We start from the raw sequence: 116246 nt of genomic DNA, 5'->3' as shown, positions 1-116246 counted from the left end.
TCTCAAAAAAATATAAATATAAATATAAACTATGAGAACTAAAAGCCCATGGTAGACATGAGCTCAGAGTCTTCTCCAGTTCTGCTTCTTGGAAGACAGACCAAGGAGAGTGGCCAGGGTGGCTTCTCTACCAACAGCCCTTGCTGGTACGCACTCTGTCCTTTGGCCCCACACTGGCATCTCCCGAGTGAGGATGTGTCTTGTTCAGTTTTTTAAAAAAGCTGCAGCTGCTCCAGGAGGGGCTTTCCCCGCTTCTGGGAAGAAGTTCATCCTGCTGATCAGACTGCCAAGTTGTTCCGAGTGTTTCCTTTCTGTTCATGTGGATTTTGGGGAAAGGCAGAAAATCTCAGAATTCGTGGGAGTCTAGGGCCGGGTGGCTAGGGGACCACCTCCAAGTTTTGTGTGTAAGCTTTTATTGGAACACAGCCACTCCCATCGGCTCATGTGTCACCTGTGGCTGCTTTTGTGCTATGACAGCAAGTGGAGCAGTGTTTTTAGAAACAGGTCTCACTTTGTTGCCCAGGCTGGAGTGCAGTAGTGCAATCACAGCTCACTGCAGCCTCAACCTACCGGGCTCAGGTGATCCTCCCAGCTCAGCCTCCCAAGTAGCTGAGACTACAGGTATGTACCACCACACCTGGCTAATTTTTTTTTTTTTTTTTTTTTTTTTGTAGAGATGGAGTTCAGCTATTTTGTTTAGGCTGGTCTTAAACTCCTGAGCTCAAGTGATCCTCCTGCCTCAGCCTCTCAAATTCTAGGGATTACAGGTATGAGCCATGGTGCCCAGTCCAAAGCCTATACTTTAAGCACTCTTTTTTTTTTTTGAGATAGAGTCTGGTCTCAGAGACTGCATGGCCTGTACAGCCTGAACTATTTAGCACCCAGCTCTTTACAGAAGAAGCATGCTGGCCCTCGGTCTGGAGCCTGGAGCAGAGGTGGCAAGGAATGCACACATGTGATAGGCTCGGCTGAGGAGCTGCCTCTTGCTCAAAGCTCAGTTCAGCAGTGGCCAGAAGGGGAGGCTCAAGCCGTGAAGGGTCACATATTTCAACACACAGTTACTGAGCACCTGCTACGTACATATCAGACACGGTGGCAGAGATAAATTAGTGCAAATATATAATATGGCATCAGGGAGTAGTAAGTGCTATAAAAAAAAATGAAGCAGGGTGTGGAAATCTGTTATAAATCCAGAGCCCCCGGAGGGAAAAAAATAAATACAGAAGCCGGGCACAGTGGCTCACGCCTGTAATGCCAGCACTTTGGGAGGCTGAGGCAGGTGGATCACCTGAGGTTAGGTGTTTGAGACCAGCCTGACCAGCGTGGTGAAACCCTATCTCTATTAAAAATACAAAAAATTAGCCAGGCATGGTGGCGCACACCTGTAATCCCAGCTACTTGGGAGGCTGAGGCAGGAGAATTGCTTGAACCTGGGAGGCAGAGGTTGCAGTGAGCTAAGATCGTGCCACTGCACTCCAGCCTGGGCAACAGGAGCGAAATTCCATCTCAAAAAATAATACAAACAAACAAACAAACAAGGAGCCAAGAAGATCTCCCTGAGGAAATGGCTATTGTGGCATCCAGGGGGAAAGTATTCCAGTTAGAGGAACAGCAGGGGCAACAGTGAGGAGCCTGGTGTGGCTGGAGCTCAGGGAGTGAGGGGGTGAGCAGCATGAGATGAGGTCAAGAAGGCAGCTGAGGGCCGGATCATGCACAGCCACACAGGCTGTACTAGGGGCTTTGTGTTTCATTACCAGTTTGATGGGAAGCTGTTGGCAGGTTGAGAACAAGGAAGTACACAACCCGACATCACTGTTACAAAGCTGCTATAGCTTCTTGCTTGTTTTTTGAGACAGGGTCTTGCTCTGTCACCCAGGCTGGAGTGCAATGGCGTGATCTTGGCTCACTGCAGCCTCTGCCTCAATTGATCCTCCCACTTCAGCCTCCCGAGTAGCTAGGACTGCAGGCGTGCGACACCATAGCAGGCTAGTTTTTCTGGTTTTTGTAAAGATGTGGTTGCATCATGTTGCCCAGATTGGTCTTGAACTCCTGGGTCAAGCAATCCACCCACCTCAGCCTCCCAAAGTGCTGGGATTACAGGCGTGAGCCACCATATCCGGCCTTGCCACAGCTTCTGTATGGTGAGTAGACAGACTGTGAAAGGCCAGGGTGGAGGCAGAGGCTGGTTAGGAGACTAGCAGCCCCGCTGATGGGAAAGTGGGGGCTGGGAGCTGGCTACAGTGTGGAGGACAGGAGAAGGGGTCAGATACAGATCTGAAGGCAGAGCCCCAGGGATTTAGTGATGGATTAAATGTGGGGCATGAGGGAAAGGGAGGAGCCAGCAACAGTTCTGAGGTGTGCTCTGAGCAGGTGAACGGCAGCCATTTCTGGATCGGGTGGAGTTCAGCTCTGGCATAAGTTCAGAACACCTATCCAATATCTATGTGGAGGCCGGGCACAGTGACTCACGCCTGTAATCCCAGCACTTTGGGACGCCGAGGTGGGTGGATCGTCTGAGCTCAGGAGTTCGAGACCAGCCTAGGCAACGTGGCAAAACCCTATCTCCAGCAAAAATACAAAAAATTAGTCGGACGTGATGGCATGATACACCTGTAGTCCCAGCTACTCGGGAGGCTGAAGTGGGAGAATCGCTTGAGTCTGGGAGGTAGAGGTTGCAGTGGGCCAAGATTGCACCACTGCACTCCATCCTAGGTGACAGAGTGAGACCCCATCTCAAAAAAAAAAAAAAAAAAAAAAGATATCTACGTGGAGACATCAAGGACACAGCTGTGGAAATGGATCTCAAGTTCAGGGGGAGGTGGGTGCCGCCAGCCACTGAAAGCCGTGAGTGTGCAGCAGGAGGAGCGTCTGAGTACTGAGCCGCCAGGGCTGCGTTAGACCAGGGGTCCTCACCCATGCAGCCCAACAATGCCCAGGCCCCTTTCCAGACCAATGACATCAGAAACTCTGGAGTCAGGGCACAGGAAGCAGCACTGTAACACTCCAGGTAATCCTGATGCCTGGCCCAGGCTGAGGATCACTGTCTTAGACCACGAAGGCACAGCCAGCGAGGTGGGCAGAAAACATGGGCAGTGGGTGCTCCAGAAGCCGAGTAAGGAAAGTTTCCCAAGGGCAGGTGTGGTCAGTCGCCAGGGTCATGGCAGCAGGGGCCTAAAAGGGAGGTGCTGGGACCGTGAGGAAAGCACATGGGCGCAGGGGCAGGGGCAGCAGCCTGATGGGCGCTCATCACGGAGGGCAGGAGCTTGCGTGGATCCCACATCAGCAAATGAGGCATTTAAACATGACAGTGATGAGGCAGCTGGAACGTGAAACAACAAATATTTGATGATATTGAGGAAAAGTTATCGTGAATTTTTTGTAATATTGGGTCATGTGAGAAAAGAATCCTCATTTTTTAACAATACGTACTGAAACATTTATGGATGTCTGGAAATCTGTTTCAAAATAATAGAGGGCTGGTGGTACAGACAGGTGATGATACGAGCTGAACATGGGGCTTCAGTATGCCATTCTGCCTATTTTGGGTCAGAAGAGGGAGTGAGGGAAGTGGAAGAAGAGAGAGGAAGAGGAAGAAAGGAAGGAAGGGAAGGAGGGATGGAGGGACAGAGGGAGTGGGGGAGGAAGAGACAGTAAATACAGAAAATCCCTTTGACCAGTTTTGCCAAAAGAGTGGCAGGAAAACCAGGGTAAAGAAAGAAAGTCCTTGCCCAGGAAAGACAGGATGGGCCCCCTCCGGCCACAAAGGAGAGTCCACAAGCAGGTGGGCCAGTATGCTCCATGGTGGGAGGATGAAAAAGTTGTCATCAGAAGAAAATTCAAAAGTAAGCAAGGTCGGCTGAGAATGAAGAGAGAGATTCAGATTTAAGATAATTTTTTTGAACACGGTGGTTCCCTAAGGTCCATGGACTCCGAGGCCTCTGTCTCAAAGGCATGTTCCCAGACCACGCTCTAGACCTGCTCAGCCGCTCTCCTGTCCCTGCTGCTGATTTTTCAGTTGTGCTCAGGTACCAGGGCCGGGAAGAGCTGGCTTAGCTCATCCAGACTCTCCCAAAGCCAGGAGCACGGGGCTCCCAGGCGCTCTGGGAAGGCTGGGCGTCACAAGACTGCTTCAGGGAAGTGTGGGTGGTACACTCCAACAAGCCAATAAATGCCTGACTCAGAGAATTTTAATCAGGGTGAGCCCCACTCTCTGCTGAGCCCGGCCTTCTCTGTCCCGTCTCTCTCTGATCTTCATACACCCACAAAACAATTTCTAGTACTATGGTTGATACAAAGAAATCCTTCCAGATTGGTCTCTAATAATTAACTCAAAGGTGGCTGTGAAAGATGATAAACAGCCAAATGAACATAAGACAATAAGACAGTTCCAAGTGACGTCCTTCCTTTCTCCAAAAAAAGGCTGCAACCCTGCCCAGCCCAAAAGAGGGGTGATCTGGATTCTAACTCTGCTGTCAACTCGCAGGCTGTACTAGGGGAGCAGGGGTCACACTTCCCTATTTACAGAGCAGGATAAAAACCTCTGCTCCAACAACATCAGGAGAGGCTGGACAGATGGCTGTAAGCGTGCCTGTTTAACTGCCTGGCCACTGTGGGGCTCCACCACTGCGCCTGCCCCATCCCTGCTCAGCCACCGCAGACACAGACCTAAGGATACCTGAGAAACCTTGCCCGGCCTGGTGGGTACGACTCTCCTGTGATGCCCAGGGAGAAGGCCACCAGGTAACAGCAGCCTCCCTGTGGGCTCCATGGAGACCAAACGTTATTTACACAACAGAGTGTTTGGAAGAGCCTCAGCAGGACAGGTACAGGAGGTAGAAATCCAAAAGCAGAACAGACCCCACCTGAGGGCTGGACGCTGTGGCTCACGCCTGTAATTCCAGCACTTTGGGAGGCTGAGTCAGCAGGAGTATTGCTTGAAGCCAGGAGTTTGAGACCAGCTGGGCAACATAGCAAGACCCTGTCTCTAGCAACTTTTTTTTTTTTTTTAAGTTAGCTGGGCGTGGTGGCACATGCCTGTAGTCCCAGCTACTTGGAAGACTAAGGCAGGAGGATCGCTTGAGCCCAGGAGCTGGAGGCTGCAATGTGCCATGATCACACCTCTGTACTCCAGCCTGGGCAATAGAGTGAGACCCTGCCTCGAAAAAAAAAAAAAAAAAAAAGGCTGGGTACAGTGGCTTATGCCTGTAATCTCAGCACTTTGGGAGGCCAAGGCGGAGAGATCACTTGAGGTCAGGAGTTCGAGACCAGCCTGACCAAGATGATGAAACCCCATCTCTACTAAAAATACAAAAATTAGCTGGGCATGGTGGTGCACATGCCTGTAATCCCAGCTACTCGGGAGGCTGAGGCAAAAGAATTGCTTGAACCTGGGAGGCAGAGGTTACAGTGAGCGGAGATTGTACCACTGCACTCCAGCCTGGGCGACAGAGCAAGGCTACATCTCAAAAACAAAAACAAAAAACAAACCCTACCTGAAGAATGGGTGGATTACACCTCCAATCACCTCTTTTGAGGATTACATCCACGATGGCCACAGCTAAATAAGCTCATCTCAACCTCTAAGCCAGACTGCACTGCAGGCGCCCTCTCGGCCCACTGAGTCCTGGAGGCTGCCCCTCACGTGGCGATGCTGTAGGTGCAAGGTGGGTGAGGATGTGTCCCATGGAAAGTGACATGCCACTGTCCACCTTGTGTCTGGGATTCTACTCACAGCATGGTCACTGGTTGGGCAAACTGCCCCCTCTGATCTCACAGACATTCCTCCCTTACAAGGCAGATCCCCAGGGGAAAGGTAGAGCTCAAGCTACCTGCTGTCATTTACCTTTGGGGGACCCGTCCGTATCAGTGACAGCTGGAGAAGGGCCATGTGGTTGCAACTACTGAATGTCCCTTCAGGGAGGCCACCATAACGACTGCCCCACCGAGCTTGCATCAGCAGTTTGCTCCAGCTTCAGGCGCAGCCTCTTGTGAATGTAAGGGAAGGGCCAGTGCTCGCCATCCATCCCCTCAGAAAGACACAGGGAGCAGAAAATAAACAAGTGAGGCAGCCAGGCTGGGGTCTTTTTTTTTTTTTTTTTTTTTGAGACGGAGTCTCGCTGTGTCTCCCAGGCTGGAGTGCAGTGGCGCGATCTCGGCTTACTGCAAGCTCCGCCTCCTGGGTTCACACCATTCTCCTGCCTCAGCCTCCCGAGCAGCTGGGACTACAGGCGCCCGCCACAATGTCCAGCTAATTTTTTTGTATTTTTAGTAGAGACGGGGTTTCACCGTGTTAGCCAGGATGGTCATGATCTCCTGACCTCGTGATCCACCCGTCTCGGCCTCCCAAAGTGTTGGGATTACAGGCGTGAGCCACCACGCCCGGCCAGCTGGGGTATTTTAAGTCTTAGCCAAGCTTCCTAAGACTAATAACACCTTTTTTTTCCTTTTTTCTTTTTTTGAGATGGAGTTGTGCTCTTGTTGCCCAGGCTGGAATGCAATGGCACGATCTCGGCTCACTGCAACCTCTGCCTCCCAGGTTCAGCCGATTCTCCTGCCTCAGCCTCCCGAGTCGTTGGGATTACAGGCACCTGCCACCATGCCCCGGCTAATTTTTTGTATTTTTAGTAGAGATGGGGTTTCACCATATTGGTCAGGCTGGTCTTGAACTCCTGACCTCAGGTGATCCACCTACCTTGGCCTCCCCAAGTGCTGGGATCACAGGCGTGAGCCACCGCACCCAGCTAATAACATACCCCCCCCTCCTTTTTTTTTTTTGAGACAGAGTTTTGCTTTTGTTGCCCAGGCTGGATTGCAATGGCATGATCTCGGTTCACTGCAACCTCCATCTCCTGGGTTTGAGTGATTCTCCTGCCTCAGCCTCCTGAGTAGCTGAGATTACAGGCGCCTGCCACCAACATGGCTAATTGTTTTGTATTTTTAGTAGAGACAGGTTTTCACCATCTTGGCCAGGATGGTCTTGAACTCCTGACCTCATGACCCGTCTGCCTCGGCCTCCCAAAGTGCTGGGTTTACAGGCGTGAGCCACTGCGCCCAGCTAATAACACCCCATTTTCATGTGATCCAAGGAATAAATCACCACTGCCAGCAGCACTTCTGTAGAGACTCTACCCTGCGATCTAAGACAAGGCTGGGTGCTGGCCAGGGCTGAGGAATTTCATTACTGAAGAGCAGAAGAGCCCTTAGAAACCATTTGGTTAGGAAGCAGAGTTTCCTGGGGCCTCCCATTCAGTAAGAATGTCCGGCCCTGTGCAGAAGGGTGTGCAAAGGGAGTTGGAGTTAAGGAGAGGGAGAGGGAGAAGTTATCAGTGAATGAAACTGACTACTGAATGTAATGAAAATCAGAAAAATAATCACTTAGCCACAACCCTCATTTTATAGGCAGGGAGACCGGAGCCCAGGGAGACAGGGGCACTTCCTGCACACCCTAGCTTTGGCCAGTGTCCTACCACTGTACTGCAGAGTCTTGGCCAGGTGTGCTCATGCACAGGGGTAGCTACTTCTGGAGCTCCTTCTGCTTCATCCTACCTGGAGATAAAGCAGTCGGGACATCAGCTGCCACCACCCCAGAAGTGCTCATCCCAGCCTGGGTGACAGAGCAAGACCCTGTCTCTAAAAATAAAATTTAAAAAAAAAAAAAAAACTGAGGAGGGCAGAGCAGCAGGGGCCATGAGCCATCCCCAGGGCTTCAGCGATGGGGCTCTGCAGGATTTAGGGGACCACGTCAGGAATGTCCCAGTTGCTTCCCTCCTAGACAACATGAGATGTCAACAAAGGCTTCAGCTGCTGGGTGTCTGCCGCTTCACCAGCCCCAGGGAACCGCAATGCTTCTGATGTACACTGCTAATTTTATTTTTGTTGTTTTTTTTTTTTTTGCGATGGCGGCTCACTATGCTGCCCAAGCTGGAGTGCAGTGGCTCATCACAGCGACCATCATAGTGCACTACAGTCTCAAACTCCTGGGCTCAAGCAATCCTTCCACTTCAGCCTTCCATGTAGCTGGGACTATAGGTGCACACCACCATGCCCAGCCTACTCTCCTAGATTAATATATTTATGTAATATAATAATAGAGTTGGGGTCTCACTATATTGCCCAGGCCGGTCTTGAACTCCTGGGCTCAAGAGATCCTCCCACCTCATCATCATACCCGGCCCACTCTCCTATTTATTTATTTTAATAATAGAGATGTGGTAAAGACACATGCACACGTATGTTTACTGTGGCACTATTCACAATAGCAAAGACTTGGAACCAACACAAATATCCATCAATGACAGACTGGATTAAGAAAATGTGGCACATATACACCATGGAATACTATGCAGCCATAAAAAAGGATGAGTTCATGTCCTTTGTAGGGACATGGATGCAGCTGGAAACCATCATTCTGAGCAAACTATCACAAGGACAGAAAACCAAACACTGCATGTTCTCATTCATAGGTGGGAATTGAACAATGAGAACACTTGGACACAGGGTGGGAACATCACACACTGGGGCCCGTCGTGGGGTGGGGGGCAGGGGGAGGCATAGCATTAGGAGAAATACCTAATGTAAATGACGAGTTAATGGGTGCAGCAAACCAACATGGCATACGTACACCTATGTAACAAACCTGCACGTTGTGCACATGTACCCTAGAAATTAAAGTATAAAATAATAATAATAACAATAAAATAATAGAGATGGGGTCTCACTATATTGCCCAGGCTGGTCTCAAACTCCTCAGCTCAAGTGATCCTCCTGCCTTGGCCTCCTAAAATCCTGGGATTACAGGCATGAGCCACTGCATCAAGCCTACTCTCCTAATTTTAAAATCCTTCACCTGAGGTTCCACTGCACCATAGCCTGGAAAATATTTCATTCTCAATGGCAATCAAATTATAGTGAATTCTAGAGCAAGAGAGCCCAGAAATCACCCCTGCGTAAGAATCAATCAGAGATCTTGCAATTCAAAAACAATGAGGCTAGTTGGTCTATATGAAAAATGTTGGCCAGGCACAGCGGCTCACACGTATAATCCTAGCACTCTGGGAGGCTGAGGTGGACGGATCACCTGAGGTCAGGAGTTCGAGACCAGCCTGGCCAACATGGTGAAACCCCGTCTCTACTAAATACACAAAAAATTAGCCAGGTGTGGTGGTGCACACCTGTAATCCCAGCTGCTTTGGAGGCTGAGACAGGAGAATCACTTGAACCTAGGAGGCAGAGGTTACAGTGAGCCAAGATTGCACCATTGCACTCCAGCCTGGGCATCAGAGCAAGACTATGTCAAAAAAAAGAAAGAAGAAAGAAAGAGAGGAAAGAAAGTAAAGAAAGTAAAGAAAAAAAGAAAGAAAGAAAGAAAGAAAAAGAAAGAGAAAAATGCTGTTGGCTGGGAGTGGTGGCTCACACCTATAATTCCAGCACTTTGGGAGCCCAAGGCAGGAAGTCCGCTTGAGCCCAGCAGTTCAAGACCAGTTAGGGCAACATAGCAAGACCCCTGTCCCTACAAAATACTAAAAAATTAGCCAGGCCTGGTGGCACGCACCTATAGTCCCAACTACTTGGGATGATGAGGCGGGAGGATTGCTTTAGCCCAGGAGCTTGAGGCTGCAGGGAGTTATGGTTGTGTACTGCAGCCTGGGTGACAGAGCAAGACCCAGTCTCTAAAAATAAAAAATAAAAATAATATTAAAAAGAAAAATGCTGTCCTTCAGCGATGTCTTAGAAGGGCAGTCAATGTCCCTAGCCAGGGAGGGCGTGTGCCCAGACTGGGTGGCATCCTGGGTCTGGTAAAGTCCCCCAACACGTAGAGCTGTCATAAAGGGTTTATCCACCATGGGACTGCATCAATCTTTAAGCAAGTTTGGTGAAATCAATGCTTCTTAACCATTCATTTGCCACTAAATACAGCAGCCAATTGCACAGGTTTCTTTGCCCACCTCCGAAATTACTGTTCATTAGTCCTTCTGCTGGAGAGTTGATAGGCTCTCTGCTTTACTGGCAGCTCTACTGAAAGATATGCAGGGGGTGACCAGCCTGGGCAACATGGCAAGACCCTGTCTCTACTAAATGTACAAAAAAAAAATTAGCTGGGCATGGTGGCATACACCTGTAGTCCCAGCTACTTGGTAGGCAGAGGCTGCGGTAAGCTGTGATTGCACCACTGCATCCCAGTCTGGGTGACAGAGTGAGACCCTGTCTCAAGAAAAAGAAAGACATGCAGGGGGAAAACTGGAAAAAAGCAGGTACTTGAATTATCTGTGCATTTCATTTTTCTGTGGATTTCATTTTTCTGTGCTTTCTTTGTGGTGTAGGAAAAATGACAGCTGAAAGTGACTAGCCTACTTGGGCACAGATCTCTAGCATAATTGACAGAACATGGTTTCCAAAAGCAGCTAAATGCTTCCTCTTCCTGGAAGGGGAGTGTGCAAGCCTCAAGGTACTATGATTCCTCTGGCTCAGAACTCAGCACAGGGATTGACTTCTTACGGAGGGACTGAGGACTCCTCTTAAGGTGGGGAGAAAACTGCGAAGAGTTTCTGCCAAGGGGCCCCTCAGCGAACACCAGAGACCTAGAAGCCAGCGAATGGCCTGAAAAACAGAGTGCACACGATTCTACTCCATTCTTCTACTGCTGGGACGGAAGCAGGAGCTGGCAGAGACTCTAAGCTCAGTTTTCTGAGCTCTCCACACTCAGTGTTGTGTGTGGCACTGGCGGAGGAGAAGGGAGTTTTTCAAAGCCTCATTTTAACCAGGCTTTCAAAGCACAGAAGCTTCAGCTGGCGTGTTCATCTTTCACTTCCCTTTTCCTTTCCTGTGCCTACAACACTACCTCATGAGTGCCTCCCCCACCCTACAACACCACCTCTTGAGTGCCTCCCCTACCCAGACAACCCAAGTATGGCCAAGGGAAATGCTCACCCAGTCACTGTCTAAATCACAATGTTAGGCTGGGGGATCCTGGGGGGACCCCTGCTGCCATTCCAAGGCCCGTGCAATACAGTCAGATATTCTACAGGCTGAAAATGTAAATACAAGGCTAGAAAGCATGATGGACCTTCATGGATTACAAATCCATAATGGATAGTAAAGGACATTAGGGAGGAGTTGGGGTATATACCTATCCCACTGCAATTTGTTTGATGTCTGTCTCCTCTTCCAGAATGTCTGCCCCACGGGGGAAGGAGCTTGGTAGGATTTGCTCACTGTTGATTCCTAATGACTAGAAGAGTGCTCAGCACATAATACTCACTCAACAAATATTTGTGCCCAGGAGCAGTGGCTCCCGCCTGTAATCCCAACACTTTGGGAGGCCGAGGTGGGCGGATCACCTGAGGTCAGGAGTTTGAGACCAGCCTGACCAATATGATGAAACCCTGTCTCTACTAAAAATACAAAAATTAGCCAGGCGTGGTGGCGGGCACCTATAATCTCAGCTACTCAGGAGGCTGAGACAGGAGAATTACTTGAACCCGGGAGACGGAGGTTGCAGTGAGCCGAGATTGTGCCACTGCACTCCAAGCCTGGGCAACAAGAGCAAAACTCCGTCTCAAAACAAACCAAAACAAAACAATAAAAACAAATATTTGTTAGATAGTTTTATGGAGGACTGGCCCCCAGACTGACCCATGAGGATGTGTTATCTGTTACTTCAAGACCAACACCATGGAGAAGGGAAAGGGTCAGAGAAATGGAAAGAGCAAGAGCCAGAAAGTGGTTCAAATCCCAGCCCTGCTCCTTGTGAGCTTAATAACCTCTGGCAGTTTACTTCTCTAAACTCCATTCCCTCATGTGTTAAACAGGCATCAGGCGGGTGCAGTGGTTCACACCTGTAATCCCAGCATTTTGGGAAGCCAAGGTGGAGAATGGCTTGAGCCCAGGAGTTTCAGAGCAGCCTAGGCAACATGGCAAAACTCCATCTCTACAATAAAAAAATAGAAAAAATTAGTTGGACATGGCGGTGCACACCTGTAGTACCAGCTATTCAGGAGGGCCGAGGTAGGAGGATTACTTGATCCTGGGAGGTCGAGGCTGCAGTGAGCCGAGATCACATCACTGCACTCCACCCTGGGTGACAGAGTGAGATCCTATCTCAAAAAGCAAACCCCAAGGCCGGGTGCGGTGGCTCACACCTGTAATCCCAGCACTTTGGGAGGCTGAGGCGGGCAGATCACCTCAGTTGGAGACCAGCCTGGCCAACATGGTGAAACCCTATCACTACTAAAAATACAAAAATTAACCAGGCGTAGTGATGGGCATCTGTAATCCCAGCTGCTCGGGAGGCTGAGGCAGGAGAATCGTTTGAACCTGGGAGGCAGAGGTTGCACTGAGCTGAGATGGCGCCACTGCACTCCAGCCTGGTGACAGAGCGAAACTCTGTCCAAGAAAACCCCAAAAAACCCAAAATGCCCCAACATCATGGGCCACTGACCCAGGAAACACACGTAAACATGGCAACTGTAGGGCCTGGCATGTAACAGGTGCCGAATAAACTAAATGTTAAGGATTCCTGTGGTTTTATTACTCCCCTTCCTCTCAACATGTTCAGGACTCTCATGCCTCAGCAGTCTACGAACACCAAAAACGACTTGGAGCAAAAGTGTGAACAATGAAGGCTGATTACCCTCAAAAATTAAGTTTGGAGATTTTCGTGTATTTCAAGCACGTATCAGTTCCTTTCTTATACTAGCATAATATTGAGTTTCTCAGAATCTGTTAGTTCCAACTGTTAAATACAGTTATCTGGGGAGGAAGGGAATTATAAGAAACTAATACCTTCTTCCTTATGTATTTGTGCAATGTTTGTAGACACTTACAGGCAAAGGAGGAAAAGATAAATTACAAGTACACAGCATGAGGCCAGGTGCGGTGGCTTATGCCTGTAAGCCCAGGACTTTGGGAGGCCAAGGCAGGTGGATCACTTGAGGTCAGGAGTTCAAGCCAGCCTGGCCAATATGATGAAACCCCGTCTCTACTAAAAATACAAAAACTAGCCCAACGTGGTGGTGCCTGCCTGTAATCCCAGCTACTTGGGAGGCTGAGGCAGGAGAATCACTTGAACCCGGGAGGTGAAGGTTGCAGTGAGCAGAGATCACGCCACTGCCCTCCAGCCTGGGCAACAGAGTGAGACTCTGTCTCAAAAAACAAAAAACAAAACATAAAACAAAACAAAACAAAATACACAGCGTGGAGGAGAATATCTGTGTAGAGGGCCACCTGCTTCACTGGCAAGAGGTCAGGAGAAGCTCTCAGGACCCTGGATGGTTTCAATAACTGATAGATCAATGGCCTAAACTTTAATCTCCAGAGGAAAGGACTCTCCCAGAAATCATCCTTATTCACCTGCCTCAGTTCTAGGACATTTGCACCTTGAATGAGCAACACCAAGGAGGATAGGGCTGGAAAGGAGACTTCACCCAAACCAGCCGGCCCTGCTGCCTGGTTTAGACTCTCAAGGAGGAGAGCTCGGGGCCCAGAGTTGCTCATTCTCTATTGCATGGCAGTTCCCAGATCCCAGGCTGAGAAACCTGTTTTTTTGTTTGTTTTTTGTGTTTTTTTTTGAGATGGAGTCTCGCTCTGTCGCTCAGGCTAGAGTGCAGTGGCGCGATCTTGGCTCACTGCAACTTCCACCTCCTGGGTTCAAGCGATTCTCCTGCCTCAGCCTCCTGAGATGAGATTACATGCATGTGCCACCATGCCCAGTTAATTTTTGTATTTTTAGTAAAGACGGGGTTTCACCATGTTGGTCAAGCTGGTCTCGAACTCCTGACCTCGTGATCTGCCCGCCTGGGTCTCCCAAAGTGCTGGGATTACAGGCATGAGCCACCACACCCGGCCAAGAAACCTGTTTTATCAGCAGAGGTGGCAACCCAGAGAGCTTTCTGTCATGAGAAAAGCTCTATTCCTTCCCTTGGACAGAAAGGCACTGCCAGCTCCAGCAGCAACACACTCCTGCCGTGGTGGTGAATCCTGATGCCTGAGATGGGCACTGGAGACTCCTGAGGTAGGAATGACCCAGCCAGGAGCCCCACAATCCCTGCAAAATGCCAACCTTCTTCTCACCACAACTGTCACGAACTGAACACCAGCTCTTGCCTTTCCACATTAAGGCTTGTGTGGACCACTCTGCCTCTTACTCAACATTTCCAGACCTAACATTTGTTAGGTTAGATTCTTAACATAGGTTGAAAATCAGCTGGCAGCAGATTTTTAGTTTTGCTGGGAATTTCTTTTCACACTGGGCTCCAGCTGGATGAGTTCTGAGGGAGACCCACAGGAATCACCACTGCTCCATCTGAAGCTCCGGAGTGTTAGCCATGATGGCAGAATGACCACAGACAGTCAGCCCCGTCTGAACAGCCTGTTGCTACCAGATGGCTACCTGTTTCTGTTAAACCCCAGTGAGTTTCTGCCTGGCCTCAAATCATCACACAGGGCCTTTCAATCTGGATAGGCCTAAGCCATAGCCAAACCATGGAGAGAGTGAGCCCAGGGTGTTTTGTGATGGGATGGAAAGGACCACACAGTGTCACAAGGTTTCCAACAGAAACCTGACGTCAGAGCAGCATTTCGTAAAAGGAGAACCATATCTTAAAAGCGAACGGGCATGGGTCCAGGTGAGGTGGCTCATGCCTGTAATTCCAGCACTTTGAGAGGCCAAGGCAGGTGGCAGGCGGATCACTTGAGGCCAGGAGTTCAAGACCAGCCTGGCCAACACGGTGAAACCCCATCTCTACTAAAAATACAAAAATTAGCCAGGTGTGGTGGCGGGCACCTGTAATCCCAGCTACACAGGAGGCTGAGGCAGGAGAATCGCTTGAACCCAGAAGGTGGAGGTGGCAGCGAGCTGAGATCGCGCCACTGCCCTCCAGCCTGGGCAATGAAGAGAGACTTTGTCTCAAAAAAAAAAAAAAAAAGGTTGGGCGTGGTGGCTCATGCTTGTAATCCCAGCACTTTGGGAGGCTGAGGCGGGCGGATCATGAGGTCAGGAGATCAAGGCCATCCTGGCTAACATGGTGAAACCCCGTCTCTACTAAAAAATACAAAAAATTAGCCGGGCGTGGTGGCGGGCGCCTGGAGTCCCAGCTACTCGGGCGGCTGAGGCAGGAGAATGGCGTGAACCCGGGAGGCAGAGCTTACAGTGAGCCAAGATTGTGCCACTGCACTCCAGCCTGGGTGACAGAGCGAGACTCTGTCTCAAAAAAAAAAAAAAAAAAAGTATGGCTAGACACAGTGGCTCACACCTGTAATCCCAGCACTTTGGAAGGCCGAGGCAGGTGGATCACTTGAGGTCAGGAGTTTGAGACCAGCCTGACCAACATGGTGAAACCCCATCTCTACTAAAAATACAAAATTAGCTGGGCATGGTGGTGCACGCCTTTAATCCCAGCTACTTGGGAGGCTGAGGCAGGAGAATCGCTTGAACCGGGGAGAAGGAGGTTGCAGTGAGCCGAGATAGTGCCACTGTGCTCCAGCCTGAGCAACAAGAGCAAAACTCCATTAAAAAAAGAAAAAGTGAACGGGGCATGGACACAGTGGCTTGCACCTGTAACCCCACACTTTGGGAGGCTGGGGCGAGAGGAAGGCTTGAGGCCAGGAGTTCAAGACCAGCCTTAGCAACACAGGGAGACCCAGTCTCTACAAAAAAAAACAAAAAACAAAAAAAGTGAATGGGCAGGGCTCAGAAAAAGCAGTTATCACTTCTCCACTAGTATCTACTCCTGAGCCTGGGTGGAGTTACTCATGGGGTCAGGGATCCCTCTGTGCACAACATGGTTTCCGGGTTAGGGACCTTCAGGTCCCTCCCCGCCCTCACCAGACAGACTTTACTCTGGGAGAGAGGAAAGAAGAAGGGAAATAGCTACTGAGAATTTAGGAAGCGGAGGAAGAGGAGCAGGGAGAAGACACACTGACCCTTAACATTTCAGTTTGTAACGTGTGTGTAGATACTATTTTATGTAAATCTTTGTCCTGGTGACTCAGGTCCTTAGGGATTTTGAGAACATTTAAAACTCTTATGAGTTTTTCTGTAAAGCCACAGAGAAACAAAACTATTGATCTAAACCAAATAGTCAATACAATTTTTACATCTATCTACCTACCAGTCCCTCTCCAGGAATGAGCTACCCCAGCTAATTTTTTTTTCCCCCCGAGACAGGGTGTCACTCTGTCACCCAGGCTGGAGTGTAATGGCATGATCCTGGCTCACTGCAGCCTCGAACTTCTGGGCTCAAGTGACCCTCCTGCCTTAGCCTCCTGAGTAGCTGGGACTATAGGCATGTGCCACCATGTCCACCTAATTTTTTATTTTTATTTTTGTAGACACAGGGTCTCATTATGTTGCACAGGCTGGTCTTGAATTCCTGGACTCAAGTGATCCTCCCACCTCAGCCCCCCACAGTGCTGGGATTATAGTCGTGAGCCACTATGCCCACTGCCTCCCCTCCCCATCCCCCGCTAATTTTTATGTACTTGCAGATCTAACCCATCTCAGGAGTAGAAAAATGAGAAAAAGTTCACCAGGCAAGGCAGCCTTTTCAACTGCACAGACAGGCTGGGCTGAACAACAGCTGTGGCTCATTCACCAGCACCAGTAAATCCCGATCCCGACTGGGGACTGGGAGACTCCTGCTCAAGGCAGTGTGCCTGGCAGGAAATAGAACTTCACTCAGAGCCGACGCCGGTGGGGCACTGTCTGCCCAAACCAAAGTGGGTGGGAGACTGAGGCAAGAGAAGCTTGTCAGGACCCAGGAACTGAGCAATGGTTACCCTATTACAATTCATTTATCCCCTTTAAAGGGTGGGAGAACAGGGGCAATTACTTTTCATTTTATATACTTCTGAGCTATTTGTGTGTTTTTAAAAACAACTACTTATTTTCTTAGAATAATTTTACGGCTAAGTGCAGTGGTTCATGCCTGTAATCCTAGCACTTACACAGGCCGAGGTGGGAGGATCACCTGAGCTCAGAAGTTCGAGACCAGCCTGGGCAACATAGTGAGACCTTGTCTCCACACTGAAAAATTAAAAATTAGCTGGATGTGGTGGCATAGGCGGGAGAATCACTTGGTCCCAGGAGTTGAAGGCTACAGTGAGCCATGATGGTGCCACTGTACTCCAGCCGGGCCACAGAGTGAAACCCTGTCTCAAACAAACACACACACACAAATAATCATTTTTCATTCTCTTATCCTACTCGGTGTCCCTTGCAGGATGCAGTGTCATTGCCTTAGGGAATCTTCCCTGACCATCTCCAAAGCAAACTTCCCTGCCAATTCTTTATCACATTGCTTTAATGCCTTCGTAATGCTTACCATGATCTGAAATCATCTCTGTATGTCTACGAATTTATCACCCTTCTTCTTCTAGAATGTCAGCTCCATGAGGGCAGATACTCATCTGCCTGTTCATAAGAACCTTCCTAGGGCCTGTGATGGTGAGGTCCTAGGGAAGGTGCTCACTAAATAGTTTTGAATAACTGAATACACATGATAGGATTTAAAAGTGTCCACATTCACTCTGCAAGCCCAATATAATGTGCAAAAACACGGCTACAATAGAGATTTGGTTAACTATAGGACTGGTTGCACCAACTTCTCTGGAAGTAATCCCTGGCCTACCTTGGCAAGGACTTTTTCATATGAACACATGCTTCATATGTGAACTACTGCCTGTGGGCTAAATCCAGCCTGCTACCTATTTTTGTAAATAAAGTTTTATTGGAACAAAGCCACACTTATACACATTTGGTTGCTTTTGAGCAGAACTGAGCAGTTTCAACAAAGACTGTATGGCCCGAAAATATTTACCATGTGGCCTTTTAAGAAAAAGTTAGAGCTTAAAGACATAGAGCAGTGTAGTATAAGACTCTCACTGAAGCCAGAGGCAGTGGCTCACGATGTACTTTGGGAGGCCAAGGTGGGTGTATTACTGGAAACCAGGAGTTCGAGACCAGCCTGGCCAACATGGTGAAACCCTGTCTCTACTAAAAATATAAAAATTAGCAGGGCGTGGTGGTCTGTGCCTGTAATCCCAGCTACTTGGAGGTCAAGGCATGAGAATTGCTTGAACCCAGGAGGAGGGGGTTGCAGTGAGCCAAGATCACGCCACTGCACTCCACACTCCAGTCTGGGTGACAGAGCAAGATTGTCTCAAAAAAAAAAAAAAAAAAAAAAAACCTCGGCTGGGCGCGGTGGCTCACGCCTGTAATCCCAGCACTTTGGGAGGTCGAAGAGGGCAGATCACCGGAGGTAGGGAGTTTGAGGCCAGCCTGGCCAACATGGCGAAATCCCGTCTCTACTAAAAATACAAAATTAGCCAAGTGTAGTGGCTCATGCCTGTAATCCTAGCTACTCGGGAGGCTGAGGCTCGAGAATCACTTGAACTTGGGAGGCAGAGGTTGCAGTGAGCTGAGATCGTGCCACTGCACTCCAGCCTGGGCAACAAGAGCGAAATTCCGTCTCAAAAAAACAAAAAACAAAAAACACCACCACTCACTGAAGACTGCACAAGGGTGAACTGCAGAGTCCACAGAGACGCTTGCAAGTAGTAATGGTGGCTTTTATTTAGGCCTCACTGTAAGCAAGGTATTGTGCTAAGTGCTGTAAGTGTGTTCTCTCATATGATTATCATTATAGCATTAGTAGTAGGTTCTCACTGCTGATGCGAACAGTGGTCCAGTCATCTGCCAGGATTGAGATGGTCAGTTACAAACCCAGGCCCAAGTCTGCATACCTCTGAAGCCTGCGTTTGTGTCCGCTAGGCTACATGGCTTCCACAGAAAGCACTTTCTAGCCGCATCTTGCAGAACCCTTGGCAATCTTAAGACAGGTCCGTCTTAAGACAGGTCATGCCTGTCCTCGGAAGACCATCTGGAGGGCCCCACTTCCTTGGGGATGCCTAGGCTGTTTCTTCTATCTTGAATGCCTGCTTCTTCTCTTTCTCTGAACTCTACCAGTATTTCTTTTTTTCTTTTCTTTTCTTTTTTTTTTTTTGAGATGGGGTTTCGCTCTTGTTGCCCAGGCTGGAATGCAATGGCGCGATCTCAGCTCACCACAACCTCTGCCTCCTGGGTTTAAGTGATTCTCCTCCCTCAGCCTCCTGAGTAGCTGGGATTACAGGTATGCGCCACCATGCCTAGCTAATTTTGTATTTTTAATAGAGATGGGGGTTTCTCCATGTTGGTCAGGCTAGTCTCGAACTCCTGACCTCAGGTGATCCGCCCACCTCGGCCTCCCAAAGTGCTGGGATTACAGGCATGAGCCACTGCACCTGGCCAGGAGGTTGCTTCTTATGGCATATAGTCTCTGCTCATTCTGCAGGCATATGCAGCAGACACACCTGCTCCTCAAAAACAGAACCTGGGAAAATCACTGCCTGCCTTCCCTCCCCTGGAGAAGATGTTATTTAGTAGAACCACATGCTGATTCAAAAATGCCAAAGCTGTCGTTGACTTGGACATTTCTCTTTAACAAATCGGCAACCACAGGCTTTATTGGCAGCATCTGGGATGTTTCTGCTACTAACTCCCTTGTGAGAATTGAATATGGAATTGAATTTGCTTCCTATTGTTATCATTTCCTTTTTTTTTTTTTTTTTGAGACACAGTCTCCCTCTGTCACCCACGGTGGAGTGCAGTGGCACAATCTCAGTTCACCGCAACCTCCACCTCCCAAGATGAAGTGCTTCTCTGCCTCAGCCTCCCAAGTAGCTGGGACTACAGGCATGCGCCACCACACCCAGCTAATTTCTGTATTTTTGGTAGAGATGGGGTTTCACCATGTTGGCCAGGCTGGTCTCGAACTTCTGGCCTCAAGTTATCCATCCACCTTGGCCTCCCAAAGTGCTGGGATTACAGGCGTGAGCCACCATGCCCGGCCTATTGTTACCGTTTTCATTTAATCATGTTAATTATTAAACTCTCCAGTTCTCTCTAACCCTCAGGAATTCTGTGTCCATATCAGAACACAGGTTGCTTTGGATTCAGATGGATTAACAGCTATTTCACCTGTCTAGTGTTATAATGGGTATTCACCATCACAAAATCTAAGTGTGAAAATAGCTGAACTCAACAATACTCCTTGGGGATAGTGGTTGCTTTGAGGGTGTAGTTTCTGGGAGCGGGAAAGAGGGGGCCTTCTGGGATAATGATCATGTTCTGTTTCTTGGTCAGGGTGCTGGATATGCGGGTGTTTTCACTTTGTGAGAACTCATTAAACTGTTCGCTTAATGGAATGCAGTGGCCCGATCTCGGCTCACTACAAGCTCAGCCTCACGGGTCACACCATTCTCCTGCCTCAGCCTCCCGAGTAGCTGGGACTACAGGCGCCCACCACCACGCCCGGCTAATTTTTTGTATTTTTAGTAGAGACGGGGTTTCACCATGTTAACCAGGATGGTCTCAATCTCCTGACCTCGTGATCCGCCCTCCTCGGCCTCCCAAAGTGCTGGGATTACAGGCGTGAGCCACCGCACCCGGCATCTAATTCTTGTATTTTTAGTGGAGATGGGGTTTCACCGTGTTGGCCAGGCTGGTCTTGAACTCCTGACCTCAACTGATCTGCCTGCCTTGGCCTCCCGAAGTGCTGGGATTACAGGCGCTCAGGACCTGTGCACTTTTCTGTAGACATGCTTCATTTTCATAAAAAGTTCTAAAACACTCTTTGCAAATATAGAAATATACAATGGATCTTTCCTTGCAGAAATACACATCTCATTTTCTTCATGTAAAGTCCTTATAAAATGACCAGTAAGACTATTTACTGGTGGTAGGATGCAAGAAAAAAGGCAAAGCAACTCTCAAGGTGCTATATAACACATTTAGGTGAGACTGGCATTCAAGGACAAATCTGACCCCAAGACTGCTGTCCTCAATGTCTACTGCTGTAGCCAAACTAACAGGTTCCTAGTAAAGCAGACACTCTGATTCAGAAAACCAAATGTAATTTATGATGCAAGAATCATATCGCAGTTGTCTCAAACAAACACACAGAGGAAGTGGCTACCAAGAACAAATGGTGTTGTAGAACGACCTTGAGCCATCTTCAAGCCTTGTAAAATTAAGGAATGGGCTCTTCCACAAAGAAAAAATCTACCAGTTAAGACTGGGTCAGGATCCATTGGTAAACACTCTACATATGTTTATTAAAACTTCACCACGCCTGTAATCCCAGCACTTTGGGAGGCCGAGGCAGGCAGATCACTTGAGGTCAGGAGTTCAAGACCAGCCTGGTCAACACAGTGAAACCCCATCTCCACTAAAAATACAAAAATTAGACGCCGGGCGCGGTGGCTCATGCCTATAATCCCAGCACTTTGGGAGGCCAAAGCGGGCGGATCACGAGGTCAGGAGATTGAGACCATCCTGGTTAACATGGTGAAACCCCGTCTCTACTAAAAATACAAAAAATTAGCCGGGCGTGGTGGTGGGTGCCTGTAGTCCCAGCCACTCAGGAGGCTGAGGCAGGAGAATGGTGTGAACCCGTGAGGCTGAGCTTGCAGTGAGCCGAGATCGGGCCACTGCATTCCAGCCTGGGCGACAGAGCGAAACTCCGTCTCAAAAAAAAAAAAAAAAAAAAAATATATATATATATATATATATATTAGCTGGATGTGGTGGTGCACGCCTGTAATCCCAGCTACTCGGGAGGCCAAGGCAGGAGAATGGCTTGAACCTGGGAGGTGGAGGTTGCAGTGAGCTGAGATCACGCCACTGCCTTCTAGCCCAGGCAACTGAGCAAGACTCTGTCTCAAAAACAAACAACAACAACAACAAAAAACACTTCACAACAACCCTAATTTTATACCTGCTTTATAGATGAAGAAACTGGGGCATGGAGAGGTTAACAAGCCTGACCAAAGTTACAGGGTTATTAATTTGGCAGGGTGGGGGTTCAATCAGGCAGCTGGACTCCAGAACCCATGCTCCTAAGGATGATGCTGGCCATAGCTTTGGTTGTGATACACCCAGGTTTGCAGTTTCTAGTGTGTGACATTTTCTGGGGTGCATTCCAGCTCAATAAAGTGTCCTTGTCCAAACACCTACAATTATATGCATCTTAATAAACACACCTAACTCTCATAAGTGACAGCCTGATTTACAGAGTGAATCCCTGCCTTCAAAAGACTCATGCTTATATATGTGACAGGGTGCCCCATGTCTACCGCCTCTCCATCACGGACTTTCTCCATTCATTTGTTTGAAATCCAAAGACAAATGCCGGGCCTACCTGAAGCCACAATCAGCCCTGATTAGATTAGAAAGGTCACCTGCGTTCCTTTCGCTTGCATTAGGAAAGATATACTGCTTCTCAACAAAGTATTTGCTCATCCTGCCCTCCTTGAGTAAGCAAAAACCATACGGAGCTTTTACGTAGCAAAGCTCAGTAAAACTACGTAAAACTCTGGTTGGATCTCTGCAATGTTACTTTAGTTGTGCTTAAGAGGAACGTTTTCAGTAAGGGCAATTCAAGAATCTATTTTCTTTTTAAGTCACATTTATCTTTATGAAAGGTAAAATAGCTTGCCTGTGTTGCTTTTGAGGAATCCAAGTGGGAAAACAGACAATTATTTAAATATGATGGTTGATCTAATTAATTCTATTCATTTTGCTTCTTCAAGTAAAATAAGCTGCTGAGTCCCTCGCCCAAGCCATTTTCTTTTTCCTTTTTTTTTTTTTCCAGTTTCTGAGACTATCTGGTGAGCCAGGAATTCAAATTACACACACAGAGAGAGAAAGGGGGAGAGAGAGAGAAATCCATTCTGATTTGGCCATTTAGGTTTTCAGTGAATATGGATTCTTTTAAAATTATTATTATTATTTTATTTTTACATCCAGCCCAAAAATGTCAGAATATGGATTTTACCTTCTAGCACGGGACTCTTTTGCGGACATGCCAACTTCATCACAAATACATGCCCTTGACAGGTATGTACTCATTTCTACCTGGAATTGGGACAGTGATGTTTACTGCGGCAAGCCCCACAGCAAGGTGTCTGTGGTGTCACCCGGTTCCCCGGATCAGCATCTAAAATGCAATCCCCATGTACTTCAGGTTCTTATAATCAAAGCCCCTAGTGAACCTCTTCAAAGCTACCATCCTTGAGCAAGATTATTCAGGGGACTTCCCAGGAGCAGAGGCAATGTCGCCGGGACCCAGGGCCCGGGGAAAATGAAGTTGCTTATCACTGGCCTCCACCCTGACTGCCAGACCCTGGGCAACGCCAGCCTGGCGGGGGGACCCGGGGATGCAGCGGATTCCGCAGGAGGCTGCATGGGGCTCCTTCAGGAGCTCCCGGGGGCGCCGCTGCCCCAGTGGGGGACCGGAGGGTCGCTGACCTCTCCCCGGGAGGGCAGGGCCCAGGGCCAGATTTGGGGAAGCTCCGAGGATGCTGACCTCAACTTTGTTCTTTAAAAATAGCTCCGAGGCCGCGGCGCTCACGTGAGCGGCGCCGCTTCCCCTCTACCGGCCCGGGGCTCCCGGCCGCTCGTCGCACCCCGGGTCGCGGAGGGGAAGGGGGGGGCCCGAGTCCCGGCGGCAGGAGTGTCGCCGGCCCGGGCAAGCGCCGCCGGAGGGCGTGGGGGGCGCGGCGAGGAAGGGGCCACTGCCGGGAGGGAGGCCGCGCTCACCTTCTTCACCGACAGCGAGATGTTCTCCAGGATCCGGTCCTTCACCTCCCCCGGCTCCATGGCGCTGCCACCGTCGCCGCCGCCGCCGCCGCCGCCCCGCCGCCGCTTCCCGCGCCGGGGGCCGGGGGCCGCCGCCAACCGCTGCCGCCGGCCGTACGGGGGCTCCGTCGTGCCGGCCGCGGGGCCCGGCGCCCGCCGCCCGGCCCTCGCCTCGCCCGGGCCCTCGCTCCACCGCGGCCCGGCGGCTCCGGAGCGCGGCCGGCGGGGAAGGAGGCCGCGGGCTGTGCGCCGCGGCGGCGGCGGCGGCGGCGGCAGGAACTGATGTCAGGCGGGGCGGCGCCAGGGCCCGCCTGCGCCTGGAGACCCCGGGGACCCGGAGACCCGCACAGACCCTTGGCCGCGGCCCTCCCCAGAGACCCCGAGACCCGCCCCCCGCCCTCCTCAAGCCACAGACTCTCCCCGGGACCCCAGAGACACCCTCAGACCCCAGGGACTCCGGAGACCCCGACCCCGTCTGCCCGGGACACCGGTCCTCCTCAGAGACCCTGGAGACCCTCCCCCTCAGCCCTCCTCAGGCCATAGAACCCCCCCTGGGACCTCAGAGACACCCTCAGACTCCAGGGACTCCAGAGACCCCAACCCCACCCACCTGCGGGGGACCCCCACAGATCCTGGGCCCCCAGCCCTCCTCAGAGACCCCCACAGACCCCGAGGCACTGGCCCTCCTCAGAGACCCCCAGACCCTTCCCACAGCCCTCCTCAGCCCACAGGATCCGCCCTCAAAACCTCAGAGACTCCCACAGGCCCCAAGGACTCTGGAGACTCCGACCCCACAGGCCAGAGACCCCCGCAGACCCTGAGACCCCGGCCCTCCTCAGAGACTCCAGAGACACCCACAGACCCTGGGCCCCCTCCCGCCGGCCCTCTTTAGTCCACAGACCCCTCCTTTGAGACCCCAGTGCACCCCACTAACTCTGGCCAGGGACCCCGAGACCCTCTCAGCCCACAAGCCCCACTTATCTTCCTCCCCTTCCTTAGCCCAGCCATCCCCTCAGTGCGCAGACCCAGGCCCCCTGGCTTTGGCAGCCTGGAGGACCCAGCACCCCCACCCTGTCAGCCTAGACTCCAGCCATCAGCCCTAGACCCTCCCTGGCCCCCCTGGCCCTACCCAGCCTCTCCCCTCCTCAGTGCCCCACCCTCAAGGCCCAGTCCTACATTTGAGGTCCCTGGTGCTCCTCCCCACCCCCAAAACACACCCTCCTCACCTTCAGCCCCAACGCCCGGTTCCCACTCCTTATCCTTATCCCTCTTCTTCAGCCCCACCTATCCCGAGGGCCTCAACTCCCTCAGCCCCTGAAACCCACCATAACAACTCTGTTCCCACACACCCTCCTCAAATCCACCATCTCATAAAGCCCCTGCACTTAGAGGTCTCAGTCTCCTACCTGGCTCTCTTCCCTCTTTAGGTTCCCAAATAAATATATCCTGACACATCGATTAGTCCCTCCTTTTTATTCTCAGACACCCCAATTCTCAACTCTGGTTCCCTGGTCTTCCCTCTTCTCTGCTCAGGCCACCCCATCCCTGAAGTCCCCTTAGCATCTGAAATACTGATTAATTGCTTATCTCAGAGGGACCCCACAAGCCTCCAAAGGTCGCTCCCCAGCACCTTAGTTTCCCAAGGAGAGACCCAAAATAGTGGTACTTTGCTTTTTTTTGTTTTGTTTTGTTTTGTTTTTTTGAGACAGAGCCTTGCTCTGTTCCCCAAGCTGGAATGCAGTGGTGCGATCTCTGCTCACTGCAACCTCCGCTTCCCGGCTTTAAGCGATTCTCCTGCCTCAGCCTCCTGAGTAGCTGGGACTACAGGCGCTCGTGCCACCACGCCCAGCTAATTTTTTTTTTTTTTTTTTTTGAGGCGGAGTCTCGTTCTGTCGCCCAGGGCGGAGTGCGGTGGCACAATTTCAGCTCACTGCAACTTCCTCCTTCCAGGTTCAAGTGATTCTCCTGTCTCAGCCTCCCCAGTAGCTGAGATTACAGGCACCCACCACCACGCCCGGCCAATTTTTTGTATTTTTAGTAGAGATGGGGTTTTGCCATGTTGGCCAGGCTGGTCTTGAACTCCTGACCTCAGGTGATCTGCCCGCCTTGGCCTTAAATTATTTTTTAAAGACAGGGTCTCACTATGTCACCCAGGCTGGAGTGCAGTGGTGGGTGTGATCATAGCTCACTGTAGCTTGAACTACAGTGGCGGATCCTCCCACGTCAGCCTCCCCGGTAGCTGAGACTACAGGTGTGTGTCACCACGCCCAGCAAATTTTATTTTTTGTAGAGACAAGGCCTCGCTCTGTTACCCAGGCTGGTCTTGAACTCCTGAGCTCAGGCCATCCTCTTACCTCAGCCTCCCAAAGGGCTGGTATTACGGACACGAGCTGTCATGTCCAGCCCAGGGCGTTTTCTTGTTTGTACTGAGTTCAGGAAAGTAAGAGATAACAGCCTCTTTGGAGTTGTTACCTACCTCTCTGCTTCAGAGAGCAGAATAAGAACAGATGAGGGTTGAGACGCCAGTCACTGGATAGGTAGAGAAAAGGTTGAGGACAGAGGACACATTACTTTGAATGAGGAAATAAATAGCCAGGTATCTATGAGTAGAAATAGCCTCCTACTTACCAAAGGTGTTTGTGGAGTCAGAGTCAGCTGGAGTGAATGACTAGTCTAATCACACACTTCCTTCCCTCTCCATCCTGGCTAGGGTGCGTACAGGCCCCAACCTGCTGGACGCAGCTCTGGTTCATGAAAATGCAGTCCCCCAAAGTTGACCCAACAAGCTTTGGGATTCTTCTCTGCTGCTCAATAGCAGGCCATCTTCTGCTGAGCACTGTGTTCTGCTGGGCACCTCCTCCCTAGGAATGGCTGATCATGGCTTGGGCACATGGTGCACTCAGTGGGTATTTTTATTCCTTGGCTGTATGCCTGGGGTGTCCACTTGTTCTGTGACGTAAGAAGGTGGTGGCATTTCTGCCATATTGTTTTCATCTGCATGCATTGGGAGATGGTCACATTCAGCATTTTACAACATTCAGAGGAATGTAAGGTCTCACCGTCTACCAGATTCCTAAGGTTTGCATAGGTATGTGAGCTGGTAGAACAGACATTGTTATCTAACAAGACTTCTTGCAGGAAAGAGAGGCCAAATGTGCATTCATATGCAGCTAATTGCTCCTTGTCCAGAGTTCAAATATGGAATCCATTCTGCGTGTCAAACACAGGGCGAGCTGGGCATGGTGGTACGCATCTATAGCCTCAGCTGCTTCGGAGGCTGAAGAGGGAGGATCTCTTGAGCTCACGTGGCTGCACTCCAGCCTGGGTGACAGAGCGAGCCTTCATCTCTTAAAAAACCCCAAAAAGCAAACCAAAAAAAAAAAAAAAAGGCGACTGAAAAACACAAGATACTTATTTATCTTGTTATTGGGAGTCACTTAAGCCGGAAATTGAAACTCATTCATTTATTGCACAAGACTTTTCTGATCACATGAGAAGTGCATGGGACTCTGAGTCAAAAGGCAACAAGAATCAAAAGCCTCAACTGACTCATGCTAGGGCCTCAGGCACGTCCCTTTGCCTTAATTTCCAAATCAGTGACCCAGGAAAAATGATTCTATTCTTATTTTTTGTTGTTGTTGTTGTTGTTTGAGACGGAGTTTTACTCTGTCACCCAGGCTGGAGTGCAGTGGCTCGATCTCGGCTCACTGCAACCTTCGCCCCCCTTGGGTTCAAGCGATTCTCCTGCTTCAGTCTCCCAAGTAGCTGGTATTACAGGTTCGTGCCACTGCACCTGGCTAATTTTTGTATTTTTAGTAGAGATGGGGTTTCACCATCTTGGCCAGGCTGGTCTCGAGCTCTTGACCTCATGATCCACCTGGCTCGGCCTCCTAAAGTGCTGGGATTACAGGCGTGAGCCACCACGCCCAGCCTGTTGTTTTTTGAGACAGAGTTTCGCTCTGTCACCCAGGCTGGAGTGCAGTGGCGTGTTCTCAGCTGACTGCAGCCTCCGCCTACTGTCATAGCATTTAGAATACAGTCCATACTCTTTTTCTCTGGCTTCCAAGGCTGATCTGATCCAGCCTCCCTCCGTGACTCATCTCCTAACTCTCCGCTGGTGTGTGCCAGCCCCACCAACCTTAGCTTCTCAAGCATGCTGGTCTGTTCGCATCCGAGGGCCTCTAGCTATTCACCCAAATCTGCTGTCTCTGGCTGCGTGCGATGGCTCACGCCTGTAATCCCAGCACTTTGGGAGCCCAAGGCGGGACGATCACTTGAGCCCAGGAGTTCAAGACCAGCCTGGGCAACAAAGTGAGACCCCATCTCTACAAAAAATCCAAAAATTAGCCAGGCATGGTGATGCGTTCCTGTGATCCCAGCTACATGGGAAGTTGAGGCTGCAGTGAGCCATGTTTGCACCACTGCACTCCAACCTAGGCAACAGAGCAAGACCCTGTCTCAAAACAAAAGCCAAACAACAAAAAAACAAAATCTCTCTCTTTACACAGTAATAGAGTTGTAGCCAGGCAGAGTGCTACACTACATTTCCCAGCCTCCTTTGCAACAGGCACAGCTATATGATCAAATCCTCTCAAATAGAACATGAACAGAAATGTGGTCCATTCCTAGGCTGGGATTCTACGCAAATTTCCTCTTCCATGCTGTTTCTTCTTCTACAAGTGGGATGAAGCCAAGGGGATGTCAGACGTATAAAATATACACACCCTAGTTCCCTGAATCACTGCATGGAAGAGAGCTGTCCATCAACCTAGAACAGCTGCCTTGAGCTGTAGCATAGAAAGGGCTATGCTACAGTTTCTTTTTTTCTGATTAATTTTCTGATTAATTTCTTTTTTCTGATTAATTTTTAACTTAATTAAAATGCAGATAAAGTTTTTAGCTGGCCATGGAAGTTAAAGGACAAAAGAGACTGGGTGCAGTGGCTCACACTTGTAATCCCAGCACTTTGGGATGCCGAGCTGGGTGGATTGCCTGAGGTCGGGAGTTCAAGACCCCAGCCTGGGTGACAAAAAATAAAAAAGAGAGAACTAAAGACAAATGTAAGGTTGCTTCTTTTTACACCTGATGATACAGTTTAGATATTTGTTTCAAATCTCATGTCAAAATGTAATCCTTAGGCCGGGCACAGTGGCTCATTCCTATAATCCCAGCACTTTGGGAGGCCAAGGCAAGCAGATCACTTGAGGTCAGGAGTTCCAGACCAGCCTGGCCAACATGGTGAAACCTCATCTCTACTAACAATACAAAAATTAGCCGGGTGTGGTGGTGCACGTGCCTTAATCCCAGCTACACCGGAGGCTAAGGCAGCAGAATCGCTTGAACCCAGGAGGCAGAGGTTGCAGTGAGCTGAGATCGCGCCACTACATTCCAGCCTGGGCGCAGAGTGAGATCTGTCTCAAAAAAAAAAAAAGAATCCTCAGTGTTGGAGGTGGGGCCTGATGGGAGGTGACTGGATCATGGGGATGGAGTTCTCATGAATGGTTGAGCACCATCCTCTTGGTGCTGTCCTCAAAACAGTGAGTGAATTATTGCAAGATGTAGTCATGTAAAAGTATGTGGCACCTCCCCACCACTCTCTCTCTCTTGCTCTTGCTTTTGTCATGTGATATGCCTGCTCCTGCTTCTCCTTCTGCCATGAGTAAAAGCTCCCTGAGGCCTCCCCAGAAGCTAAGCAATCTTGACCCCTGCTTGTGCAGCCTGCAGAATCATGAGCCAATTAAACCGCTTTTCGTTATAAATTACACAGTCTCACTGAGCACGGTGGCTCACACCTGTAATCCTAGCACTTTGGGATGCCAAGGCGGGTGGATCACTTGAGGTCAGGCATTTGAGACCAGCATGGCCAACATGGTAAAACCCTGTATCTACTAAAAATACAAAAATTAGACAGGCGTGGTCGTGCATGCCTGTAGTCCCAGCTACTTGGGAGGCTGAGGCAGGAGAATCGCTTGAACTCGGGAGGTGGAGGTTGCAGTGAGCCAAGATCACACCACTGCACTCCAGCCTGGGTGACAGAGCAAGACTCCATCTCAAAAAAATAAAAATAAATTACCCAGTCTCAGTTATTTATTTATAGCAATGAAAGAATGGCCTAATACACCTGATTTGAGCCTTTCCATTCTAGGAAGATAATGGGTGAGGTACTAGAGGTACTATGATCAAAGTCTGTACAACTATTAGCAGGGAGATACTGTTTGCCAATGTCCCAAATTAGTCTTATATGTGGGTATAATAAAAAGTACTATTTCACTGGGGCCAGGTGCAGTGGCTCACACTTATAATCCCAGTACTTTGGGAGGCTGAGGCAGGAACATTGCTTGAGGTCAGGAGTTCAAGTCCACCCTGGGCAACATAGTAAGATCTTGTCTCTAAGAAATTTTTAAAAATTAGCTGGGTGTGCCTGTATGCACCTCTAGTCCTAGCTACTTAGGAGGCTGCTGTGAGAGGATGGCTTGAGCTGAGGAGTTTCAAGGTTACAGTGAGCTATGATTGTGCCACTATAATCCAGCACTCCAACCTGGGCGATAGAGTGAGATGCTATCTAAAAAAAAAAAAAACCTACCTCACATAGAAGTCTGCAAGCATACTAACCCTGAATGTCATCTGCCTTAAATCTATATTAAACTCAGCATCAGCAGTCATTGGGGCTAGAATCTCTCAACTGGCCTCACTGACCTGTCTCGGTTTCGGGCACACTTCTGCCACTAGCTATGTCATCCCACTTATGGCAGCCTCTCAGGGCCTTTGAAGTCAGGAAACTGAGGCAGCAAAATGGTGTTCCTGGATTTGTTCTTTCAAAACATATCTGAGTGGTGTAAGAGTTGAAGAAAGAAGAAAGAAACATGAGAAGTGGCTTAACAGTCAAACATGGGCTTATTTTGGAGTATAAACCTGAGAGAAGCTTATGGTCAACTTAGGTCAGGAGCCTTTTCTCTTACAGACTATGAGTATTTAAGAGTTCAGGGCGGGAGAGCTTATTACAGGCTCGGAATGTTTCTGTGTCTCTTTGTCTTGCTTACCTGAGAGGGACAGTTGTGTGTCTGTTCCCACACATCTTCCTGCAGCTGCAGGCATCCCACCACCCCGAGTCTGCTTTTAGCTTCCTTATCTTAGTGCACCTAGAGGGAAAGGAATGCGCTTATTAGGGCCTGCTGTTTTACTGGGGCTCATTGTGTGCGTGTGAAGTTGGGTGGTTACCCGAGACTTTCTCCCTCCTTCTGTGCCTGAGCTGTCTTATCTGTGTTTACTGTCTGCTCTTTCTGGCTGCTTGTCGTTAGAAGTGATTTCCTTAAGATGCGTGAGGTTTGAAAGGGAGCTGGAACTTAAAATGGTGGTGTTTGTCCAAGACGACGGTGCTCCCGCTCTGTCAAGTGGCTCCTCTGCACTAGGCACAATTCTAGACACTGAGGGTATGGCATTGAGGACAGACATCAGTCCCTACCCTCATGGAGCTTACATTCTAATAGCAGAGAAAGAAAATAAACAATATACATAAGTGAAACACAGAGTATTTTAGGTAGTGGTCAATGCAAAGGAGAAAAATGTAGAAGGGAAGTAATGTGGGGTGGGGAAGAGCAGCTACAATTTTAAACAAAGTAGGCCTCACTAAGGTGATATCACTAAGGTGTTATACTGTCACCTAGTATCACTTTGGCGAGGTCTTCTCTGGCTACTTTACCTAAGTAAGTTATCAAATATTTATCAATTACACCTGTAATCCCCACACTTTGGGAGGTGTGGACCTGTAGTTCCAGCTCCTCAGGAGGCTGAGGTGAGAGGATCGCTTGAGTCCAGGAGTTTGAGGCTGCAGGGAGCCGGGATCACACAGTACTTCAGCCTGGGTGACAGAGCGAGACCTTGTATAAAGGTCTAATTTATATTTATATTTACCAAATTTATATTTACCTGATTTATATTTACCAAATATTTTATTTGAGTAAAGACTTGAAAGAAGTGAGAGAGAAAGCCAGGAAGGTCTCTGGGGAAACAGCATTCCAGGCTAAGAAAATAGCAAGTGCCAAGGCCCTGACGTGGGAGCAGGCATGGGGTACTCAAGGCCAATGAGGCCAGGGTGGCTCAGAGCTGAAGGGTGGGAAAGCAGGAAGTGAAGGAGAGAGAGCCACTGGGGCCTTGGAGGCCTTATAAGGACTTCAGCTTTTACTTTGAGTGAGATAGGAACCCACTGAAGGGTTTGGAGGAGAGGCCTGATCTGATCCAACACAATTATACTGGCTGTTGTGCTAAGAGCAGACAAGGCAGGTAGGTAGGCAACAAGGCAAGTGGGTAGATAGGTAGGTGGGTAGGCAGATTGGTATGTAGGTAGGTAGGCAGGCAGGCAGATAGGTAGGTAGGAAGACAGGCAGGCAGGCAGATAGACAGGTAGGCGGGTAGGTAGGCAGGCAGGCAGACAGATAGGTATGTAGACAGGTAGGTATGTAGATAGGCATGTAGGTAGGCAGGTAGGCAGGTAGATATAAGTAGGCAGGCAGATAGGTATGTAGGTAGGTAGGCAGGCAGGCAGGTAGGGAGTCAGACAGGCAGAGGAGGGAGGCAGGTAGGAAGTCAGGTAGACAAGGGCAGGAGCAGGGAGACCTGTTGCAATAATCCAGGCAGAAGAAATGGTGCCTGGGACCAGGGTTCTAAAAATGATCAGATATCGAATATATTTTGAAGTACAGTTGATAGGATTCTGGAATGGTTGGATACAGGTAGGGTGTGAAGAGAGGGGTCAAAGTTTTATTTATTTATTTATTTATTTATTTATTTATTTATTTATTTATTTATTTTGAGATGGAGTTTCGCTCTTTTTGCCCAAGCTGGAGTGCAATGGCATGATCTGGGTTCACTGCAACCTCTGCCTCCCGGGTTCAAGCGATTCTCCTGCCTCAGCCTCCCGAGTACCTGGGATTACAGGTGTTTGCCACCACGCCTGGGTCATTTTTTGTATTTTTAGTAGAAACAGGGTTTCACCATGTTAGCCAGGCTGATCTCAAACTCCTGACCACAGGTGACCCACCTGCCTCGGCCTCCCAAAGTGCTGGGATTACAGGGGTGAGCCTCTGCGCCCGGCCAGCGTCAAGGTTTTAAAGCAAGCAACTGGACGGATGAAGCAGCCAGTTACTTCTCAGGGGAAGACTGTGAGTGGAGCAGGTTGGGGGTGATGAAATATTTCCGGCTCAGGGCACTTCACTTTCACACATCTGGGGTCAAACAGGGAAAATGCTGGCTTTTGGTAACGTTCTAGAAGGAACCAAGCCACACTGGTTCCATAGATAAGGCTTGGTAGTTGGTTAATCCCATTAGAACACTAACAGCTCTAAACAAGGAAGCAGCGTCTCGTGACAATTTGGCGTTTTTATATAAGATGGCAATATGTTCTGCTTGCTACATATTTTGAGAGATTTAGAATGATGTTCTTTTCTTGAACATTTATTCTATTCTCTTGTATTTTTACTTTTAAATGTATGGAAGAACTTCAAAAAGTTTGTGGGAAAGTATATAATATAAAAACTATATGCATGGCTTTCAATGTTCTTTTGCACCAAAATACTAACTTGTCATAACATGTTCAAACACAATCTAGATTGAGGAACTAAGGATAAGTCATCAATTTGAAAAAAGCCCCTGGCCAGGCGCGGTGGCTCATGCCTGTAATCCCGGCACTTTGGGAGGCCGAGGGGGGCCGATCACAAGGTCAGGAGATCGAGACCATCCTGGTTAACATGGTGAAACCCTGTTTCTACTAAAAATACAAAAAATTAGTGGGCATGGTGGCACACACCTGTAGTCCTAGCTACTCAGGAGGCTGAAGCAGAATTGCTTGAACCCGGGAGGTGGAGGTTGTAGTGAGCTGAGATCGCGCCACTGCACTCCATCTCAAAAAAAAAAAAAAAAAAGAATAAAAAGAGAAAAGCCCCTAAAGGAGCAACGTGAATTCTGCTAAAACTGAAGCAAGAACAAACATCAAACGTCTGGTAAGCTTGGGTGGAAGAATGGTGAAATCACTGATGCTTTACGAAAAGTGTATGGGGTCAATGCCCCAAAGAAATCAGCAGTTTACAAATGGATAATTCATTTTAAGAAGGGACAAGGCCGGGCATGGTGGCTCACACCTCTAACCCCAGCACTTTGGGAGGCTGAGGCAGGAGGATTGTTTGAGCAGCCTGGGCAACATAGTGAGACCCTGTCCCAAGGAAAAATTAAAAATAAATTAGCCGGGTCCAGGCGCAGTGGTTTACGCCTGTAATCCCACTTTGGGAGGCTGGGGCAGGTGGATCACCTGAGGTCAGGAGTTCAAGACCAGCCTGATCAACATGGAGAAACTCTGTCTCTACTAAAAATACAAAATTAGCCGGGTGTGGTGGCACATGCCTATAATTCCTGCTACTCAGGAAGCTGAGGCAGGAGAATCGCTTGAACCCAAGAGGTGGAGGTTGTGGTGAGCCGAGATCACGCCATTGCACTCCAGCCCGGGCAACAAGAGCGAAACTCCGTCTCAAAAAAAAAAAAAAAAATTATCCAGGTGTGGTGGTGCATACCTGTAGTTGTAGCTACTGGGGAGGCGAAGTGGGAGGATTACTTGAGCTTAGGAGGTTGAGACTTCAGTGAGCCATGATTGCACTGCTGCACTCCAGCCTGGGTGACAGAGCGAGGCTGTCTCAAAACAACCAAAACAACGGCCAACACAATGTGGAAGGAGAAGCCTGCAGCAGCAGACCATTCACAGCAATCTGTGAGAAAAAATTCATCTTGTTTGTGCTCTAACTGAAGAGGACTGACGATTAGCAGCAGAAACAACAGCCAACACCACAGACATCCCAATTGGTTCAGCTTATAGAATTCTGATGAAAAAATTAAAGCCAAGCAAACTTTCCACTTGCTAGTGGCAAAACAGTTGAGCCCAGGTCAGCTGCAGACAACAGCAGAGCTTTCAAGGGAAATTTTAAACAAGTGGGATCAAGATCCTGAAGCAGGAGTTTGAGACCAGCCTGGGCAACATGGCAAAATGCTGTCTCTACTAAAAACACAAAAAATTAGGCCAGGCATGGTGGCTCACGCCTGTAATCCCAGCACTTTCGGAGGCCAGGGCAGGTGGATCATCTGAGGTCAGGAGTTTGAGACCAGCCGGACCAACATGGTAAAACTCTGTCTCTACTAAAAATACAAAAAATTAGCTGGGTAGGGTGGGCGCCTGTAATCCCAGTTACTCAGGAGGCTGAGGCATGAGAATCGCCTGAACTTGGGAGGCGGAGGTGGCAGTGAGTCGAGATCGTGCCATTGCACTTCAGCCTGGGCAAGAAGAGTGAAACTCTGTCTCGAAAAAAAAAAAGAAAATTAGCCAGGCATGGTGGTGCGCACCTGTAGTCCCAGCTACTCGGGAGGCTGAAGCATGAGAATCACTTGAACCTGGGATGTGCAGGTTGCAGTGAGCCAAGATTGCACCACTGCACTACAGCGACAAGGCGAGGCTCTGTCTCAAAAAAAAAAAAAAAAAATCCTGAAGCATTTATTTGGAGGTTTTTTTTTTTTGTTGTTGTTGTTGTTTTTGAGACAGAGTCTCGCTCTGTCACCCACGCTAGAGTGCAATGGCGTAGTCTCGGCTCACTGCAACCTCCACCTCCCGGGTTCAAGTGATTCTCCTGCCTTAGCCTCCCCAGTAGCTGGGATTACAGGCGCCTGCCACACCGCCTGGCTAATTTTTGTATTTTTAGTAGAGACAGGGTTTCACTATGTTGGCCAGGTTAGTCTCAAGCTCCTGACCTCGTGATCCGCCCACCTCGGCCTTTCAAAGTGCTAGGATTACAGACATAAGCCACCGTGTCCAGCCAATTTTTGTATTTTTAGTAGAGACAAGGTTTCACCATGTTGGCCAGGCTGTTCTCGAACTCCTGACCTCAGGTGATCTCCTTGCCTCGGCCTCCCAAAGTTCTGGGATTACAGGCGTGAGCCACCATGCCCGGCCTTTTTTTCTGTTTTTGTGAGAGAGGGTATCTCTCTGTCACCCAGGCTGAGTGCAGTGGTACTATCATAGCTCACTGCAGCCTTGAACCCCTGGGCTGAAGTGATCAGATCCTCCTGCCTCAGCCTTCCCAAAGTGCTGAGATTACAGGTGTGAGCAACTGTGCCCAGCCCCACTTCTCTTTTCTTAGATTTTTCCTCCCCCAAACTGTAGACACAGACTTCTGCCATAAAACCCCGAATACATTTACTCCCTTGATACTTTTAGTCTTTTTAAAAATAAAGATGCAGCAAATTCCCCTTTCTCTGTGCCAAGGACCACTAATTCTTTCCACTAATAACTAATGTCTCACAATTCCTACTATAATTGGACTGTCAATAAGAGCTCTGTGAAGTACTAGAAATCTCATTTCAAATGGAACTGAATATCAAAAGATTGAGATCTGAACGACAGAATAATTATTTCTTACCTCCAACTAGTAATAGCCTTTGTTCTCATAATTCTTTTTAGACAGGTGAGAAGAGTAGCAGAACAAGGTGAGATTTGTCTAAGCTACTCCTTGTTTAAACTACCTTGTCTGTGTACATAGAAATCCTCTCAAATAAAGGCCCCATGGCACAAATCTATACACAAAGTAATGACTCTACACTGGTTAACACCCTAGGGTATCTCTAAGAGTCTGAAAATGGTTTTTAATCACTTAAAGCACGACACATCATTTAGAAAGCTTTAGGATAGGCTGGGTGTGGTGGCTCATGCCTGTAATACCAGCACTTTGGGAGGCTGAGGCGGGTGGATCACGAGGTCAGGAGTTCGAGACCAGTCTGGCCAATATGGTGAAACCTTGTCTCTACTAAAAATACAAAAATTAGTTGGGTGTGGTGGCGTGTGCCTGTAGTCCTAGCTGCTTGGGAGGCTGAGGCAGGAGAATCGCTTGAACCCGAGAGACCGAGGTTGCAGTGAGCCAAGATCGTGTCACTGCACTCCAGCCTGGGTGACAGAGCAAGATTCCGTCTAAAAAAAAAAAAAAAAAAAAAATTTCTTTCTAGATCCCAGATAAGAGCTAAGTTTGAAACAGGCTTTGAATACCAAGGCCCAGTAAGACTCAGCCCTGCAGCAAAAATCATCTATTCGGGTTTTCCCATTCAAATATACTTCAGATGAAGTCAAGGCAGGTGTCACTGAGAATGAACTAGAAGTGAGAAGCAAAATTAATCAGACTTGAAAACTGTGTAGAGGCAAGAATTGCTAGTGTGGTTACTGGCATGCAGAAATGGCTGCAAGTGAATAATCAGAAGTCTACCAAGTAAATTGTTTTCCCAAATTAACCACACACTCAGGTTTCAAAAGCCACTGACACTTTTCCAAGGCTTTAGACAACCCTCGGGTCCCCAGACTTGCACCAAGCAGTAAGCTAGCCAAGAAGGCCATGCCAACTCCCAAGAGCAGACCCAATGCCTACTCAGATGGGGCTATGGACAATGGACAAGGGAGTTCCCTCCAAACTAGGCAATCATAAATTTTTTTTTTTTTTTGAGAAGGTGTCTCGCTCTTTCACCCAGGCCAGACTGCAGTGGCGCGATCTCGGCTCACTGCAGGCTCCGCCCCCTAGGGTTGACGCCATTCTCCTGCCTCAGCCTCCCGCGTAGCTGGGACTACAGGCGCCAGCCACCTCGCCTGGCTAATTTTTTGTATTTTTAATAGAGACGGGGTTTCACTGTGTTAGCCAGGATGGTCTCGATCTCCTGACCTCATGATCCGCCCACCTTGGCCTCCCAAAGTGCTGGGATTACAGGTGTGAGCCATCGCGCTCGGCCCAGAATTTTTTTTTTTTTTTTTTTTTTTTTTTGAGACGGAGTCTTGCTCTGTCACCCAGGCTGGAGTGCAGTGGCGCAATCTCGGCTCACTGCAAGCTCTGCCTCCTGGGTTCACGCCATTCTCCGGCCTCAGCCTCTCCGAGTAGCTGGGACTACAGGCGCCCGCCGCCACGCCCGGCTAATTTTTTGTATTTTTAGTAGAGACGGGGTTTCACCGTGGTCTCGATCTCCTGACCTCGTGATCCGCCCGCCTCGGCCTCCCAAAGTGCTGGGATTACAAGCGTGAGCCACCGCGCCCGGCCCAGAATTTTTAATAAACTCCTTCACAATGTCTGTTCAGCACGATTTTTTTTGTTTTTGAGACGGAGTCTCACTCTGTCACCAGGCTGGAGTGCAGTGGCACAATCTCAGCTCACTGCAACCTCCGACTCCCGGGTTCAAGCAATTCTCCTGCCTCAGCCTCCTGAGTAGCTGGAATTACAGGCACTCCCCACCACGCCCAGCTAGTTTTTGTATTTTTAGTAGAGATGAGGTTTTGCCATGTTGGCCAGGATGGTCTTAATCTCCTGACCTCATGATACGTCCATCTCGGCCTCCCAGTGTGCTGGGATTATAGGCGTGAGCCACCGCGCCCAGCCTGTTCAGCATGATTTTCTAATTGTTGGGGCCAATGACAGCTCCATTTCCCATTTCCTTTTCCAATTGAGATCTGCTACTACAGTTATTCTATCCCAGCTCTATCACTGTGTATGGGTTAGAAAGATAACATCTCCAAGTTCAGAGTTTGCCAGACCATAAGGGGCCACAATCAAGACCTGAAAGACATGGCATCAGGGGACTCTGGACGTTGAGGTCAATGGATTGCCTGGGTCGGATTTGGGGCCATCTCCTTTGGTGAAAAGGTATGTGTTGTCTCCGTGTAAGTCAACATTGGAGGACTGCTTAGCCAACCAACTAGCTGTACCCCTCATCTGCCTGAACATCTATTTCACAGCCCCCTTGCTTCTAGCATGGTCATGTGACTGAGTTCCAGCCAGTGGATATGGGCAGAGAAGTCATGCACACCACTTCCAGGCCTGGTACATAACACCCCTTTCCCTGGTGTGCCAGCTGGATGCTGACGTCCAAGGCAATCTTGGAACCCACATGTTGAAAAAGGCAGAATCCTGGTAGCCTGGAACCTACATGGGGCAAAGCCCTTCCCCCACATCAGTCTGTTAGACAAAGCACTTGACTTCCGGAAATTCCATGTAGCATCCTCAAATCCCTTGAATGACATAATGAATACCAGCTCACATCTCATGAGCACTTACTTTGTGCCAGGTATTTTAAGCACTTCATATGATTAAGTCATTTAAGCCCCATAATCTCTCTGATGGTCCCCATTTAACAGGTGAGGAAACTCAAGCACCAGGAAGGTTAGGTAACTTACTACCCAGTCATATAAACCAGTAAGTGGCAAAGCTCAAACCCAACCAGCCTAGCTCTAGTCTAGTCTTGGCCACCATACTCCACTGCTATTATTATAATTGAGACAGGGTTTTGCCATTGCCCAGGCTGGAGTGCGGTGGCATCTCAGCTCACTGCAACCTCCGCTTCCCGGACTCAAACAATCCTCTCACCTCAGCCTCCTGAGTAGTGGGGACCACAGGTGCATGCCACCACGCTCAGCTTTTTCATTTTTAGTAGAGATGGAGTTTCGCCATGGTGGCCAGGCTGGTCTTGAAGTGATCCACCCATCTCGGCCTCCCAAAGTGCTGGGAATACAGGTGTGAGCCATTGTGCCTGGCCCAAAATGCACATCTTTTACATCAGCAGGGAGCTGTCCTCCCACAGTACTAATCTGGAAGTTAATGGCTTTGAGAGGCCCACTTCTTCTGGGGTTCAGGTACACGCCATAAATTACAATGTCTAGGTATAAGCTATTTAAAGGGGTAGGGAGACAGAGACAAGGACACCATTTTGTCTAACTGAAGTAACCACCTCAATTTAAAAGAAATTGATCAAACAGAAGTCTTATGATAAAAACTTTATTGTCTTAAATATCAAATGTTTTACACACCACTTTTTCTTCAGAAAGTTCCTATTAAAAAAAATAAAATAAAGTGTTTTGATTATTTAGGGCTGACTTACATTTCAGTATGTGACAAAAATTCAAACCCAAATGCATCTAGCTCACTCAGTTTCAGACAGGTCCTATGTTCAGCCCCTAAACGAATGGCACAATGCCACCAATTTTGGGATTCCTGAGTTTGGTTCCCTTAAGTTCTCAGAGTTTTTCCAACTCTCAAAACCAAAGCATCATGGGAGTAACAGGGCCACCGGCAAGACTTTTTGCCAGTCAGCCTAGTTCTTCTTTTAAGATGCGGTAGTCTCAAAGCTTAAAGTCAGAAAATCTTGCAATACAAGAGTAACTGCAAGAACATATAAAGAAGGAAAAGAAAGGATGGGGTTTCTATTTGCTAAGATTTGCCAAATATGGCTACAAAACTGGTAAACAAACCTTTCTTGAGTGCAAAGTCCATTAGCCCAACTTGCCACGAAGATGAGATTTGGAATAAAAATGAACAAATCAATTTTTGTTGTAGATTCAAAGCGAAAAAATAAAATTCAATCAATATATTGAATTTCTCTGAGTTTATCACTAGAACTATTTCAAAAGGATGATCAGGGGATAGAATGGAAATCTAGTCATTCAAATGGAAAGGTCTTGGATGGGTGGCAAAAACTCAGCTGTGAAGATTCAGGAAAGGAAAAATAAGTCTGGTCAGCATCAGGTAATCCCAGACAGAAGGAATCAGGAAACGAATCAGCCTGCCTCTGGAAGGAAATACAGGTCTACCATTTTTAGGCCACAGACACATTCATTCAGGGTTGTGTGTAAAACCAACTCTTGTAAACAAAATAACTTCCCATCAGAAATGCATGTTCCTAGGAAAAAAAATACTGCAGCATGCCCCCTGCCCCAAATTAGCTAATGAAAACCTTCTTACAGAACATAAAGAAACCTAGTTCTGTATAAATTATCATAGTTTTGTATTTCATGTCCCCACGACCCCAATCTTCCACAGTTGGCTTAACGTTTTTAGGTAAAAGAAACATTCTCTAACCCCCATGCCCTTGAACCATTTTCTTGGCAGATTTCATTCCAGAAGATAGTGCCCTAAAACTTGTCAGCTGTATCCTTTCACATTCCACAGCCTCCAGAGGGTCTAGATTACCAATCATCAATACATAACTGATAAACGTAAACCTCACAAGTCACTAGTAGGTACGATCCAGAAATTCTACCTGTATGCTTCAGGATTACAACATATATGTGGCATTTAAAATAACAGGTTAAAAAATGTCCCTTTGATGAAGCTGTCCTGTAGACAGCCCTGGTAGAGCCTCAAATACTCCTGTCAATCCTGTCCACCAATCCCAGCCATCACTGGTTACATGTTCTGCTCTAGATTCCCGTTTTCACAAGTTGCACCCAGCTGCTTTAAAATAGCACATCCTGCAGAACCCTCTGCTAAGTCGTGCTAGCCCAGATGGTCAGTATTCCGGAGCAGCCGTGCTCACAAAGGGATGCGAGGAGGATGCTGCAGCACACTCCATGTTTCTACCCTGCATGTGAGGTGGTCTGATGGATTGACTGTCACTGGTGCATTTTTAGGGTCATCTTCCATTTATTTGTTGCACTTCTTTCCTGGCCATCCCCTCTCCTCCAGCATTGTAAATGGATTTCTCAATAACTGATCTCCTCAGGCATTTATACATGTTACATTTTTTGTTGGTTTGTCTGACACCATTTTTTTAAAAATTGATTTTTTTTTTTTGAGATGGTGTCTCGCTCTTGCCCAGGCTGGAGTACAGTGGCGTGATCTCAGCTCACTGCGACCTCCACCTCCCGGGTTCAAGCAAGTCTTCTGCCTCAGTTTCCCGAGTAGCTGGGACTACAGGCATGTGCCACCATGCCCTGCAAATTTTTTATTTTTAGTAGAGGTAAGGTTTCACCGTATTGGCCAGGCTGGTCTCGAACTCCTGACCTTGTATCCACCCACCTTGGCCTCCCAAAGTGATGGGATTACAGGTGTGAGCCACTGCACCTGGCCTAAAAAAACAGATTTTTAAAGAGCTGTTTTAGGCCCACAGCATCTGATTCCATTGTAAGCCTGATTTGCCCAGTCTGCTCTGAAGCGGAACCAATTAACTCTAATATGACTTTTAAAATAAATGCATGCTAACAGGCAAAAACAGATGTTGCTTTTGAAGCTAAAATTTGTTTCATGTTTCCCTTCTAGACTGAAAGATTCACGAGGGCAGGGCTCCAATCTGTTTTAGTTACCCCTGAATCCCCAGAGGTCACCTGTGCCTGGCACATAGGCACTCAATATTTGATGAATGAATCAAAGTAGCAAGGAATTCTTGTTCAAAGACTCATGTTGCATAGCCTTCAAGAGTACCAATTTCCTTCCAAATATGTAAGATTTTCTTGAACTTTTCTCTCCCTTAACCAGCACAACACTGATAGTACAAAAAAGAACATAAACATCTAAAAACTGTTTTTGGTGATGCAAAAATCCCTATTATAATCCTAGTACTAAAGAAATCTCTAATGGTCTGATGCAGGATGTGAATCAACTCAGTCAAGGTGAGCCTGAGGACCACTCTGTGTGCCCTCCATCTCCAGGAGAGCTATTTTCAAACTTTCCCCTAATACTCCTCTCATTCCCCACCAAAATTTGATGCCTCTGCTATTCAGAGAAACTAAGGCACAAAAGAAAATCAAGCACATCGAAGGTTCACTCCCAAGTTCATTCAGTGAACTCCTAGTAACACCTACTGAGGAATCACTAAGGTATAAACTTGAACCATGATTTTACATTTCCAGTTCTCAAGGACAGGCTTTGAATTTACTTTGTTGTTAAGAGGAATAGAATCCTAGAAAAAAAAAGCTATTTTTATTTTCTCTACCTCCTAACACAAAAGGTAACATTCATCTTCTAGGAAGGGAAACTCTTGATAACTCTGTGTCTTTCTAGGTCAGCCACAGACTACACTAAGTTACCAAATCCAAAGGGGAAATTTGGCTTTTTGGTGAGTATTTGTGCTAGAGAACAGTAGAATGCATAATCTGGTCAGCTTCTCTTGGGACACACTGCCAGTGATAACAGGTTTGAAATATGCAGCAGTTCAATCATCCTGCTCACCCTCACCACAGGTGGCAAACAGGTAGGAAAAGGCCATTGCAACGCCCTGCAGCTTTTCTGGCCAATGATTTGCAAGGCTATTTGCTATATATATATATTTTTATATATGTGGTGGGATAAAAGCCACCATAAGTGAAGAGTACGTCTGTAGATATAAAAATCGCTTGCTTTTAAATCTATATAAAATTAACTATATTTGTCAATCACCATATGTATATGCTAGCTTACACATATATATATAGACATGAGCTTAAAAGTTAACCTAAATTTTTATGGCTTTCACTGGAGACAGAACGCTGTAGTAAGACAACCAGCAGATTCCACATTAACTGGTTATCATAAAATCAGTGACACAAAGCCTCATATTCCATTTCTATGTACCTCTTGCTAGAGACATGCTTTGGGAAAAAACACATAGGGTTGTGTCTCCCTTTAGTACATATGAAGACAGGGAGCTCTAGAAGATATGGGCTGCAAGGCAGAAGAGTTTTAACACATGCACTCACCATCTCTCCAGCTTCCTTTGCCAAGCAACTGGTTATCTTTTTTTTTTTTTTTTGAGACGGAGTTTCGCTCTTGTTGCCCAGGCTGGAGTGCAATGGCGTGATCTCTGCTCACCGCAACCTCCGCCTCCCAGGTTTAAGTGATTCTCCTGCCTCAGCCTCCCGAGTAGCTGGAATTACAGGCATGCGCCACCACACCCGGCTAATTTTTGTATTTTTAGTAGAGACAGAGTTTCACCATGTTGGCCAGGCCTGTCTCAAACTCCTGCCCTCAGGTGATCCACCCGCCTTGGCTTCCCAAAGTGCTGGGATTACAGGCGTGAGCCACCATGCCCAGCTGCAACTGGTTATCTTTATGTGTTAATAGCTGAAGCCCAAACTGTGGGATGAAGGCTATCGGCTGTCTGGAGCCCTGAACAGGTATGAGTGGAAATAATTCTTAACAGCATCAATGAGCAAAATCTATAACCTGTGTAAAGCTGCTGTCTGGTTACCAAGCACATCTTTCTGCTCAGGAACCAACTTCAGGGAAATGGCACAAATTACACAGGAAAATCTTCTCTCTGGTGAAGAAACAGAGACCACCCTTGTAGTTAAGTGCTGACCACAGAACTGCCCACTACTGGTTATGGTAAAGGAGCTGTCCAGTAAAGGTGCCCATTACTGGTTATTACTGTTGGCAACCAGAATTCACAAGGATTTGATGGTATTCTTAGAAGCTAACCCACAATTTCTGCATTTCTGGAGCTCTTAATTGAATAAAAGCTGACAATGAAGGTTCATTATTGTAATGCTCCTTAATATACCCTTTGCATTCTAGAGCTGCTACATTTAAGTCATCCAAAATATTAATAGTGTCAATAGCTTTTTTTTTTTTTTTGGTGAGACAGAGTCTCGCTCTGCTGCCCACGCTGGAGTGCAGTGGCGCGATCTAGGCTCACTGCCAACCCGCATCTCCCGGGTTCAACCAACTCTCCCGCCTGAGTCTCCCAAGTAGCTGGGATTACAGGCATGTGCCACCATGCCCAGCTAATTTTTTGTATTTTTAGTAGAGACGAGGTTTCACCGTGTTGGCCAAACAGCTTAATTTTTATAAAAATGATGGGCAAGAAGATTTTAAAAATCAAAAGCAATTATACTTTGGGCTTTATGTAGTCTCAGCTACTCAGAAAGATGATTGAACCCTAGAGTTTGAGTCCAGCCTGGGCAACACTGCAAGACCCCATCTCAAAAATAAAATGATGGAAGGGACAAGGATATTTGGCAAGTGGGTTAAGCTCATTCAAAGTATTCCTAACAGGAATTCATGTACAACTATAGATCTATTCCTAAAAATAAATATACATATACATACACAAAAAGCTATCCTAATGAAATCTTTTCCCTACTGATATTATATATTCCACCTGGAACTGTTTCCCAAATCTTCACACTGGATTGTGTGCGAAGGTTCATTCTGCTTACACGGAAGGCCCTTTAGGAGGGAGTCTATTATCATCAGTAAGTTCCCCCACCCTTCCCACCCCGTGGTTCCAAAGATTTATAAGCTTAGAATACATTCCCAAACCACCACCCATAAAGCAAATACAGGGTCCTATTGCATTGCTACTAGATTTTGCATCAATCATAGCACCAACTATTTAATTACAATCACAGCTTTAAGTCAGTTGACAGAAATCCTATGAGCAGTTTCCTAGTGCATTGTACATCTTTGGTGTAGGGCAGGTGAAAGGGTCTACAATGTGCAGCTGTCTAAAAGAACATCTTAAAGACAACCTGGCTGACCTATTGTTCTTAGTGCCCTCTGAAAAGCAGTAAACTACAACTCCTTCTGTCAACCATTTCCTAACTACATAAAGGATCATGATGAATCTACGTGACACGCCATCCCGTCACTAAAGTCTTACAACATACATACAAACATCATAGCAAAAGGAAAGAAAGAAGTTGGATGGGGTAGAAAAAAATGTCTCTAAGTGCCCCTAAATTAAAATTTCAAAAACTCCTGAGATATGAGTCTCCATTTTGATTGTGCTCAATGACTTAAAATTTGATGAAACGAACAAGCTTACAAAGAGTCAGACTTCAGACAAAATCATTTAACACTAAGTTGAGAAATCACTCTTTTGAAGCTTGTTTCGAACATGTTACAAACTATAATCTAGAATCAGAAATTATGAATCTCAAAATTCTTTTCAATAAAACCAAGATTTCAGATTCCTGCTAGGTACCCAAAAGAGCAGTCTGCCAGGAAAGAATTATCTAAAATCTATCCAGTAGGATTATTGCACAGTGGGGCCCACAGGACAATGATTTCCAAGGGCTAGTCCTTATATTAAAAAAGGCCACAATAAATACATCTATATATTATGCCCCACTCTAACTTGACATGGTAAACACAAATAAGATGAATTTTGCTTAAAAAAGAAACTCCTGAGGAAAGAAAAGGATGGAAAACTCTACCAAGGCCACTTAAGTCAGAAACTGTAATTACTATTTCCACTGCCACAAAGGACACTCTCCAAATAGACTGACTGTTCCAAGCACCAAGGTTAACCAGTGACAGGTTATCACACTTAGTATTTCACTCAGATCACAGCTCACACTGAGTGTTTGAAGAACTTCCTGGCAGAAGAGTCTAGAAAGGAAATAAGCTGCTGGCAATCAATCCATTCCTGAACTTAAGTCCATCATTAGTCATTAAGGGTTGAGGTGTTATCAGTGAGATGCTAGCAAACCCAAACTCTGGCAAATTCCAGTGTTTAGGCCATTATTTTTCCCTCACAGTTCTTGACATCTGCAAATGGAATTATGGTTGTTCTGTTCTTTTAAAAATCTGGGTAGCACCATGTTTCACTCACATTGTAACTCCCCCACAATATCCCATCCAATGTAATAAGGATTCACGGCAATCCATGCAGCAGCCTGCAATGCACAAAGTAGCCCAAGATTTAAACCCTCCTGCTCGCCCTATTAAAATGTCAAATCCTAAGCACACAAATAAAAACATACCACTCTACGATAACATATTCAATTATTCTCCAATTTCCTGTTATAATTAATGAATCATGATACACAGAGCACTGGGTAGAATTCCAAACACCAAACTATGTGGTCAAAAGTTTCTAAATTGACAACGGAGCCAGCAAGCCATACCTTGCCATCAGCACAGACTCACAGTCACAGTGTGGAGAGTTCATCTGTTTTTAGCTGGATGGGTAGTGGGATTTGTCATGGCTTCTGCTTTTCAAAGCATTTACTCTCATTCTAAAACAGTATGCTATACACAAAACCATCCATTTTATTCCAGGATACATCTTAATGAGAATAAAAAGCTTTTGTATGCACATACTGCCAATACATTAAAAAAGGCCTAAATTTTAACAAGTAGGATAGACAAATTCATCAGACAAGAGATCATAAATTACTTTGGCCGAAAAAAATCTTTAAAAAAAATCTGGCTCAACATTCTGCTTACAGGTTTCTATATATACTGTATATGTGGTGAGTGTGTATGTGTGCGTGTATAGAGACAGAGCTTTCTTTTGTTTAAAGGGAATGGAGAACGGTCTAGCCCACTTTCCCATAGTCATGTAGGAACTACGATGTTTTTTGCGAGCAAAACAAGAAGTGCAAGGTCTGCATTCCCACCAACTCGATGCAAAGCTCCAAGAGCTTCCTGCAAAGTAAAGCCAGCACGGATAATCCGGTCAATATCTGCGGCAGGAAAAATCAATGGTGGAAGAATGGCAGGACTTGATGATGGATGGCTGGTAGGTGGTTCATATTCAAGTAACGGCCTCGAAGCTTCAGGACAGACATTTTCTCTGGTTTCAGGCCTGTCTGTTACTGAATTCTGTATGCCCTGACCTAAGTCTTTAACCAATATGAAATTGGATGACAAAGACTTAGTTTGCTCAGAAGTCTGATTGAGTGCATCCTCCTCACCTGCTAAAAGTTTGGGTGAAATTTCTACACCTAAGGTGCAGTGTAACTGATTAGATGTTTTAGCTGAGGTTACAGTGACAGAACTGTTCCTGTTTATGGATTCCCTAGATTTGGGGACACCTTCCTTATCGGTTGACAGGCCATCACCTAGACTCCTGAAGTTTACATTTTCTACAGCTTCTATTCCAGTGTCAGATGAAGTACCTGTTAATTTTTCTGTCTCCACTGATACAGATATGGCCTGATGAAAGGAGACTTGTGGACACTGTTCATTCTGGGTAAGATGCTCATTTTGGGTCCATCTTTCAGAAAGGTCTTTAATACTGGTTTGGCCCTCAGCTATGGTTTCTGATTGACAGATTACTTCTTCAGATGTATTTTCTGAAGCTGGTTTACTGCTAACAACCAAAAGTTCATGAAGTTCTTTCAAGGCTGCCGTTATAGATGGGCAGGATTCTTCTGCTGACTCCACAGAGGGCTGACAATTGCCACAGAGACTTGGAGAGGAGTAATGGCCATATTCTTTATTTGTTCCAGATATTTCAACATTAGTTTCTGGGGGCTGTAAATCCTGAGCGGAAATGGAATCATTCAAAATTTCAGAAGAAGGGTTACATTTTGATGTTTCTACTTCCATCAAGGGATTATCTAAAGTGAGATCCAATGCACCAATGTTCTTGACATTGGCATTCTGCCTGCCTGTTGAATTAAGCACAGTAACTAGGGACTGTTCAGCTATATCTATTTCCATAAGTGTTTCTGAATTTGAGCAGCCACTGCATCCTGAAGGTGGAATACTTTTCTTCGTACTTGGAAGATCCACATTCTGTGGGAGCCCATTTCCTTTCGTCGTAGCTTCCAAATCAACAATTTTGTGTTGATTCTGTTGCCTTTCTTCACAAAGCTCAAGGTCCCCTATGTTACAAAGATATTCTTGGTCATGTGAAGCTTTTTGTTGTGCAACCTCATACTGTTCATTCCCTGGTTCTTCGTGCTGCTGAGGGTCACTCACTTGACTCAGGTTCTGATTTTCTGGATGCCAATCCTTTTCACCTATAAACATCTGTGGTTCATGCATCCTAGTAGATGTGACAGATAAACTAGCTTCCTGTCTTGTAAGGAGATGAAATTTGAGGCCCTGGGTGCTTCTTTCAGCAGATTTCTCCAGATTACCTGCAACAGTTGTTTCTTCGGATGAATTCTGCATAGGCATAGCTGGACTCTGGTCTATTGGAGCATGTTCTGCTGAGGAAGCATGATCAGAAAGATCTTGTAAAGAGAGATGTTCTTTCTTTTCAGAGTTTATCTGGAATTCAGCTGAAGCCTTCAAAGCCTTCACAGCTTTAGGTTCAATGCGATCTGAGTCACTGGGCTTGATAGGGCAGACTGAAGCAGAGACAGAGCGAGCAAGACTCATAGGATTACCAACATCAGGACTCTGTCCTGAAGAATGGGCTGGATGGTTAAACCCATCTGAAGTTGGTAATGATGACATTCCCAGTGAGGTAGATTCTTTACCGCTTTTCTCTATATGGAACACAGGGGAAAGGAAAAAGATTAATTAGCAGGTAACTAATGCCACTAAATTACCAGAGGATACAAATCTAAACAGCGTAGAATAAAATAAGGTCCTCAAACTCGGGTTTCTCTTATACAAATAGAAATGACTTTAAAATTACTTTCTCATTGTGGTAGACATTCACAGCATCAGAATAAGAGGTAGACATGTTTTTAATAAAATCTGCATACTGTAATTCAATGTGATTAAGTACCATTAACAAGCATTCACATAATGGCGGGGTTAGTGCTCAGGAATGAAGGACATTTATGTTTCTTTATTCCCTAGTCTAGTCTACAACTCTAGAATAGTTTCTCCAAGTGTATTTTTTTCACCACTTGCCCTAAAACCACCAGGGATGCTTGTGAAGTATGCAGACTCTAGGGTACCATACTTGAGAGTAAATCCAGGAATGTGCATTTTCAATAAGCTCCTTGGGTGATTAAGGATATTACAAATCTTGAGAATCTTTACACCAGAATGATTCTCATGCTAATGCACTTTTCTTGTTTCAAATGTGAACACTGAGGTTACAAATAAGAAGTCTAAAACCAGGTATACCTGGACAGAGAGGGAATTATAAAGAGAAATAAGAAATAACATAATGCTTGGGGACAGAGAAGCAAATATTCTATTTTATTTTTAGCTTTCCAAAAATCATGGTAAAACTGGGTGAGCATCTGACTCAGAGAACAAAAGTAAACTAATGATCAGCAGATTAAATCACAATCATCATCCGACCAAATAATACAACAACTTAAAAGGCTTATAAGTTTTTATCACATTAATAGTGTGCAACTAAGCTAAGAATACTTAAGTATTTTAAAGAAAGGGGAATGTGGAGGGAGATGGTTCATTAATAGTTTTTCAACTGGCAATGACTATTTAGATTCATTGCTACATTAGACCACCCAAACAAGAGGGCAGCCTAAAACACTAGCTCAGTGTAAGCATCATAATGATATCATTAAACATAATTTCCAGCTCTTCTTTTGCCACTGATCCAGTTTAAAATTGACCTCTACGCATGTAAGTGTAAGATTTTTTTTTTTTTTTTTTTTTAAGACTGAGTTTCGCTCTTGTTGCCCAGGCAGGAGTGCAATGGGCGTCATCTCAGCTCACTGCAACCTCCGCCTCCCGGGTTCAAGCGATTCTCCTGCCTCAGAGTAGCTGGGATTACATGCATGCGCCACATGCCCGACTAATTTTGTATTTTTAGTAGAGACAAGGTTTCTCCACGTTGGTCAGGGTGGTCTCAAACTCCTGACCTCAGGTAATCTGCCCGCCTCAGCCTCCCAAAGTGCTGGGATTACAGGCAAGAGCCACCACGCCCGACCATTGTAAGATCTTTAATTAAAAATCAAAAAGGGCTGGGCGCAGTGGCTCATGCCTGTAATCCCAGCACTTTGGGAGGCCGAGGCAGGTGGATCACCTGAGGTCAGGAGTTCAAGACCAGCCTGGCCAACATGGTGAAACTTCATCTCTACTAAAAATACAAAAATTAGCCAGGCATGGTGGTGGGTGCCTGTAATCCCAGCTACTAGGGAGGTTGAAGTGGGAGAATCGCTTCAACTCAGGAGGGAGAGGTTGCAGTGAGCCGAGATTGCACCACTGCACTCCAGCCTGGGTGACAGATTGAAACTCAGTCAAAATAAAAAAAATAATAATAATACATAAAAATCAAAAGGCCAGTAACAAAAATGAGTTCAAAATACAATCTATTATTAGGACAGATGCAACTCAAATGCTCAGTACTAAATGTTAACATCCAACAAGGGGGCTTGATCTTAAAAAGAAGCAAAGCAGTTGTATTCAAATGGCTTTAAATCATTCTAATAAACTACTGGTTAACAGCATGAGAAGACAAAGCATTGTTTCAGGAAGCTATTGACTTCCCATGAAACAACCTTACCTTACTTATACTTTAGGAGTAAAAAGGAAAACTGCACTTATCTCAGTTTAGGCTATACCCATTAGAGTCTAGAAACACAGTTATTAGTTTTTTTATTTTCATACCACCAGATGTCTAACAGTTATTAGTTTTATTTAAAACTAAGGCTGACTCTGGAAGAGGTTGAATTTTGAACTAATGTTAACAGAAACAATGCATTGTAGTGAAATATCCATGTAAGCAACATAAAGAGGTATGGTATGGGCCTTCTGGTATTTGTGTGTTAGTTATAAAACAACTGAGGTCAAGGTGAACACACCCTCAATGAATTTTGTGCTAAAAAAGTAGCATATAGTCTTCCTGTAGCTGAGAAGGTCAGTTTCACTAGCCTAAGTCCTAAACGTAGGGGAGGACTAGGTCAGTTTACAGAATGACAGGAGAAGAGGATGAGGACAGTGGATATTAAGAATAATTAAACTATACCTGCTTTTAACCTATCCTTACAAGGAAAAGAAAAAGGAAAGAAAGAAGAGAAACTAAATGCTATGTATCTAATTCCAACCAGCCTGCAAACTCCTACAAAGTCTTACGATGCTGGTTTAAAAGATCATCTTTCCTCCTCTTAGGAAGTCAGCCAGTGTACTCGAGCTGATGTTTACCATATTTACATCAGAGGAAATGGAAGCAGAATGCTTCCTGAAAATCTGTCAGGCCAGGGACAGAAGGAAAAGCAAAGCCTTAGCTCCTGTTGTTCACACAGTCACCCTTGACAAGTCCCCTGGCCTAAGTTTCCATTTCTTCTTCAACAAAATTAAAATTTCTAACCCTCTATAACTCCAGGTAGTCGTATGCAGTAATGTAAAAGAACAGCTTTCAGTTTTTTCAGAGGAAAGGCACTTACGAAACCCATGAAAGCAGTTATCTCCAACAACAAAGTGTTGTGAGGCCAATATTCTTGATGTGATATTTATAGTAGCCAAGATGGGGTAGATATAATAGACACTGTTTTTACTGGGATTTTCTCCCTGTTGGGTGGTTCTAATAACGAATACATTTTTAAACAGGAATTTATGTTACATATCCATGTATGCATGCCAAAATACAAATGCATATAGGCTAGTTGTAACCAGATTGAACAAGGTGAAATGGTGAATGACAAATGCTAACTTCCCAAACTGCTGCAGATACAGACTTTCAGATCACAGATGACAACTGGATGGAAGGCTTAACACGGTGTCTATAAATACCTGGTCTGGGGCCCACTCCAGCTGCAGTACACACACACTACATGCATCATGGCTTCTGACGCTCTGTGTGAATTAGGAAACAGACAAGCAAACTTGGGTTAACAATGCAAACCACACAGCATGCAGGGTTATAGTCTCCATTCTTTTGCCATCTTTAAAATCAGGAACTGGTAGATTCCAAGTTGGGGGATGTTTCTGTAGTGTGGACATCCAAAATATCTGTTGGTTGCTTCCATTCTCTCACAATACACACAGCAATCTGTTAATTTCAACAGATTTTTAATAGATCTTGTAAAGAAATTAATTTTACGTTTCTACACACAGAGAATTCATGGGCAAATGGGAGACAGGTGAAGAAAGTAGATCCACCTGATCAAATTAGGTGATAAAAAATCTTCTTATGGAGTAAAGGTGAGTGCACATATCTAACAGTGCCTTTCCAAGTTTCTTTCTCAGCTGAGATTCAATTTTAGAGGAAAACAAACCACCTAATTAAATTCTATCCTAGCTTATCTTATCTTTTCATCAGTTTTTAAATAATACATCAAGCTGAGCACAGTGACTCTGGCCTGCAGTCCCAACACTTTGGGAGGTCCAGGAGGGAGGATCACTTCAGGTTAGGAGTTCCAAATCAGCTGGGGCAACATATTAAGACCCCATCCCTACTATCAAAAACATGTTTTTTTTTTTTTTTTTTAACATTTTAATATAGAGTTTATATAGAGTATGAAGTATTTAAAAAATAAGCTCTTTTCTTTTGTTTTTTTTTGAGACAGTGTCTCACTGTTGCCTAGGGTGGAGTGCAGTGGTGCAACCACAACTCACTGTAGCCTCGACCTCCCTAGGATCAGGTGATCTTTCCACCTCATCCTCCCGAGTAGATGGACCACAGGTGCATGCCACCATGCCTGGCTAATTTTTTTTTTTTTTTTTTTTGAGAAGGAGTCTCACTCTGTCGCCCAGGGTGGAGTGCAGTGGCACAATCTTGGTTCACTGCAACCTCTGCTTCCCGGGTTCAAGCAATTCTCCTGCCTCAGCCTCCCGAGTAGCTGAGACTACAGGCGCCCACAACCATGCCTGGCTAATTTTTGTATTTTTAGTAGAGATGAGGTTTCACCATGTTGGCCAGGCTGGTCTCTCAAATTTCTAACCTCAGGTGATCCACTCGCCTCGGCCTCCCAAAGTGTTGGGATTACAGGCGTGAGTCACTGCACCCAGCCATGTTTTTTTTTTTTTAGAGACAGTGTTTTGCCATGCTTCCCAGGCTGGTCTCAAGTCCATAGGTTCAAGTGATCTCCCCACCTTGGCCTCCCAAAGCATTGGGACTACAGGCGTGAGCCACCATGCTTGGCCAGAAAGAAGTTGTTAACAAAACACTTTCACCTACTATGTCCAGAGTATTTATTCGGATATTAGGAAGCCGACATTCTAAATAAAAAGGGCCTGATATGTAGAATTATTTCATTACTTAAACATTACAAAAATTAGCACAAGCTATACTACCAGCAACAAAAGGTTATTTAGGTAAAAAGCCATTTCCTTTTAATTCTTTAAAGTTGGTACATCCCCTTCACTAAGTCTGGAAACATGTGTATCTGTTTTAATCTTCCAAACTTTTATTAAAATAAGGTAATTACCAAAAAAGGATAACTGTTATTAGTAGGTTAGGAAACACTGCTATTATCAGCTAATGTTTCTTAAATAATGGCATCAAGACTGTGGAGGTCAAAAGGAAAAAAAAAAAAAAGACATTTCATAAAATGATAACATACCCTCATATTAACACACAGCATCACAACTAAGATGATAAATCACACCCCAAATGCAAAACCTTGTAAGGAGCTATGTCAAACTCATTCAAGCTTATCTTGCAGATTAAAACTATTAAGTTAGTCTCTGTCTGGTTGTTCAAAATTCCCCCCTTCCTACAAAATACTTAAGTTACAACCAATACTTATAACCAATGTACTTAATATAAAAACTTGAGCCAAAAGGTGATGGGAGTCAATTCTGTTTTTTTTTTTTTTTTGGACACAGGGCCTCACTCTGTCACCCAGGCTGGAGTGCAGTGGCAACGATGATGGCTCACAGCAGCCTTGACCACCTGGGCTTAGGTGATTCTCCCATCTCAGCCTCTCAAGCAGCTGAGACTACAGGCGCGCCACCATGGCTGGCTAATTTTTTTTTTCTTGTAGAAACAGAGACTCACTATGTTGCCCAGGCTGGTTTCAAACTCCCAGGCTCAAGTGGTCCTCCTGCCTCGGCCTACCAAAGTGCTGGGATCATAGGCATAAGCCACCACGCCCCAACTCAAACTGTACTTTATACATAAAACTAAGCCAAAAGGTGATGGAGTTGATTCTGAACAAAGTCAACCTAGAAAACTCCATCTGCCACCCACACCCATTCTAAAGCTCAATGACAGACATCTGAATGTTCTCCAGTAAAACAGTGGCAAAAGCTGCCTGGTTGTTTTTAAAACTCTTACCACTTTCGTCTTTAGGATAAAGCTATTCCCTGAACTTGCAACTCTAATATTTTACTGTACTAGAAAAAGCAACGTGTGATACTAGTTATACTGATGAATAATTCCAGCACAAGACTGTAAAATAACCCAAACTCAAAAGTAAATTCTATTCAGCTTCTAGAAAATACATCCCAGAATCACCGTTCTATAATAAATGGGGGATTTCAGCCAAACTGTGTTACCCCATTTTACCTAGAGAACTTAGCTCCGTCATTACATTTAAACAAGCTAAATAACTGAGACTTAGAAAAAAGTATTAGGTAGCATGATTTCAATATATACAGTGCTAATATGGCCTGATGACAATACTGTAATCTCAGACCATAACACTGCATTTTCAGTAACGTTCAATTATGCTGGTCAGGCATGGTGGCTCGCTCCTATAATCCTGTTATTTTGAGAGGCTGAGGCGGGTGGATTGCTTGAGCCCAGGAGTTCAAGACCAGCCTGGGCAACATGGCAAAATCTCATCTCTACAAAAAATACAGAAATTAGCTGGACATGGTGGCAGGCACCTGTAGTCATAGCTAGTCAGGAAGGGGAGATGGGAGGATCAGCCTGGGTGACAGAGTGAGACCTTGTCTCAAAAAAAAAATTTTTTTTTAATTAAGTAAATAAAAATTTATACTTCTTTTTGTTGGTTCTTCTGTCTTTGGTGAAGTTAGGGCTGCTTACACACAGTAGCAATGATACCTTTCAAAACAAACCAGGCCTAAGAGGCGTGGTGGCTCATGCCTGTAATATTCTGGGAGGCAGAGGTGAGAGGATCTGCTTGAGCCTGTGAGACTGAGGCTGAGGCTGCAGTGAGCCATGGCTGCGCCACTGCACTCTAGCCTGGGCAACAGAACAAGACCCTGTCTATATAAATAAAATAAAATAAAACAGTTCTAAGAAAAGGAAAGAAATGGGGAAATACTGTTGGACTCAAAAGTTAATATCTGCTTACTGTCAAAATTTTCTTTAGGAAAATCACAAAAACAAAAACATACAAAAAAAACTTCCTAAAAAAATTTAGGAAGCTTCTAAAATGTGTCTAAGCAAAATAACCCCAATCTATCTTAAACACAGCAATGGACTGAGCTGTTCTTAATCTGTTGAAATACGAAAATACAGAATGTTTCTTTTTTATGAGATAGTGTCTCACTCTGTTGCCCAGGCTGGAGTGCAGTGGTGCCATCTCAGCTCACTGCAACCTCAGCATCCCAAGTTCAAGCGATTCTCCTGCCACAGCCTCCCAAGTAGCTGGGGTTATGGGGCTGTGCCACTGTGCCCTGCTAATTTTTATTTTTTACTTTTATTACTATTTTTTTTGAGATGGAGTCTCGCTCTGTCACCCAGGCTAGAATGCAGTAGCGCAATCTCAGCTCACTGCAAGCTCCGCCCCCTGGGTTTATGTCATTCTCCTGCCTCAGCCTCCTGAGTGGCTGGGAATACAGGTGCCCACCACTACACCCAGCTAATTTTTTGTATATTTAGTAGAGATGGGGTTTCACCGTGTTAGCCAGGATGGTCTTGATCTCCTGACCTCGTGATGCACCTGCCTTGGCCTCCCAAAGTGCTGGGATTACAGACGTGAGCCACTGCACCTGGCCAATTTTTATACTTTTAGTAGAGATGGAGTTTCACCATGGCCAGGCTGGTCTCAAACTCCTGACCTCAGGGGATCCGCCCACCAGAGCCTCCCAAAGTGCTGGGATTAACAGGTGTGAGCCACTATGCTGGGCCAGAATACAGACATTTTCATTATTGTATTAAGAGATGGGTTTGGCTATGGTAGCTCACACCTGTAATCCCAGCACTTTGGGAGGGCCAAGGCAGGAGGATTGCTTGAGCCCAGGAGTTGGAGATAGGCCTGGACAACACAGCAAGACCCTATCTCTGCTAAAAATAAAAAAATTAGCCAGGTGTAGTCCCAGCTGCTCAGGAGCTGGGACTCCTTTGGGACTACATCCCAAAGTGCTGGGATTACAGGTGTGAGCTACCATAGCCAAACCCATCTCTTAATACAATAATGAAAAAGTCTGTATTCTGGCCCAGCGTAGTGGCTCACGCCTGTTAATCCCAGCACTTTGGGAGGCTCTCGTGGGCGGATCCCCTGAGGTCAGGAGTTTGAGACCAGCCTGGCCATGGACTGCTTGAGCCCAGAAGTCAATGGGTGCAGTGAACTACAATCATGTCACACTGCACTCCAACCTGGGTGACAGAGTGAGACAACATCTCCAAAAAAAAAGGAAGATCAAAGGAGGAGGTTAAGAAGACAAATAATGAACACATCTACTACTGGACCATGAGACTGATTAAAAACTGGAAAGGTTCCTACCCCTTCTGAAGCCCACACTCCCCTGGCTTACCCATCAATAACAAGTATTGAAGAGTTCGGCCATTCCAAATACCTGCATCCTCTGCTGATTTTTGAAGGGCTTCTGCTAATTCTTGGTCTGCAATCTCCTCTGGCCGTACATCCTCTCTTCCAGCCCCATATGCCAACCGGGCGCACTCTGGTAGCTCTCCTTCAGGAAGAAAGGTGGTCTGGGAGCCTGTGGTGCCGATCACGAGTACATTTTTCTTCAGGTCAATGGAACACTTAGAAGAAAGAAACCAAAGAATAATAGCAGATAAAACACTATGCAGAAAAATTATGATCCTTTAATTTAAAACTCCAATCACAAATAGCTAGGCACGGTGGCTCATGCCTGTAATCCCAGCACTTTGGGAGGCTGAGGAGGGCAGATCACCCGAGGTCAGGAGTTCCAGACCATCTTGGCCAACACGGTGAAACCCCATCTCTACTAAAAATACAAAAATTAGCCAGGCGTGGTGGCACATGCCTGTAATCCCAGCTACTTGGGAGGCTGAGGCAGGAGAATCGCTTGTACCTGGGAGGCGGAGGTTGCAGTGAGCCAAGATAGTGCCAGGCAAGGCAATCTCCACAGTATTCTTTACTCCATGCTAATGCTAACTTCCTTTTTTGTGTATTTTATAACTACTTAATAGACAGTTGTGCACATATGATTTACAGCTATGAAGTTGGAGACTGCTGGTCTATACCATGACTAAAAAAATAAGGAAAGGCAGTGACAAGGTTTTATTGATACATACATTCATTTGTTCTATTTAGAATGCTGTCTTATTATCAATATGATGCATCTACTTTTACAGAAATCTTTTAAAATAGTGACATAAAAATACTGATTAGCTATATTTTCAATTGTTTTTAACTCGATTTTGTTTTTTGAGATGTGGTTTTGCTCTGTTACCCAGGCTGAAGTGTAGTGGCACAATCTTGACTCATTGCAGCCTGGTCTCAAGGGATCCTCTTGCCTCAGCCTCACGAGTAGCTAATGTACCACCATGCCTAGCTAATTTTTGTATTTTTTATAGAGACAGGGTCTCACTAAGTCACCCAGACCGGTCTCAAACTCATCCTGGCCTCAAGCAATCCTCCCTCCTTGGCCTCCCAAAATGCTGGAATTACAGGCATGCACCACTGTACCTGGCAGGTTGACTATCGATACAAAACCCTACTGTGAAAAATGTGAAGTTACAAAGGTTGACTGGATACAAAACCCTACTGTGAAAAATGTGAAGTACCCAGTGGGGTCTACAGCCATACCACCCTGAACATGCCTAATCTCGTCTAAATACCCAGTGGACTAACTGCTTCTTCAACGACGGCAGTATATCTTAAATTATTGTGCTTTAGAGTAGAAAGATCAACACAAATTATCAACACAAATTAATGTATTAATTATGCACCCTGTACTAAATAAACACTTTCACTCCCAACATATACCTTCCCTAACCTTGAAGGTCTTCTTCCCAAGTACTGTTTGATCAGCATCAGAGAATGCTAAAGACTTACTTGACTCACACTTTTTAGTCAGGTCATCAAAAAACTACTCAGGATCTAACCAGAATCTGAAAATTATACAAGGGAACCAAACTGTCCTTTACAATCTCAAAACATTTGGCAAGATTTAACAGATTCACAGAGAGATTTCACAAAAACAGATTCTATCTATATTGACACATCAGTCCAATCTTTGTATAGCAACATAATTTAAGGACATTTCCAGGTTTGAAAAGTCGTATTTCTTAGTTTCCCAGTATATGTAACCAATAAAAATAATGTGATAATAACCATATTACAAAAAGCAGATGCAAAAAAAAGTAAGTGAAGCTCTTAATTACCTGGTGCCGTTTAAGCATGTCCAGTCCCAGAAGCATGTCCATAGGCTGTTCCTCAAGTATAGAGAAGGAACATGGCAAAAAATCTCCTTCAATCTGAACCTGAGCTAAAAAGCACAGGAAGAGAAAAGGTTATTGTTACGTACTTCAAAAGAGAGATGGAGTTTCGCTCTTGTTGCCCAGGCTGGAGTGCAATGGCACAATCCTGGCTCACAGCAACCTCTGCCTCCCGGCAACCTCTGCCTCCCAGGTTTAAGTGATTCTCTTGCCTCAGCCTTCCAAGTAGCTGGGATTACAGGCATGTGCCACCACGCCTGGCTAATTTTGGTATTTTTAGTACAGATGGGGTTTCGCCATGTTGGTTAGGCTGGTCTCAAACTCTCAGCTTCAGGTTATCTGCCTACCTCGGCCTCCCAAAGTGCGGAGATTACAGGCATGAGCCACCGTGTCCAGCCGAAAAGTTCTTTTCATTATTATTTTTTGAGACAGAGTCTTGCTCTGTTGCCCAGGCTGGAGTGCAGTGGCGTGATCTTGGCTCACTGCAACCTCTGCCTCCTGTGTTCTCTGATTCTCTGCCTAAACCTTCCAAGTAGATGGGATTACAAATGGGCGCCACCACGTCCAGCTAATTTTTACATTTTTAGTAGAGACAGGGTTTCACCATGTTAGCCAGGCTGGTCTTGAACTCCTGACCTCACGTGATCCACCCACCTTGGCCTCCCAACGTGCTGGGATTACAGGAGTGAGCCACCATACCCAGCAGATGACCTATTTTTAAAGAACTCCTTCCTTACACAAGATATTGTGTATTTTCTTCTAAAATCTTTAATTTTCCTTTCCACATCTAGGTTTTAGGTTTTTTTTTTTTTTTTTTTTTGAGACAGGGTCTGCTATGTTGCCCAGGCTGGTCTCAAACTCCTAGGCTCAAGCAATCCTCCCTCCCCTGCACCTAGGTGTTTACTGTGAATTCGCTTTTGTGTGGTGTGGGTAGGGTCTGATTTCTAATTCATTTCTCCCCATGGATACCTCTTGTCTCAGCAACATTTCCTAAAATTTCCCCATTGCTCTGTAAGACTTCCTCTCATTGATCAAGGTTCACATAATCATGGGTTTGTTTCTACTCATATCTTCTAGATAGTCCTTTGATATCTAGAAGGCAATGTTGTTGTAGAGTATTTTGCCCATTCTCACAATATAGGGCCCATGTCGAATTTAAAATGAGGACATCCAGTCTCACAAAAAAACTACCAGGATTTTGATGGCATCTCAATGGTTCTGTGGATGAATGTGGGAGAACTGCCATCCCCAACATACTGAATCTTCTAATCCATGGTAAAGCTTTCCTTTTATTTAGGTTTCCCCTATTGCTATAAGGGTTTTTTCATGCTGATCATAGCCACGGTTGTAAAATCCACAAGGATGGCCACAGAGCTTGGTACTTATTTTGTCTCCTCCTATTATCTTCTCACTTAAAGCCATCAAAAATCTGACAACTCAGCCCCTGAAGGAACTAGTTTATGGTATTCCTGCAAAACTCTCAGTCCTACTGTGTTTAGGAAAGTATAAGGTAGTTGAACTATCTTTATCCTACACAAATCAGTAAGAGAAACACAAAGACCCTAATAAACAGACATACATATTTCAAAAGAAAGGAAGAGCAAATGTGTAGAAAAACTATCATTTGCAATGAAAGAAAAGTAACCTACAATAAGAAACCACTCTTTTATTTGTAAAAAAAAAAAAAAAATTTTTTTTTGAGAAAAGAGTATTGCTGCATTGCCCAGGCTGAAGTACACTGGCATGATCTCGGCTCACTGCAACCTTTGCCTCCCGGGTTCAAGTGATCCTCTCACCTCAGCCTCCTGAGTAGCTGGGACTACAGACGTATGGTCATGACAACCGGCTAATTTTCTGTAGTTTTAGTAGAGATGTGGTTTCGCTATGGCCCCCAGGCTGGTCTCAAACTTCTGAGCTCAAGCAATCTGCCCACCTTGGCCTCTCGAAGTGCTGGGATTTCAGGCATGAGCCACCACACCCACCTTATTTGCAAATTTAAGAGGGAAAACTAATATTGCTTAACAGTATAGGACACTAAGATGAATATTCATTCAGTGGTGGATAAACCGGATTGGTACAGGTTAGCAACATATCAAGAGTCCTAAAGCATCCGTAACTTTGATTCAGTAGTTTCACTTATAGGAATCTTGACTGGGGGGAAAAAATCAAAATGTGCAGAAAACTATACTGCCATGTTCTAATAGGAAACATCACCAGCCAGGCGCAGCAGCTCACGCCTGTAATCCCAGCGCTTTGGGAGGCTGAGGCAGGTGAATCACTTTGAGCTCAGGAGTTCGAGACCAGCCTGGGCAACATGGTGAAACCCTGTCTCTACTAAAAATCCAAAAATTACCCGGGTGTGGTAGCAGATGCCTGTAATCCCAGCTATTCGGGAGGCTGAGGCAGGAGAATCGCTTGAACCTGGGAGGCACAGGTTGCAGTGAGCCAAGATTACGCCACTGCACTCCAGTGTGGGCAAAAGAGCGAGACTCTGTCTCAAAAAAAAAAAAAAGAAAAGAAAAAAGAAAAAGAAAAAAAGAAACAACCCAAAAGCCAATCCTTAAACCTGCAACAGAATGCTATACATTTATTCATTTATTTAAATAATTCTTTTGAAATTTATGGGGACACTGGGAAAATGTAGTTTCACCTTTTCTTAGAGCAGAATATAAAAATTTAAACATGAAATAATCACCTTTTGTAAGATAAAAAAGTGCACAGAAAAAAGACCAGAAGGAGATATGCCCAAATGATACTGGTGGTTGAATCTCACTACAGGAATTTAAGGGATGTTTTTTTTCCTTCATCTCACATTTCTATACTTTTGAAGTTCTCTATAGTAAGCATCTATTAAACGGATAATGAAAGAAGAAAACAAAAACAATTCTGATTAGACATGAAGGACTGAACACATGCATTTATCTACATTTACTCCTAAAACATTACAAAAAAGGTTTTTGGGTTTTGTCTAAGGCACACACTTTTTTTTTGTTTTGTTTTGTTTTGAGACGGAGTCTCGCTCTGTCGCCCAGGCTGGAGTGCAGGGGCGCAGTCTCGGCTCACTGCAAGCTCCGCCTCCCAGGTTCACGCCATTCTCCTGCCTCAGCCTCTCCGAGTAGCTGGGACTACAGGCGCCCGCCACCACGCCCGGCTAATTTTTTTTTGTATTTTTAGTAGAGATGGGGTTTCACTGTGGTCTCGATCTCCTGACCTCGTGATCCGCCCGCCTCGGCCTCCCAAAGTGCTGGGATTACAAGCGTGAGCCACCGCGCCCGGCCTTTTTTTTTTTTTTTGAGATGGAGTTTCACTCTTGTTGCCCAGGCTGGAGTGAAATGGCACAATCTCAGCTTACTGCAACCTCTGCCTCCCAGGTTCAAGCGATTCTCCTGCCTCAGCCTCCCGAATAGCTGGGATTACAGGCACCCGCCACCACACCAGGCTAATTTTGGTATTTTTAGTAGAGACAGGGTTTCACCATGTTGGCCAGGCTGGTCTCGAACTCCTGACCTCAGGTGATCTGCCCGCCTTGGCCTCCAAAGGTGCTGGGATTACAGGCGTGAGCCACCGTGCCCAGCCCTAAGGCATACATTTTTAAGGCCAAATATAATAGTAGAGACCACAGGAACAAAATTTTAGAGCTAAAAAGCAGAATGACAGTGAGGAAAACTGAGCAGCAACCCAAATGACATTACAGAACTCCTATGGGGCATAGGAACTGGTCATAAATACCTCTGCACATAGGAGGAGAGATGGGCCCAAAGCAGCAAGGCTGGCGGGAAGGCTGCAGAGGCACAGTTAGCCCTTGGGGTGTCCCTCCCGCACTCTGCTAGGCCAGGAGACCCTTCACCCCAGTAGCAGACTAGAGGCTTATTTTCTGGAGAGGGTGAAACAGAGGCACTCTTAACAGAGGTGAGCATGGAGGGAGACAGGGACAGAACAAGTATCTAACTGAAAACCAGGGGGAATAAATAAAATCCAACTGAGATGCCAGCCTTTTTCTCCCTCCCAACTTTCAGATCCACCCAACAGTGAAGGCCACAAGGGCCACGGCTGCCTACCCAGGTCATTTACCAAACAAGCCTTTTGGTGGCCCACTCTTTTTTTTTTTTTTTGAGACGAGGTCTCATTGTCATCCAAGCTGGAGTACAGTACTATGAACACAGCTCACTGCAGCCTCTATCTCCCTGGCTCAAGCAATCCTCCTGTCTTAGACGCCTCTCAAGTAGCTAGGACTACCGGCACTTGCCACCACACCCGGCTATTTAAAAAAAATTTTTGTAGAGACGAGTTCTCCCTATGTTGCCCAGGCTGGTCTCAAACTCCTGGCCTCAAGCCATCGTCCCACATGAGCCTCCTAAAGCACGGGATTATAGGTGCGAGCCATCGCGGCCAGCCAGTGGCCCACTCTTCAATGTGAGCTGATGCCAAGGATCGCAAGACATTTATAAAAACCATCTAAAGTAAAATACAAACAAATACAAAATCCAACACAAAGGTTGGAAGACAAAGTTGAAGAAATCCCACAGAAAAACAGAAGAGAAGAAAACTAGAGGACAAGTCCAGGATAGATTATCCTACCCGAATAACAGACATTCCAGAGGGGAGAAAATCGTCGTCAAAATAATTCAGAGAAAGTCCCCAGAACGGAGGGATGTGAGCGTCTAGACTGCACAGGTTACCAAGTACCTAGTACAGTATATGAGAAGAGATCCACACCCAAGCATGCATTGTGAAAATTCAAAACACTGAGGTCAAAGGGAAGATCTACAAGCTTCAAAGAAGAAAAAGAAGGCTGGGCACGGTGGCTCACGCCATAATCCCAGCACTCTGGGACGCCTCGTGAGTGGATCACCTGAGGCCAGGAATTTGAGAGAGATCATCCTGGCCAATATGGTGAAACCCTGTCTCTACTAAGAATAGAAAAATTAGCTAGGTGTGGTGGTGAACGCCTGTGATCCCAGCTACTCAGGGAGGCTGAGTCAGGAGAATCTCTTGAACCCGGGAGGTGGAGGTTGCAGTGAGCTGAGATCGTGCCACTGCACTCCAGCCTGGGCGACAGAACAAAGACTGTTTCAAAAGAACAGAAAAGAGGCCGGGCGCGGTGGTTCACGCCTGTAATCCCAGCACTTTGGGAGGCTGAGGTGGGTGGAGATCACGAGGTCAGGAGATCAAGACCATCCTGGCCAACATGGTGAAACCCCGTCTCTACTAAAAATACAAAAAATTAGCCAGGCGCGGTGGCGGACGCCTGTAGTCCCAGCTACGTGGGAGGCTGAGGCAGGAGAATGGTGTGAACCCGGGAGGCGGAGCTTGCAGTGAGCCCAGATTGCGCCACTGCACTCCAGCCTGGGCGACAGAGCGAGACTCCATCTCAAAAGAAAGCTTTCACATAAAGGATGAAGAATAGGAACAGAATCCAGCCTCACTACAGCAACACTGACAGTGAAAAGGTTAAGGGGTAATGCCTCAAAATTGTGAAGGAAAACGATTTCCAACCTAAGCAGACCAGTAGAATGTAGGGAAAAAAGACGTGTCTGATACTTAGTCTCAATTTACTCCCATGCACCTCTTCTAAGAAAGTTACTGGATGATGCACTCCAATAAACTGAGGAGCAGATAAAAAAGAGAAAGACAAGGGATTCATGTAATCCAACACAAGACAGAAGAGAAAGGAATCTGTAGGACTCGGTCAAGTTAAATTCCAAAACAGCAGCTCTGAAGCAGGCCTGGGACTGTCAGTCCAGGCTCAAGAAGTGTCTTTGATAGGATGAAATGTACAGGCTATTGGATGTGCTTGAAAGGAGATTTACATAATTAGGAAATGTCTGGGATGAATACTACGCAAGAAACCAAGTAAGGAAAACAGGACAATTATTAATTCTAAGAGAAAATAACACTAGCCATGAATGAAAAGCAATCACATTCAATTAGATGGCTCAGCTCTCAAACACAGTCATATGAGTAAATAGCAAAATAAACATGTTATTTAGAAATATGGAGGTAAGTATCAAAATAAATCAGCTAAAATGACGGAAAGGGATTATCTTTTCAGGAAATAGAAACGTAGAGGAGACTACTTTTTTGTAACCAGCAGAAACACATAACTTTGACAGAACACAGGATTTAAAACTTCTAGAAATTAGGCTTGCTGGCTCAGACATACCCACACAAAAGAAATTTAAAACAACAACAAAATAAGAACAACAAAAGACCCTCTAAAAACTTGAAAATTGACTACCCTACCTACAAACAGCCTATAGAAAGATAGCAAGCCCCAGTGCCTTTTGCTCACCTAGATGTACCCTTCCAATAATCTTCTGGGTGCCCACTCCTTTGGCAATCCCTGCCCACCGACGGTCCACCAGTCTCATTATATTACACCTTTCTGCACAAGCTTGGCTCATAATAGTCATCTGGGCACCTGGAGGAGTAAAGAAACATCAGACAATAAAAACAAAATCCACTTTGTGAGAAGACTCAAAATACAGCGCTAAATAACAACAAAGCAAAAACCAAGTACACCCCAAGGCTTTTGTCTCTATAAAATCATTTCTACCTAGCAAGTTTCCTGCCCTGCCTAATTCAACTTTCAGTTCTACTCTGTAAATTGAAACACGACGCAAAATTTGACATTGAGGGAAGAATATTCTGTAGCCATGCAATAATTAAATGACATTTTAAAACTTTACCAGTAGAAAGCAGTGATGTCCTGTGTCTACAGATGGCAATGCTAAATTAGCAGTACTTTGCACTTTTTACCAAGTATCTCTAAGCTGTCGCCTCCTGGCTTCAAACGATTCTCCTGTGTCAGCCTCCTGAGTACCTGGGATTAACAGGCTTGCGCCATCATGTCCAGCTAATTTTTTGTTGTTGTTGAGACAGAGTCTCGCTCTGTCGCCCAGGCTGGAGTGTAGTGGCGCAATGTCGGCTCACTGAAAGCTCCGCCTTCTGGGTTCACACCATTCTCCTGCCTCAGCCTCCCAAGTAGCTGCGACTACAGTCGCCTGCCACCACATCCAGCTAATTTTTTGTATTTTTAGTAGAGATGGGGTTTCACCATGTTAGCCAGGATGGTCTCGATCTCCTGACTTCGTGATCCACCTGCCTCAGCCTCCCAAAGTGCTGGGATTACAGGCGTGAGCCACTGCGCCCGGCACGTCCAGCTAATTTTTGTATTTTTAGTAGAGATGGGGTTTTACCACATTGGCCAGGCTGGTCTGGAACTCCTCACCTCAAGTGATCCGCCCACCTCAGCTTCTCAAAGTGTTGGGATTACAGGTGTGAGCCACAGTGTCTGGCCCTATCAAGTTGTTTTTATATCAAATTTCGGGCTGGGTGTAGTGGCTCATGCCTGTAATCATACTTTAGGAGGCCAAGACGGGAGGATCACCTAAGCCAAGGAGTGGGAAACCAGCTTGGGCAACATAGTAATATCCCATCTCACTATGTAAGCAAGTAAGTACATTATTTACTACTTTATCTGCTCAAAAAGTAAAATTAAAAACCCCACACTGGGACATTATATTCTACTATTAATAAATCATGCAGTCTTCCAAAATTTAGAAGTGGACTCCCATACTCTGCTCCAACAATTAGACTCTCTTCCCTTTAAATATGAGGGCACTTAGGTTATTTTCTCTCCCAGAAACATGTACTCGGCGGGTTGGCCTGTGTAGAAGACAGTCGCTTCTGTAATCTTTACACTCCTAACTTCTCCCTGAAACTCTAGTTCTACATTCTTGTGCACTGGACATTTCTGTCAAAGCCAACAGGCTTATAAAACTCTTTCTCCCCAAATAATTCCCACTTTGGATTTCTCTGTCTTTGCCAATGGGATTATTTTCTCGCAGCCATAAAACCAGGGCATTGTTCACTTTTGAATCCTCCTAGTCTTCTTTCTTTTCTCAAACCTGTAAATAAGGTCTATGCAATTTCTGCTATTTCTGATGCCCTTTCTTCTTCTTCTTTTTTTTTTTTTTTTTTGCCCAGGCTGGAGTGCAATGGTGCAATCTCGGCTTACTGCAAGCTCCACCTCCTGGGTTCAAGTGATTCTCCTGCCTCAGCCTCCCAAGTAGCTGGGATTACAGGCAAGTGCCACCATGCCCGGCTATTTTTTGTATTTTTAGTAGAGATGGGGCTTCACCACGTTGGCCAGGCTGGTCTTGAACTTCTGACCTCAGGTGATCCACCCGCCTTGGCCTCCCAAAGTGCTGGGATTACAGGTTTGAGCCACGGCGCCTGTCCTGATGCCTTTCTTCTTACCACAGTGATCAGCCTGGCTTACACTGCCATTCCCTTGCAAGAGGACAATTGTTCTGGCTTCCAAACCACTCCGTGGATATGTAATTTAAAGCAGGGATATTGTTGTGACCCTTAGGGGTACAGAATTTTCCAGATCTGTGTCTACCTTTGTTTTCCTAAAATATCACTTTTTTTTTTGGAAACACAGTCTTGCTCTGTTGCCTAGGCTAGAGTGCAGTGGTGTGATCTCAGCCCACTGCAATCTCTGCCTCCCGGGTTCAGGTGATTCTCCTGCCTTAGCCTCCTAAGTAGTTGGGATTACAGCGTGCCACCATTATACCTGGCTGATTTTGTATTTTTAGTAGACATGGGGTTTCACCATGTTGGCCAGGCTGGTCTTGAACTCCTGACCTCAAGTGATCTACCCGCCTCAGCCTCCCAAAATGCTGGGATTACAGGTTTGAGCCACTGTACTGGGCCAATATCACCGTTTTCAAATCATGTACTTCTTCATCTGCTTAAAAGTCCTCAATGGTTTCCACTCCTTATGAGATTAGTTTCAAACCACCATCACCACAGCTTCAGATCCCACCCCATCCTGGCTCCACCATTTCTTTCCAGCCTCACATTCTAACTACTCTAAACCCTCTGCTTCAGCAGGAGGAATATGTCCCCTTTGCCATTCACTCACTTTGACCCTCCTGTAAAATGCTCCCTCCCCTGCTTTTTTTTCTGAATTCCACTGATGCTTCAAGATCCAGCTCAAGACCCACTTCCTCCCTGACTGCCCTTTTGCAATGACCTCGCCTCTCACTCAATTCCAACACTTCCTGCTCATATTATTCACAGGTATCCTACACTTTATAAGCAATAAAAGTTCTTGGCATTTGAGAAAGGTTAGATTCAAAAAGGCCCAGAAATAATGAAGGAAAAGGGAATTTGGAAAGGCAATTCTCTCTTTTCTTCCTCCTTAACTTTAATTTATTTACTAAAGTAAGCAACCCAGGATGAGAAGGGCCCCTTTCACTGCTCTCCTGCATTTTCCAAAGCCTCAGCTCAAATGCTGTCTTTTGGAAAGACCCTCCTGAGCACCTCGGTCAGAGTGAGAATGTGGTCTCTATAGCCATCCAACATTCACCTGATTTTTGCACAGTGGTTGAGATTTCTGGCATCCAGGGGACCTGGGGCTGAATCCAAAGCCCACCACTCACGAACTCTGTATACCTGGAAGCGTGACTTGATCCCTCTAAGATTCCTTATGTGTAAAAGACAGAGTAGAGAATGTGACCTCTCTATATCTAAGTTTCCTTATGGATAAAACAGGAATTATAGTAGAACAAAGTACATAGAGATGTTCTGAGGATGAAATAAAATTGAGTAAGATGATTATATTAAGCACCTAGCATGGTGCTTGGCACACAATAAGGAATCGATACACACTGAGTATTCTATTAGCGTCTCCTATGTATTTGTCTCTCACTCACACAGGGGACCTCTGAGGCTCCAGTCACTAAGTCTTATCACCAAGCACACAGCACAAGGCCCTATACACAACAGATATTTTTTAAACTGAATAATCAGCAAATTTACTTCTCCCAGGAATGTCTGTATCTCAAGATACAAACTCCTTTTTTTTTTTTCCCGAAGGCAGGGTCTCACTCACCCAGGCTGGGGCACAGTGGCACGATCACAGCTCACTGCAGCCCTGACCTCTGCCGTCACCACAGGCTCAGGTGATCCTCCCATCTCAGCCTCCCCAGTAGCTGGGACTACAGGTACACACCACCACACCCGGCTAATTTTTGTATTTTTTGTAGAGGCGAGATTTCCCCATGTTGCCTAGGCTGGTCTCAAAACTCCTGGGCTCAAGCAATTCTCCCAAAATGCTGGAATTACAGGCATGAGCCACTACACCCAGTCTCAAGGTACAAACCCTTAATGAGAGTTGAGGCCAGTTCCCGATCAGCCTGCACAACACAGGGGAACTCTGTCTCTACAAAAAGTTAAAAAATCAGCCAGGTATGGTTGCACATGCCTGTAGTTCCAGCTACTTGAGAGGCTGAGGCTGGAAGACAGTAGAGCCCAGGAGCTGGAGGCTGAAGTGAGCTGACTGCACCACTGCACTCTAACCTGGGTGACAGAGACCCTCTCTTTAAATAATGAGAGAGAGAGAGCTGAAACCCAGCATGTGCTTAGGAATGTGTAGATGAACAAATGAAAGAAAATACTTTTTTTCTTTTTATATAGAAATACACAGCGAAGGGGGAAAATATTATTTGAGCAAGGAATTTTTCTACTCTAGGAACTCACCTATCTTACAGCCTTGAGTGAGACACCTAGAATTAAGACGTATGAGACCACTCAGTCATACACCCACAAAATGCTGCATGGTGTAGTCTTACTAAAAAGCAAACAGTTATTACTGACAGAAAAGGTGCCAGCTAGTATGTCAATTAACTGAACCCTCACGGAGAAGAATCCCTGTCTCCTTACCTGGTTGTTAAGTTCTTTAAGGGTAAGAACCATACCCAGATAGCCTTACATTCCTCCCAAATCTTGGCAAAGTGTTGGTGCACAGGCCAGGCTGAAATTGTGTTTGACCTATACCCTACACAGCTCCTTTTATAGCTCCTTCTTCCAAACCTATGTATTCCCAGTTTTTTACAGAAATATCCAAGAAATTCAGGATGCTAGATAAGGGCAGGTAGGAAGATAAAGGAGACACCACAAAATACAAAACTGGTTAAGAAATGATTAAAGAAAGAAACCTAATACCAACAGAATGCCTGGCAAGTGAAACAGTAGGTCCCAGGCTGGTGAGTTAGCAGCCTAAAGAACTACAGCCATCTGGGCCGGGTGCAGTGGATCACTTGAGGTCAGGAGTTCAAGACCAGCCTGACCAACATGGTGAAATCCCATCTCTGCTAAAAATGTAAAAATTAGCCGGGCGTGGTGGTAGGCACCTGTAATCCCAGCTACTCGGTAGGCTGAGGCTGGAGAATCGCTTGAACCCAGGAGACAGAGGTTGCAGTGAGCCAAGATCACGCCACTGCACTTCAGCCTGGGTGACAGAGCAAGACTCTCAAAAAAAAAAAAAAAAAGTAGAGCCATCTGAACGGATGCTTGAGCCTCCCCTTCTCCCGTGTCAGGTTAAGGATGTTGGAGGGGAGACCAAGAAATAAAAGACAGAGACGTCACCTGAGTCAACAAAGGCTTTCACAGGATGTCCATTCACTTTGCAGTTAATATAAAGCATCACTACTTGGCCAAAACTTTCCGGAGCCTCTTCCATAGCTATTGTCATGTTTTCCTCAATGTTCTGTTGCCTGTAACAGAACAAGACCAGGGACACTGAAAGCATTAATTCCATGGAGAGAAATCAGTTTCAAAGTCACAATATTAAAAAACAGATTTGTACATATCTTTTGCCCCAAGCACAGCAGCTGAGTCATAGAAAAATTGGTGCTATATGGGGCAAGAGATCATTTCCTAAGAGGGAGTAAGATAAATAGCTGGCAGAAAATCTAAAGGCATAAAAATTACCCTATGTAAAACACTGAGCTGCCTTTATATGCTCAGAAATAAGAAACTGGAGAGCAAGGGTTACAACCCCATTTTTCTGGCAGAATGTTAGAATTTCGGGAATGTTCCAATTTTAACTGAGGGTTTTCTGGGTATCTGAATACATTTCCTAAGCCTAGAACATTACAAAAAGTTCACAAACAGAAAACACAAATATTTCAACTTCTTGTGCTGCACCTGCTGCTTCATCTCCAGGACTGGGTTTTGTAATGTGTACACTGAGGATAATTGTTACCTAGGTTGCCAAGAGGTACAAAGCATCTAGTATACAGTGCTCATATAACGGCTTATGCTACAAAAAAATTGCATCCATCGCTTAAAACTACATGTGTTTCGTAGTTCATTTGATCCATGAAATAATTTGTTTAAAAATTCAACATGCTGGCTGTGCACGGTGGCTCATGCCTGTAATCCCAACACTTTGGGAGGCCAAGGCAGGTGGATCACCGGAGGTCAGGAGTTCAAGACCAGTCTGGCCAACATGGTGAAACCCTATCTCTACTAAAAATACAAAAACCAGCCGGGCATGGTGGCATGCACCTGTAATCCCAGCTACTCAGGAGGCTGAGGCAGTAGAATTGCTTGAACCCGGGAGGTGGAGGTTGCAGTGAGCCGAGATCGCACCACTACACTCCAGCCTGGGTGACAGAGTGAGCCACCAAAAAAAAAAAAAAAAAAAAAATCAACATGCCAGGTGCAGTGGCTCACACCTGTAGTCCCAGCACTTTGGAAGGCCAAAGTAGATGGATCCCTTGAGCTCAGGAGTTTGAGCTCAGGAGTTTCAGAGCAGCCTGGGCAACATGGTGAAACCCCATCTCTCCCCACCAAAAGGAAGGAAAAGAAAACAAAAAAATCAACACAACTCTAATTCTTACATGAGAAAAGCAACAACAGGGAGTTCTTGCTTACTCCAACATCTCATGTTTATTCCCAATTTTTTTCTACTCCCTTAAAACAGCATGAATCAATCTCCTTTCAAAAACATTATCAAATACTACTAACATTAATGGAAACTAGGTCAGTGGCTGGGCAACTTACCTGAAGACTGAGACACTAACAAAACAGGTTTTAAGATTCAGGATAACCTACACTGTAAATCCAGGGTTGGTAAATCATAGCCTGCTGTTTAGGCAAAAAAAGTTTTATGGAAACACAGTGATATAGTGCATTTACATATTGTCCTATTGTCTATGGCTGCTTTCACATGGCAGTGGCGGAGTTGAACACGAGCAACACAGATTGTATGGTCTGCAAAGACTAAAATATTTACTATCTGCCCATTTATATAAAGTCCACTAAGGCCAGGCACAATGGCTCATGCCTATAATCCCAGCACTTTGGGAGGCCAAGGCAGGAGGAACACTTGAGGCCAGGAGTTTGACACCAGCCTGGGCAACACAGTGAGACCCTATCACTATAATTAGCTGGGCGTGGTAGCACAAGCCTGTAGTCCCAGCTATTCAGAAGACTGAGTCAAGAGATTGCTTGGGCCTGGGAGGCTGAGGCTGCAGTGAGCTAGGATGGCACCACTGCACTCCAGCCTGGATGACAGAGCAAGACACTGTCTTTTTTTTTTGCCGTTTTATGGTGCTGACCCTGTCTCTTCAACAAACAAACAAACAAACAAACAAAAAATAAACCTCAGGCCAAGTGTGGTGGCTCACACCTATAATCCAAGCACTCTGGGAGCTGGACAGATCACTTGAGCCCAGGACTTCAAGACACGACTGGGCAACACGGTGAACCTCGTCTCTACAAAATACAAGAAAAATTAGCCAGGTGTGGTGGTGTGCCTATAGACCCAGCTACTTGGGAGGCTGATGGGGGAGGATCACCTGAGCCCAAGAAGTTGAGGCTATGAGCCATGATCGTGCCACTACACTCCAGCCTAAACGTCGGAGGCCCTGTCTCAAAACAAATAAAAAAAAACTCTGCTGACTCCTGCTCTAACTACAGTTTCTGTCCTTTAATAATAATATCTAGCTCAAGTGAACTGATGGCTTTATCAGTCATTTTGCAACAAAATTTAAACTCAGAAAGTCAAAGGCACCTTCCTTTAGGCAAATATGAAAGCTATCGAACCTTGGTATTCACATACCCTGTGTAATCACTGGTGTAGCAAGCCAAATGAAACTTTAATAGACTTTTTATATAATTACACAGGTTTTATGCTATTGCACATTATTAAACATAGAAATAACCTAAAATTAATTGTATACTTCATCATGCATGGACTCCAACCCAAATGAGTTTCAACAAAAAAATCCTCTGCAATAACAACAGCTACTTTGGCTTTTCTGGGGTCCATATGTAGAGAGTCTCTTCACAGGTACAAGGTTTTCACCTTTCAAAGAATAGATGCGGCCAGGCGGCAGTGGCTCACACCTATAATCCCAGCACTTTGGGAGGACAAGAAGGGCGGATCACCTGAGGTCAGGAGTTTGAGACCAGCCTGGCCAAGATGGTGAAACCCTGTCTTTACTAAAAATACCAAAATAGCCGGGTGTGGTGGCGCATGCCTGTAATCCCAGCTACTCAGGAGGCTGAGGCAGCAGAATCGCTTGAACCTGGGAGGCGGAGGCTGCAATGAGCCGAGATCGCGCCACTGCACTCAGGCCTGGGTGACAGAGCAAGACTCCAGTCTTGGTCCTGGGGTGGGGAAGAGAATAGATGTGTCACTCTATTTCCTTCACTCAAGCCCTAGAAAGAAACATGAGCCATATGGACATTCTCTATTTCACTTCTATTCTTCTTATTTATTTTTTTGAGACGGAGTTTCATAATGACTTAGGACTGTCAATTAATTCTAGTGTACAATTATATTTCTTTTTTTCTCCTGAGATGGGGGTCTCATTCTCTTGCCCGTGTCGGAATGCAGTGGTACAATCATAGCTTACTGCAGCCTCCAACTACTGGGCTCGAGTGATCTTCCTGCCTCAGCCTCCTGAGTAGCTGGGACTGCAGGTGCATGCCACCACACCTGGCTAATTTATTTTATTTTTTGTAAAGACGGAGTCTCACTTTGCTGCCCAGGCTGGTCTCAACCTCCTGGCTTCAAGCAAAGTGTTGGGATTACAGGCATGAGCCACCATGACTAGCCTATATTTCTGATTTCAAATGTAGTAAGAAGAGTAAGAGGCAGGACATGGTGCTCACACTTGTAATCCCAGCACTTTGAGAGGCTGAGGTAGGAGATCAATTGAGGTCAGGAGTTTGAGACTAGCCTGGCCAACATGACGAAATGCTGTCTCAAAAAAAAAAAAAAAAAAAGAAAAGAAAAAAATTAAAAAGAAAAAAGAAGAAGAAGAAAGGGCTAAGTGCAGTGGCTCATGCCTATAATCCTAGCACTTTGGGAGGCCGAGGCGCATGGATTGCGTGAGCTCAGGAGTTCAAGACCAGCCTGGGCAACATGGTGAAATCCTGTCTCTACAAAAAATGAAAAAATTAGCTGGGCGTGGTGGCAGATGCCTGTATTCCCAGCTATTCGGGAGGCTAAGGTGAGAACACCTCAGTCTCGGGGAGGTCCAGGCTGTAATGAGCTGTGATTGTGCCACTGTACTCCAGCCTGGGTGACAGAGTGAGACCTTGTCTCAAAAAAAAAAAAAAAAAAAAAGATAAAAAGAATAAGAAGTTTAAAAAAGCATTTGATTTCTAAGTTGATAGATAGTATAATACAATGACCAAGTTAGGCTTCATTTAAGTAACCGAAATGATGACACAGTCCCTAAAAGGCTAAGTAGTCTAAGCATAGTAAGTATCATTGCTGTTATCTTTCTCTTAGTTATACTAAGTTCTTCACAATTAGCAACAAAAACTGACTTGAGGCAGGAAAAGCAGCTGTCCTGTTTTTCAGAGAATGACTGAACAGAATCTTGCTTGTGACTATCAGTGTGACTGAGGCTGGAACAGCGTCACTGTCCTTGCTTGAGCTGCATGCCCGACAATTCTGATTCATCAGATTTGGGAGAAGAGCCCAAGCATCTGCATTTTTAAAAGCTTCTCATGGGATTTTACTATAGCCCCAGGTGAGAACCACTGCATTACAGAAACTGAGAGCTGGAAACATGTCCAGCATTCAGTTTATCCACTGAGGCCAGTACAAGAAATGCAGCAAGAAAACAGACCTAGGACTACCAACGTTCCATCGGTGCAGAGCCTTCTCTAATCCAATCATGTTCAAGCCCTGGATTTATTCAGGACTTATACAATATGTCTAAAGAGAGAGAGTCAAATCAGCCCATGTAATATGCAACCAGCCTTGCTGTCTCACCAGATGGTGGCTTCCACTCAGTCTGGGGGTCATTTATCTAGAGCTGTGTTATGATGCTCTGTCTGCTAGTCAGGGAGTCTTCCTTAAAATTTTAGAACAGAAAGTTATTAAATTAAGCACCAATATCTTTGTCATGTCAAATCGAAATGCGTAGAAAATGAAAGAGGAGAGACTAACTAAAAGACTGAGGTTACTATCTCAACTGCAAAACAGAGAAGCTACCTCCAAGCAGATGCCCCACTAATGTCAGATAACCTGCAGTTTGGGAAATCTGGAGTCTCTAAGTCTTGTTCTTTTTTTTTTTTTGAGATGGAGTCTCGCTCTGTCGCCCAGGCTGGAGTGCAGTGGCGCAATCTCGGCTCACTGCAAGCTCCGCCTCCCGGGTTCAAGCCATTCTCCTGCCTCAGCTTCCCGAGTACCTGGGACTACAGGCGCCCACCACAACGCCCGGCTAATTTTTTGTATTTTTAGTAGAGACGGGGTTTCACTGTGTTGGCCAGGATGGTCTCGATCTCCTGACCTCATGATCCGCCTGCCTCGGCCTCCCAAAGTGCTGGGATTACAGGCGTGAGCCACCGCGCCCGGCCTAAGTCTTGTTCTTTAGATGAACAGGTCATTACCTTATATCTTCTTCTATCTTTGCCTGAGCTTCAAGGTCAAAGGGATCAGCAGAAAACAGACGAATCCTTTCTTGCTCTCTCCGGGCTCGGTCCTGCTGCTGCTCCACCAGGACTCTAGAAAATTTCTCTACAAATATAAGCGAGAAAAATCTTAAATACCACTATATTTTCAACCTTTATCAGTACTTTTCCACACCAAACAATTTCTCAAACTACAACTGTAAGAGATGCAGAGAGGATGCCTAAAGCTTATTTGAAATGAGCAATTACGGCCGGGCGCGGTGGCTCACGCTTGTAATCCCAGCACTTTGGGAGGCCGAGGCGGGCGGATCACGAGGTCAGGAGATCGAGACCACGGTGAAACCCCGTCTCTACTAAAAATACAAAAAATTAGCCGGGCGTGGTGGCGGGCGCCTGTAGTCCCAGCTACTCGGAGAGGCTGAGGCAGGAGAATGGCGTGAACCCGGGAGGCGGAGCTTGCAGTGAGCCGAGATTGCGCCACTGCACTCCAGCCTGGGCGACAGAGCGAGACTCCGTTTCAAAAAAAAAAAGAAATGAGCAATTACATTTACTTTCTATTCTCCGAGTCAAGGCTATTTCATCATTTAAATTCAGTGTAAAGAAAGTATTTGTGGCTGGGTGTGGTAGCTCATGCCTATAATCTCGACACTTTGGGAGGCTGAGGTGGGAGGACCGTTTGAGCCTAGGAGTTTGCGACCAGCCTGGGCAACAAAGCAAGACCTTGTCTCTACAAAAAATATAAAAATTAGTTGGGCATAGTGGTGCGTGCCTGTAGTCCCGGCTATTGTCGGATGGGGATTCAAGGGTGGGGGGATGGCTTGAGCCCAGGAGGTCGAGGCTGCAGTGCACTGTGATGGCACCACACACTCCAGCCTGAGTGACATGGTGAGACTCTGTTTTTTAAAAAAAAAAAAAAAAAAGAAAAAGAAAAAAGTATTTGCAAAAATCTTTTATAAGAAGTTATCTATCATATTGTTTCTACTCAGAGGTAACAACTTTCCAATTTAAAACGGTGGGGAGTGACCATGTGGCAGATGAATGTCCCCACTCCTCCCCTCCTCATTGTTCTCATTATCCTATTACCTAGAAACAATACAGCATTACATAATCTCCTTTTCCTCTTCTAGTTTCATTGCCTTTATAACATGCCCTGCCTTAAGCCAGATAAATTAAGTATAAACTATTTTTAGTCTACCTATATTTTGTGTGTGTTCTGATGAACTAATAGGCAGGAAAATTAGTAGAGAAAACACTGCTTGCTGTAAGATGTATGTTACAACAAGAGCCTATTTTGCAATTTCTTTTTTTTTTTGAGATGGAGTTTCACTCGTTGCCCAGGCTGGGGTGCAATGTCGCGATCTCGGCTCACTACAACCTCCACCTCCCGGGTTCAAGTGATTCTCCTGCCTCAGCCTCCCAAGTAGCTGGGATTACAGGTGCCTGCCACCACATCCAGCTATTTTTTGTATTTTTAGTAGAGATGGGGTTTCACCATGTTGGCCAGGCTGGTCTTGAACTCCTGACCTCAGGTGATCCACACGCCCGGACTATTTTGCAATTTCTTAAATGGTGGTACATTTAAGTGTGCAAACTTAAATGCCCCATCATCACTGTCTTTGGTGGTTAGATATGCTGATATAAGAGATTAAAAGATATTATGACAATGGTTATCTGAACTACTAATGCACACAATACAGATGGATCTAAAAAGCATTGAGTGAAAAGCCTAACATGAGCTGGGAGTGGTGGCTCACGCCTGTAATCTCAGTACTTTGGGAGGCCAAGACGGGTGGGTCACAAGGTCAGGAGTTTGAGACCAGCCTGGCCAACATGGTGAAACCCGATCTCTACTAATAAGACAAAAATTAGCCGGGTGTGGTGGTGCATGCCTGTAGTCCCAGCTACTTGGGACACTGAGGCGGGAGAATCACTTGAATCCGGGAGGCGAAGGTTGCAGTGAGCAGAGATCGCGCCACTGCACTCCAGCCTGGGAGACAGAGTGAGACTCCATCTCATGGAAAAAAAAAAAAAAAAAAAACAAAGCCTAACACGAAAGAGCAGACACTCTATTATTCCATATACATGAAGCTTAAAAACAGGGGAAACTAAACCGTAAGATTATCAAAACAGTAGTAACCTATAAGGAGAGGAGACTGACTAGAAAGGAACACAGTGGAACTTTCTGGAGTGAGAGAAATGTCCTGTGTCTTGACTGGCGTTACAGGAGTTTGTCAAAACTCAAGGAATTGTATATTTAAAATCTGAGTACTTTGCTGTAAGGTAGATTGCCAATTTAAAGACAGTCAATTGAGGAATGAGTCATTAAGTGTCTGTTATGTTTTTAGACTTAACCCAATTTAACTCATAAACGCAAGAGTAAAATAAGAGTAATTTATAGAGAAAACTCGATTCATAAAGATGGCTAAAAGTTGGCTGGGTGTGACCGCTCATGCCTGTAATCCCAGCACTTTGGGAGGCCAAGGCAGGCAGACTGCTTGAGCCCAAGAATTTGAAAGCAGCCTGGACAACATGGCAAAACTCCATCTTTATAAAATACAAAAAATAACTTGGAGTGGACTGAGGTTAAGGTGATTCAATTTTGCCATACAGGGCACTGAACCTTCCTGGCATCAGCTGGCTTGTTGGTGATCACTTTAATTGAAGATCTAACTAAACAGGTTAAAATATCAGTACTGGCACGGTGGCTCACACCTGTAATCCCAGCACTTTGGGAGGCTGAGGTGGCCGCATCATGAGGTCAGGAGATCAAGACCATCCTGGCTAACACGGTTAAACCCCATCTCTACTAAAAATACAAAAAATTAGCCAGGCGTGGCAGCGTGCGCCTGTAGTCCCAGCTACTTGGGAGGCTGAGACAAGAGAATAGCATGAACCTGGGAGGCAGAGCTGGCAGTGAGCCAAGATTGTGCCACTGCACTCCAGCCCGGGTGAAAGAGCAAGACTCCGTCTCAAAAAAAAAAAAAAAAAAAAAAAATCAGTACCTAGGTTATGTGCTGCCAAAAACAATGAGGAAAACAAAAAGTAAACCGAGGGGGGTGGCCTAGATGGATTTCACTCCTAAAACTCTATTGCTGTTTCCAATTAACTCAGCCTTTGACTTTAGTACTAATTTACCTCTCACAGAGAAAAAACTGGTATGTTCAATAAATCATGAGACACAGTATTGCTTGAGTCTCTTCACATTTGCTATGACACAGCTTCTTCACCTCAGGCCAGCCTAACAGCCTTCCAAATTTATAAGCTTACCAAGGTCTCCACTGAGCAGAGCTTCTGCCAGGGGTGGATTGCGTTCCTTCAGCAAAGACAGCTCATGCGGGTTGGCCAGCAACATATCTCGGAGCAAGGCTGGATTGTCCAAGCCCTGAGGAGATGAAGTTATTTCTCCAGGAGATGAGTGGGACTGCTGTGTTCCTGGTGGCTGGCGCTGCCGGGGACTTGATGTGCCAGGCACAGCTATACTACTGAAATCTATTCGGGGTAAGTCTGTTGGGGAAAATCAATTCAGTTTACTCAAATTACTCTACAAAAACAAGCACTTGAAGGAAACAGCAGAACACTTGCTCATACATGGTACGTGACAGCAGCAAAGGTAACTGTAGACTTCACCCTTGTTCTTTCTCACGTTGACTCTGAATATAAAGCCTGCAGGCTGAGAGTGAATCGATAGAAGAAAAATAGGGGGAAGGTGATAGTAGTAACCCCAAATTTTTAGCTTATAAAATATCTCACAATAGACATCAGGTTTTTAATTTACGTTTTTAAATAATTAAAGTGGCCAGGCGCGGTGGCTCACACCTGTAATCCCAGCACTTTGGGAGGTCAAGGTGGCTGGATCACCTGAGGTCAGAAGTTCAAGACCAGCCTGGTCAATCTCTACTAAATATACAAAAATTAGCCAGGTGTGGTGGCAGTCGCCTGTAATCCCAGCTATGCGGGAGGCTGAGGCAGGAGAATCACCTGAACCCGGGAGGTGGAGGTTGCAGTGAGCCAAGATGGCGCCATTGCACTCCAGCCCAGGCAAGAGCAAAACTTCGTCTCAAAAAAAAAAAAAAAAAAAATTAAAGCTAGTTTCAATAAATATAATTGCATAAGTCTGGATGTTGTTCTTGAGAAAAATCCTACTCTGGTCTGACATATGGTTCAAACAGCCTTGGCGCTTGGATCAAAGAATTTTTTTTTTTTTTTTTTTTTGAGACGCAGTCTTGCCTTGTTGCCCAGGCTGGAGTGCAATGGCACGATCTTGCCTCGCTGCAACCTCTGCCTCCTGGGTTCAAGTGTTTCTCCTGCCTCGGCCTCCCGAGTAGCTGGGATTACAGGCGTCTGCCACTACGCCCAGCTAATTTTTTGTATTTTTAGTAGAGATGAGATTTCACCATGTTGGCCAGGCTGGTCTCAAAATCCTGACCTCAGGTGATCCACCCACCTCAGCCTCCCAAAGTGCTAGGATTATAAGTGTGAGCCACCACACCCGGCCGGATCAAAGGATATTATATATGTCAAGTGAGCAGCATAAATATTAGATGCTAAATTTTGCAAGTCAGTGCTAAACGTATTGGCTCCGGGAAGTTCTTAATAGTTCTCTGAATTTATACTTTAATCTGTGCATTTCTGCTAACTCTTCTCATGCCCTTGGGGAGCTAAACAGTGTCATCATTTTATAGAAAAGAAAGAAGAAAAGGGACTTGCATAGGTTCTCAGTGCTGAGTACACCAAAAACTACCACAGTTTAGAAGCTACAACTCCCAGGTTCTATATGCCAGGCTGAACTGACCTTACTAAAATGAAAGGAAGATAAAAGGGAATTTTAATCCTTACACAACGGACTCACATATTCTATGACCCCATTTATATGAAATGTCCCAAATAGGCAAATACATAGAGACAGAAAGTAGACTTGTAGTTGTCTAGGCTGCAGAGCCTAGGGGGAAATGGGAAATGACTATAAGTGGGTATAGGATTTCTTTTTAAGGTAATGAAAATACGCTAAAATGGATTGTGGTGATGGTTACACAACCCATGAATATAGTAAAAAAAATCATTTAAATGCATGAATTGTATCTCAATAAAACTGTTATTTAAAAAAGAAAAACGAAAAGAGAAAAGTAAACAAGGAGAGCCAGAATGAGGGGCTAGGCCTGAGTCAATCGACATTCCTTCAACTCCAAAAAATATATTTGATGGTCAAACTTGTCTGAACAACTGAATACTTTTCTTAAAGATAATTGTGTTTAATGTTATAAATGACAGTACACTAAGCAATTCCACAGTGATCAGAATTATAGCACAATCCTTGCACTATTAAGGATTTTATATAAACTAAAAAGTCAAAAAACAAACAAACTTGTCTCAAGTCTGGGACTATCCTGAAGCCTTTTTGGACCTCAGATAGAAAAAGGGAATGCTTAAACTCATGATGTAACATTTCTACCCTTTATCAGGGATTCAACTAGCCACTTTGTTCAACTCCCAACCAAGGAAATGGTGAAGTGAAGAGGATGATCTCTGTGAGGTAGTTAATCTATACCAGCCAGAAAAACATATATGGGCGGGCCCTCTTTGCAGGTCAAGAGATTTTATCTCCACTCCTGTTATACATTATCTTGAGAGTCCATTCACTTCAGAAGAATTCTCAAAAACATGTTTACTTAATAGACCAGATCACTCCCGCCCCAACCTGTTGGCTCTCTTGTCCATAAGCAACAATACAGAAGAAAAAAAAAAAAAAAAGAAGTAAATTCCGGAATTAACAATCTCATCAAATCAACCAAACGAAGATGTGGTTTTTACTGACTGTCATAGTTGTTTAAATACGTTTAACTTCTTTCTAAAGTTTAACTGTGGCCCCAAGGGACTGATGTCTTCCAGATCTGGTGGAGCCGGTCCTTGATAGTCTCAGTAAGCTCCAGTTTCAGGCTGAATGGAAACTCTGTGGCTAAAACTGCAGTCAGTCTGTCATCACCCAGACTCTGCCAGCATCTGTCACCATAAACTTTAAAACTGGTGACCTACAGGCTAAACACTATTTAAGAAAATCTATCTGAATATGGCAGCGAATGGAAAAAAAACCACGCATTTCACCAAGCTGTTTCACATTAAGACCTTATAAACATTTTGTGGATCATGAACCACTTCAAGTATCTGAACAAAGCTATGACCCTCTCTCTATCCAGTGCACACACATGTTCACATCCACACAATTCTGCATATTATTTCAGTGACATAGAACCTACTAAATCCCAATGCATAGATTTCAGACTATAAACATCTATTATAAAAGGAGCATCAAAGATAGATAAACGTTTCTTTGTATGTGATTAACACAGCTAGTAGGAAAGAACCACAACTTGGTGGTCAAGCTGCTTAATGTTTATCAAGTTCAGCATAACGGAAAAAGCATCAAATTTTAATTCCTGTGCCCTCACTTAATAGCTATGTAACTTTAAAGACACCATTTAAAATCTGAGCTTATAATTATAAGTTATTATGCAAATTATTATGTAAATCCCCCCACAACCAAGTTATGAGATCATGTGAAATGCAGCTCCAAGTGCCTAGCTGGCTATAAAATGCTCCAGAAAGGCTGGCCAATGAAGGACAGACACAAAGTAGCAAAATCATAGGCTTATGTATTCTTTCAAGTCCTTCCCAAGGATAAAGATTATTATATAATTATTGCTGATAACAGAAGCTAATATTTATTGAGGGCTTCCTATGTGCTAAGATTTTACATGCATTAGCCTCACGTCAGCTTTAGGAGTTGGGGTTAATTACGGCATCTATCTTACAGAAGAGGAAACCAATTTAGAGACGTTAAAATACTTGTTCAAAGTTATACGGCAGGGAAAAGGCAGAGTCAGGATCTGTATTCTGTAGTCTGAATCCAAAGGGAATCCAAAACTCTGAGGCGCTATGCTCTGCTACCTGCTGATGGTTGTGCTGGGGGATGCTCAACCACCAGATGTCTTACTTGGGAACTGCACTGGAGGTCGAGGGTCTGCATTCTCCTTCTGTCGTAAAATCACAACGTCCCCATCTTTCAAGCCATAAGAAGCCAATGATCTGTGGTTGTCTGTGAGAGGTCTTTCAGCATAGACGATCTACAACAAGAAAAGATGTACAACAGTATAAAGCACTGAGAAGTAACACAGCGCAAAGCAGAAGGACCGGTTTCCCCCTGAATCAGATGTCACATTCCTTTCAAACCCTCCAGTGGATTCCCACCACATCCAGAACAAAACCCACAGTCCTTCCCGTCACCTACCAGGACCAAACAATGTGGCCCCTGGCTCCCCTTCTGACTTGGCCTTTCACTATGACTGCTGTTCCTCAAACAACAGGGATCAACTTCCCCTTCAGGGCTGTTTCTCTTGTTTTCTCTACCTGAGGAATGTTCTTTTTCCACTCATTTTTTTCCTTTTATGTCTCTGATCAAACATTACTCTTCAGAGTTCTTCCCTAATATGTTATTTGAAATGTACTTTCAACTAACACAATATATATTTACTTATTGTCCTTCTGCCCCATTAAATGTAAACTACTTGAGGACAAAGACTTTGTTTCATTCACGAGATCATAAATGCTTAGAACAGGGCCTGTTATATAACTGATGCTCAAATATTTGTTGAACTAAAGAATGAGTGAATTTATGGAAATGGATATAATTTTAGATTTAATTTGTAGCAGGGAGGAAAAGGGAATGATTTATTCTGGGTATGCTAACTAACTACAGTACTATTAAATAAAGTGTGCACTTTGAAATAATCTTGTACACTGGCAAAAGGGTCCCAAATATCATCCTTCCCGCACTGCAATCTTCCTTCTCTTCTACCACCCTCAAAGTTTTATCACTCTGGGCCGGGCACGCTGGCTCATGCCTGTAATCCCAGCACTTTGGGAGGCCAAGGCGGGTGGATCACGAGGTCAGGGGTTCGAGACCAGCCTGGCCAACATGGTGAAACTCCGTCTCTACTAAAAATACAAAAATTAGCCCAGTGTGGTGGCACGTGCCTGTAATCCCAGCTACTCCAGATGCTGAGGCAGGAGAATTGCTTAAACCCAGGAGGCGAAGGTTGCAGGGCTGAGATCTCACCACTGCACTCTAGCCTGGGCAAGCAAGATTCCATCTTGGTGGGGTGGCGGGAGCGGGGAGACTGGAAAATAAAGTGAAACTAAGAAAATAACAACTAAATACAAGTGGAAAAAAGAATTAGGAATGTATTACTAATAAAAATATTTTATGATGTGTAATCAAACTGAAGAAAACCTGAGAGCACAAATAGATGAAATAATGTGTTGCAGATAGAAAGAACAAAGGTACGCTATAATTTTATCATGAAAAAACATAAAATCTGCCCTGCATTATTACATACTCCAGAAAGGCATTCAGAATAAACTCAGGCTTTGAAAGGTTTTCCTCCTAATGATTTGCTTTTCACCAGGCCACATGCGAACTGAGGAACATGAGTTCTATCCTTGCCAGTAACTCCCTGCGAGGGGCATGACACTCAGTGGGTCCAGGCCTCACCCTTCCCATGTGTCAAGCAAGCAGGTGGGCTAGATCATCATTACAGCTGTCCCTTCCAGTTCTCTCTGCTAACATTATCATTCTATGTTTCTTTACAGCTTTCATAGTAAGGTTACCTGAAATAAAAACTGAAAACACAGCATTCAAACTGGAAAAAAAGTGATTATGCCATATCTGCTCTCAGAATTTACAGACATGAGGAACAGAACAGGAAAATGAGTTCCTACCAAAATCAAATTCTTCTGAATATGAGCAAATTTGTAGGCCCAATTATACAAGTTTTATGCATGACTTGAAAAAAAATACTATTAAGTTCTTAATGCTCAACTCGCTGAGTTAAAACACATTTCGGATCTGGTATGATGGCTCACGCCTGTAATCCTAGCACTTGGGGAGGCTGAGGTGGGAGCATCACTTAACCCATTTAGGAAAGAGGTTGCAAATTTTTTTTTTGTGAAAAAATCATACCTTGGCAATGACCTTGAGCGGTGGGATATAACTCCCACAAGCTTAGCGTTCCATTGGAACGCTAAGCACAAATGGGTTAAGCCCTGGAGTTTGAGACTAGCCTGGGCAACATAGTGAGACCACATATCTAAAAAAAAAAAAAATTTTAAATAGCCAGCCATGGTAGCATGTGACTGTAGCCTCAGCTACTTAGGAGTCTGAGGCAGGAGGATTGCTTGAGCCCAGGAGGTCCAGGCTGTAGTGAGCTGCGGATGCACCACTGCACTCCAGCCTGGGGCAACAGAGTAAGACCCTGTCTCTTAAAAAACAAAAACAAACAAAAAAAGAACCACATTTCAACAGACTGCAACTGTCACTCCCATCATCCCATTCACACACCCTTATTTAAACACAAATTTCACAGTAAAAGTACATCAGCATCAACACAGATTTTCGGCAAAACAACCGAGAGTCATATTATAACTTGTGAGACTGCTTGGAAAAAATACATAAGCCAGAAGTGATGAGCGTCACAGGTTGAGGTGTGCAACAAGAAAAAAGAGGCATGCCAAGAGAAATGGCAGGTAGGCAGGCTCTTACAGCATAGCATCAACACCGTGAAGCCACTGTCAACAACCTGCTCTTTAATTTTCCAGTTTCAGAAATTCAACTATCAGTATATTTAGAGATACATGAACAGTCTCCTGGGAGCAGAAGCACATTTTAACGATTTTTTTTTTTTTTTTTTGAGACGGAGTCTCGCTCTGTCGCCCAGGCTGGGGTGCAGTGGCGGGATCTCAGCTCACTGCAAGCTCCGCCTCCTGGGTTCACGCCATTCTCCTGCCTCAGCCTCCTGAGTAGCTGGGACTACAGGCACCTGCCACCACGCCCAGCTAATTTTTTTTTTTTTTTTTTTGTATTTTTTGTAGAGACGGGGGTTTCACCATGTTAGCCAGGATGGTCTCGATCTCCTAACCTTGTGATCTGCCCGCCTTGGCCTCCCAAAGTGCTGGGATTACAAACGTGAGTCACTGCGCCCGGCCACTAACTGTATTTATAAGAGAAAATTTATTTATTTACAAGGAGGAATCAAACTCAGGAGAATCAAAATGATCCTATGCAGGCTGGGTGCCGTGGCTCACGCCTATAATTCCAAAACTTTGGGAGGATGAGGTAGGAAGATCATTTGAGGCCAGGAATGCAAAGCCAGCCTGGGCAATACGGCAAGACCCCATCTCTAAAATAATAATAATAATTAGCTGGGCATGGTAGCATATGCCTGTAGTCTTTATTTGGGAGACTGAAGCAGGAGGATCACCTGAGCCCAGGAGTTCGAGGTTGCAGTGAGTTACGATTGTACCACTGCACTCCGGCCTGGGCAACAGAATAAGATCTTGTCTCTTAAAAAAAAAAAAAAAAGAAAAAGAAAACTGCAATGGGAACTGTCTGATTTCAAAGCCCATTACTCGAGTAGTATCATACACAGCTTTCCCAAACATTACCCCAGAGTGGCCTGGTGAATTAGCTGTGTGATTTTAACAAGTACTACTAAGCCATCCATTGCCACTAAGAGACTCTATCCACCAGGAGGATCAAAATACTGTCCACTGCTCAACGCATCCCCATGCCCTGCACATGAAGAAACACCAACTGCCCGCTCTGACTCCCACTTCACAGATGCCATACTTCACTCCATCACTGCTTAGTGGCCACAATATTTCCTCAGCAGACAATATCATTTTTTAAAGGAAGGCAGCATGATCTAACAATAAAAATGCAAAATCTAGATAACCACCACATTGAGCATGTCTATGAAATATGAAATGTTGCTTCAGTGCCAATTTCCTGGAAACACTAGACTGAAGAACCTGGGTGAGGAGCACGTGTTCCTCACACTGACGAAGCAGCAGCTGTGCTCCATTTTAGTCTAAGGACATAAATGAGATCAACTAAAGCTTAGCTAAAATTGTAATTGCCACAGAGAACTGATTTCTTTTTGTTTAAATAGGCTTGAGTCCAAGAACGACAATTATTTTGCAGCAAAAGTCCCAAAATAAATCCATGTGATTGTCCAACCGAACATTCAGTATCTGCTAGACATAGCTTCAAATCTCTACCAATCAAAACAAAAGGTGATCCGTTGCTGGCATTCTCGATCCTTCCACCATTCATGTTACCCAACTCAACAGCTACAAAGCCCAGAATTCAAGTTTTGCCAGTTATAAGAACATACAACAAGAAAATGTATACAGCTATGAGTCTTAATCAGCAAAACTGGCACAACTGCTGGTACTTACTCCAGAGGAGGCACCCCAGAGACTGAATTATAATCTTAATCAACATTTAACAATAGACTAATTAATAAAACTCCAGAACTTTCAAGCATGAGGTCAGGTGTTTTCTGGTCTCTGAATGAGAGCCTTCTATTAATAAAAAGCTTAACAATAAATTTCTAGCATTACAGAACATAAACTGGTAGACCAGGTGCAGTGGCTCACACCTGTAATCCCAACACTCTGGGAGGCAGAGGCGGGAGAACTGCTTGAGGTTAGGAGTTCAAGCCTAGCACTGGCAAAACCTTGTCTCAAAAAAAAAAAAAAAAAAAAAGTCGCAGCTACTTGGGGAGGATCCTTTGACCCCAACATGTTGAGGATACAGTGAGCTGTGATTGCAACACTGTGTTCCAGCCTGGGCAAGAGCGAGATCCCATCTCTAAAACATAAACAATAAAGATAAAATAAGGACCATAAACCGGCCACAAAACACTTGGAATTACATCTGAATGGCTTCATAATAGTATTACCATTAATCAAATACCCAATATCTACCAAGTTATCTACATATACTACCCCATGTAATAGCCAATTTGACTTGTATAATCTAAATTTACTAAAAAACTTTCAAAGACTTTATGCCTTTGATCTGGCAACTGCATATCTAAGAATTCATCCCGAGAAAACAGAAATCGAGGCTACAGTCTTAAGTATATGGATGTTCATGGCATGTTAACTTATAACTGCTTCCAATTTTCCCCAATATCATGCTCAACAAAAGGGAGATTCCTAAATAAATTACAACACATCTATATGATGGTATATTATGTAGCCTTTAAAATTATCAATTTGGGGCCGGGTGCGGTGGGTCACGCCTGTAATCCCAACACTTTGGGAGGCCAAGGCAGGCGGATCATTTGAGGTCAGGAGTTTGAGACCAGCCTGGCCAACACAGTGAAACCCCCATCTCTAAAGAAAATAAAAAAATTGGTCAGATGTGGTAGCGTACACTTGTAGTCCCAGCTACTTAAGAGGCTGAGGTGGGAGGATCACTTGAGCCCAGGAGGTTGAGGCTACAGTGACCTGTGAGCGCACTACTGCCTAGGTGACAGAGCAAGACCCTGTCTCAAAAAAACAAACACACAGAAGATAAAATAGTGGTTTACAAACCACAAATCATGCCGTGTGCATTTCCAAGATCATACAATTACTGCTATTATTTGCCTTTCATTTGAGGGTCCTTGTATGTTGTGCCTACTTTTTCCATATGCCACCTACAGAGGTAAATTATCATGATGTTTCAAAAATATGAAGACATTAATTTAAAGTGAAGCTAAGTTTTGATAACTGTTTGAAGTTCACCCAGGCAAGTCTGCATCAAAGCATCAAACAGAGCCATGACTGGCTTCCAAGCCCACACTTCTATTAAGGGACGGAACATGCCCAGCTTTAATCACATGTACAAGTAGAGATGGCTTGTTCTAAATTTGTTATCACTGCATTATAACTACTATAATCAGACTAGAGCTGTTAAAAATTAACACCTTTTCCAACTATATGCTTATGCGCAATTGACACTCAGGTGAAAGACTGAATTCTAAACCAGTGATCACCAATGTAGACAATTCTTTAAGGGTGGAGGAAGAAACTGAAAATATTAGAATTTTCATTTCCATTTATTTTAGTTCGTCCTTCCTTAAGTTCCATTTTGTGTGTGTACAATGTTACTTTATAGATAATGTATTACATATGAATATAATGCACATTATGTGTGTTATATGCACATGTGGCCATATATAATGCATACAACGTATCAGTTCATGTATATAATGTATTATATACATAACAGGAGCATAATCTGAAACATTTTACTGATAGGGATACATGAATGAAAGTTTGGACACCAGTGGTGTTGACACATAGTGGCAGGAAAAAATAGCCAGGAACATAAAAATATATATATTTCCTTGAAGAAATGGAGTCAGAAATGAGAGGTGAAGGAATGGGAATGCAGAAGGTAAACAAGAGGAGGAGTTCAACAGTCTAGCAAAGGAAGGGAAGATGAGTAATATGACAGAACCCTGGGAGGTAATGGGGGGGACACTCAAGTAAGTAAACATGATATATTTATAGGTAAAAACTATAATGATGTTTACTATTATGATTTGATGAAAGGAAATGACTCAAGTGTCTAGGGTGGATCCTGTTCCTGCCTGATGGGCAAGCAAGTGAAAGACAACCGACCACCAGACACCTTAAAATAGATACTGTGTTGTCAGGTTACAATGGAGCCAACAGAACAGACTGGAAAAACAGGAGCTGTTTATGGCTATCTAATACAGGCTTAACACCAGTTGGAGCCCAAGTTTCTATATGCTAATTTGGCTTGAGAAGGAAGTAAATGCCGAAACATTGACGTAATGAACAAGAAATAATTTGGAGTTAGCCTATGTTCAATTACTAAGGTATTCCTAACTTTCCCAACTGGCAGAGGGCAATGTCTGGCTGACCACACAATAAATCGTCTTTTGTGATGGCTGTAACAAGAAATTTAAGTCAATTAAAGGGGGTGTCAGGTATCCCTCTGACTTAAATTTCTTGTTTCAGCCATCACAAAAAGTGTAGGAATGGAAACAACCTCAACCTCTGTCTTTTCCCAAGCCCTAACAACAAAACCAATTTGCATTTTAATTTCTTATTTTCCCCACCAGCCGGTGATCATAACCAGGGTAATATAACAGCTAGAGGAAAAAACAATTGAAAAAGCCACTATCAGGCCAGGCGCGGTGGCTCACGCCTGTAATCCCAGCACTTTGGGAGGCCGAGGCGGGCAGATCACTTGAGGTCAGGAGTTTGAAATCAGCCTGGCCAACATGGTGAAACCCCGTCTCTACTAAAAAAAATACAAAAATTAGCCGGGCGTGGTGGCGTGCGCCCGTAGTCCCAGCTACTCAGGAGGCTGAAGCAGGAGAATCGCTTGAACCAGGGAGGCTGGGGTTGCAGTGAGCCGAGATCGCACCACTGCACTCCAGCATGGGCGACAGAGCAAGGCTCCGTCTCAAAAACAAAAACAAAAAAAGAAAAAAAAAATTGAAGAGTTGATTTTCTCTATTTAAATAGTCCTTTCCTAGTTCTCCACATGAGGCATTCACTGACAGAACTGGTTCCTGAGCTTTTGTGGATTAACTTTTTAAATTCTTTCTGAACAGCTTTATGCCAAGGTTCTAAAGTTCACATTGTGTAAAGGAATCAAACTTCTGAACAACGTATTGACACGTGTTTACCATAAGACAGCAGAACAAGCTGTAGTTGGGCAATCGTTTTGTAAACTATTTCATAACTGCAGTAGAAAATCAAGATTTACTTGATGAAGCCTTGGGAGACCTCTATAATTTTCTTAACGTTTAGACTATTTCCTCCAGGCTAAATTTATTAAGTCATGATCTAAGTGTTTTAGTGTAAAGTTTACAGCGTTACTGTCACCAATTCTGTTTGATAAAGACTAGGGGCAGCCCCAAAGCATTTTGAGAATTACTTTGCTTAGTTAAAATACGAGAGGCTGAAATTCTTTCCAGCAAGCTGAGTAGGGAAATGAAACCACCAAACAGCACTGATACTAGGCCGTTTCCAAGCAAATATCCTTTTAAAGCATTGAGCTTTGAACTGACCCAAACTCTGAACTGTAACCTGAAAGAAAAAGAGCCTTCTGGCTTACTACCAGGATAGAACCGAAAGAAACAAACAGCTTGAGTTGAACCAATAGGTACTGTTTTTCAAAAGAATTTAACCAGAAACGCATGTGGTGGGTAAAGAGCATTTCCAAAGATCCCAAAATGAGGCAGTGCAAGTCTTAAACTTTCTTTCACCGGAAGTGCAAATCTGTGCATTTAAAGGTAAACTGCGTATATTTAAGCAGAAACCCTCTCCAAAAAAAAAAAAAAAAAAAAGCAGAGGAACATCTGTCTACCACAGTGATCCAAACTGGTATTTCTGGTTTGCAGGATGTATGAATCCTAGCAAACCCAGGGCTGCTTCTGAGGTCCACAACGATATCCTACACTCGGGATTAGAAAGAGGAAAGGGCCAAAGAGCCAAAAGTGGGGAGGGTTAGCGCTGCTCAACAGTCCACGCGCCCCTCACGCTGCAGTGGGTGCGTCTGCGGTCAGGTTCTCCGCTCCCTCTCCTCGTACCCCACCCCACGCTCGAGGTGTGTGAGGGCAGCTACCGATGCCAGCTCCCCAGCTCCTTTCCGGATGCGGGGGTGACCCGAGAATGGCTATCCCTGCTCCCCCCAGCCCCCAATTCTTCACCAGTAGCAAAGGGAGGGAGTGGGGCCCCGAGGCGGGGAGGGCTTAGCTCCGGGGCAGGCCCGGCTCGCTGCCCGGCGTACCTGGCTCTCGGCTGCGGGGATGCCAGACTCGAGCTCGCACAGCGCGCGGAAGTTGTGCAGCTCGAAGTCGGCGTCGACCTGGAGGGAAAAGGTCACCTCGGAGAGGTCCCTCCGCACACAGTACACGGTGAGCAGCATGGCCCGGGCCCGACCCGGCTCGGCTCGGCCCGGCCTGGGCGCGGGGCGCAGGGGAAGAGGTGGCGGCGTGGCCTGGCTGGTGCTGCGGGAGGACGGCGCGGGCTGCTCGCTCGCTCGCTCCCTCCCTCACACAAGCTCAGTGAGTCACTCCCTCCCGCCCTCACTAGCAAGCACGGCCGCCGCCACCCGCCTGCAAGTCCGTCTGCCTGCCGGCCTGCCTCCCACGGCTGCCGCCAAGCGCACCGGCCGCCCGGCGCCCCGCCCCGCCGCAACGCGGCTGCCGTAAAGCCCGCCTCGCCTTCCCCGCCTTCGCAACGCAGCGGGGGGCGGGGCCGGGAAGGGGAGGAGGAAGCCAGGAGAGGATAGGAGGGGGAGGAGTGGGAAGGGGGCGTGGAAGAGGAGAGGGAGGAAGGGCGAGAAAAGGGGAGGGAAGGAAAGGAACGCGGAGAAGGAAATCTCTGCTGACTGGTTGACTTAATGATAGAGGTCTGTGGAGGAGTCCCCAGTCTTATTTATTCACCGAACAGGCATTGATTAAGCGCCTACCGTGTGTCGGGCGCTGGCGATGCAGAAATGAATAAAAAGATAAATCCTTCTCCGTAACTCTCAATCTAGTACAGGAGTTAGTAATAAAACATATTTTTCGAGGTAGAAATTGAGGCTCCGAGAGAGTAATTCACTTCCTGTCTTAGTGATTTAGGATTGAAACCAAAATCATTACCCTCCCTAGTCTATAGAAGTCAGTTGGCTGTGGCCCACGCCTACCTCCCCAGCCCCTTCTCCCGAGCTCTTCCCACATTCTCTGCCCTCCCAGCCACATAGCTCAGTTCCTCCAAGGCTCCATTCCCGTCTTGTAAATAATTTTCTCTCTACTTGGACTGTGTCTGTTTCCTAGCCCTAGCAACTCCTACCACCTAGCGCAGTGCCTTTTTGGGCACAGCTTAGAATCTACTCAATAAATATTTGCTACTTTAATGGCCTGTTTTTAAGGCACATAGCTGATGAGTGGTAGAGGCCCAGAACTAACGTGCGGATGAGTAAGAAAACCAAAACTGAAAGGTGAACTTGTAATGGATGCCAGATTAGCATCTTTCCATTTACTCCCACTCCCCCCTCCATGGTAGGGAGCCCTTTTCCATTTTAACAGGAGAGAAGGAGCAAATAAGATGGCTGTGGGTGCAGGTAAGTAGGTAGTAAGTAGGCTGTTGGTGGCAGGAAAGGGAGAATTAGCAGTTGAAGGCTTTTACAAAGAGAAATTAGAGGAGCCGGGCGCGGTGGCTCACGCCTGTAATCCCAGCACTTTGGGAGGCCGAGGCGGGCAGATCACAAGGTCAGGAGTTCGAGATCAGCCTGGCCAATATGGTGAAACCCCGTCTCTACTAAAAATACAAAAATTAGCCGGGCATGGTGGCGGACACCTATAGTCCAAGCTACTCGGGAGGCTGAGGCAGGAGGATCGCTTGAACCCGGGAAGTGGAGGTTGTAGTGAGCCGAGATCAGGCCACTGCACTCTGGCCTGGGAGACAGAGCGAGACTCTGTCTCAAAAAAAAAAAAAAAAAAAAGAGAGAAAGTAGAGGCACAGGGGAGTGAGAATGCTTATATCCCCTACAAGCAACAGAAAGCTTGACTATCAGTGGCTTAACAAACAAGGGTTTATTTTCTCACAGGAGAGAAGGCCTGGAGGTAGCAACAGCATTGGTTGAGTGGCTCACTGAAATCAGGGCCAATACTTCTGTAATTGTTTTGACCTTTTCCTGAGGGTTGCAATATATGGCTGGCTGCCTCCACTCCATGCATTATTTTCCTATTCAAGGAAAAAGCTTGCCCAGAAGTCCCTGTGCACATCTTTGCTTACATCTCACTGGACAGAATTGTGTCACATAGATGCGAGAGAGGCTAGGAACGCAAGTATTTAGCTTTGCCTAAAGGACATAAATAGGGAAAAGGGGGGCTGGGAATGGGTATTAGGAAAGACATACACAGTGCCTTCTACAGTGAATGTTTGAAATAACCATTGCAAATTGAAGCAAGTTTAGCTGGGAAATGTTCTAGGATTGCCCAGTGGTGGTATCAAGGAATCAGTTGAGGCTGGAATCATTGATTAATTGTTGTATTTGGTCTAGTGGTGCTCAGGTTCCCAGGTCTGGCAGATTTTGTTCTCCAAAGATGACCATGACAGTGCCTCCCATCCTATATGCTCTTCCTACAATGTGATTGTGACAACCCTCCCATTAAGAAGTGGGGTGAAGGCCGGGTGCGGTGGCTCACGCTTGTAATCCCAGCACTTTGGGAGGCCGAGGCGGGTGGATCACGAGGTCAGGAGATCGAGACCACGGTGAAACCCCGTCTCTACTAAAAATACAAAAAAAATTAGCCGGGCGTGGTGGCGGGCGCCTGTAGTCCCAGCTACTAGGAGAGGCTGAGGCAGGAGAATGGCGTGAACCCGGGAGGCGGAGCTTGCAGTGAGCCGAGATTGCGCCACTGCACTCCAGCCTGGGTGACAAAGCGAGACTCCGTCTCAAAAAAAAAGAAGTGGGGTGAATGTCCCTCCCTTTAAATCATGGCTCGGCAGACTAACTCTGGCATAAGTGACATTATGTGGTTTCCTTTTTTTTTTTTTTCAAGACAGGGTCTGGCTCTGTCACCCAGGCTGGAGTGCAGTGGCACAATCATGGCTCACTGCAGCCTCAACCTCTAGGGCTCAAGTGATCCCTCCAGCTCAACCTCCCCAGCAGCTGGAACTACAGGTGTGCACCACCACACGCAGCTGATTTCTTTTTAGTAGAGATGAGATCTTGCTATGTTGCCCAGGCTTGATTTCCTTTTTATTACAATTTTACATTACTTTTAATTTAAAAAAATAGGGATGAGTCCTTGCTATGTTGACCAGGCTAATCTCCAAATCCTGGCCTCAAGTGATCCTCCCACCTTGGCCTCCCGAAGTGCTGGGATTACAGATGTGAGCCATCACACCCAGCTACTTTGTGTGATGTTTAAGGCTAGGTCTCGCCTGTGTCCACCTGGAGCCAGCAGTTCTCACCCAGCATCCAGCAATATATGCCAGACACCAATGGAGGGGACAGAGCAATGGTGGACAGGCTTAGGCTGGGGCTGCTGCTTCTGGCACTGCTCCTACTCATGCAGATTTATTCAAATCAAACTATTGTAATGTTTTCAAGTAACTCCTCCCAGGGTACCTTGTCTGCCCCAAACCCAGGTAATGCCACCAACAAGGCAGTTGGCTGTGCCCTGCAGTCAACTGCCAGTCTCCTCATGGTCTTGCTTTCTCTTCTATATTTCTACTGTTAAGAAACATCTATACTTCCATGTCTTCTAAACCCATTCCAAATGGCATCTAGGAGTCCAATGTGGCAAGAAAAAAAGCGGGTCTTCATCAAATCTATTAATTTCACACCTTCTTTTACTGATACAGAAAAGGCTGAGAACCTGGCCAGGTGCGGTGGCTCATGCCTGTAATCCCAACACATTGAGAGGTTGAGGCAGGTGGGTCACCTGAGGTCAGGAGTTCGAGACCAGCCTGGCCAACATGGTGAAACCCCGTCTCTACTAAAAATACAGAAAAATTATCCAGATGTGATGGCGGATGCCTGTAATCCCAGCTACTTGGGAGGCTGAGGCAGGAGAACTGGTTGAACCTGGGAGGCAGAGGTTGCAGTGAGCCGAGATTGTGCCATTGCAGTCCAGCTTGGGCAACAAGAGCAAAACTCTGTCTCAAAAAAAAAAAAAAAAAAAAAAGGCCAGGCGCGGTGGCTCATGTCTGTAATCCCAGCACTTTGGGAGGCCGAGGCAGGTGGATTACTGGGTCGGGAGTTCAAGACCAGCCTGACCAACATGGTGAAACCCTGTCTCTACTAAAAATACAAAAATTAGCCAGACGTGGTGGCGTGTGCCTGTAATCCCAGCTACTCAGGAGGCTGAGGCAGGAGAATGGCTTGAACACGGGAGGCAGAGGGTGCAGTGAGCCGAGATCGCGCCATTGCACTACAGCCTGGGCAACAGAGTGAGACTCCATCTCAAAAAAAAAAAAAAAAAGAAAGAAAGAAAGGAAAGGTTGAGAACCCCACATTTAATTGCTTTGAAGAACACGTGAAGGGTTTGACTAGATGATGAATGCCAGTATTAAATCTGCTTAAACGTCATGTACAAGATGAAGAGAGGCAACATCCAAAATTGAAGACATTATTTCTTGAGTGTGGCTTAAGAAATGCAGACACTTAAAACTACCTTGAAAATAAGAATAGCAGATCCTGAGACAAAACTTGGGTAATAAATAATAATAATAAAGAATAGATTTTATCTTGTCTAGAAATAAAGATGTAATGTGGAGTGGAGATTCAGTTTTCATTTGGTTCATTAAGTCTATACCGCAGTAAAACCAGTAAAATAAAAGATTTCCATTGGCAGGGGTGGAGGTGGCTCATACCTGTAATCCCGGCACTTTGGGAGGCCACAGCAGGAGGATCAATTGAGCCCAGGAGTTCGAAACCACCCTGGGCAACAGGGTGAGACCCCATCTCTACAAAAAAAAATTTTATTTTAATTTTATTTATTTATTTATTTATTTATTTATTTATTTATTGAGATAGAGTCTCGTTCTGTTGCCCAGGCTGGAGTGCAGTGGCGCGAGCTCAACTCACTGCAACCTCCACTCCCCTGGCTCATGATTCTCCTGCCTCAGCCTCCCAAGTTGCTGGGATTACAGGCCTGCACCACCATGCCCCGCTAATTTTTATTTTTTGTTTTTCTTTTCTGAGACGCAGTCTCGCTCTGCCATCCAAGCTGGAGTGCAGTGGTGAGATCTCAGCTGACTGCAATCTCCCAGGTTCAAGTGATTCTTGTGCCTCAGCCTCCTGAGTAGCTGGGATTATAGGCACCCACCACCATACCTGGCTAATTTTTGTATTTTTAGTGGAGACAGGGTTTCACCATGTAGGCCAGGTGGGTCGCAAACTCCTGACCTCAGGTGATCTACCCACTGGGCCTCCCAAAGTGCTGGGATTACGGGCATGAGCCACTGCACCTGGCCATAATCTTTTTTTTTTTTTTTTTTTTTTTTTTTTTTTTTTTTTCTCGACTTCCTGACCTTAGGATCCACCCCCCTCGGCCTCCCAAAGTGCTGGGATTACAGGCTTGAGCCACCGCGCCCGGCTTTTTTTTTTTTTTTTTTTTTCTCTTGTCCCCCAGGCTGGAGTGCGATGGCATGATCTCAGTTCACTGCAATCTCCACCTCCCGGGTTCAAGCCATTCTCTTTCTTCAGCCTCTTGAGTAGCTGGGACTACAGGAGCATGCCACCATGCCCAGCTAATTTTTGTATTTTTAGTAGAGACAGGGTTTCACCATGTTGGCCAGGCTGGTCTCAAACTCCTAACCTCAGGCAATCCAACTGTCTCGTCCTCCCAAAGTGCTGGGATTACAGGTGTGAGCCACCATGCCTGGCCCAAAAATTTAAAAAAAGAGATGGGCATGGTGTCACACACCTGTGGTCGCAGCTACTCAAGAGAATGAGGTGGGATGATCACTTTAGCCCTGGAGGTCAAGGCCGCAGTAAGCCATTATCATGGCACTCCAGCCTGGGTGACAGAGCAAGATCCTGTCTTAAAGTTTAAAAAAGCTTCCATCGGCTGGGTGCAGTGGCTCACACCTGTAATCCCAGCACTTTGGGAGGCCAAGGTGGGTGGATCCCAAGGTCAGGAGTTCAAGACCAGCCTGGCCGAGATGGTGAAACCTCATCTCTACTAAAAATACAAAAAATTAGCTGGGCACGGTTGCAAGCGTCTGTAATTCCAGCTATTTGGGAGGCTGAGGCAAGAGAATCGCGTGAACTCGGTGGGCGGAGGTTGCAGTGAGCTGAGACTGCACCACTGCACTCCAGCCTGGAAGACAGAGTGAGACTCCGTCTCAAAAAAAAAAAAAAAAAAAAAAGCTTCCATCATTTATGAATCCTCGATGTATTGTTTCAGCAGTACTAATTTAATGCCAATATATTAAGTTTTACATTGTTAGGCTATCACTGTTCTTTTGGTAACTGAATTCTTTTTCCTCTGAGGATTTGGATTTGACATTGCATTTGACCTTTTATGTAGTAATTGACGTGTGCCAGGGCAATGATAGACTGCAATCTACCCCCAAGTCCAAGCATCATCAATAATTCTTGTTTATCCTTAGAGAGTCAAATGGTAGGCATTTGATTTCACCTATTTTTGTTCAACAAGGACATCAGATTCATTAAGGGGCTGTGTACAGTGGCTCACCCCTGTAATCCCACCACTTTGGGAGGCTGAGGCGGGTGGATCACTTGAGGTCAGGAGTTCGAGACCAGCCTGACCAACAAGATGAAACCCTGTCTCTACTAAAAATACAAAAATTAGCTGGGCATGGTGATGCACCTGTAATCCCAGCTACTCGGAGGCTGAGATATGAGAATTGCTTGAACTTTAGAGCCAGAGGTTGCAGTGAGCCGAGATCACGCTACTGCTGTCCAGCCTGGGAGACACAGTGAGACTCCATCTCAAAAAACAAAAAAAGGTCTGTTTTGAAGGTAAAATTATAAACCTTGAAATTAAAAGGGCAAAAATGTAAAGGAGCCAAAAACTGTATATCAAGTATTTGGAAAGTAAAGACTGAAAGTTAACTTGCATTAAAGTTACAAAAACTTTTATACTCTTTTTTCTTTTTTTTTTTTGAGACGGAGTTTCACTCTTGTTGCCCAGGCTGGAATGCAATGGCGCGATCTTGGCTCACCACAACCTCCCCTCCCAGGTTCAAGCGATTCTCCTGCCTCAGCCTCCTGAGTAGCTGGGATTACAGGCATGCACCACCACACTCGGCTAATTTTGTATTTTTAGTAGAGATGGAGTTTCTCTGTGTTGGTCAGGCTGGTCTTAAACTCCTGACCTCAGGTGATCCGCCTGCGTCAGCCTCCCAAAGTGCTGGGATTACAGGCCTGAGCCACCGTGCCCACGCTATACTCTTTTTCTGTAAATGCTTTTTGCAAACAACAACTATGGATCAGAATAGCTGCATTTAAAACACATTTTGGGGCTTTTAGACAGAGTCTTACTCTGTCACCCAGGCTGGAGTGCAATGGTGCGATCTTGGCTCACTGCAACCTCCGCCTCCCAGGTTCAAGTGATTCTCCTGCCTCAGCCTCCTGAGTAGCTGGGATTACAGGTGCACAACACCACACCCCACTAATTTTTGTATTTTTTGTAGAGACGGCATTTCACCAAGTTGGCCAGGATGGTCTTGAACTCCTGACCTCGTGATCTGCCCACCTTAGCCTCCCAAAGTGCTGGGATTACAGGTGTGAGCCACCGCACCCGGCTGGGGCTTTTAAAGAGACATGGTCTCACCCTGTTACCCAGGCTAGAGTTCACTGCGGCCTCAACCTCCTGGACTAAAGCAATCCTCCTGCCTCAGCCTCCCAAGTAGCTGGCACTACATGCATGTGCCACCATTCCCAGCGAATTTTTATCTTTTTGTAGAAATAGGGGTCTTTCTATGTTCCCAAGCTGTTCTTGAACTCCTAGGCTCAAGCAATCCTCTTACCTCATCTCCTAACATGCTGGGATTACAGACATGAGCCATCATGCCCTGTTTAAAACACATTTAGTTATGTCAATATTTTTAGATAGTTAGAACCTGGTCCTAAACCGTAAAGTAGGCTTGATTCTGTAATAAAAATTTTTACAACTGTCTTGACACACGGAAACCTTTTTAAAAATAGACACTCCCTGAAGTCCTTTGTTCACAAGGTCACACACTGATGCTTAGGTGTTCCAGCATCTAATATGGCCACAGTAGTCTTTTTTTTCGCATCTTTAGAAACCTACACAGGAACAGCAGATGGAACAGATCTGAACCCACTCCACTGTGTGTGTGAATGAACACTCCCTTTTGCTCCATGCCGAAATGCTGTACATATATTTTGGATTGTATATTTGTGTGTGTATGCTTTGATTCATAGTAACTTGTTATGAAATTGATTTTTTTTTTTTTTTTTTTTTGAGACGGAGTCCCGCTCTGTCACCCAGGCTGGAGTGCGGTGGCTCAATCTCGGCTCACTGCAAGCTCCACCTCCCGGGTTCACCTCGATACTGGGATACAGGCCCCCCACCACCCCGGCTAATTTTTGTATTTTATAGAGACGGGGTTTCACCGGGTTCTACTCTGAGGCCTCCCAAAGTGCTGGGATTACAAGCGTGAGCCACCGCGCCCGGCCGAAATTGATTTGTATTGAATACAAACTGCAAATAAAAATAAATCAATGGCTGAAAAAAAAGTCAATACAGCTTCTCTGTAATTCTCTTGGAACGCTTGCTCTTGGAACCCAGCAGCCATGCTGTGAGGAAGCCCAAACTACACCACACGGTGAGACCACACAGAGAAAATACATGTGGTTGTTCCAGAAAGCTGCTCAGCTGAGGGGAAAGCTGATTAGTGGGAAAACCCAACAAGCACAGAAGTGAAGACACTTTCAGATGACTTCAATCCCCAGATGTTGAATCATCTCCAACTTATGAGTCTTTCCAGATGAGGCTTCAAACATCATGGAGCCATCTCCACTGTACTCCCTTTGAATTTCTGACCTACAGAAACTATAAGCATAATAAAAGAAAAATACAAAGTAAAACCAAAATGAGATATCACTTTATGCTCACTAGGATGGCTATAATAAAAAAGACAGAGTTGGGCGTGGTGGCTCATACCTGTAATCCCAGCACCTTGGGAGGCCAAGGCAGGCAAATCACTTGAAGCCAGGAGTTCAAGAGCAGTCTGGCCAACACAGTGAAACCCCATCTCTACTAAAAATATAAAAATTAGGCTGGGTGCGGTGGCTCACGCCTGTAATCCCAGCACTTTGGGAGGCCGCGGCGGGTGGATCCTGAGGTCAGGAGTTCGAGACCAGCCTGACTAACATGGTGAAACCCCATCTCTACTAAAAATATAAAAATTAGCTGGGTATGGTGGTGTGTGTCTGTAATCCCAGCTACTTGGGAGGCTGAGGCAGGAGAATCACTTGAACCCAAGAGGTGGATGTTGCAGTGAGCCGAGATCGCGCCATTACACTCCAGCCTGGGCGACAGAGCAAGACTCCATCTCAAAAAAAATGAAAATGAAAAAATAAAAATTAGCCGGCTGTAGTGACATGCGCCTATAACTCCAGCTATTCTGGAGGCTGAGGCAGGATAATCGCTTGAACCCTGGAGGTGGAGGTTGCAGCATGCTGAGAATGTGCCACTGCACTCCAGCCTGGGGGACAGAGGGAGACTCTGTCCAAAAAGATACTAAAAAAAAAAAAAGGCAGATGATAACAAGTGGTGATGAGGATGTGGAGAAATAGGAACCCCTAATAGACTGCTGGCAGGAATGTAAAATGGTGCAGCCACTTTGGAAAAAAATTTGGCAGTTCCTCAAAAAGTTAGACATACAGGATAGGCACAGTGGCACATGCCTATAATCCCAGCACTGTGAGACTGAGGTGGGAGGATCACTTGAGCCCAGGAGTTGGAACCAGCCTGGTTAACATTGTGGGACCCCACTTCTTAAAAAAAAAAAAGGTGGGGGGGCCAGGCGCAGTGGCTCATGCCTGTAATATCAGCACTTTGGGAGGCTGAGGCAGGTGGATCTCTTGAGGTCAGGAGTTCAAGACCACCCTGGCAAACATGGTGAAACGCTGTTTCTACTAAAAATACAAAAATTAGCTGGGTGTTGTGGCACACGCCTGTAGTCCCAGCTACTTGGGAGGCTGAGGCAGGAGAATTGCTTGAACCTGGGAGGTGGAGTTTGCAGTGAGCTGAGCTTGCACCACTGTACTCCAGCCTGGGCAACAGAGCAAGACCCGTCTTAAAAAAACAGATAAACAAGCAAACAAACTTAGACAAAGAGTTACCAAATGATCCAGAAATTCTACCCCAAAAAATATACCCAAGAAAAACAAAAATATACATCCACACAAAACCTTGTACACAAATGTTCATAGCAGCATTAGTCGTAATAGCCAAAAAGTAGAAACAAGTATCCATCAACTGATGAATGGATAAATAAATGTGGTATATCCATATAAAAGAATATTATTTGGCAACTGAAAAAGAAGTATTAGTGCTACAGTTCTTTTAGAATTTGTCTAGCAGGGCCGGGTGCAGTGGCTCATGCCTGTAATCCCAGCACTTTGGGAGGCCGAGGCGGGTTGATCACGAGGTCAGGAGTTCAAGACCACCCTGGCTGAAATGGTGAAACCCCATCTCCACTAAAAATACAAAAAAATTAGCCGGGTGCAGTGGCAGGTGCCTGTAATCCCAACTACTCGGGAGGCTGAGGCAGGAGAATCACTTGAACTCAGTAGGCAGAGGTTGCAGTGAGCCAAGATCGTGCCACTGCACTTCAGCCTGGGTGACAGAGTGAGACTCCATCTCAAAAAAACAAAAAAGAATTTGTCTAGCAGGTTTTCTGGTCTTCACTGGAAAGCCCCTTTAAAAAAATTAAAATAAGAAGTATTGATATATACTACAACGTAGATTAACCATGAAAATGTTATGCTAAGTTAAAGGAACCAGTAACAAGAGATATACACTGTATGAGTCCAATTATATGAAATATCCAGAAAAGGCAATCCATAAGAGACAAAGTTTATTTTATTTATTTATTTATTTTTGAGGAAAAAAAATAAAACCTGCCACCACACCCAGGTATTTTTTTTTTTTTTTTTTTTCGATGAAGTCTTGCTCTTTCGCCCAGGCTGGAGTGCAGTGGCGCGATCTCGGCTGACTGCAAGCTCTGCCTCCCAGGTTCACGCCATTCTCCTGCCTCAGCTTCCCGAGTAGCTGGGACTACAGGCACCTGCCACCGCACCCGACTAATTTTTTGTATTTTTAGTAGAGAAGGGGTTTCACCATGTTGGCCAGGTTGGTCTCGAACTCCTGACCTCAGGTGATCCACCTGCTTCGGCCTCCCAAAGTGCTGGGATTACAGGTGTGAGCCACCGCACCTGGCAGACAAAGTTTATTAGTGGTTGCCTAGGGCTTGTGGAGAATCAGGGGATGTCAGTATATGGGAAGTGACTGCTAATGGGTATAGAATATCTTTTTGGAGTGATGAAAATGTTCTAAAATTGATTTGTGGTGTTTGTTATACACACCTGTGAATATACCAAAAACCACTGAATTGTACATTTTATTTATTTTTTGAGATGGAGTCTCGCTCTGTTGCCCAGGCTAGAGTGCAGTGGCGTGATCTCAGCTCACTGCAACCTCTGCCTTCTGGGTTCAAGTGATTCTCCTGCTTCAGCCTCCCTAGTAGCTGGGATTACAGGCATGTGCCACCATGCCCGGCTACTTTTGTATTTTTTAGTAGAGAGAGGGTTTCTCCATGTTGGTTCGGCTGGTCTTGAACTCCCGACCCCAGGTGATCCACCCGTCTTGGCCTCCCAAAGTGCTGGGTTTACAGGTGTGAGCTACCACACCCGGCTGAATTGTACATTTTAAATGGGTGATTTTGTGATATGTGATTTAATCTCAATAAAGTTGTTAAAAATTAGTTTTGAAAAGTTCACACTGGCTGCTGAGTGGAGAATGGGTTGTACTGGGCAAAAGGAGAAACACAAAAATGTTTATGGGGCTAGAAAGGTGGCAGCAAAAGAGAGACAAGCAGGTGGATTAGAGAGATATTTTGAAAAGTCAACAGGCATTGCCAATGGGTTGGACCTGGAGAATGAGGGAGAGGGAGGAATGACTTCTGAGTTGAGGGAAAGTAAACCCAAGGAATGATACACGATCAATAAATCCCAGTATCCAAGATGTACTCTGTGTTGTACTAGGATTCAGATCCAAGATTCAACTCCTTGGAATGGGTTAGGGTTGGATTTAGGATATTTTACGACACCCTCCCACCTACATCCAACAAGCTTATGTGGCAGACCCGCCTGCTCACAGTTCTGCTCACTGAACTCTCCCCACCACCCCCTGCCTCTCTTAAGACAATCACTTCTGTAGCAGAGTTCCCACAGCTCTTTGCCCCTCAGCTGCTTTCTTCTTGGGCCTCACCCCTTTTGGACTCTGCTCAGTAGCCTCTTGAGATCTGGCTCAGAGTGTGGACTCCTACTTTTCTCATCACTCTATGAGACACAATTTGAACCTCCATTACTTGTGACCATAAATGGCTAGAGATATTTCCAGTCCTTAATTTTAAGTCAGGATGGGGTGGAGTGGAGGTTGAGAGCAGGGAGAGCTCAGAACCCAGAATCCTGCTCTAGACCAGCAGTGCTACCAAGAATAGGTCCCATTTATTGATCAACGCTGTGTGTCACGCACCTTCCAAATGATTGCTAACATTTCCTGAATGTTGACTTTGTGCCGGACACTCTTCTAAGCAGTTTATGTGTATTGAGTTACTTAATTCTCACAGAAATCCTAGGAGGTATTATCTCCATTTTACAGATGAAACTGAAGGATAGACGAGGGACAGTCTCTCGCCTAAGGATACACAAGCAGTACATGACGGCACAAGGAATTCAAAGCAGGTAATCTGACTCAAGCTCAGTCCTCACTACCAGTTTATATTGCCACATGTAAGACCTCATTTCATCCTTCTAGAAGTCCTCAGAGATAGGAACTGTTAGTAATCATTCCCATTTCATGGATAAAGAAACTGAGGCATGGGGATTTTAATTAATGTACCCGAGTTCACATAGCTAGTAAATGGCAGACTCTCCAAATTGGAAGACAGTTGTGGAGTGAAAACATTTATTATTTATTTACTTGAGACGGAGTCTCATTCTGTTGCCCAGGCTGGAGTGCAGTGGCACAATCTCGGCTCACTGCAACCTCTGCCTCCCAGGTTCAAGCGATTCTCCTGCCTCGGACTCCCTAGTAGCTGGGATTACAGGCATGCACCACCATGCCTGGCTAATTTTTTTTTTTTTGGAAGAAAATGACTTTATTCTAATTAACTCACAAAGAATAAAATCATAACAGCTAGTTTAAGGAGGCCACACAAATATTTGCCCAGTCCCAGATTCTACAGAGTAGGAACACCCCCGCTTCCATTTCAGTTCTGAAGCAAGGAAGCTAGGAGTGACAGGAGAAGTTTAACTGATGGTTACACTTTATACCCTTACTATCAATTCTATTTTTATACTAAATTAACTTAGTTATGAGAGCTGATTTTCCATCTCTCCAGGTTGAACTTCTTGATTAGGCCAATCTGTTTGCAAGTTGGCACTGTTTCAGCACCTCATTGAAACCCTCACAGAGCTTGATGTCACCCTGGTTCTAGGCACACTCCAGAAACTGTTTGATCTTATAGAAGCAAGGCTGCTGCTGCTGTGCCGGCTGGGTTCCCTGAGGCTCCTGGTAAGTGATGCCAGGCCTCGCAGGCTCAGCATTACTTCCTCCACTGAAGCCCCCAGTAATGGCATGACCCAGTGTGTGCCCCACAGCAGAGCCCACAGCCACGCCAGCTGCAGTGGTTGCCATCTGGGCCATCAGACCTGGCTGCCGGGGCGCAGCAGCAGAAGAGCCAACTGCAGATGGGGGTGCCGCTGCTGGTAGCTGAGCGACTGGTGCTGGCCTGGGTGCAGCTCTCATCTGAGGGGCCCGGCTGGCCGGAGGGGCCATGCGGGAGGTGTGGCTTCGGCTTCCACGCGGCATCCTAGGTACGCGACGGCTCGGCCTCCGGACATGTGACAACCAGCGAAGAGCTAAGCGACTTCTTCTGCCTGGCTAATTTTTGTATCTTTAATAGAGACGGGTTTCACCGTGTTGGCCAGGCTGGTCTCGAACTCCTGACCTTCAGGTGATCCACCTGGCTCAGCCTTTCAAAGTCCTGGGATTGCAGGCATGAGCCACCACGCCGAAAATATTTATTTCTAACCTTTAGAGCACAAACTCTCTGCCTATACTAATTACATGGGGAGTCACCTTGCTGTGCTCCAAAACACTCACTTTCATCACTACATGGTCATCACCAGCAAAGTTTCGTTTCGTTTCGTTTCTTTTGAGTGCCGTGATCTCGGCTCACTGCAACCTCCGCCTCCTGGGTTCAAGCGATTGTCCTGCCTCAGCCTCCAGAGTAGCTGGGATTACAGACGCGCGCCACCACATCCGGCTAATTTTTGTACTTTCAGTAGAGATGGGGTTTCGCCATGTTGGCCAAGCTGGTCTCGAACTCCTGACCTCAAGTGATCCCAAAGCGCTGAGATTACAGGCATGAGCGACCAGGCGCCTGACCATCACCCATTATTTGTCAGGAAATTTCTGGCCAGCCTAACATTTGCAGGTGTTGACGTAACTAAAAGCTTCTGTCTTACTTTGAGGAAATGCTCTTCTTGCACAACTGAATTGGCCTCATTGTCACAATTCTGCCCCGTTTCACTGCTTCACCATAGCCAGCCCAGACAAGTCTCAAGCGCCGGTTTCCTCTCTTTGGTCGCACCAGCCAAAGCCAGGACTTTGTAAAAGGATAGGGCGGAAACCCCAGGAATGCCTCGCCCGCGCACCCAGCGCCACAACCGCCTTCGCGGAAAGCTCTGCCAAAGGGCGGTTGCGCCGCATCACGTGCCTGCGGCGTAATCTCCCACTGGGCAGCGGCGCTGGCTCACGTGACACGTGCAGGCCAATGCCTGGCGTCCGCACTTTTAGCTCCTGGTTGCTAGGCGACGCCAACCCGATTCTGGTTGCTGGAGTTTATCTTCCCGAGGTTGCTGTGCGAGTTTCGGACTCGGCTCAAGCGCTTGGATCCCTCCAGCACCTGCGAGGGCTTCTCCTGGCTGCCGCTTTCGTTCTGGCGAATGTTCGTGGTGGCAGCCACCCTTCGAGGCTTGCACGAGGGCGTCCCGGCATCCACGATCAAGCGGGCCCTGCTGCTTTTGGGGCTGACCCTGCGGCTGGGGTGCTGCGGCGTCGCTCTGGCTATGCCCGGTCCACTCACGGACTCCCCTGCTTTGGCCTGCTCAGCTCAGGAGAACCCGGCCCGACTCCATTTCGGGCAGTGGTGGACAGGGAAACTAGTGCCTGCCTGTAGTGGTCCCAGGCATAGAGCTTCCTGCAGCTAGCTACCTTGTGGCTTAGTTCAGGTTTTGTTGCTTTGACCACTGATGAGAAATGTGCAGTAGGGACTCTAGGAGTCTGCTTACCCGAAATGGTTTCTGTCTTGAATAGTTGTTGAGTGAAAGGTAACGTGTTTCGATTAAATGTGTGTGTGTGTGTGTGTGTATGTGTGTGTATTCCCAGAAGTGAAAAGACTTAAATATTCTTTTTTTTTTTTTAAATGGAGTCTCGCTCTGTCGCCCAGGTTGGAGTGCAGTGGCGCGATCTCGGCTCACTGCAACCTCCGCCTCCCGGGTTCTCTGCCTCAGTCTCCCAGTAGCTGGGATTACAGGCGCACACTACCGCGCCTAGCTAATTTTTTTTTTTTTTAGTAGAGACGGGGGTTTCACCATCTTGGCCAGGCTGGTCTTGAACTCCTGACCTCGTGATCCACCCGCCTTGGCCTCCCAAAGTGCTGGAATTACAGGTGTGAGCCACTGCGCCTGGCCTAGGATTTTCAATCTAGAAACGGTTGTGGAGTGTCTGGGACTTGTATGTAGCTCGCTGTTTATTAGAGGGTTTGGTATTTCACGTGTATTTTATTTATATTTGGATTGGATTTTACTTACTTTTCTAATCAGCTTGTGAACTAAAGTGAACAAACAGGTTTCAGTGCCCTTTGTTTTCAGACATAAGGAAACATGACTGGAGAAATTACAATCATGCATTGTTTAACAGAGATATGAGAAATGCATCTTAGGTGACTATCATTGGAATATCATAGAGTTTTTTGTTTTGTTTTGTTTTTGAGACAGGGTCTTGCTGTGTCGCTCAGGCTGCAGTGCAGTGGTGCCATCACAGCTCGCTGCAACCTCGATCTGCTGTGATCCTTCTGCCTCAGCCTCCTGAGTAGCTGGGACTGCAGGCCGGCATCACCATGCCAGGCTAATTTTTTTAAATTAAATTATATATTTTTGTATATTTTAATTTTCTTTTTACAGAGAAGGGGTCTTGCTATGTTTCCCAGGCTGGTCTCGAACTCCTGGTCTCAAGCAATCCACCTTTCTCAGCCCCCCAAAGTGCTGGGATTACAGGCGTGAGCTACCATGTCTAGACCACAGTTGGCTAATTTTAAATTTTTTTGTATAGACAGGGTTTCTCCCTCTGTTGCCCAGTCTGGTCTCCAACTCCTGGGCTCAAGCCGTCTTCCTGCCTTGGCCTTCTAAAGTGTTGGAATTACAGGCATGAGCCACTGAGCCCTGCCCATAGAGTGTACTTACGCAAACCTAGATAGTATAGCCTACTACACACCTAGGCTATATGATACAGCCTACTGCTCCTAGGCTACAAATCTCTACGGCATGTTATTGTTCTGTATACTGTAGGCAATTTTAACACAATGGTTGGTATTTTTGTATCTAAACATAGAAAAGGTACAATAAAAATGGTACAATAAAAATACAATATTGTAATCTGATGGGACCACTGTCTTATATGCAGTCTGTTGTTGACTAAAAATTATGTGACATGTGACTGGATTTGCTCAATGTATTGCATGGAGAGGGCCAGTGCTTCTCAAATGTGTGTAGTAACCACTTAGGAATCTTTTTTTTTTTTTTTTTAAAGATGGAGTCTCACTCTTTTGCCCATGCTGGAGTGCAGTGGTGCGATCTTGGCTCACTGCAACCTCTGCCACCCGGCTTCAAACAATTCTCCTGCCTCAGCCTCCTGAGCAGCTGGGATTTCAGGCGCACACCACCACGCCCAGCTAATTTTTGTATTTTTAGTAGAGACGGGGTTTCACCATCTTGGCCAGGCTGGTCTTGAACTCCTGGCCTCGTGATCCACCCCTCGGCCTCCCAGAGTGCTGGGATTACAGGCGTGAGCCACCGCACCTGGCCAGGAATCTTGTTAAACTGTATATTCTGATTCCTTAGGTCTGGAGCAGGTCCTGAGAATTTCTGCAGTTCTGACAAGCTCCCAGGTGTAGATGATTCTGCTGGTGTGATGCACGCCTCAAATAGCAGTAGCCCTAAGTGACATGGTTAATAGCACAATTGCCTCCTTTCCATATCTGATTCTTATGCCCAAACAACAATTTCTTAATATTTATGAAATTTCAGTTACATATGAAGAGAAAGTCATAGGATGGAAATGACAAATAGCGTTGTCAAGATAGAATTTTTATTAAGGATTCATTTTGCTTATTTTATTACTTGACAATCTGAGAATTCACAATATTGGAAATAATGGGCTTAAAAATATCAAGCTGGCTGGGTGTGGTAGCTCGCGCCTATAATCCCAGCACTTGGGAGGCCGAGGCGGGTGGATCACCTGAGGTCATGAGTTTGAGACCAGCCTGGCCAACATGGTGAAACCCCAACTCTACTAAAAATACAAAAATTTGCGGGGCATGGTGGTGGGCGCCTGTAATCCCAACTGTTCGGGAGGCTGAGGCAGGAGAATTGCTTGAACCCACGAGGCGGAGTTTGCAGTGAGCCAAGATGGCACCACTGCACTCCAGCCTGGGCGACAAGAGCAAAACTCCATCTCAAAAAAAAAAAAAGTATCCGGCCGGACGCGGTAGCTCACGCCTGTAATCCCAGCACTTTGGGTGGTCAAGGCAGGTGGATCACGAGGTCAGGAGTTCAAGAACAGCCTGGCCAAGATGGTGAAACCCCATCTCTGATAAAAACGACAAAAATTAGCTGGGCACAGTGGCAGGCACCTGTAATCCTAGCTACTCGGGAGGCTGAAGCAGGAGAATCGCTTGAACCCCAGAGGTGGAGGTTGCAGTGAGCGGAGATCATGCCACTGCACTCCAGCCTGGGCGACAGAGCGAGACTCTGTCTCAAAAAAAAAAGATTTGTTAGGCAGGACCAGAGCAATGCCAACTCTAGGGCTAATTATTCCCCTGAGGCAAGACCTTCATAAATACTCTTTCCAATGCCCCATACATTACGAGTTTTTCCAATCTGGATCATAGGAGTAGGCACTATTCCTTCTAATCCAGGGGTCCCAGTCTCCAGGCCGCGGACTAGTACCAGTTGGTGGTCTGTTAGGAGCCGGGGCGCACAGCAGGAGTTAAGTGGCAGGCAAGCGAGCATTACTGCCTGACTTCTGTCTCCGGTCATATCAGCTGCAGCATTTGATTCTCATAGCAGCACAAACCCTATTGTGAACTGTGCACGTGAGGGATCTAGGTTGCCCACTCCTTATGAGAATGTAACGAACGTCTGATGAACTGAGGTGGAAGAGTTTCATCCCGAAATTCCAAAAAGGTTAGGAACCGCTGTAGTAATCCTTTTACGTGGTTCTTTCCCCAGCCTTGTGTAGTTTTCTTACATATGTATCCTGAGTACTCTGCTGAATGCTAGAGGCGGGGACCTTTTACAGATCTCTGGGGTTCTGTCTGAACAACTCCCTTTCTCTGGTACTCTGTCCTTTCCGTCTGGCTACCTTGGTCTCCCTGGCCTCAGCTCTGTCTCCTCAGCTCCGGGATTCCACCAGGCTCTTCTTCACTTTGCTCTTCTTGCAGTAGAGCCCGGAAACTCTCAAGGTAGTAAGCTGGAGCACTAATAGGGCTCACCTCACTTGTACTTTTTTTTTTTTGAGACAGAGTCTGGCACTGTTGCCCAGGCTGGAGTGCAGTGGCGCCACCTCGGCTCACTGCCACCTCCACCTCCAGGGTTCAAGCGATTCTTCTGCCTCAGCCTCCCGAGTAGCTGGGACTACAGGCGTGCACCACCACACATGGCTAATTTTTGTATTTTCAGTAGAGACGGGGTTTCTCCATCTTGGCCAGACTGGTCTTGGACTCCTGTCCTCGTGATCTGCCAGCCTCGGCCTCCAAAAGTGCTGGGATTACAGGCGTGAGCCACTGTGCCCAGCCATTTGTTGTACTTTTTTCAGGGATTTCTGTCCTTTGTTGCCTGATATCCAGTGTCTTGAAGATCATTTCTTACATTTGGGGATCTGTATTTTGGTCGTTTAGGTAGGAAAGTAAATATAGCCCCTGTTTATCTTCAGTTCTGAAAGTGGAAGTCCATATATCACACCTACCTGGCACACTTTTACCACCCCAAACCATTGAATATGGAAACTGTTTTAAGTGAGGTTGTATACTATTGAACTCATATCCAATTAGGATATGATGTCTTGATATCCCTAACAGACTTAACCAATGCCTGGCACTTGGCTGACATTCACTAAAAGCTGGAGAGCATGAATAAACTATTTTTAGCAGACAACTGTTGATCAGCTTATTGTGTTTTCTTCCAACATTTGTTGATGGGCTTTTGCAATTTTCTTTTTGCCTGCCGGCAGCAAAAGGAAACCAGGCAAAATGGACATTTCTGGGACTGGTTACTTATGATTGTAATTATCCACAAAAATGCACACTTTAAAAAGCTTTGATAGGCATGAAAGAACTTTTGGGGGTGATAAAAATGTTCTAAAACTGAGTTGTGATGGTTGCACAAGGGTACTAAAAATCATTAACTTGTACACTTAAAAATGGGTGAATTTTGTGGTATGTAAATTACACCTAAAAAAAAGCTTTTATAAAAAGCTTAACTGAAAGAGTTCCAGGCATTTTAAGGTGAAAAAAGGACACATTGCCAACCAATTTGTACAGGAGAAACCTGTACTTTTTCCAAAGTCTCATATGAATTAAAGCACAACCTTGAGGCCAGGTGCTTGTAATCCCCACACTTTTTTCCCCAGCACTTTTGGATGCTGAGGTGGGCGGATCACTTGAGGCCAGGAGTTCAAGACCAGCCTGGCCAACATGGCAAAACCCCTTCTCTACTAAAAATACAAAAATTAGCTGGGTGTGGTGGTGGGCACCTGTAATCCCAATTACTCAGAAGGCTGAGGCAGGAGAATTGCTTGAATCCAGGAGGCGGAGGTTGCAGTGAGCCAAGATTGCACCATTGCCCTCCAGGCAGGGCAACAGAGCAAGACTCAAACAAAACAAAACAAAACAAAACAAAAAACAACCTTGAGCAGGAGTAGGAGCAGACTATGGTCAACTTATACTTTGTACAATACATATGTATTAGGTGTAATCAGGAAAATATTAAAGATTTTAAAAGAAAGACTAACACTGAGAAAAATCAAAGGGCAGTTCCAAGAGAAAAAGGGCTTATTTGATCAAAAGGGAAGATTCCATTTCCTTCTCCACTGGCTCCTAATGTGGTGGTGGTGGGGCGTGGGGGTTCACACCAAAAAATTCTACAATTCTCTGCAGACCTTACTTAGGAAGGTGTCTGTCAGTCTCTTGCTATAATGGAATACCTGAGGCTGGGTAATTTATCAAAAAATGAAGTTAAGGGCTTGGCGCGGTGGCTCATGCCTATAGTCCCAGCACTTTGGGAGGCTAAGGCAGGTGGATCACCTGACATCAGGAGTTTGAGACCAGCCTGGCCAACATGGTGAAACCCCATCTCTACTAAAAATACAAAAAAATTAGCTGGGTGTGGTGGTGGGCACCTGTAATCCCAGCTATTCGGGAGGCTGAGGCAGGAGAATTGCCTGAACCCGGAGGCGGAGGTTGCAGTGAGCTGAGATCGTGCCACTGCACTCCAGCCTGGGGACAGAGTGAGACTCCATCTCAAAAAACAAACAAACAAACAAAACAAACAACAACAAAATGAAGTTAAGTTGGCTGACAATTCTGCTGGCTGGAAGATGGAGAATCTGGTGAAAGCTTCAGGCTGCTTCCACTCATGGCAAAAGATGAAATGGAGCCAGGGTGTGCAGAGATCACGAAGCAAGAGAGAGAGAGAGACAGGGGAGGCACCAGGCAATTTTTAGCAACCAGCTCTTGTGGGAGGGAAAAGTGTGAGAACTCACTGACCCCTTCCCCGCAACAAGGTATTGGTTATTCATGAGGGATCTACCCCCATGACCCACACACCTGCCATTAGGGGATAAACGCTCAACATGAGATTTGTAGGGAATAAACATCCAAACTTTAGCAGTGTCCTACGATTTATCTCAATCCTGACACTATCTACCTGGAAATAGCATCAGATTCCACAGGTTACAGTCTTAGTCCCTTAAGACTGCCCCCACTTCAGACACCGGGTGCCAGTCCCAGGTTGTCACCTGTACTTCTTGCAGACTCGCTAGAAATTAGAAGTTCCCACAATTCCCTCCTCTCCGGGTTTGATCATCTGCTAGGACAGCTCACAGAACTCAGAACGATCTACTAACCAGATTGCCATTTATTATGAAAGAATATAACATAGGAACAGCCAGTGGAAGAGCTGCGTAGGGCAAGGAACATGGGAAGGGATCTGGAGCTTCCATGCCCTCCTCAGGCACACCACCCTCCCCGCACCTCCGTATGTTCACCAACCTGGAAGCTTGTTGAACCCCATTCTATCGGGATTTGATGAAGGTTTCATTACGTAAACATGATTAATGAAATGATTGATCATTGAGGTTTTTTTTTTTAGAGACCAAGTCTCTAAAAAAAAAGAAGAAAAAAGAGAACAAATACTTTATCAAACCATTTGTGTTATGCTATAGGAAATGTATCATACATGCTTTATTTGTACGAGATGTTTTTATCTGCACTTCAAGCATGAATTCTTATCTTCCAAAAGTGCTTAATAACGTTTTTCTGGTTTTAATTGCCTAGCACAAGTTGGCTTATATTTGGATTTGTCTAAACAGCATTTTTCCACGTCCTTGAGCTTTGTGCACTTTAGAACCTTGGTTTTAAGCTATAGTCCTGTTAATCACCAATTATCAAGTATTCATTCTTACTAATAACTTGAGTCAGATCTATGTACCCAGAGCATATAGTTCATAATTAATAATCAGCTCTTGCATTTGTCTAATGCTTCCTTCCTCTCTAAGGACCAGGTTGATGGTGAACATCATCACTGGAAAGTCAGGAAAGGTTATAGTCCCTACTTTGCAGAGGAAGAAGGACTACTCAGAAGCAGCTGACCTCCTTGGGCAAAGAGAAAAACCATCTAAAAGAATGCATAGGTGACTGGCTGGGGCTTGAAAGAAATCTGAATATTTTCTTCAATAAAAAATTAAATGAGGGCCGGGCGTGGTGGTTCATGCCTGCAATCCCAGCGCTTTGGGAGGCCGAGGCGGGCGGATCACAAGGTCAGCAGTTCGAGACCAACCTGACCAACATGTGAAACCCCGTCTCTACTAAAAATACAAAAATTAGCTGGGCATGGTCATGGGTGCCTGTAATCCCAGCTACACAGGAGGCTGAGGCAGGAGAATCGTTTGAACCTGGGAGGCGGAGGTTGCAGTGAGCCGAGATCGTGCCACTGCACTCCAGCCTGAGTGACAGAGTGAGACTCCGTCTCAAAAAAAAAAAAATTAAATGGTACAAAGATGACATTATGATACTCATTGTATAATAAAACTGTTGAGATTTCAGGATGAAATTACATTGACTAAATTTTTTTCCAGGTGATTTAGGAGGTGACATAAACTGTGTCACCTGATTGAATAATTGAAGGAGAACTCTGTCCATTTCCTGAATTCTCTTTTTTCCTTTGTTAGATGATCAAGTAGAAGTTTTCTGTGCCCTCTCCTGGCTTGATTCTGAAACTGCATAACATTCAGCCTCACTGGGTGGGTCTCTGAGATAAATTCATGCTCTCCCCTTCCCCTCTCCTGCTTATTTTATTTTATTTTATTTTGTATTTTATTTTATTTTATTATTTTTTGAGATGGAGCCTCACTCTGTTGCCCAGGCTGGAGTGCAGTGGCACCATCTCAGCTCACTGCAACCTCTGCCTCCCTGGTTTAAGCCATTCTTGTGCCTCAGCCTCTCCAGCAGCTGGGATTACAGGCACGTACCACCACGCCCAGCTAATTCTTTTTTTTTTTTTTTTCAGGTAGAGACGGGTTTCGCCATGTTGACCAGGATGGTCTCAAACTCCTGGCCTCAAGAGATCTGCCTGCCTTGGCCTCCCAAAGTGCTGGGATTACAGGTGCGTACCACCCCGCTGGGCTAATTTTTCTATTTTTAGTAGAGATGGGGGTTTCACCATGTTGGCCAGACTGGTCTCGAACTCCTGACCTTAAATGATCCACCTGCCTTGGCCTCTCAAAGTGCTGGGATTACATGCGTGAGCCACTGTGCCTGGCTTTTTTTTTTTTTTTTTTTTTTTGAGAGGGAGTCTCACCCTGTCACCCAGCTAGAGTGCAGTGGCGAAATGTTGGCTCACTGCAACCTCCACCTCCTAGGTTCAAGCAATTCTCCTGCCTCAGCCCCCCAAATAGCTGGGATTACAAGCATGCACCAGCACACCCAGCTAATTTTTTGTATTTTTAGTAGATACAGGGTTTCACCATGTTGGCCAGGCTGGTCTCAAACTCCTGACCTCAAAGGATTGGCCCAACTCGGCCTCCCAAAGTGCTGGGATTACAGGCTTGAGCCACCGTGCCCAGCTGATAAGTGTGTAACTTTATAGGCAAAGTGAATAGAATACTGGGGATTTTGACAAGCTTTAATGTCACAAAGATTTTTTTTTTTTTTTGAGTTACAGTCTCGATCTGTTGGCCAGGCTGGAGTGCAGTGGTGTGACCTCAGCTTGCTGCAACCTCCACCTCCCAGGTTCAAGCAATTCTCCTGCCTCAGCCTCCCGAGTAGCTGGGATTACAGGTGCCTACCGCCATGCCCAGCTAATTTTTGTATTTTTAGTAGAGACAGTGTTTCACCATGTTGGCCAGGCTAGTCTCGAGCTCCTGACCTCAAGTGATCCACCCGCATCAGCCCTCGAAAGTGCTCAGACTACGGGCGTGAGCCACCGTGCCAGGCCACAAAGATTCTTTGCTTGGCCAAACTTTAGCACCCCACCTGGCTTTTTGGCTATAAATTCCCACTTGCCATGCCATTGTAAACCAAATAGTGTCTGAGACAGGTCTCAGACAAGTTTATTTTGCCAAGGTTGAGGATGTGTCTGGGAAAGACACAAGCTACAGTGATATCTGTGGCCTGCACTCTTTCCCAAGAGGATTTTGAGAACCTCAGTATTTAAACGGGAAAATCGGGCAGGAGGGGAAAGAGGAACAGTCAATTGTTCATAAAATTATTCAGAAAATCCATATTGTGGCTGGGTGCGGTGGCTCACGCCTGTAATCCCAGCACTTTGGGAGGCTGAGACGGGCGGATCACGAGGTCAGGAGATCGAGACCATCCTGGCTAACACGATGAAACCCCCTCTCTACTAAAAATACAAAAAATTAGCTGGGCATGGTGGCGGGTGCCTGTAGTCCCAGCTTCTTGGGAGGCTGAGGGAGGAGAATGGCGTGAACCCGGGAGGCGGAGCTTGCAGTGAGCCGAGACCGTGCCACTGCACTCCAGCCTGGGGGAAAAGAGAAAGACTCCACCTCAAAAAAAAAAAAAAAACCCAGAAAATCTACATTTTACATTAAATAACCTAAACATAGAGTAGAGGAAGAAGTCAAATATGTGTTTGTCTCCAGGTTGGTGGGGGTGGGGGTCGATCCCCAGTCTTATCTTTGTCCCTTACTTGTGAAAATAAGCTGTTAATTTACATTGTCAGGATGAGGGAGGTCACCTGGGGAGATATGTGGCCTCTGTCTTGCAGCTACCTGTTTAGGAACAAAAAAAAGTGCAATGTTTTACATACTCAGTTCCCAAGCTTAACTTTTCCCTTTGGCATAGTGAGTCTGAGGTCCCAGGATTTTCTTTTCCTTTCACACTATATTGGGTTGAGAGTCCAGTCGCGCTCCTCAACTACAAGATTCCATTGCAGTGGTCACTATACCTATCTCAAGGGTCCTGAATAGTTTTCCTTACCATGCTTTAACAAGGATCATTAGATACTTTTTTCTCTGTTTTTTTTTTTTTTTTTTGTCAGGGTCTCGATTTGTTGTTCAGGCTGCAGTGCAGTGGTGCAAACACAGCTCACTGCAGCCTCCACCTCCCGGGATCCAGCAATCCTCCTACCTCAGCCTCCTGAGTAGCTGGACTATAGGTGTGAGCCAATGTGCCCAGCTAATTAAAAAAAAAAAAAATTTTTTTTTTTTTTAGAGACAGGGTCTCACTATGTTGCCCAGGCTAATTTTTTTCTTTT

The 116246-nt window shown here is 45.7% G+C and overlaps 2 protein-coding genes and 3 pseudogenes across 8 annotated transcripts in view; 2 read left to right on the top strand and 3 right to left on the bottom strand.

Moving 5' to 3' along the window:
* PLEKHM2 (pleckstrin homology and RUN domain containing M2) overlaps positions 1 to 23919 on the bottom strand; it is a 50361-nt gene extending 26442 nt beyond the window's left edge. For 2 of the 3 annotated variants that reach the window (XM_032759021.2, XM_032759022.2), the window contains exon 1: positions 23633 to 23919. In XM_032759021.2, coding sequence (XP_032614912.1) covers positions 23633 to 23692 — 60 coding nt within the window. In that variant the 5' untranslated portion in view covers positions 23693 to 23919. The remainder of the gene's footprint in view (positions 1 to 23632) is intronic. The other variant, XR_004370851.2, reaches the window with a different exon arrangement.
* Positions 23920 to 39506: 15587 nt separating this feature from the next.
* DDI2 (DNA damage inducible 1 homolog 2) lies at positions 39507 to 91285 on the bottom strand. 5 transcript variants are annotated; one of them, XM_032759020.2, is made up of 10 exons: positions 90975 to 91285; positions 82308 to 82437; positions 78587 to 78823; positions 75299 to 75425; positions 70025 to 70152; positions 64878 to 65006; positions 58532 to 58635; positions 56734 to 56923; positions 51814 to 51876; positions 48557 to 48644 (listed from the first exon to the last, which is right to left on the bottom strand). In XM_032759020.2, the coding sequence occupies exons 1-9, from the start codon at positions 91110 to 91112 to the stop codon at positions 51860 to 51862; spliced, it is 1200 nt and encodes a 399-aa protein (XP_032614911.1). In that variant the 5' UTR covers positions 91113 to 91285; the 3' UTR covers positions 48557 to 48644; positions 51814 to 51859. The 5 variants fall into 5 exon arrangements, with proteins under 5 accessions (XP_058299611.1, XP_058299612.1, XP_032614911.1 ...); XM_058443628.1 differs by lacking the exon at positions 51814 to 51876 and having other exon boundaries at positions 39507 to 48644; XM_058443631.1 differs by lacking the exon at positions 48557 to 48644 and having other exon boundaries at positions 51817 to 52072.
* Positions 91286 to 101234: 9949 nt separating this feature from the next.
* On the top strand, positions 101235 to 101302 carry LOC116813982 (U7 small nuclear RNA; annotated as a pseudogene).
* Positions 101303 to 101563: 261 nt separating this feature from the next.
* Positions 101564 to 101607, top strand: LOC116813979 (U7 small nuclear RNA; annotated as a pseudogene).
* Positions 101608 to 103878: 2271 nt separating this feature from the next.
* Positions 103879 to 105504, bottom strand: LOC116812961 (coiled-coil-helix-coiled-coil-helix domain-containing protein 2-like; annotated as a pseudogene).
* Between the last annotated feature and the right edge of the window lie 10742 nt (positions 105505 to 116246).

The sequence above is a fragment of the Hylobates moloch genome, unplaced genomic scaffold, assembly GCF_009828535.3.
Source record: "Hylobates moloch isolate HMO894 unplaced genomic scaffold, HMol_V3 SCAFFOLD_9, whole genome shotgun sequence".
NCBI lineage: Eukaryota > Metazoa > Chordata > Mammalia > Primates > Hylobatidae > Hylobates > Hylobates moloch.
Note: the sequence above shows the minus strand (reverse complement) of the source record. Positions and strands in the feature narration are given on the sequence as shown.

Excerpts from the sequence above, each read along its gene's own strand:
- DDI2 (XM_058443628.1), bottom strand. The coding sequence starts at position 91,112 with ATGCTGCTCACCGTGTACTGTGTGCGGAGGGACCTCTCCGAGGTGACC. Across the intron at positions 82,438-90,974 it reads TCCCCGCAGCCGAGAGCCAG|ATCGTCTATGCTGAAAGACC; the intron begins GTACGCCGGGCA and ends TTCTTGTTGTAG. Across the intron at positions 65,007-70,024 it reads GAAAGCCTTTGTTGACTCAG|GTGCCCAGATGACTATTATG; the intron begins GTGACGTCTCTG and ends TTACTCCTCCAG.